A 133,762-nucleotide genomic window follows, 5' to 3' on the forward strand; every position below is an offset into this window, starting at 1 on the left:
ACCGAACCAAATCCTGGATTCGGTGCATCCCTAAATAAAAACAAAATCTAAGGTTACCCCCAACTGGAATGCAGGCTCTATTAGCCTGCACCTTTGGTTGGGGAGAACATTTTTGCCCAACAGGTGTCCTTTAAACAGAACAACCACCCTTCAATGCTGCATGTGTGACATATGTGAAAAGCCAAGTATAAGTGATTTTCATCCAGTTCTCCCCTAAAAACACCGGAGTGCAGCTCAAAAGAGAAGAAACTTTATGGCACTTGCTACATTTTCCTCAGTATTTGTGGTCATTTTTATGCCGCAGTTAAAGCGAAGTACAATACATTACATTAATAATCACAAACATGCAGACACGCTATTACTTACAAATGAAATCTAGTTTTCAGATCCTGAGGGGAAATTTTCACAGGAGTCCTTCTAGTAAAATGCCTGGGTGTCAATGGCTGCTGTGGTGGTCCATCTAAATAAACCCTTGGCAGAGACCCTGGCTTGCTATAGATTTCTTGTTTAAGGGGATAATCCCTTCGAGCACACAAATAGGTTCGTTGGGACGAAGAAAGTGGATCCCTTTAGAAGAAAGCAGGAAAAACATTTTACATTTACCTAGAACTCAAACATAAGCATTATTAAATGACAAGTGTTATAAGAAGAGAACTGCAGCCACTAAACTATTACCCAGTACTGGAATTGGTGAACGAAAAACCATACATGACTGCACCATGAAGTGCTGGTCCTGGCTAGAAGGTAAGCGACTACAATCACTGAGACGTGCCAAACAACTAAAATGGATTTCCGTATTAATCAAAAATTTTATAGCAGACACGAGTTTAGTAAATACTGCCCAAACACTGGTTTGTGAGACAGTATTGGATTAAATATGTTTCGGATACTACAATGGTAGGTTTACCCCAGGAACACAAGTGTTTTAAAGGGGTATTTCACGTTAATATGAACATGTAGCATGATGAAGACAGCAGCAAGATAAAACAAGTTTGGTTTTATAAATATTTAAGAACATGCACCTTGAAACAACTAGTTGGTTTCAGATAGATCACCAGAAATAACTGTTTCAATGACTTTCTATTTTCTGTGCGTGACCGTTTTTCTAATATTTAATTGTAAAATGTAATTTTTCACCTTCTGAAGCAGCTCTGGGAGGGGGGGTCACCGACCCTGTAAACTGTTCTAAATTGATACATTTAGTCGATACATTTATCTTTGTCCCTGCTGAGCAGAATCTTTGGGTTTCATTACAGGCAGCTGTTAGAATTGATACAATAGTTGCTAATACTCCAGAGATGCTGCTGAGAAATGTATCAACTCAATGTTGCAAATTGTAACAGTTTAGAGTCTGCGCCTGAATTACTGAGCTGAGACTCAAACACCAGAGACACGAACATTCAAGTTAATCTTAGATTTAGGAAAAACAGTAAAAAATATATAGTGAAAAGTAATTGAAAAAAAAAAAAAAAAAAAGTCTTTATTTCTGGGGTACAATCTAAAAACTTTTTTTTTTTTACACCAAAGCAAATTGTGGGCGGGAGAGAGGGGCAATGCCTGCATGTTTAGGGGAGGGGTTAGTTCTCCTTTAAAGGTGATTCACCAGTAAACTTTAAAAATGTTAAAAAATGGCCAATTCTAAGCATCTTTTCAACTGTTCATTATTTATTTAATATTGTTTTTGAATTACTAGCCTTCTTCTGCTTTCTAATGGGTGGGTGGCCACTGACACTAGAAATCAAATGCTCAGTTTACAATTTCATCAGTCAGGTTGCCAAGGTCCAAATTACCTTAGCAACCATGCACTGATTTGAGCAAAAGAATGGATATGAATAGGAGAGGGCCTGAATAGAACGATAAACAATATAATGTAGCAGCGACAACAAAATTGTAGCCTTACAGAGAATTTGTTTAAGATGGGATCAGTGAAGAGTCAGAAGAAAAAGGCAAACAATTATAGAAAACAAAGAACAATTAAAAACTTACTTAGAACTGGCCATTCTAGAACATACTAAAACTTATGTTAAAGGTGAACCACCCCTTTGAGATAAGCCCTGGTATTGAGAGTACACAAAGGCCCAAAGAGCTAAATAAATGGGGAGGTCTGTGTCAGCAAATAACAGCCCCTTCAGGGGGAAATTGCCAGGGCATTACACCATCTGTCACATTAGAAGTAGATGCTCTTCTAAAGACAATCAAATTCCCTAGGAGTCCTGGCACATGGGTTAACAATAGCACCAATCAAAAGCCAGCATTACCCAACTCATCCTCTTTGCACACTAGGGCCGGAAGTCACCATTTACGCACGATTGCGCACGCGCGTCTCCCTTTACGCACGATTGCGCACGCGCGTCTCCCTTTACGCACGATTGCACACGCGCGTCTCCCTTTACGCACGCGCGTATTGCCCCCACACACAGCCTATGGAAACCCAGGCAGGGATATGACCAAAACAGCATATACATCTCCAAGAGTTATGAGGCAGATTCAAATCGGTGGGGTGGGTGGAGCTTTAGTCACCTGAATGACAGACGCCTGGTAGGGGTCGGCACAGATGTATTGGGTCTACTCCGCTTCTCCGTGATAACTGTGGGCCTGCAGGCCTCTCCCCTGGCAGGAAGCTGTTGCTTGTTCATGTAGGTGCCCATGGTGAGAGAACGGGCTCCCCTTCAACAGCAGTGACACAAGGGGACTATGCCGCCTCCACTCAGTGTTATTCCGCAGCTTGTTGGTGCCTGCCCCTAGCGTCGGGCTTGTGAGCCACTTGCACAAAATAAATCGCCTCCCGGAGCTCCTGTAGGTCCAGCAACTGGCTGGAACAAGGCAGGCTACAGCAAGCTGATTATATATAAATGCCAACGCGCAGGTTACAAGGCCACAGGCAGTGCAATAAGTTGGTTTCGCTTAATCAAGACCCAGCAACACCCCCCTCCCATAGTAATGAGCCGAGCTCCCCGCCAAAGTTTAAATATCCAAGCGCCGAGGCTATGGTCACGCCCACCGCACCGCTACAAAGTAGATCGCTAAAGAATGCCGCCAGATTGTGTGCTTCTACGGCGGCCTCGCTATTGCGATCACGTGTCCCATAACGAGGCAGAAGCTCAGGGTCTTTGGCTACGTAAAGGGAAGGGGTGGGGCTGGAGTTTGTTTGCAGACAATATTGGGACTGGGGTACGGGAGGAGCGGACTTCTTTGCCTCCGAGATCCACAGTCAGCTCAACTCTTAAAGGGCTACAGTCATGGGAAAACATGTTTTTTTTTAAAAAAAATGCACCAGTTAATAGTGCTGCTCCAACAGAATTCTGCACTGAAATCCAGTTCTCAAAAGAGCAGATTTTTCTTATATTCAATTTTGAAATCTAACATGGGGCTACACATATTGTCAGTTTCCCAGCTGCCCCCAGTCATGTGACTTGTGCCTGCACTTTAGGATGGAACTACTTTCTGGCAGGCTGTTATTTCTCCTACTTAATGTAACTGAATCAGTCTCAGTGGGACTTGGCTTCTACTACTGAGTGTTGTTTTTAGATCTACCAAGAAGCTGTTATCTTGTGTGGGTGCTGCCATCAGATTCCCATTGTTCTTTTGTTAGGCTGCTGGGGGGGGGGAGGGGATGATATCACTCTAACTTGCAGTAAAGAGTGACTAAAGTTTATCAGAGCACAAGTCACATGACTGGGGGCAGCTGGGAAACTGACAATATGTCTAGCCCCATGTCAGATTTCAAAACTGAATATAAAAAAATCTGTTTGCTCTTTTGAGAAATGGATTTCAGTGCAGAATTCTGCTGGAGCAGCACTATTAACTGATGCGTTTTGAAAAAAACACATTTTCCTGTGACAGTATCCCTTTAACTAGGCCAGTCCTTCTTTGCACGCTCTATATAATGTGCATTTGTGGCGCTTAGTTTTTAATTACCTCGAGAAAGGACTATAGGTTTTATCAACTAAAGGAATTTTAAGCCAATGTGGTCTAAAGCTATCTTTTAATTTCTCTTCCTGGTTGACATATTTGTAACCCAACCTGCACGTTAGTAAATAAATGACACTTTTGGATGTGCTTGAGAGAAATTGTCCAATTTCATATACTACACCAGTGACCTTAGAAGAAGGAAAAAAGGGTTTATGCTGCATCTCTTTTCTAAAGGAAACCTGTGGTTTATTTTTTAAACATTGTTAAAAGGAGAAATGTTGGGCAGTTGTGTTTATTTGACAAAATTCAGCACTTACTAGTTCTCTTCACAGTTTAATTGTGTAGCCAGGGCACGGGGATGAACATCAGGTTCCCCATTTTAGTGCACAAACAAGATTCTGAGCTGATGCAAGGCTTGCCTTAATAACAGTGTCCACAAAATGGCTGCTGCCTGCTTGCTATAATTATGAATTCCCAGACAGAGGAAACAAGATTCAAATCATTTATATAGTGTAATTAAAGTTCATTTTACTTGACTGATGTGATAAAATAGGATTATGAATAATTATTTTGGGTGTTATATAAATATTTTTTTATTGCAAATATTTTTCGTTCACATCTTATAACAGTTGTTTTGCTTTTACAATTGCAACTCCATATACTGTCACATGTCTCAAATAAACATAAAATATATTACAATTGTCTTACTCATTATTTAGCTTCATGAGTTTGATAAGATGCAGGTATTCACATAACAAATTATACATAACCACATAACGTAGGTTATTAGGGATAGGGGGGAAATGCAATTATGTATAAGTAGTAACATTTTAATACAGAGGAAAAAAATAATAATAATAAAAATAATGGGGGGGGATATAATCCTTCTATTAGCTGCAGGTAGTGTTGCTTGATCAATGTAACATTACTTCAATACAGTTAGGGGCAGATTTATCAAGGGTCGAATTTCGAAGTAGAAAAAACTTCGAAATTCAACCATCAAATAGAATCCTCAGACAATTGAATTCGAAGTCGGAGGGTTTAATACATCATACGTTCGTATTCCGATTATAGTACAATGATAAAGTGTTCCGGTCAAATCTATTTGGATAGCGATATTGTATCCATGGGTCCCAAACATTCGTGAACTGTTCCTGTTTATCGATTGCTATGCTAGTTCATTTTTCCATAATGAATACGTTATCTAATCTATTTTTGACTTCTGGAAAAGCCAAATATGGGGTTAACCAGGCTTTTGCAGTGAAGAAGTGTGTGATTAATTTATGTTGTGACTTATTGATTGCCTCTATTTTTTTTTATTTAGTAAAGCTTCTTCAGGATATTTAGGTATAGTTCATAGACTGTGATCCATAAGTGTTGTACCTTATTACATTGCCAAAATATATGCGGCATTGTTCCCAATGCGTCACACCCTCTGGAACAATTAGGATGAGCTCCCCGTTTCCATTTGGCTATGTGAGTGGGTACCAAATACCATCTGATCAAAACCTTATATGATGTTTCCTGTGCTATTATATTTATAGAATTATGGATTGTATTTAAAAAAATAGTTTGCCAATTTTGTTCATCCAAACTAAATGACAATTCTATTTTATTTTTAGGTATAAGTGATAGATTAGGTTTTAGCCTGCTCTTTCCTCATGTGTGTGTTTTCAATTCACCAATCTCTTGCGAAGGGTTCCCTACAATATTGCTCATACACAGTACCCAACAAAATGGGGGTTAGGTTCAGGGGATGGATTTTGGGGACAGAAAATTATGCATTCCAAGTAGTTCTAGATCACAGAGTATAGCGGATCAGCTAAGGCTGTTATCGTTTATTAACTTTTTGTCAGACTAGCAAATCTATTTTGCGATTTTAGCTCCCTTTAGCCAAAGACAAAGTAAAATAATGGAGTGTAAAGTACAATTGGATTCCATTTGCCATCTTTTTTACCCACAATGCTGCATTTTTCCTTAATTCCAACATAACTGCATCTGTGCATGGACCACCTTGATCATGAACCTTCAACCTTAAAAGTTTTGAAGAACAGATGGGAACAGAAATCAAACTCATTCCCTGCAGTATAGACAAGTGCTTAAATATCGCCGAATATCACAGTAAATCTGGAAGAGACAATGCACGAACATGGAGAGCTCGACCCAATCCCAAAACACTTGTTGTAAGTGTAGGGTGCTTATCCGGAAGACCCTTCCCTCACATAAGGGTCAATGGGTAAATAACAAAATAAATTCGGATGCACACCTGTTAGTTGCAATAGTGTCCAAACGGTGATTATACATCACAAAGGGGCAACGTTTCGGAATCCTCCGGATCCTTTATCAAGCCTGGAAGAGACAAATCTGTAAATCTGGAAGAGACAAACCTTAACGACGTATCATCACGGAGACGATTTGAAGACAAGAAGATCTTGTTCTTTCATGCGTCACATTAGAGGGTTTCTTCCTCATATTTGGGTTTCCATCCCTGCAATTGTGGCTGCACATTTGCACAAATCACATTGGGGATTGCCTCGTACTGCGACGTTCAGGGTGGCGATAGTTTCGGTGTTTCCTTGCATCAAAAGGCACGCATGCCTTTTGAAACACCAGAATGGGCAGCTGCAATGGAGCAAGAAAAACATAGTAACTGCTCTGATGTTGCCCTGTTCAAGAAAGTGATCAGAAACCTCCGATGACTTTTCCTGAGTAGAGCAACATTAGAACAGTTCTCTGTTTTCTTTCTGAACAATCTAGATGGCTCTGCTGTTGTAAAATTCATTATATTAGCAGTTAATGACCAGCTTGGTAGCTTTAAAAAAGAAATTAGAAAATAATAGTTAATTGAAATTGAAAAATGCTTAGAAAAGCACCACAAGTAATTTTACATTCATTATTTCAACGGTTTACATACCCTATAATACATGCAACAACCGTGTTCATTTTTTCATCATCTGTACATGGCTACATTTGTATATTATCCCTTATAGTTTTCTTGTGAAATATCAAATAACTATTCCAGTAAATATCTACCAAGCCAGAATACAATCTAGATATAATTAAACTAAGCCAGCACATGCTCACTTTGGGTTAGAAAGTTACATCTGCAATTGTCATGGTAACCATATAAGTCCAATCCACATTTTATAAATAGCAACGTAATTGCATACAGAACACCAACATCAGTTTTATAATTGCAGTAGATATTATTGTGTTGAAAACAAAAAAAAAACAACGATTAGCGATATGCATTATTAGTATGTGAAAATAACTAAAGTCAACTTAAAAAAGTACTAAAAGATCCAATTGAAAAAGCAGTTTACTGTTAAATTAACGTTTTGATATGTCATAGAACATCATATTCTTAGCAACATTTGAACTGGTCTTCATAATTTATTTTATTCTTCTGTTTCATTCCAGCTTTCAAATGGGATGAGGGTCCACAGACAAACATATTGTCTCTGTAAGGCTACTATACTTTTTTGCTGAGCAACAGAAATGGACTTTCCTGTCAAAGCAAAAACAGTTCTGAGCAAAGTGATGAAAATCATGACCATAGAAAAACACAAAATCACTGATGACATAATTATACCCCCTATAATTTGACAAACCTAAACCATCACTGGTGCAGCCAGTTCTTTTTCAAGGTCACATAATTAGTTCAATGGTGATCACTTGTAGGGGGTTTCTCTTTGTGTAGAGGAGTTTGTACATGGGTACTACATAGTTTTCCCAGAAATGTATAGTTGGGCTGATTGTGCCTTCTATTTCATGGTAATGGATTTTGGGCATAGGCAAACAGAATGGTAATGGGTGCTCTTTTAGATATTGTTGGTGCCAGGTTGGTAACTTGGTTCAGTAGCATCCCTAGGGGGTTGCCTGTAATTGGAATATCCATCATGTCAGAAGTATATTGTGCTACTGCCCTCCAGAACCTTTGTATCCTGGCACATGAGCAAACCATGTGAATGAAGTTTTCGGTCAGTTGACAGCACCAGGGGCACTCATCTACATAAGCTGGGGACATTTTGGCTAGCACATTAGGAGTAAGGTATGCTTTGTGGAGGAACTTGTATTGTACCAGTTTATCTCTGGACACAACTATATGATCGAAAATGTAGTCAAGGACATCCTTCCTAGAGTCTGCATCTAATTCAGGTAATAATAGGCTTGCTCTTCTATGCGCGTGGGTGTAGTTGGGATTGTTATCCCTTTAAATTGGGAGTGTACAGCATGCCGGAGTTGAATATATCAAAAAAAGCATTTTATTAAGCAGGTTGTGCATAGTTTTCAAGGTTTGGAAGTCTAGAAGTCTTCCATTATATCCTGAATATACTTTATTTTATAGTTAGTCCGCATTTAGGGGTCCGGTACAGTCTGTAGGTGTGGCAATTTGGGGTTGCATCACACTGGGGTGAACCAAGAGTAGTAGTTTGCTAGTTATGGGAAGAAGCTATAGGCTGTACTATATACCCACACCACTTCTCTCGTAAATAGGGTTGTCCTTACTTTATAATTACATTCTCTATAGAGGAGGTTTTTTTAGTTCTTTGTATGGGCCTACTGCTTGGGCCTCTAAGCGTGTGGCAGGGTTATCTAAAGATGGGACAGTCCACCACTTTGCTGTTGTCAGCTTCGCTGCTAAATATTATAAGAATAGGTTTGGGGCTGCCAGGCCCCCAGCCTATGTTGGTAGTTGCAGATTAGCTATGCCAATTTTTGTTGTAGAGGTATACCAGTATAATTATATGAGGTGGTAATTATGTAATCAGTTATTTTGTGTTTTTCTATGGTCATGATTTTCATTACTTTCCACAGAACTGTTTTTGCTTTGACAGGAAAGTCTATTTCTGTTGGTCAGCCAAAAAAGTATAGTAGCCTTACAGAGCAATATGTTTGGCTGTGCACCCTCCCCCCATATGAAATGAGGCAGAAGAATAAAATAAATTATGAAGACCAATTGAAATGTTGCAAAGAATAGGATGTTTCCAAAAAGTTAATTTAACAGTAAACCAGTGAAGTACACATTCTCAGTTCACTGGTGGGGAGACGCTCGTAGGTCAGGTGCCTAAGGTGGAACTGGACCTAAATACAGCACTGATCTTATGTGAATTATATGGCAAAAATAAAGACACACTCTTTTGAATAAAATGAATTCCAAGTGTCTGTGGATGGTAATTCATTAAAAGGTTATATGAGAGTTTATGTGTGTTTTTTATCACACTCATGCTATTCGGCTACTAGGGTTGGGGGGGGGGTGATATCACTCAATCTGCAGTGCAGCAGTAAAGAGTGACTGAAGTTTATCAGATCACATGACTGGGGGCAGCTGGGAAACTGATAATATGTCTAGCCCCATTCCAGATTTCAAAATGAAATGTTTGCTCTTATAAGAAACTGATTTCAGTGCAGAATTCTGCTGGAGCAGCACTATTAACTGATGTGTTTTGAAAAAAAACATTTTTTTCCATGACAGTATCCCTTTAATGTATTGAGGAAAAATAGAGATGATAAAAAGAAACTGGAAAAATGTCTGATTTACATAAACACAATTGTGACTAAAAGAACACTTTTTTTGAAACTGCTGTAATAACTTGACCCCGGTTGATTAAAATTATATCAGCCAGTAATTGTATTATTGAAGCTTCGAATTGTAATTTAAAGTTATGTACTGTATATTAAATGAAATTTATTTTAGTTTCTCTCTCAGTATCTTTTCCCTTAACATATGGACAGAAATCCTAACAAAACAAAATGACTCACTAAAGCAGATTATGTTTTACATTCTACAGTACTATCAGAAAATCAGGTTATACATCTACTAGACAAAATGTCAAGTCATCCTTAAATTAGGAACATTATTTCATTGTTTATGCCTCTCTGCCAAGGAAATAAAGTGAAAAACATGTGTAAGACTATTTCCAACCCAAAACAAATGTATAGGATTTTTTAAATTATATTACAAGTATGAGACCTGTTATCCAGAATGCTTAGGACCTTGGATTTTCCCGGATAAAGGGTCTTTCTGTAATTTGGATCTTCATACCTAAAAAAGGGATTCTGTCATGATTTTTATTTTCTAAATTACACTGTTTACACCGCTAATACTTCACTCTACAATATAAAATCTCATCCCTGAACCAACAAGTGTATTTTTTTTAGTTGTAGTATTGTTGTGTAGGCGCCATCTCAGGTCATTTTGCCTGGTCATTTTCCTTCAGAAAGAGCCAGCACTTTAGAATGGAACTGCTTTCTGGCAAGGCTGTTGTTTCTCCTACTCAATGTAACTGAATGTGTCTCAGTTGGACCTGGATTTTACTATGGAGTGCTGTTCTTAGATCTACCAGGCAGCTGTTATCTTGTGTTAGGGTGCTGTTATCCAGTTACCTTCCCATTGTTCTGTTGTTAGGCTGCAGGGGTTGGTGATATCACTCCAACTTGCAGTGCAGCAATAAAGAGTGACTGAAGTTTATCAGAGCACAAATCACATGACTGGGGGCAGCTGGAAAACAGACAATATGTCTAGCCCCATGTCAGATTTCAAAATTAAAGTGATACTGACACGTTCCTATACAAATCATAGGAACAAGTCAGTATAAAGTAAATGCTGCACAAGGAATCATCAGAAAATCGGCCATCTCAGACCTATTTGGAAGTTTCTGTGGTTTGCGCTGGAATTTGCCCAAAATCTGGCTATTTCTGGATTTTCGGGCAAAAATCTGAAAAATTCTGGCATTTCAGGAAAAAGCTAGGAAGAATCAAGTGATTCAGAAAAAAAACGTGTGATTCCTGCACCTGCAGTCTCACAAATGTATGTTTTTCATATCATATGGACACTTCACAGGTTCTTTAACCAAGGGGTGAGCTTAGCCCCTTTGCCACCTGAGGGAGATTGCTGCTGATACCCCTCCCCCACACTCATCTTTTTTTGAACCAGAGGGGGACCAGATATGTCTGTTTTATACAATGTTTTTATATAGTATGTGTTCCAAATAGCTGTAAGTCAATTCCAATGTCAGGAACTAGAAGTGGGTGGTCAGAAATATTATATATGTAATAAAAGTCGCAAAGAGCAAAACAATTTGCACAAATAAGAATACAAATTCGCATTTTGCAATGTAATCTTCCTTAAACTGTTATTGCATTGAAAATTTTCATTGCACATTGCAAATTTTTATTGCGCATTGCCCAGTTTTAAGAAGTGCTTAAAGGTGTCGTAATGTTTTGGAGCAAACGTAATAACTGTTTCAATAAGAAGTTTTTTTACATTCACTGCGCACTGGCGCAAACTATAAAATTCGCAAACCTTCTTCCAGAGTCGGAAGTGGTCGCTAGACAGTTTCCGGGTTCGCAAAAGCTATATTAAATTTGTGCAAAGGAAAATTTGTTCGCACAGAGGCATAACTTTAAACATGGCGAATATTTTTCCATTACCGACTTTTATTACATTCCCCCAAAGATGTTCAATATTTCTTTAGTAAGCTTGAACATACAGTATTTGTGTAATATAAAACTAAAAACCATTCAGTGTCATGATTACGTTATTTTAACACAAACATTTCATGATCTACTTTCTTAGTTCTGCTATGGAAACGTTCATCTTCTTCAAATCTGTAAAGCTGTAGACCATAGTGACATAAAACAGCTTAATTAGAAGGTGATCAGGCATGAGGCTTGATTGCAAACCCCTCAGGACAGAATACAAGGGACCTACTTCACTATTTAAGTCTGATGTTTAATTATATGAGAAGTATGACATACAGTATTCAACCCTTTGCTTCCAAGGGTACAGTGGTGATTGCCCTCATTGTCTTCCTTCATCTCAACCATTTGCGAGAGGCTTTCAGAGAAAGGCCCGTTGGTACATGTGGGAGGTAATATTCACAGAGCTGCCAAGGCAGTTGATAGCATGCAGTCAGAAGGGCAATCTGGTCCTAAATTTCCTCATTTCCCAGCTGAGCTGCCATTTTCTTCGCTGCTTGCTGTTTCTCGACAGATTAATAAAAGGGGTTGCACAGGATCTCAAACTATTACTTTTAGTTGAATCCAGCAAAACTGTTACATGAAAGATCCTTTTTCCAAAATAGGTATCTGGTTTGGCTTGCTTAGGTGTAATTTACCTTCTATCCATAGGCAGTGTCATCAGTCCCAAATAAATCCTTTTCAATTTACATATTTGGCAGCCTTCATGGAATAACACCTGCAGAAGTTCCTCAGCATGTTCACCTTTATCTCTTGTGCATGCATGTGCGTGTGTTCTTGTGCATGTGTACTGCTAATCTGGGCGACCAGACCACAAGTAAAGTGTCCAGCTAGTGATATGAGCATGGGTTACACTGCGACTCACACATCAGGATCAGGGCCTTTGCTAAGTGGAAGTTTCCCATAAATGTGTACTAACTACAACACTCAGACTACTGTATAGCAAAATAGGAAAATGATGGACGCCAGGAGGTTCTTTTGGTAAAATAACAGAATGGTAGTTTATTGTTTCAAGAACAATGTCCCCAGGTTTACTCACAGGTGTTAAGAGGTATAGGTAGATGTATCATCACATGCTAGAATAGGTTGGATGACACAGCTGAGAAATGTGACTCCCATAAGGCATTATAGTCAAACAGTAATCAGGAATCCCAGGCAGATGTACCTTGAAGTGGTCCGGATCCCACCCAGCGGAGTGGTCAAGGAGAAGAAGTCTAGCCTGACACCCTATCCACTGTGGCAATCAAGAAGCCTTTGGGAAGCTACTCCCTGCTACAGATCCTCGATGGAGCACAAAGCTGCTCTTGCTATATAATCTCTCTATATAACAGTTATAACCTAATTCTAGCTAACCTCATTCACGGAGTTCCCTGGTCCCCGACTTAGTCGCTAAAGGTACAGGTTTCTTTAGGGCGGTGGCTTAACTGGGCCTTGGTGTACCCTGGCTCAATGAGCTATCCGGACAAAACTTTTGTGATGGATTTGGCATTTGGACAAACCCAAAAAGTACAGATTCAGTGCACCTTTAATGCAATCTAACACCAACCAGCAGGGTAACAAAGACATTGCTCCATACATTGTATCTGAAATCTGTACCCAGGCAAAACAGCTCTAATCAGGGAATAGTCTGTTTTGTGGTTTCAATATATCTACTACAGTTACATACTGCAATAAAACAGTTTCTGGCCATTTGAGATTTGGCTAACACTCTATTTGGCTAGGAATATATGTTTTAGATTTAGAGGTAGGGTTGCCGTCTTTAACCGTCCAGAAAGCCAGATGTGGGAAGGGAGGGGACATCAGGGGGGTGTGGATTTGACATCACAGACATGGTGGTGATATCACAAGGGCAGGGCTATTACTGGCGATCAGCGATTGATCATTCGCCACACCAATCTAGTGGAGTCCTGCCCGGTTTTCCTATTCTGGCAGGCAGTTTTGACACAGAAAACAGGGCTATCCGGTGACAACCCTACCTGGTGGCTATGACTTTGGTGGCATAGGGCTTCTGCAGTCTGTGAGAGCCAGCCTGGTGCCATAAGAGTAATTTTAAAAACCCCATGTTTCTTAAGGTAGCTAAATACTGGCCAAGCCTTTTAGGTATCCAGCTGGATTGGCTGTAACTGTATGAGCTGTTTTAAGCATGTTTTTGCTTGGACTTAATTTTTTTTTGTTTATGGGTTGTTAATTATAAGCAGGGATGAGGGAAATGTTTCACCTCCTTTCACCACAAAAAAACACCCATAAACTATAATGAATAGTAAAAAAAAAATGCTGCACGGTTTAAAAAAGTTACGCAGTTTGATGCCAATTGACTTCAATGTGTTTGGCAGCTTTTTTGCCGTTTCAGGAATTTCTTGCGAAGGGATACAGGTCAGATTCACCCATCACAAATTATTAGTCTTCCAGTTCTGCCTTTCTTTGACCTTCAACTGAAAATGCTGTCCAGCTGTAAGAGTGACTTCCCTTGGCAACCAAATAAAAAAAAAAAAAAGCAGATTAATTATGAAGCCTATTTTTATTGTTTTACTTATTGATTTTTCCTTCTGTTTAGTCCATCTTGTGTTGACTTTCAATTCTGACTTTTCATTCTGATCCTGGTTGCTAGGTTAATGAAGCCCATTAACCAAATAGTAGTGAAAAGCTGACTAAGAAAAAGGGAAATCATTCAAAAACCACAAAAAATCAAGGCCAGTTGCAAATTGTTTTCATTGCACTCTAGAGGGGGAATGTAATTAAAAATCACAAGTGTTATTTAAAATGTAATGCAAATGTTTAGTGCTGCTCGCAATGTAAAATCATTCACTGGAGAATATTGCATCGCTAAGAAAAAGTTAGCATTAACACTTGCTCTGGAGTTTTGTTGCAAAATATGCTTTGCGATTGCGAAATTTTATTACTTACATTGCAGATGTTCGCAAAAGCCATTTGGTCGCAAACTTTGCGAGAAAGTCATTGAGGTCTGTAATCGGTCATAAAGGACTCAAACATGGTCACTAACATTTGCAATGGTCGTTGCAAACTAAACATATTACATTCCTCTATAAGTAAATTAAAAACAATTTATTGCATAGTGGCATATACTCTATATACAGGGCAGCCATCAGGAGGGGACAGGGGGGAGAGTTGTAGGGGGACCCGAGGGTAAGGCGGCCCGGCCACGCCACACTTACTTGATTAGCCGGGCCCCCCATCTTTCTGAGAGCTGCTGACTTCGGGAAGGCATGGACGTTTAAGGGGTCCTGGCTACCAATTTTCTCATAATATGGGGGGGCCCTGGCCACCAATTTTTTCTCTCATGTGGGTTCCTAGCCACCAATATTTTTTAATGGGGGGGGCCCTAGCCACCAAAGTTTTTTATGGGGGGCCCTGACCACCATTATCTTTTTATTTTTATTAACATGTGGGAACCCTAGCAACCAATATTTTTTTTGTTTTTTTACTGTGTGGTGGGGGCAGACCTGTGGGGTGGGGAGGGCGGACCTGTAGGTGGGGCTTGTGGTGGGTGCAGCCCAGGGGGCCCAGGAAATTTTGTCGTATGGGGCCCTGCAATTTCTGATGGCGGTCCTGTCTCTATATGTTGTGTGGTAATAGAGCAGCAGAGGGCAGCAAAGGTGTCTCCATTAGCTCTAGGAAATATGGGTTTCTCTGTGACTGTAAATTCTTATATATGTAACCCAAACCCCAAATATAACACTTAATCAGGTCGGAGGGATTTTGGGGTCGGGAGCGGGCCCTGGAGACTGCCTGGAGGGCCCCCCAATGCTCCAATCCGACCCTGCACTTAATAAAGCATAATTATTTTTATTGGAATCCAGAGGAACCTTTGTACAGAAAGAGGCAAGAAAATGATATAGAATAGAATGAACCCTCTCATATTTTACCCAAGCTGATGAAGTGCTACTGAACTAAAATGTCTTCAGTAACATTTTATTTCTGTACTGTACTAAAATTTTAATATTAAAGAGGATCTCCACCAAAAACTTTTTTTTGCATAATGACAGAAATTCTAAGCAACTTCATAACATTTTTTGTTGTTTTGTGTGTAAGTATAATTGCTATTGAAAATAGTATCTGTGTGTCTGTTCTCTGCACTCCTCTTCCTCTGATTCCTCTTACATTGATTCAAAAGTCAGATACAGTGCGGGTAAAAGGGTAAACAAATGCAGCATTTAATTGCAGTTACATTTACAAATGAAAGTATTAACATTTTATGACTTTTTTTTTAAATGGGCCGATTCTATATCAACTAATAAAGTGTGTGGAAGTAATGAAAGTCACTAGGACCTTTCACACACTAAGGGGCAGATTTATCAAGGGTCGAATTTCGAGGGTTAAAAAACCCTCGAATTCGACCCTCGAAGTAAAATCCTTAGAATTCGAATATTTTACCGCAAACGATTCGACCGATTTTAAGCAATCGAACTAATGATTTTTATTAGATCAAAAAAAACTTAGAAAGTGCTCTGGAAGGTCCCTATAGGCTAACATTGCACGGTAGCTTTAATGTGGAGAAGTATGAAGTTGAAGTTTTTTTTAAAGAGACAGTACTTCAATTATCGAATGGTCAAACGATTTTTACTTGGAATCGTACGAATCATTAGATTCGATCCAATTCGATCGAATTTGACCAATTCGATGGTCGAAGTACCCAAAAAAATACTTTGAAATTCTAATATTTTTGCATTCAAACTATTCACTCGAGCTTAGTAAATCTGCCCCTAAGGGGTCGATTTAGTACAATTAAATCCCCCGCCCCAAATGTTTTTATTTTTGGGTTTTCTAGCTGTTGTATCAAATTTGTCAAAATAATCACTTAAAAATGTGGAAAAAAAACTGGAACATAGTGAAATTACATTCTAGATTTCTAGAATTAATCTAGAAGAAGAAAAAATTTAAAACACGACTTCCCTTTATATATATCAATGATAGAAATTTGAATTTGCCGTTTTGGCCGTCATATAGTCTAAATCCATTTTCTCTTTGCTAGTAGTCTGTCAGGAGGGCAGTGTAATTTTTCTGACATTTATTATCATTATAATTAATGATGAATACTCTACTAAAATCGGGCAGGACTACTCTACTAAAATCTAGGGACACATATCTAATCATAAGCTGCCCTGAAACTCTCACGTGACCAAAAACAAAGGGTAAATCAAGCATAAATGCATAATTTTTCTCCTGGTCGCTCACAGCTTAGAATACAATAACTGCAGGAACAAATGCGAAATAATATTTACACCACAGTGAGTATTTTGTGCTGTAGCCAGTAGTACAATGATTCCCTCCCCTCTCGCTGTTATGCATTACAGCATAATGGCTGGTGCCTGGGGGATATTGACTTAGCCAAATTCACAGGAGGGCTGTTTACCTGTTACAGTCATTAGCATTGTGTATACAGCAGCCACAGTGCATATGCTTTTAAATGGATGTTCAATTTGCGATTTTGTTTTTTTTTTTTAAAAGAAGGGAAAAATGTTTGGCCACAGACACGCAGTTCTAATAGTACGAAACATATGCTTTTCGGACCTTGTGTTCAAATAATTGTCCCAACATTTTTGTACCATTGCGATTGGTCGCACCAATATGAAACAATTTTTCGTATGATATTCAGTGCGTTTATGGTGGGAGATGAGCCAATTAGTGATAAACGGTCCGTTTGCGGGTCTGTCGTGTTCGGGCCGACCTCGCACCCCCATATTCCACCTTACACTGCAGGCTTCCGACTTCTCGGTTCCTGTTTTATAGCCGCACGCCTGCTTGCCCCGCCCCTTTTGTGACGTCATTGCCAGGTCGGCACGGATCTATAAAAGGAAGTAGGGTTCCGACAGGCGCGGGTGGTGGGAGGTCAGATATCGGACAGGTGCAGGTCGGGAAAAACCCGACACGCACATCACTAGAGCCGACCTATATTGGCAGAAAATCGGTCGGCTCGTCGATCGGGCTTGCCAGAAAATTTTGATTGGGCACCTTTGAAGGCACCCGAACATCAGCCATTGTTTTACTGCTGAAAGATACAGGTAGAATTCTATTGTTTCTAACTGTATATCTGACGATTCAGCTCTACATGTGTGAAACTAACGATCTTTCTTGGAAAGATCTTTTCCAGGAAAGATCGTAATCGTCTATGACTACTTTAATAATAATCTCTTTGCATGTATTGCATATCTGATTATATTCATGGGTGACCGTCACTTCTATTTCCTGGACATGACGTTGGTACAATTGCCGTCTGTCAATTAATGGCCAGATTTGTTATTTTTCCTACTTTAATCCTTCGGTTTAAATGTGAATGATTTTAGATCGTTGCAATAAAAGGAATGATCGATATCCGAACAAAATCATATCCCCATACTGAGCGATGTGTGAGCAAGAAGAGATCCAGTGTGGCTGATCCCGGGTGAGAAAGGGGTTAAACATCAACAAGAGCCTGTGTGTTGTGCCCGCCCACTCCCACAATCCCTGGCTGAGAGAGGGAGATAGGGGAGGATGTAAGTGCAGCTGGGGAGTGTGCAGAGCAGATTTGGGAGGAAGGCAGGAGACAGTGCTGTGATTCCAGCAAGGAGACAGGGAAGTAGCACAGGATGATGCAGAACGCTACTCCCTGCACTTAGCTACATCAATAGGGAAAGAAGCTGCGATAGTAAGGAGATGCTGCAGGTGCTTGTATGGCTGGTACAGAGTGTGTAAAAGGCAGCTGAACTCCTGTGTGCAAACAGGTCCATCTGAGCTGAGCTAGGGTAGAAATCGGGGAGCAGAGAGCTCCTTTGCCAGGCAAGTTGCAGGCAGGACCTATGTGTTCCAGACAGTCTGCTCCTATGACACATTGAGCGAGACCTCTCATCCGGCCAGTGTTCAAGAGAAGCCAGAGAGACATCTGTCCATATTTTTTCTGTGGCCCCGTGGGCTTCTGCCTGGGATCAGCATGAAGGATCGGACCCGAGAGCTACGCACTGTGAGTATAACATTTACTTTGGGGGGGGGGACCAATTGTGGCCCTTCAGAGGGGTGCTCAACTGTAAGGTCAGGCTTCCGTCAAATGCATCTGTCTGGAAGGGGATGCAGAAAGTCGTAGTTTTACAGCGGTCGGCTGACAGTTTGGATAATATACTTGTTGCATTAGTGCTGCCAATACGGCCCACTCTGCTTTTATATTGACTCCCTATTGGTATTCCACCAGGGGGGCTGCACTCGTGCACTGAACATCACTGCTGCAGAAGGGCGTTATCTGTATTTACAGCACTGAGGAGACTTCTGCCTCTCACACACCGTGTGCCTTTAATGCTCACAGACAGCTCAACACCTACAAACAAATGTGCTTTGCATACACAATGACTTTATATCACCATTTCCCCATCAAGCAAATAGATCAAAACAGAAATAAACTACAATCTTTTTCCTTCTACTTGTTGCCTATAAGATTATATATCTTCAGCAATATATTTAATAATATACACATATTTTTATTAAAGCGGAACTTGGATTTTGTTGGCATAAAGCCTTCAGGTCAAGCGTAAAACAGGAATCCGAAACAATAGCTTTCCTGCTGATCTGAATTACAGGTTCTTTAGCAAATCCCAGACTGCAATATTCACTTAGTGGAGTGACCGGTACTGAAAAATAACTACTAGTATAGCTGTACATTTATTTTACTGAACCCATAATGCACAGGGTATCAAATAAAAGGGGGGGGGGGGGTTCAAGAATGTTGAGAGGAGATTTACTGCAAGCATTGTTGGTCCCTAACTAGTTGTAGGAGATAATGGTGGGTGGAACACAAATCCAACCCTAGCTCCCTAGTCTTATTCTACCAGAGGCATTCAGCCTTCTTCTCTGCTTGTAGCACTGTTTGCTCTATGTTACTTTCCTTTTCAAAATCAGGGAACTGGAAGAACCGTGGCATCATCTGTATTCCCCCGCTGTATGTCTGTCCCTGACCCATTGTGTAATTCATATCAAACACAGGATTCAATTATATAATATTCCTGGGGTGGAACTGTTGAGCTTTTTTACATTGTGACCTCCTCTCTCAGCTGAGTCCTCTGTGGAAGTGTCTGGAGGAAGCATAACATAGCTAAACTATAACTTAAGCAATGTTACAGTAAAATTAATGGATGGGACTAGTTGTAAGCCATGAAACAACATTTATACTAGATTTAGCAACAGGTATCACTGGTTTATTTCACCATAGGTGTCATCCTCAGGGCTGTAACTAGGGGTAGGCAGAAGAGGCACCTGCCTAGGGCGCAACGAAAGGGGGGCGCTGGGCAGGTACCTGTCTTCTGCCTACCCCAAGTCCATGTTTCCTTTGAGGGGAGCGTGCACACGCACACGACCGTGGTAGCCGTCTAGGGCGCCCAGTCGGCTTGGCCCGGCTCTGGTCACCCTCAGTGTGCTAGATAATCAGTGACTACACTGAACCCTACCACTCTGATGCCCCTACTCTGGCCTAGGGAATAAGAAACTTATGACTTCTCCTTGGTGGCATACAGAACTATTCTTGCTCACTATTCCTGACTGCTTTATCCATGGAGTGTACTATAACAATATGCTAGTCTGTCACTTGCTATACTCATTTACAAAGTCCCTGTTACCCTAGATTTACTAATGAATGGTTGCCTTAGGTCCCAAACTCTTCTGGGCAGGTTCGCTAAAGGGCGAAGTGACCGTCGCTAGCGACAATTCGCCAGAAATCTCATCCGCAGAGACATCGCCAATTACTAACAGGCGTAGAGGGCAATTCGCTAGTGAACGAGACCAGCGCTAGCGTTCGTTCACACCCTACCGGCAGGAAACTTTTCACTCTGGCGAACGGTCGTTACTCCGCAAATTCACTTAGATGCAGGGGCGTAACTATAGAGGAAGCAGACCCTGCGGCTGCAGGGGGGCCCAGGAGGTATAGGGGCCCCATGAGGCCCTAATTCATATACCATTTCAATAAATATTGGAGAAACAAGTCAACCTCTAAACATTTTGGGGGCCTGAAAAATAATTTGCTGTGGGGCCCAGTAATATCTAGTTACGCCACTACAAATTTTACTGACAGTTACAGCTTTAGCCAGAGTTTACTTTGTCACCTCAGACCAGGCGAATTGATAAAACGAAGCTACATCTTCCTCAATCTTATGTACATGACATAATATCCTGTATGCTGGAAATTCATTAAAGTTGTAAAAAACACTGGTGACTTTTCTTTTTTTAAAAGCAAGATTGCCTTCAAAAGTCCAAACTATTAAAGAAGTTTATGTAACATTTTTTTACCAGACATTTGAGGGGCATGGCACATTTGTTTTAGGATGGGCTCATGTGCAGGGCATTAGAGGATCTTTTGTGTCTTTATTATGGTTCCTTGGACAACTTCAAGCTCTATTAAAGACGTCCATACGGCTTTTAGGTACCTGCCCTCTTCAAATTGACCTAAGCGTAAGAGTGCTAGTGAAAGTTTCACTAGGCAGAAATGAATGCTAGTGAAAATTCGCTATAGAATGCTCGCACAGCTGAATTAGCGATAGCGAAAATTCGCCATTGTTCGGCTGCTGAGACGCATCTTCACATTTTAGTGAATTAGCGTAGTGGTAATGAATTTATGCCTGGCGAAGTGTCACGAAGTATGGCGAAGCAGTCACTGGCGAAAATTTGCCCTTTAGTGAATTTGCACCTTCTCTTATACTTAGTTCTTCTGGCAGATTCACCCCCTGTTGGGATGGAAAAGACTTATATATACTAGGAAACCAGCAGATGATTTAATGCCAGTTGGGAAAACTTGCCTCAAGTAGGAGGTTACTGATGGGGGCTTCTTGGTCTGTAATTTAAAGTTAACCCTATGGACCCCTTACACAACTGTTATAATAGATTTGTATCCTCCCTGTTTAGGGAGTAGGAGCGCCACTGCAAGCCCTAATGCTCAGGCCTATTTAACTCTTTTATATGCCAGCATTTGTATATAATCTTCTGTTAAGGCTATTATTAATGAGTACTGTAGTTATAAGTGTAAGCATTTTCTCTGTACAATAGAAGGGGGTTGTCAGTTTCATTTGTGCACCTGGTACATTCCAGTTAGAAAGTAAGTGATTTTAGTCAATGGTGGGCACCTAACTGGAACTTCAAGGTGACTGTTGATTTTTTCTTATAATAGTAACCACTGATATAGTCATAGTTAACAGTGTTGGTCTGCTGATCGCTGGCCATACATTGCACTTATATTTAAAGCACTGGCAACATCTGGCGTGCTGCGATCATAAGATACTCCACATTTCTGATATTTAAAGCAGGGAAATATCACAACAATTGACAGGCTGTTCAGCAAAGTCACAGAAAGCACATCTGACTACAGAAGTGCATTATCTGATACTCAATCTTTTAGACTGAGTAATTGCAACAATTCAGTGCACCAATTTCCTTAACTGAAAACTGTGCTACTCAACCTTCGGCCTCTTACAAATCTGTGTGTCTTTTGCACAAATGAGGTTTCAGACTGTTTGTACCACACTCATCTCTAATAATGATCTATAATGGTGGCCATAGACGTAACAATTACGATCTTTGCTGGAAAAGATCTTTCCTTCGTTACACACGTGTAGAGCTGAATCGTTCAGATATGTACAGCCAGCCCGACTGACGAGCCGACCGATATCCAAGTTATCTTCCGATATCGGTTGCTTGTTTGCAACCATACATGCACCGAAAATCGTACAAAATTTTTTTCATGCGATATTATCATTGCGTCTATGGCCACCTTAAAGGAGATGGAAAGGCTACAACTAAGTAAGCTTTATCAGAAAGGTCTATATACAGTAAATACACCAGTAAACCCCCATAGTAATGCGGCTCTGAATCCTCTGTCAAAAGAAACACCACATTTCTTTCCTTCTATTGTGTATACATGGGCTTCTGTATCAGACTTCCTTCTTTCAGCTTAAACCTCCAGGGCTCGGCATTAGCATGCTCAGTTTGCTCCTCTCCCCCTGCCTCCTCCCCTCCCTGATGTAATCTGAGCTCAGGGCCACGAGCGAGCAAGGAGAGACTCAGGCAGGAAGTGATGTCACAACAAGCTAATATGGCAGCTGCTATCCTAAACAAACAGAGAGAGCTTCTAGAGCTGTGTACACTGGTATGGTAGAGCATTCTATAGCATAAATATAGCATTCTAGCTTGCACTATTGTGGTTAAAGGAATTGTTCAGTATACAAATAAAAACTGTACATTAAAAAATGTAATGTATAAAGGCTGGAATGACGGGGCATGTAACATAATAGCCAGAACACTACTTCCTGCTTTTCAGCTCTCTTGGTTTCCACTGACTGGTTACCCTGGTTATCGAGCAGTAACCAATCAGTGACTTGAGGGGGGGGGGCACATGGTTCATATCTGTTGCTTTTGAATCTGAGCTGAATGCTGAGGATCAATTGCAAACTCACTGAACAGTTATGTCCCATGTGGCCCCCATTCAAGACTAACTCAGAGTTAGAGAGCTTAAAAGCAGGAAGTAGTGTTCTGTCCTATTAAGACATCCACTCACTCCAGCCTTTATACATTCCATTTTGGGCTAACTAACTATACAAGAAACATGTTTTATTTTGCACAGCCAATCTATGTACCCAGTTTTTATTTTTACACTAAACTGTTCCTTTATTCTATTGGCAATAAACTGCCTCAGTAGCTTTCCTTCTTCTTTAAGACTTGGATAGACCAGAGTTGATTTGGTCAGCCTAATAAACCTTAATTAGATTATTAGTGTGGTGTCGCCAGTGTAGAGTCAGAACCACTAAACACACTACAACTATAAAATGTTTACAATTACTGCATGTATCACTTGTTCTTGTAGTGCTACTTCCACCTCTGTCTCCCCTTCTGCTATTGGACTGCATCTATATCCCAAATAAACTCCAAAAATATGGAAAATCTACAGGCCATGTACCACGTTAGACTGTAGATAGACCATATAGAATAAATGACCCATTTCTAATATGCATTTAATAACAGTCTTCTATTACTTGGGATTTAGCTTTTTTGCTGGGTAAATCTTTTACACAGCCTTCTTGTATGGCTGTGATCTTAGGTTAGCATACCTGCCAATGCACTTTGCAAATCCCATGCCTTGCATATGAGCGGGAACACTTTTTCACACATGGAAAATGTTCTATTAGATTTCAGGACCCCCACTTTTACTGCTACATGTGCTTCAGGCAAACCATTCCCCATAGATTATTAATGTGACAGGTGGTGTGGAGTATTTTCACCTCCTCTGCCATCAGGAGAAAAACAGCAGCGGTCAAGATGTCTTGCTCCAATGTGACATGAGCCTAAGGGAAAGAAAGATTAACAGTGAGAGAGACAGATACTCTCGAAACCAGTCTGCTTTTTGGTTGGTAAAATAACTGAGAATAGGAAAGCAGATATTGTGTCACTGAATATAACTGCTGGCTAGTATGGATTTTCATGGGAATACTTGGGGCAGATATTATTTTGTTTTTGCATGTTTCTTCATTGCTTGCACTCCCATCCAAACATTTAGGGCTCTTACACACGGGCGGTTTTTCCTGCACTCCCCTGCGTTGCGCTTTCTTCCCTAAGCCGTAGGGGAGTGCAGACGCGGGAGTAGACGCACTCAATTATTGTCAAGGGGGCTGTACTCACACAGACGCATGTATGCGCCGAACACAGGTGAAATGCAACATGCTGCGTCCCTCCTGCGTTGGCACTTACATGTGTCTGTGTACAGCCCTCTTCACAATAATTGAGTGCGTCTACTCCTGCACTCCCCTGCAGCTGAACAGAAGAAAGCACAACGCAGGGGAGCGCAGGAAAAACTGCCGTGTGTAAGAGCCCTAATTGCTACCACTTGTAAATGGAAACACAGCACTGGATTCCAGTATGCTAGAGGGCCTTTCAGGGCCAGAACTAGGGGTAGGCAGGTGCCTATTGCGCAAAGCTGGGGGGGCGCCAGGCATGTACCCGCTCAGTCGCCTACCCCATGTCCGGTCCCGTCTCTCCCCGACTGCCGCATCCATTCTTTGTATAAATGTGTGCTGGAACGCTGTTTCGCGCATGAGCGATGAACCTCAGTTTGTGAACGAAATTAGAAGAGGTTTTTTCTCTTCTGATTTTGTTCACATAAGTCCTGTGAGTGGGGTTTCTCTTCTGTTCCTATAACTACGTTCTACCAATTCTACATTTAAAAATCAGATGACTCTCCGTTGAACATGAGGAGAGGAACTTATGAACATAGGTGGTTCTTCATTTTTTTGGTGGTTTTGTTGTTTCAATTGCAACTTGAGACAATGTCCTCGCTGCTCATTAATTACCAAATATAAAATCACCTTGTGTACACAGCCTTTAGTGTCCACACTATGTATATTTGCATACTGTTGGGTTTTTGCACTGCCACTTAATATTGCATTGCTTAGAACAGTGGCAGGAGGGGTGGTTTTGCTCACTTTAAGCAACATATTCTTAAGTAGCCCGAAAACACCGAAGAGCCTAAAGCGACCGCCATTTACTTACATTGACACTGACTAAAAATAATTTGTGCCAGCCTAAAAGATAATTGTATAGGAAAACCCCCAGTGTACATGACGATTGATTGAGTGTAAGCTTGTTTGTATTGATTATTGCTTGTTTTTGTATGTTCAATGTAGACACCCATGTATTGTGCTGCAGAATATGTTGGCGTAAAACTGTTTACAATTAACCTTCATTCTAAACATATGAACATCCTAGACCCAGGAATACCAATTTCTTTCCTCCTTCTGGAGCCCTGTTGTGAGCTATAACCAAAACTGTGCCTCATTCACTAATGCGGTGGCCTAGGGCAAAAAGAGAGTATCATGAATATCTGCATAGTTGAGGGCAAGGACTCCCTTTTGGGATCCTCCAGCTGAACAATAACAACAAACAAAATATTCACGTTTTTGATCAGGTAATGTGTTTTTCTAAAATTCAAATGATCTAGCTAAAAAGAAACTGGAAATTATTAGAAAGCACGCTTTTCTTTGAGGACACAGAGGAATATCAGACTTCAGTTTTCATTGTCGAATGTGATCATTAAATCTCTGTTTGACAACTTATTTCATGGTTTCTGGGGAGAAATGTAAACACAGCACAAATGCCTCAAATGGTTTTTTTTTTTTCCCAGAATCCGTAAATAGTGACTCATGGGAAAGATTCATGAAATTGTTTATGCCTAGATATTTTCAAGCAGTTTTTAATTTTCTCTCCAACAAAATGGAAATATGATATGTAAATTGTCTTTCCTAGAATTCAATTTGACTGAATCCTGTTACTTATTCTTCTGCTTCTTCTTATTCTGTTTATTCTTAGCGCCCCTCATTTTCTAAGCACTTGTCCTCCTACAGTTTTAGGGGTACAACACCCAAACTCTCCACACTTCTTCGTCCAGTAGCAGAGCAGGTTACTTTTGCTTTTCTAAGAGATCCTGCACTCCTCCGTCTTTTTTGGGCGGCACTTGGAACACCACAATATTTCCATTGACTTTGACAGTGAAGATTTTCAAACTGCTGCCACTCTTACAGTTTTGAAGCCACACTCACCAAACTTTAATCACAGAGTCATGGGGTTACCCCAAATGAAACAGCGACATTTGTTGGATGCCCCAAAGTGGGAGGAGCCAACAACAGCCAATTAAATGTCACCCATTAACTTTCATTGGGGAAATTTAAACTGCTGCCAATGATAGAGCTTTGCGGCCGCACTCGCCAAACTTAAATCACATAGTTATGGGGTGAACCCAAAAGTGCCCTTTAGAGTGCCCTTCCCTATAGTTATACTCCCTTGGTGGAATATGAATTCATTCTATAACAAATTTTGCAACTAGTAAACCTAAATAATCACTTCTGAAAGCTAAATTTTTCTAGTTAAAACAATCTTTGCATCTTTATCTTTCTATGTCAGGTAATGCACCAATGAACTTGTTCCACATTTCCATAAATCCTTCAAATATCTCATGACATCATCTGTTGAACGAGCAGTTGGCTTATTCCATTGTAATTGCTTTCCTAGCAGCAGGACAAATGAGGTTAATAAAAGAATAAGCACCATTTTTCCCTGACCTTCTCATTACTGATCAAAAAGGGCTATGTAGCATAAAGCGTACCTGATCTGATTATTTTTCTAGTATTGGATTAAAAAAAATGTATTAATCTATTGGCCAAAATGCTCTGCTCTTTGCAGACAATAATATACTTTACTAAAATATAAAAAATACACTTTAGAAAGTGAAAAATTACATTTTACACTTATATATTATATATTAATATTAGAAAAACTGTGACAAATAGAAAGTAACTGGAAAAAGTCATTTTTTTCTGGTGATCTATCTGAAAACAATTGGTTGTTTGAAGGTGAACAACCCCTTTAAAGGTGAACCATCCCTTTAATATTTTTACTCTGCCTAAACACACCTTTTATGTCTCTCACTTATTACGGTTCAGAGAATTATCAAAATTGTAAACAATCTTATTGTTTTTTTCTTGCAAATGTATTAGAAATATGGTATTTATCTTTTGTTACTTAAATTTCCTAGATTATGACTGTGACCAATTCTCAAGTGTATGGGGCGGTAGATTACCATTTAAGGGAGAACTAAAGCTTAACTAAAGAAGTAGATAGAAATGCTGTACATTATGTTTTGTGCATCTGTAACAGCCCAAGGCAACCGCAGCCCTTTAGCAGTAAAGACCTGTGTCTCCAAAGATGCCCCAGTAGCTCCACATCTTCTTTTCTGCTGATTCACTGCACATGTTCTTTGATGCTGTCCCTTGAGCTTAGGGACCCTCTCACAATATAAACTACACATAGAATAGAAATGTCACAATATAAGGCTGATTAGTAATTAATACGGATAATTACTACATGGCAGCACAGAAACCAGTGCAATTAGCATCAGAATTTAATAATTAGCCCTGTAGCATCAGCTTATATTACAGGCCAACCTAATTTTCTGCTTGATAATTTGCAAAGTCCCCTAAGCTTAGCTTCTCAACAGCTGCTCAGAGCCCACTGAGCATGTGAGTGTCACAGACACTTTCCAAGATGGTGACCCCCTGTGACAAGTTTGAAGTCCTGGATCATTACTGCTATTGAGAAGCTGAAACTTTAGACTGGTGCAATAAGTTCAGTATATAAAACATGGCATTTTTAGCCATGTTCATTTTTAGGGTTTAGTTCTCCTTTAAGCAATAATACCCACTAGTTTGGTTGCAATTGCAAATTTTTTAGTTGACAAAATGTAATTTAAAAGATGCCTGGGGAAACCAACAAAAACATTTTTTGTATAAGAAAATATATTTTCAACCTTTGGTAGTGTGTCTTACGAAGAACTTTAGCAAAAAAGTATAAAGCATTGCTTCCAAATCACTTTTTGTATCAGCCATTTGGAATTACATATTAGAGTAGATTTTAGATCAGTGCTATCCTAAACTATTTGGACTAAGGCTTATGTCATACGGGGCTGAATTTTGCCTGCGGAAAACTACAGTGTGGTCTAAGCCTAAGTATTAGTTATACCTGTGCTGAATGTTCAAATATCACATTATATTTAAAATTATAATCTATGGAGCTCTCTAGGGACCATAAAAAATTATTAATTAGGGCCCCCACCTGTGCTTCCAATTGTGTCCTGGTGCAACAAATTGATCCCAATTATCTGTGACATAAAGAATGATTGAGTGGCTTGCAGAGGGAACAATAATGGTAGGTTGATAGAGCAGACTAAAATATTATATTAATAACTATAAAAATGGAAAGCAAAAAATCTGGCATTTGCGAAACTAAATAAACAGTCACAGACATTCCCCTACAAAAGGAAAATGCTGGGGTTTGGAAGATTTTATAGATTGTAAAAGTGAGGTTTTTTTTATATCAAGTTGCCTTAGAGCTCAGACAGCATCTGACGAAACAAAGGAGTTCGAATTTATAGCATATCCATCAGCTCTTATGTAGCAGCTCTTCCAAGGTCGGATGAGGCGATACATCACAGCCTGAGGATTTGGGGGTGATTCACTGTGCAACAAAACTGCCAGCCTGAAAATTACTGTCAAATCTGTTTGCTCAGTCACTGTCAGCTTTTGCCGACTTCACATAGATTTTGTCCCAGTGGTGATTCTAATTGCAATTCAATTGTCTGGTTTCACTGAAGAATTTTAGATGAGGCATATTCTTTTCAGCAATGCAAATAACCACACTTATATAACATTTTTTAATAAAAGAATCATCTTCCATTTTTCCTTACATCTGTCCCTGCAGCCCTGTTTAACAGCTTGCAAAATGCAGGTTCATTAAAGTTGTTCTGTCTGTGAGTTATTACTTGCTTAGCCCATTAGGCATTTGGATATGATTTCTCTAGCAGTCTGGTTTTTAAATACAAAAACTAGGAGAAATATATTTTTTTTTCATAAAAGCAAATATGTAAGATTACATTATTATTGACTAATGTATAGTAGTATTGACTAATAATTAATTCCATCCAGGTTGTGGCATCCTTGCAACATGATCTTGACAAACTGGCAATCTGGGCAGCTAAGTGGCAAATGAGATTCAATGTTGATAAATGTTAAGTCATGCACCTGGGATGTAAAAATATCCAAGCCACCCTTAATGGGACTGCACTAGGCAAATCCATTATGGAAAAGGACCTTGGAGTCTTGTAGATAATAAACTTGGCTGTAGCAAGCAATGCCAGTCAGCAGCATCAAGGGCCACTTTATAGAGCACTGGTAAGGCCCCATCTAGAATATGCCGTCCAGTTTTGGTCTCCATCTCTCAAACAGGACATTATTGTATTAGAGAGGGTACAGAGAAGGGCAACTAAGCTGGTAAAAGGTATGGAAAATCTTAGCTATGAAGAAAGACTGGCCAAATTTGGGATGTTCACGCTGGAGAAGAGGCATTTAAGGGGAGATATGATAACTATGTATAAATATATAAGGGGATCATATAATAATCTCTCTAATGCTTTATTTACCAGTAGGTCTTTCCAGCTGACACACGGTCACCCATTCCGATCTTAAAGCTTTAAGAAGGGGTTGGATGGTATTTAGCAAGTCAGGGAATACAGGGTTATGGGAAATAGCTCATAGTACAAGTTGATCCAGGGACTAGTCCGATTGCCATTTTGGAGTCAGGAAGGAATTTTTTCCCCCTCTGAGGCTTCAGATGGTTTCTTTTTACTTGCTCTGGATCAGAGTTAGGCAGGTTAAAAAAAAAAAAAGGTTTAATTCAATGGATGGTGTCTTTTTTCAACCTAACTTACTATGCTACTATGTTACTATGTATAATATAGGTATGGGATCCGTTATCTGGAAACCCATTATCCAGAAAACTTCAAACTATGGAAACGCCATCTGCCATTGGCTCCATTTATATCCAAATATTCCCAATATTTAACAATTATTTAATTTTTCTCCGTAATAATAAAACTGTACATTGTACATGATTAACTAAAATATAATTAATCCTTTTTGGAAGCATAACCAGCCTATTATCCAGAAAACTTCGAACTATGGAAACGCCTTCTGCCATTGGCTCAATTTCTATCCAAATATTCCCAATATTTAATAATTATTACATTTTTTTCCGTAATAATAAAACTGTACATTGTACATGATTCAAACTAAAATATAATTAATCCTTTTTGGAAGCATAACCAGCCTATTTGATTTATTTAATTTTTACATGATTGTCTAGTAGACTTATGGTTTAAAGATCCAAATTACAGAAAGATCCGTTATCCAGACGCCCCAAGTCTCAAGCATTCTGGATAACAGGTCCCATACCTGTGTAGCTTAAACGTTTGTAACATTATTATTGTGTTTCATATAGCACGTCTATAACATAATCTGCAGAACTATACAAGAGCTGCTAATGATTTACATCAGTCCATGGGCCAGGGGGAATGTTTTTGGTTGTTTGGTAACTAGATAACCCAAACAACACAAAAGGGCTTATTTATTTATACCGTAGGGCAAGCATAGTTGCGCTGTGTACCTTGTGCAATTGAAGAGCTCAATGCTAGACACAAGCCAGCCCAGTCCTTATCGCCTGCTAGCACTCCCTAACTCCCATCATTTATACATGAAGGGTAGGTGGCAGGAGAACAGAAGCTATGTTCCTGTGTGCAATGAGGGGTTGAAAGAAGTAAAAATATTTTCCGGTTCAAACATGCACTCTAGATATATGAGTATTCATATCTATGTGTATTTATCATATAAATATGGGAGTAACATCTAAGCCTATATGGAAAATAACAGGGATTGCAATTTGGATTGAAAGGCCAGGTCCTAAACATTCCCATTGGTCTTTATGGAGTCACTTGGTGGTGCAACTTCTAAGTCACCATTCAAACCCAAGTTAGCATGTTTTCTTTCTGAAATGTGTCGCTGGCAATGGACAGTGACACTGAAACCAGGAAAGCTGTCAAATATATTACAGATGTTGATGAGTCCTAATGCTGCTCATGGAATTTTGTTAACACTATAAATGGTAACTGAGCAGATGGGCTGAGAGTTGGGAATGATACCTCTCCGTAACCCGTTGGTGTTTATCCCCCCCCCAAAAAAAGATTGCATGTTGTAGAAAACACTTAACAAACTCTAGAATTTGTTCTTTTAAAGGAAAATGAAACCCCCCAAACTAATGAAAACCCCTACCCCCTATCGTCCATAGTCCCCCTCCCTGCCCCCCCCGCACAGGTGTAAATGCCCCTAAGTCTTTAATCACCCCTCGGGAATCTTTGGGTCCATTCGGTAATTTCCGTGGCTGCCGGCAAACGCGCAGTTGTTCAATATGAGTGAACGGGGGAGAGGGGGCGGCAGCAACTGCAAACTGCACCCAGCGGTGGAGGGGCCAGGATCTCCCCTGTCTGCATCAATGGGTAATTAAAGACTTCGGGGCATTTACAGGTATTAACACCTATGCGGGGGGAACAGGATTATAGCGGGTAGGGGTTTTCATAAGTTTGGGGGTTTAGTTCTCCTTTAACTTCAGAATGAAAGAAAAACAGTTTATACCCCAGAAACTGAATTTATGACGGACAGCCCAGATTTTGACAACTCAGTCCACAGCCCCAGATTTTTATTAAAATGTCTCGAGTTTCTCTTTGATCCCTGCACTGATAAGAGCCCAGAATACACATCACCTGCATTTTGATACAATTGTAACGAATAAGAATAAGCTGCCTGGTCGGACCGCGTGGCCTAGGGGCGGCCGGCAAACAAATCCGGGGCTGCAATTTCACCTTCATTAGCAAAACTGAAATACATAAAATATGGCCCTAAAAGCCCCAGAAATGTGTTTAAACTTTCCATAGCCTGCCAAAAATTAATGTGGTATTTAGGGGATGTTGCCACAGAAATGGGCATGGGCTAAACAATTTTCAACTCGCTACAAGCGGCAGATATTTTTGTCCCTCTTTCCATGTTCCGTTGTTAGGGGGGATGGTTTTCTGGTTAAAGGATCTTAATTTTGATACCCTAAAGGGGTTGTTCACCTTCAAACAACTAGTTGTTATCAGATAGATCACCAGAAATAACGACTTTTTCCAATGACTTTCTATTTTCTATGTGTCACGGTTTTTCTAATATTGAAATATAAAGTGTCATTTCTCTCCTTCTGAAGCAGCTCTGGGAGGGGGGGTCGCCGATCCTGTAAACTGTTCTAAATGGATACATTTAGTTGATACATTTCTTATCTTTGTCCCTGCTGAGCAGAATCTCTGGGTTTCATTACAGGCAGCTGTTAGAATTGATACAATTGTTGCTAATACTCCAGAGATGCTGCTGAGAAATGTATCAACTCAATGTTGCAAAATTGTAACAGTTCAGAATCTGCACCTGAATTACTGAGCTGTCAGACTCAAACACCAGAGACAGGAACATTCAACTTTAAACTTAGATTTTGGAAAAAACGTAAAAAATAAATAGTGGAAAGTAATTGGAAAAAGTCATTATTTCTAGGGAACAATCTAAAAACAACTAAATTGAAAAAAGTGTTTGGAAGGTGAACAACCCCTTTAAGTCTACTAAAAAATAATTTAAACTTTAAATAGACCCAATAGGATTATTCTACCTCTTTTTTTTTTTTTTTTTCCAACATGTTTTTATTCGTTTATAACACATATAAAACACGTTCACTTTTTGCAGTTATAAGTATAGCTAGAACAGGTGTTTCAAAGGTTGAACAGTTTTCAAGAATAATTTTTCAACAATATTTACAAAACATACAGCTCTAAGTATAGTATAAGGTCCTATAAGGGACTCGATGGGTATATTGCCAATAGTCTGTTTATCTGATGACTCCTGGGGGGTGCAAAAACCAATCTTTCTTGTTTACGTTGCCAGTTATCGAGGTATTGGGATGCCTCCATCACTAGTGGGTGTTCTCTGAGTGTTTCCTCATCGTACCAAGTTGTTTGTCTAAATGTATAGACCGTAAGATATCTAGTGTGTTGTGGAAGTGATGTTAATTTGGACCAAGTACAAGCTACTATTTTATTATTACAGAGAAAAAGGAATTTTATATATTTTTTTAATTATTTGATTAAAATGGAGTCTATGAGAAATGGCCTTCCTATAATTTGGATCTTTCTGTTGAACTGGTTTCCGGATAACTGATCCCATACCTGTATTTCAATGTGAATAGCTCAATATTAATGTACATATCCTTACTTACTAATACATACACCAAAGTTCACACAAAACAACATACAGAAAGAGTCTGGCATATGATGCCTTTTTTATTTTTCCCGGTTTCTGTGCCAAGAGTCTTCCCTTTGCAAGCTCGAACACAATATTCTCTCCTATTTAATTTTTTTTTAAAATTAAGCAAAAATTATCTTTCATGCATACCTTATATGTAATATATCTGTATGTAGGGATAAAAATAGTGCAAGTAATGCATTCAATTACATGTTTTTACATAAGATTCTGTTCACCATAATTTGTTGTTCTTAGAGGGAACATTGCTCAGAGCAACAATTATTTTTACTCTTCTTACATGTGTAATTACAATACTTACCCTCCCCCAATTCCTGTTCTTTTGCAATATTTATGGGTAATTCTCTTCCCTCCCTCCCTTATTCTAGTCAGCTGCTAGTCTTACTTAATATGCAAACAAGGCCCCTGCATGTTTTTACTGGAGCCAGTAGAGTCCTCTCCATTAAGTCAACTTTTTTTTCCCCTATCTTCTTCAATGTAAGCACTCAGCACTTTGCTTTATCTGTGTATTATTATATTATTAGCTATATGTGTGTGTATATATATATATATATATATATATATATATATATATATATATATATATATATATATATATATATATATATATATACACACAAGAGCCATGAATATCCTGTAAAGTGTATCCTTATAAACGGTGAGTACTGATGTCATCAAATATAAATAGTGAGTAGTGATGTCATTTCTGTCACATGACACACTGAATCTTGGCCTTCGTGTTTTTATATGGTCATGAAACTCCTCGGTAAGAGAGAGATAGAGGGGTATGGGATCCGTTATCCTGAAACCCGTTATCCAGAAACTTCAAAATGACAGGAAGCGCAACTTCAGTAGAATCCATTTTAATCAAATAATTCAAGTTTTAAAAAAATTATTTTCTTTTTCAATGTAATAATAAAATAGTACATTGTGCTTGATCCCAAATAAGATATAACTAATCCTTATTGGATACAAAACAACCCTGTTGGGTTTATTTTAGAGATGCGCCAAATCCACTATTTGGTATTTGGCCGATTCCCTTAATCCTTTGTGAAAGATTCGACCGAATAGCAGAATAGCATTTTATCCTATTACATCACTTATCTGTTATGTGCTATGTAAAGGTGGCCATACACAAGAAGATCTGCTCGTTTGGCAACCTTGCAAGGTCCCCGATTTGCCCACCCATGGCAGGTAGCTATTGGGTTTATCCGAGCGTTCTGCCCTAGGGCCGAACGGTCAGAATACAACAAAGAGAATGGGAGCCAACGAATAGTAGGACCGCATCAAATATCCAATGTGGGCCTCGATCGCAGGAAAAGTCAAATCTTCCCGATAAACTGTGCCTTTTCTCAGTTTTTAGCTTGATTGGCTGCCCCATGGCTTCACAATAGCCTATTTACATAAACTATAGTTGTCTTTCTAAAGCAAACACATAACTTTTATTATAACGGAATAAGGAAATCATTTTTAACCATATGGATTATTTTGCTCAAATGGAGTCTATGGGAGACAGCCTTTCTGTATATATGTATACGTAATTATTAGATTTTCTTACTGCTGGCTGCTCTTGATACATGAGACGTAAGCACATCATTGGCCATCTAAGGCCAGGAGGAGATCAGCTGTGGGGAGTACATGCTCAATCTTAGTCTAATCACTCACCTTACAAGGATTTATCAGGCAAAGTCTGCATTTCTTTTCATTTCATCACTTGGCTGTAAGTGGTTCACAAAATAACCTGACATTCCAATCAATATATTTATAGCTCGGCTTGTTTTCTCTCCTGTGCCCTGATTTCCTGTTCCAACTCCCCGCCGAAGGCAAATTGCATTCCTAATGGCATGAGGTTTGCAGTATTCACATTGGCTTCTATGAAAAGCAGTGGCGTTAATAACATTAATTGAATCTGCTCTTCAGAATCTCCATCTAAGTTCATTAGCAGCGCTGTTCATTGGGTTTTATAATAATAACTATAGGGCAACAGGAGATATCTAAATGCGATGAAATCAGCAGTGGATGTTGGAGGGACCCAGCAGAAGACATTGTTTTTCATCTCCTTCTTCCATTGCTAGGAGTACTCTGCTTCATAGACAAGATGGTGGTGCCCATGTCATTGCAGCATTTTTCAGCATGGAAATTCAAAATAAATAGATGCCAGAGACCCGGGTTCCATGCCCGAATATAGGTCCTTGGTGCGCTGTAATTGATAATTTTTTTATTGATTTATGGTTCCTGTTCCTGACCCTTCCTGATTGTGACTACGCTGATTTGCTACCTGTCCTAACACTTTTGCCAAGACCTCGACTTTGAGCAACCTTAAGAAAATCTCACTACCCTGACTCCAACTTGGGTAGCCCTGACTATTGTGTGTGTGTGTATGTGTATATATATATATATATATATATATATATATATATATATATATATATATATATATATATATATATGTATATATATATATATATATATATATATATATATATATATATATAGATAGATAGATACACATACTAAAATATAAAAATATATCCTTTTGTTTTATATATATATATATATATATATATATATATATATATATATATATATATATATATATATACTTTCCAGAAAAGAACCAGCAAACCCGGGATATTCTTGAAAACAAACGGTTATATTTAGTGAAGCATATATAGCCATAGGCTATATTCACTAAATATATCCTTTTGTTTTCAAGAATATCCCGTTGTTGCAAAGTATATGCAAGCCTTAACTGTGCAACTGGGTGATGTTGGGAAGCGGTGTGCCACCCATTTCACGTCTAAATTATATATATATATATATTAGTCCATGAAAGCACTCACAGCAGCGCCATTAAGCGTATATCACTATATCTTTATTTGTGCATGGTGCATCAACGCGTTTCGGCACACATAGAGCCGTCGTCAGGATCTATGTGAGCCGAAACGCGTTGATGCACCATGCACAAATAAAGATATAGTGATATACGCTTAATGGCGGCTGCTGTGAGTGCATTCATGGACTGCTATAGATTACTTTGGTCAGCACCCGGCAAGTGACTTTGTGATTGGTGAGTGCCGATGAATACTATATATATATATATTTATTTAGCCTTTTTAAAATGTCATAGAAATGGATAGAAAGAGGCGGTATTTCACTCTAGCAGACTGGGCGATGGCTAACTTCACTCTTTGATAAATATACCCCTTAGTCTTTTTTACTCTTTGGGAGACTTAATTGACCTGACCCTCTAGTTGGTCTGTGGCCAAACAAAACCTCTGGGAACAAGTTGCTGACTGCGACAACCCCAGAGGGATTTGAGCTGAGAATAACTAAATATATCTTTCTTGTTTTATATTTAAAACAAAAAAAACGACATAGATGGTAGAACACTCACCTCTACCATAGAAAAGAAATTCATAAGCTTCATTATAACAAGTAATAAGGAGAAAAGAAAATTCCTACAATGTACAATCTCCTACTTGATTACACTGGTAACAGAAGTGATTAATATAAATCCGCTAGAGCAGAGTTGATCAGATTGCTTCTCTTAATGTGTCTACTGAAAGCTGAGAATCTACAGTACACATTTCCCTAAATAACAATTCACAACTAACAAATCTCCTGCTAAAAGCCTTCTCCCACCCAGAAACCTCCATGCTGCTGCTCTCATTTCTATTAACAGAGAATGCGAGAATCCCAGCTTTTGTGTCAACTCTCACTCATTTTTGGCAGTCACCCTGTTTCATCCCCCCCACATGTGGTTACCTACAGTAACAGCCCAGTCTCTCATTCCCTATTATTTGCACCCAAATTGCTCTTAACCACCTTGATTGAAGCAAACCCAAATATATAGGGAATAACGTGCCCCCTATTTAATATATAGGGATATTTTGAATCCTTATATTTTATAAGGTTGAGTACTTAATACAGGCCGTGGAATTCCAAGGGAACTTCTATTATCCGAAAAACTTTACGATGGAGACATTTTTTAATATAATTTACAGTCATGTGACAAAAATTACAAAGCACAACTGGGGAGACTGTTATGGAGAACAGTCGGGGCAGAAAGGGACATGGCCAAGACAAACTCGAGACACATCACAACTGGGTTGTGTCCATATATGCATTCTAACATCCCAAAAAATTGGGTTATATTAGGAAATGCCAAAATCTATCAATTCCAGACTCAAAACTATTATTCTACAAGTCATACCCATATCCTACCCTATTTCCATTAAATTGAGATACAGGTATTAGGGATGCACCGAATCCACTCTTTTGGGATTCATCTGAACCCTGAATCCTTTGTGAAAGATTTGGCCGAATGGCAAACAGAATCCGAACTCTAATTTACGTATGCAAATGATTTAAAGTTTTTTCCCTTGTTTGTGTGTTGAAATGTCACATGATTTTATGGATTTGGTTTCCGCTCGGCTAATCTCCCTGAAAAGCCTTCTCACTGGCTAGAATCAAAATCGCCAGCGGGATGGCACTCGGAGTGCTTCGTTTTCCGAAGTTGCCTCTTCAGGTGACTTTGGAAAACAAAGCGATCCGAGTGCCATCCCGCTGGTGATTTAAATTCTAGCCGGTGGGAAGGCTTTTCAGGGAGATTAGTCGCCGAAGAAGAGGCGATTAGTTGCCGGGCGACTAAATCTCCTGAATCTTCCTGTGTGTCTCTGCCCTAAGGCATATTACATTACTGGCTCTCCTACACTTTCACTGGGGGAATGGGCACTCACAAAAATGGTAGGGAAAGGACTCAGACTGGTGTTCAGTCTTAGGCTATAGTCTCTGACAAGCATCTTGCTTTACTGTCTAAATTTTATGTTTTTTCCATTGTTTTAAGCTCCAAATCAGTCACATTTTAATATAGAGACTACACATTTCCCATGTTTCATGGTATACCATGGTGGTTATTGGTATATACTATATATAGTTGGTTCAGCAATCAAGCCTTTCTTCCTTACTGGTCATTGTCCATATTCAGTCAATAGGACTGTTGGCACACCACCATTAGTCTCCAATTTTTGTTGTGAAAGGTGTAACTGTATTGTGATTTTTGGTTATAATTTCTCTCTAGAGCAGTATTAGTAGTTCCTGAACCTTGGGGTCTGAAACTGTGGTTGGGGGACTAAACCTAAAGGTCAGGTACCATGAAATTATCCGTGAGGATAATGTTCTAGATACTCGCAGAAGCTTAGCAAGAGTTCTGAGTGGAATTTTAGGGTGAATAATCATATGTTCTTCTGTAGCTGAAACAATGGCTGATAGAGCTAAGTTTTCATCTATCTTTTAGCTTGATATGAACCAAGTGCCAAAGTTTGAACCACCAAGGGGACAACCACTGCTATATAGAATGCCTGTGATACAACCACCAACAATGCTTCCTTGCCTAGCTCCCCATTTACAGCAAGTACAGGTATCAGATCCCTTATCCAGAAACCTGTTATTCAGAATGCTCTGAATTATATGAAAGTCCTTTCTCATTGAGTCAGTTTTAAGCAAATAATTAACTTTTTTAAAAAATCATTCCCTTTTTCTTTGTAATAATAATACAAATAAAAAAGTAATTCTAACCAAGATGCAGGGATCAATACTGGTGCCAAAACAATCCTATTGGCAGAGCCGGGCCAACCCGGCCAGGCGCCCTAGGCAACCTGGCCGGCCACGGCGCCGGCTTGGTGTGTGCTCAATCGTACATGCGCGAAAGTAGGCGCCAGCGCGCATGCGTGAAACTACGTGCCAGCGCACAAGAGCATTTAAACGCAAATTACCAGCGGCAGCCAGAGAGACACAGGACCGGACATGATCCTATACCCATACAGTCTTTGTTGTCTGCAGAAAACTGGATGGCAAAGTGATTCTGTACGAACTGAAATTATAGCAAGTAAAATAATTTACATGTAGTGAATTGGAGGAATCATGCAAAAATGGCAGTTTAAAAATTTCCCGCAGGTGTATCTTGATTACAATGGTTCAAATGGATCACTTTATATATATATATATATATATATATATGTATATATATTGTATGTTTTCACAAACTACACCCTAATTACACAGTCAGGTTGTAAGAAGGATCCTGCGATGCTCAGATTCAGCTAGAGTGAAATTCAGAAGTAGGTCACAGGCTGCTTTTTGTCTAGGAAGCCAGAAGAGGCCTTGATGGTTTGCTCAGATCCTGCAGGCTTCTGTGGGATCAGGCAGCTATCCTGTTGCACTCTGGGGGAAGCACAATCACTGCTAAAACAGTGGAACAGATGGGCATTAAAAAAGACAAGATTTTGATTATTGGGTATGGAATGAACTGGAAATTAGGAAATTTGAGATTTATCTAGTGATACAAATTGGATTAGTAAGCAGATATACAATTAGGTCCATAACTATTTGGACAGACAACTTTTTATTCTAATTTTGGTTCTGTACCTTACCACAATGAATTTTAAATGAAACAACTCAGATGCACTATATATATGTACTTGCCAAGACATATTTAGCATGTTCTTCTTCAGTGAGATTTGATTTACAGCTGCCCAATTTTAACTGCTTTGTCTGGTGAAAGAGACCACTCCACAGTGTGTCTTCTGGGCAGGCTTACACAACGCTATTTAAAGAAGAACTGAAGTCCAACAAATAATTAGGCAAGTAATGCTACATTTTATATTTTAAGCTTCTGCATCAGTGCAAGGTCATTGCAATCCTTAAGCAGTGAAGATCTGTTCCTCCCAAAATGCCCCCAGTAGCCCCATCTTCTTTTCTGCTAACTCACAAGCTCTGGTCTGATGACAGTTACTTGATCTTAGGGAACACAGCAAAAGATGTAACCTTACTTTCTCTAATGTTTCAATGGTTTCAAACCACCAGTAAGCTTAGCATGTTAACAGCTGCCTAGAGCACACTGAGCACGTGCAGTGTCATTGACCCTCAAAGAAAGAAAGAGATAGACCCAAAGATATAATTTTGCAAATTTAAGTTTTGGACGTTTTTCAGACAGTGTGTGGATCATCCTGACATTTTTCATACCATGGCGACTGGTCGTCATTGTCACTACTGTTTGTTGCACATGATGTTTGTACGATTGCTGTCATGGGCAGAACATCGTCTGATTTGTTCTTTTACTGATTTATTTAATCTGAATAGTTAGTGGCAGGTCAGAAGATTGGGCGTTCATAGGATACAAGGGTAAAATCTGCACGCCTATGGCCAGCTTAAGACAGAGAGCTGCTGTAGATAACGTTGGAGACATTTATCATTACTTTTATAGGGGTGCTGAACCTCTGAAGGCTGGTACAATCATTTTAAGTGTATAAACTATACACATACACATATATACTATTTCCTGTGCATCTATTGCTGCATGCTGTGGCTTACTGTGCATTTATGGAGGTAAGTGTGCATTATATACCCAGATGTGAGTGCATCTATGTAAAAATATTGCGTCAACAAAAGGGTTCTAGCTATATAGGTATAAAACATATTATGCTGATACCCATTACATTGAGCAAGACCAATGGAACGATTAAAAACACACACATTTTAACCACTATGTGACCACCATGTGGACATACTATTGGAGCATTACTGCAATCAATATGCCTTGCAGGTCCGGACTGAGAATTAAAATAGGCCCTGACATTTCAGCTACACAGAGGCCCAATCAGCCCACATAGAAGCCCAAACAGCCCCCACCAGCCCACTAAATACTGACTTTCTATGGGACCTTACAGCCCCTCTGGCATTTGCCAGAACCCACAGATTGCCAGTCCAGGCCTGATGCCTTGTTTACCATAACCCTTAAAGGTATAGGGCGTTATGTAATTGGCACAAAGTTTGCCTGGGGAAGTAAACCATAGCAACCAATCAGCAGGTAGAATTTGCTAGTCGCCTGTTTAAAATCAAACATCTTATTGGTTTCTATGGTTAACTGCTCCTGGGCAAGCTTAGTGCCTTCTGTTACATATGGGTATAGTGTTGTAAACAGTTGGTTTAAGAGATGTATGAAAGAATGTCATAAAGCGCAACATAAATGTGACTTTGTGTGGAGAGAGGAGGCATAGGGGCAAATTCACTAACCTCCAAAAATTAAACAAGCAGTGTTTTTTTAATAGCACAATATTGCTGTTTCATAAGAGTCCAGTGATGCAGCCTAACTGGTTGCTCTAATGAAGAAACACATGGCTGCTAATAGTAGTCCAATAAATAAACACAAATTTGTAGACACATACTGTATGTTACTGAATAGAATAACCTATGTAGCCCTGCATATAAATTCTCTTTTTCCTTTAAATAAAGGCTGCACGTGACAATAGGCACAGAGAAGGTATCTAGATAATACTGGAATGGAGCCACCTGGGGGCAATAATAAACATGGTCAGTTTCTTCTGCATTCCCCATTCAATGAGAAGTATCTTCATGGTTTATAGATTGGTTTTGCTAATTGTATTAATTACTCAAGCCTCTGTAAGCTACTTAATTCACTAATAACTGGAAAGATTCTTATCCCATTACACACATGCCAGACAGTGCCCGAGATGAACAGAATGAGGTCAGGACCAGAGCAAAAGAGACTGTTACACTGCAAGAAATGTCATACTAAAGATCTGTTCATTTATTATTTGCATTATTTAAACTATGCATAAAACCGCCTGCCCTTTCAGGTATTGCCAAGTCAATGTAGATTAAATGATGGGTGTCACTCTTGTGATTGGCTGGCCTCTTCTCATATTTGGTGGCATATTATTACTGGCTTATATTTACAATTGATTGGCATTCTTTAAATGTACTAATAGTGTAATATATATATATATATATATAATACACAAAAGCCATGAATATCCTGTAAATTATATCCTTATAAACGGTGAGTAGTGATGTCATCAGTTATAAACGGTGAGTAGTGATGTCATTTCTGTCACATGACTCACTAAAATTTGTGTATTATAATAAATAAAGTACCCCCAGTTGTTAAATATGAGGATATTAGAAGTTACCTCGGAGTTCCATGACCTGTATAAAACACTCGGCCTTCGGCCTCGTGTTTTTATATGGTCATGAAACTCCTCGGTAACTTCTAATATCCTTATATTTTACAAGAGGGGGTACTTTATTCACTATATATTTTCCAAGAGTATCCGCACTCCAAAGCTGCTGTCAATGGCGGGGTGCGCGGTAATTGTTTATGTATCAATAATCTTCAGACCAGCACTCCCTTAAAAACTTGGTAATTTTATTATTATTCTGTAGTATGAAATACCCGACGTTTCGGTCCACATTTGGACCAAAGGTCCAAATGTGGACCGAAACGTCGGGTATTTCATACTACAGAATAATAATAAAATTACCAAGTTTTTAAGGGAGTGCTGGTCTGAAGATTATTGATATATATATATATATAAATATAAATATATATATATATATATATTAGGGTTGCCACTAGTGATGTGCGGGCTGACCCGTTACCTGCGGGCGGGTTCGGGTCGACCTCGCGGGTTCAAATGCCGGCATCCGACTTCCCGGGTTCCGGTTTTATAGTCTCGCGTCTGCTCGCCCCGCCCCTTTTGTGATGTCATTGTGACATCATCGGCGGCGCAGGTCTATAAAAGGACCCCGGAAGCAAGTGCGAGCAGACGCGGGTTGTAGCAGGGGGGTTAGGGTTGGGTGCAGGTCAGGGAAACCCTGACCTGCACATCACTAGTTGCCACCTTCCCATATGACGGAGACCGGGCAGGGAGGCAGGGCTATGACCTCAGTGAGCTAACTTTTACTTACCCCTCGGTGCAGATTCAGGGATCGGAGTTCATGGCAGCCATCTTCCGGGTCTTCGTATCTTCTGGCACTTCCGTCAATTTCGGCTCATGTGCAGTTGTCGCAAACTAGAAATTGATCCAACTGCACATGTGCCGATACACCAGACTCATTCTCAGATAGAAGACCTACGTGAACTCCAATCCCTGAATCTGCATCGAGGGGTAAGTAATAAGTTAGGTCATTTGGCCGTGGTAGCAGCTAGTAATAATTAATAAGCGGTTTGTTTCTTCTTTAAGGTATGACGATCCAAATTACAGAAAGATCCATTATCTGGAAAACCCCCGGTTCTTGGCATTCTCGATAGCAGGTCTCACGCCTGTATGTTATAGAGAAATAAATATAGCAGCTCAGGACAACAAAGTGAGACCAGTCAATGGACATTTAATATACAGTATTTGAACCTTTCCTTCTTATTTAAACATAAAAATTAGGACCGCAATTTGTAAATTCAAGGTACTGTTTTTTTTTATTATAGAGAAAAAACAAAGAAAATTGGTCTAAGCTATGGTCCTTCATCCTGTGTTCATTTAGATACAACACTTTTTTGGGATAGAGGATTAGATTAGCTGCAAGATACATTAATTATAGAGTCACATAGCTTGATTCTTACTCTGGAGGTTTGATGACAGGGAAGCGGCTGATGACCTCAGTTCATGTCTTGGGAGTCTGTATGTATGTGTTGTGTTTTCAGTTACCTGCCTGTAATTAGTGTCTGCCTGGACTGGTACATTGTCTCAGAGCACCTGCAGTAGAAAGGCCATAGGAGTGAGGGGCGGGGGAACCTGTACCAGATGTTCCTGGGGACAGATGGCGTTTCATTTTCCAGGCAGTCTTAACTAACACATAGCTTTTCAACAGGCTTAACTGTTTGACAGCCGCTGCTCTCTTGTGTCTTTGCATGGCGCACATCATAGCCTGGATTTTTCAAGCACAGGAAAAAAAAATGATGTATATTTGTCGTACTCTGCACTGCACAGATTTCTGTAGACTCTAGTAAATGAGACACTGTAGAATTCACTAGGATTTAGAGATGATTGCTCCATGGAGAGATTCTAAGGGCTGACAACATCTTGGTCTCTCTCTTATTCCAGTGACTCATGAATCTTAAAGGACAACTATACCCCCAGAACAATATAAAAAATATATTGCATAAAGCAGCTCATGTGTAAAACCCTGCTTCATTTAAATAAACCATTTTCATAATAATATACTTTTTTAGTAGTCTGTGCCATTGGGTAATCCTAAATAGAAAATTACCATTTTAAAAAATAAGGGATCTTGGGTTCATATGATTCAAGGTGCACACAAACAAACCACACATGTTAGGTCACATGAGCCAATTAAAAGACAGAGTTCTGTCTTTTTTGCTTCCACACTTCTTCCTGTTACAGTTAGAGTTGTAGTATTTCTGGTCAGGTGATCTCCGAGGCAGCACAGAGACCATTACAAAATGTTGCTTAATTATTCATTTTGGGCTATAGTGTTCCTTTAACGAGCCCCCCCCTCCCGTTTTTGCAGCTTTGTAGTGTCTGTCAATTGTGACAAGGATGGCAAACATTGAGCCAGAGTTGCCTATATGTGCCAACAAGAACCTATGCCATATTTACCCAGTAAATGCTGTAAAAAAAAATTGGTACAATTTGCAGGTGACAAACCTTTGTCTGAGCTGCTGTCCTCAATGGCATCACAAGATATTGTCGGATAATTGGAGAACTAATGCATTTACCATTTTTTTCTGTCCCAGCTTCGTCTTGCAATTTGCTAGAAATGCTGGTGTGTTTGTATGTGGCATTTTGCGTGCTTCTTTTAAAGGGGACTTGCCACCCAAAAAAATTATTCTAAATCCTATTTTATCACGTTAGTCAAGCAAAAGGAGCTTTACTTACACTATTTAAATGATTTGAATCTTGTTTCCATCAGTCTGTGAACTCATAATTATAGCAAGCAGGCAGGAGCCATTTTGTGGACATTGTTATTAAGGCAAGAAAGAATTGCATCATCTCAGAATCTTGTTTGTGCACCAGAATGGGGGATCTGATGTCCATCCCCATGCCCTGGTTACACAATTAAACTACTGTCCAGGGCCCTATCTGACCCCCCTGCCCCCCTATCGCGATGCGACGAGCGCACAGTGCGCCTGCTTGAAAGGTGCCACTCGGCGCTCCTGCATGAATGGCGCAGTGCACATGCGCAGGTGGCGCCTAAAGAAATTGTTTTTTAAACAAAAGGTTGGGAAAGGGGTCTGGCCCGGCGGGGGCCCATTAAGGGTCGGGGCCCACCAGGTTTTTTCCCGGTTTCCCGCAGGGCCAGTCCGACACTGGGGGAATGTGGGGAGAGCAGTGACTGCCCTGTCTCTATGACTAAAGGTGGCCATACACGGATAGATCCGCTCGTTTGGCGATGTCGCCAAACGAGCGGATCTCCCTCCGATATGCCCACCTTGAGGTGGGCAATATCGGGCTGATCCGATCGTGGGCCCTAGGGCCCAACGATCGGATCCTAGCGTTCGCCAAACGGGCGGTCGGATCGCGGGACCGCATCAACGAACAGATGCGGCCGCGATCCGACGGGATTTTTAACCCCATCCGATCGAGATCTGGCCGACTTTCGGCCAGATCTCGATCGGGGAAGCCCGTCGGGGGCCCCCATACACGGGCCAATAAACTGCCGACTTGGTCTGTCGGCAGCTTTTATCGGCCCGTGTATGGCCACCTTTAGGAATAGAGGAGGAGCAGGCAATATTTGATTGACAGCTGATATTTTAAAATTAATTTACAACAACTATGAATGCTTTAATAAAAAAAAATAAAAAAAAAATTTGGATTTCATTTTTAATTAGAAAAGCACTTTTCTTATACAGCTTTTTATGTCTTGATGACAGTTCTGCTTTAAGGCACAAGGCAAAATACTTTATATTCCCCCCTCTTAAAAAACCTACCCAGGTGGAACATACAGAACCCTGTGCTAGAGCCCTATTGAGTGATCTTGGACCACTGACATCCATTGCGTATGTGATATAGTTCCTCCTCTATCTAGTATTGTCAGACTATTTTGATCACAGTCCTAGCCATAATGATGGATAATGATAACAATTTTCAAGATACAGTTATGGAGCCTATTATGCTGTGTAAAAGGAATCTTGCTGGAAAAAAAGTTGTAAAAAGCTGTGTAAAATAAACAGTGAATATATATTGGTTTTCACTCTGTCCGTACTCCGGATGTGATGCCATTATTCTATGCCAGTTTTGACCTGGCGTAATCCATTCAAATCAAAGGGGAAAACTTAAGCTGCAAGTATGTTGTGACGGAAAAAAACATGTAAAAAGCTACAATGTATGATCACTGTATTTCCCCATGGCATTTTCAAGTGGCGGCTTTTAGTTACAACGAATTTGTATGTGGAGCTACACAGCCTCTGAAAATCAGTACAGGTATATGATCCGTTATCCGGAAACAGTTATCCAGAAAGCTCCTAATTACTGAAAGACTCAATTTTATCCAAATAATCCAATTTTTAAAAATAACATTTCCTTTTTCTCTGTAATAATAAAACAGTAGCTTGTACTTGAGCCAAACGATATAGTTAATCCTTACTGGAAGCAACACCAGCCTATTGGGTTTAATTAATGTTTGAATGATTATCTCATAGACTTGAGGTATGAAGATCCAAATTACAGAAAGATCCATTATCTGGAAAAGACCAGGTCCCAAGCATTCTGGATAACAGGTCCCATACCTGTACAAAAAAGTGTCATTTTTTCCTGGCGATCTGCATAACAAATACACCCTTTATCAATATCTTTTCTTTTATATTTGTTCAGACACCCATCCCTTCTCGGTTTATTCAAAGAAAGGGTTGAATCGCCTTTAAATTAACATTAAAATAATGTAGAGAGTGATATTCTGAGACAATTTGCCATTGGACTTCATTTTTACGGAGGCAAGAATATAAATCGGAGAAGGTCTGAATAGAAAGTAACTAACAATACAATTGTAGCCTTACAGAGGGATTATATTTTGACTCTACTAGAAAGATGGGAAGTGGCAGAAGATGAAGGCAAGTAAAATATTTTTTTATAATTTAAAATTTTAGAATTTAACATTATATAACGTGCTAAAAGTTAACTTAAAGACTTGGCAGCATTGATGCTGGATCATTAAACCTGGTAAAAGACACTATACCTTGCCGCATTGCCCTCTGCTTCCCAAATAAATATATGCTTGTCGCATCTATACTTAGCAGTCGGATCAGTAAATAGACTTGCCACTAATACCATTTATGCCTAAAAAAGCCAGCAGCGATCGGACACACAGAGCGCTAAAAAAGTGGCCGCATTTTGCCAGAACGGCATCTGGATTGCTGTAACTGTGCAGACAGGCTATCTTACACAGCGGAAAATATTGAGCCATTATATCCTCATATTTTTTAACAGGATTAATTCGGACTGGTTTAATAATCTTTCATGAGATTATACAGAAGGAATACATCCAATTGATGAACTGCCAATGAATTTAGGGTGTATCCAATGCCAATTTAACCCTCCAGGAATAGAACATGAACTTTTTATTGCAAATTGGTAAATTATGTTGTGATTGTGTTAAAAACGTATGCGCTTTATCGTTCATTATTATTTGATTTAATGTTTGAGTTAATATCTAGTTTATCTGTACATATACATTAATTCACGTTTTTTAAAATTGGGTATTTAATGAACTGGATGACTTCGAAATAATTGAATAAAGGTATGAAATTGAAGTAAAATTACTTTCGTTTATGATATCATTGATAACAGCAGACTTTTTATACAAGTGAATGGCAAGAGAAACGGCTGGTAAGCTGCTTATAAACTAAAGCTGTTCTCAGCATGACCAATTGCCATCAGCTGTCTTCCTTTGGCGATTCCTTTAATTATTACTAGTTATCAGAATAATTAAGATAATGGCACTTATGCTGATCGTGTATATGTGGGCCTTACTTCTAGGCATTGTTTCAGCATGATCAGAAGACTTGGCAGGTTTGATATTTATGCTGGTCTGACTTGAAGGCCTTGTTAGGCTTGGCAAATCAATGGTTTCCAATGAAGATTTGCTGCTGCCTACAGTGATTCTATCCAACTGCCCTTTTCTAGTTGTAGTGCTCTTGTTCATTGGCACACTTATGCTCCCATTGTAGGCATAATTGGTTGCCCTGGCTTGCCTTCCTCTGTTTAGTATATATACAACGGTGCACAAGTGGGAGGATAGATTCATCTGCAGTTCAACTCTTTTTAAAGAGGATGATTTATGACAGTGTCAGCTCTGCTCTCTCACGCCAGTAATTCTCTTATACTGGGAGGGAGGTGGGAGCATCTCTGCCTTCCCACATAGAACATCAAGCACACAGCAGTGACAGTTCCTCTCTTTAGTAATCAAGTCTGCTCTACCAAGAGCTCTAATATGGAAATACTGCAGCGTTTGTCTAGTTTTTTTCCCTAGCTTTTATTCTCGGTAGCTGTATGTGATACCTTGAGCTGTTCCTTCCTAGAATTTGTAGCTGAAAATGCCACAGGTGCACTCATCTAGTATAACTAGTGAAAGCATGGTTTGTATAAATATAAAATTATTATTTCTTATATGTGCCAGGTTTTTACATGATTTTTCAACTTTCTATACCTGGTAATTGAGTCTTCTTTAAAGGAATACTGTCATGGGAAAAATAAATGTTTTTTCTCATAACGCATCATTTAAAAATGCTGCTCCAGCAGACTTCTGCAGTGTAATCCATTTCTCAAAAGAGCAAACACATTTTGTTATATTTCATTTTGAAATCTGACATGGGGCTAGACATATTGTCAGTTTACCAGCTGCCCCCAGTTATGTGACATGTGCTCTGATAAAATTTAGTCACTCTTTACTTCTATACTGCAAGTTGGAGTGATTTCACCCATCTCCTTTTCTCCCCCAGCCCCCAACAACAGAACAATGGGAAGTTAACCAGACAACCAACAGTTTCCTAACGCAAGATAACAGCTGCCTGGTAGATATAAGAACATTACTCAATAGTAAAATCCAGGTCCCACTGTGACACATTCAGTTACATTGAGTAGGAGAAATAGCCTGCCAGAAAGCAGTTCCATCCTAAAGTGCTGGCTCTTTCTGAAAGCACATGACCAGGCAAAATGACCGGAGATGGTGCCTACACACCAATATTACAACTAAAAAAATACACTTGCTGGTTCAGGAATGAAATTTTATATTGTAGAGTGAATTATTTGCAGTGTAAACAAGTGTAATTTAGAAATAAAAACAACATCATAAAAATCATGACAGAAAACAACATCATAAAAATCATGACAGAATCCCTGTAAGGTTCGGTAAAGATGACCTGTTCTTAGGGACACAGTTTGCCAGGCATTTTTAACTCCCCAGATAAAATAGATTGCAGAAGTCAATATAAAGATACACTTTATACCAAAGTGCGTAAAAAGAAATTTAAATTGCAAGATACTATAATGTATTTTGGAGGTTGTATTTTCTCATATCTATAAAGCACTGCAATGACTGAAAATAACAGGAGGCATATTTACATATAAATTCTCAAGGGCTTGTGCTTAGGGTGTCAGCTGCAAAGGGACGGTCCTTGGATTCCTATATGGTAAAAATAAAACTCAAATCAGAATCAAATCAGAAACAGAGGTTTTTGGCGTAGGGGTTCCTCGGCGGTGGAAGTGAAGTCAACCACATGCTTGTTGTGCTCTAATGTGAGCATAAAAATTACTGCATAATGACATAAACAGTAATAAGCAGTAGATATTGCCATAACCATGACAGTTGTCATACATTTTCTATGATATATCCTGGCATTCTGACTTGGCTACATTTTGTTAACTTGCATAGTCAAAATGCCACAATCACTTTTGTGCCCTTGCCCGCATCTTCCATATTTCTGGTTCTTTGAATGATATGGGAAAGGGAATCTCAATTCACGCCCATGCAAGAGAGAGCAGTAGCGCTCCGTACTCAAACAAAACCATCGCCTAGACAAGATGAAGACGTAAGCCCCCAAAGGGGGTAAGTTGCTTTGCACGTACTCAACACCCACATTTAGGGAAGGCTGAACTCTTTTGTTTAAGGAAGCAATAAGAATTATATTTCTCCAGCTAAAAACGCATACTGTGGTAAATTATCTAGATTTAATTGTAAATTCACCATAGTGGTACCTTGTACAGGTATCCTAGATACGGCCCTCAAAAACAGTATTATGAACTCTCTAGACTTCTTTATATGACATTGTTTTATTTTTATTTATACTTTTAACATTGTGTAGCAGGTAACTGGTGCTCTACATGGAAATGTTGTACAGCATGGAATATGTTTTCAGTAAAAGTTCAGTCTCACATATACCCATGGGTCATAAATATTCCAATGTTATATAACTCAAATTACACTTTATGGATGGTTTGTTTTAAATTGAGGCTTGCCATAAGTAGTAAAGCCGTTGGTTAGGCATAACATTGTTTATATAGACTTAACTTGGTAATATCGAGAAATTCCTCACCTTTGAGAATATATGTGTACAATGTAATTCAATTTATCTTTATGCAGGGCATAGATTTTCATCAGTATGTAGTTCCATTTTACAGGAAATGCACAGCTTTATTGCCTGGTATGTCCCCAAAGGGGAAAAATAAGTCATTTCTGTGAGCATTGTGGGAAGGCGCAACATAATTAAATAAAGTATAGTACAGCAGCAATTCTCTTCTATCCTTTGTACGTTTTAGGTGAATGCCTTACATTTAGGTTATCTAAAACAATGGGTAGCAGAGCATTGTATTACAGGTATGTGAATAAAAGAAATGGGGACTATGAACATGTGAGTTAACCAAACACTCTTTATTGAAATCCCCTACCCTACAGAGACCCCCCCCTCCCTGCTCCCCCCTCCAGCCTAGATGTTACCCTGGGTAAATGCCCCTAACTCTTTATTTACTCCTCATTGCAGATACAGGGCATCAAAGTTCACTGGCGCAATCTTCTTCTCTTCGGTAATCTTCGGGCGCTTCAGCAGTTTCCGTGGCTTTCGGCGCATGCACAGTTGTTCCAGACTAGCAGATTGCGACAACTGCGCATGCGCCGAGATACGACGCTCTCTTCCAGAAGATTCAGAAGAGAAGAAGATGGTGCCCGTGAACTCCGATGTGAACTCTCAATGCTTAGGACCAGTGATTTTCCAGATGAGGAGTTTTTTTCCCATAATTTGGATCTTAATTAATTTGGACTTAAAAGTTTCATAAAACCTAATAGGATTGTTTTGCCACCAATGTGGATTCATGCATCTTTGTTCGAATCAAGTACATGGTACTGATTTATTATTACATGTACAGATACAACAAAAATATATCAGTATGGTTAACATTTATAATATAAGATATTTGTATCAAAATAAATAAATGAAACAACAGTACTTCAGCTAAGGTCTGGTGTTCGATATCCGTGTAAATTAAAGTTCATACACCACAATACACAATTTACATATAGTTAATGACACATAAAAGCAAATATAAACCCTTCTGATTAGACCTCTCAATTGTATCCTTCTCCCAGAATGGGAAATGCAGAGCATTCCAGTTCAGCACAGTACTGGAGAGCCAAATTATTTTTCAGTACTTAAGTATATGGGAAAAGATAAAGTCCTTTCTGTTAATTTATCCCATGTTTAGTCTGTTGCTATAAAATCCATGCACGTATTCTGTAGATATTCATTAAACTCTTAATTAACCGCCAGATAAACAAGCTCTTCAAATAAGGTCTTGGTCATGGGCTTGTCCTAGTACTCCTAGCAGTAACTGAGTGAGGGGAAACAATTAATTCACTATATATATATAATAACCTATGCTCATAAATGTTAAGCCTTTCTGGGTATATGCCTTTGATTTTGGTTGTGCATTACATGAATGAGTTTTAATACCAAAAAAGCAACCACTGCCCCCCATAGAGTTCTAAGAGCAGGAATAACAAGTGACTAGTGTATTTGACGTCAAAGTAGAGAATGGGCCTATTCTTTGTGACTTTACAGAGACAAAATAAAAACACTGTAGTCATGTCTGTTGAACTGTTTGTTCTAAGAGACTGATGTTCCATTTTTCTGGGCTCCGTCTTTCCATCGGTGTATACTTAGAGCTCACTAAAAGGCAAGTTGGCCTGCAGTGAATAGATATGCTAAATTCTGAGAGAAATTGTATGATTTATTCCCACAGTAATTTGCATGATTTACTGAGAGAGAGGCCTATCGCTGGAAAGCTTATATACAGTATATGCATTTTTTCATGCGTATCTGGAAAAATCTCTTCTAAAAATGCCACATATAATTCAATTCCAAAGTGTAATTTTATCAGAGAAATGGCACCGTTTTACTTGCAATTTTCTACCCACTAATGTATATTTAATATCAATTCCACACTGTGCCTTCTCTGCCATATATAGGGTGGCAAAACTGCTAGTCCATTGGGTTTTTGCTTTCCTTATTTCTTTGTTATTCCAGGAAAGAGCAAACAACACAAATAGATGGGTGCCAGAATTTCCTCCTTTTTCCTTTCTCTGCAGGGGAGTTTTAGCTGAGAAATTCTCAATACCACTGGGGACCGGTGGTTTTCATCTTAAAAACAAAAATACAAATGTGCAGTTTTTAGGCTGAAAACCTGCTGTCTTGGGTGGTTTCAATGCATGTGAATGACAGACGGTAATGATGTGTGGGTTGACCCCCAAACTCCCAGGGACTCATGGGTTTACTGCTGGTGAGGCAGGTTTGGGTTGACATTTGGGTGACCATTGTGGGTTAGGGTTGGGTGTGGTTCAGACTGGGGAAGTACAGAGCAAGAAGAAGTGGGTCCGGGTTGGCACAGTTCCTGCATTTGCAACTAGGGTTGCCACCTTTACTGGAAAAAATACCGGCCTTCCTATATATTTATCTTTTTTCCCTATTAATTAATAATATTGGAATCAACCATCATTTTTACCGGCCAGGCCAGTAAAATACCGGCCAGGTGGCAACCCTATTGGCAACCCAATACTAACCGGCCAACTCACAAACTGAACCTGACCTGGCAAGTCCCCTCTATTTATATAGATTTGCCCTACCATTTCTGATGTAATGAAAGGGGACTGTGCAGTTGTGCTCTTATAAATACAGCATGCTTGGAAGCTCTTGCAGAAGTCAAGGCCGAACCCGCCGGACCCACACATCACTAATTCACACATACCAGGCTCAATTGTAGCGGAACGATATATGTTCCTTTATAGGTCGTTTTTTTTCATATCTCAGAAGCTGATGTGCATTTTCTTACCCTCTGCTTCACTGAATTTCATCTGCCATTTTACATGACACCCTTGTCAAGCTGTCATGAGCCAATGTCCGCTCCGATTATACAGATATTAAACACCTTACAGTATTTGTAGGTTGGCAACATTCCTAAATTCACCCCTGTCCACTGTTTTCAGAATAAAAATATAGCAGTGGGCAGGATTCATTACTCATCTTTGTTATATGCCTTTTGCTTAGACCAATAATTATAATTTTATATTCAGCAATTCTTTTTACTCTGTCATGTTTCTTTTTTTAAATGGTTTTATTTATAGTTTTCCAGGAACGGGCGCAAACAAAGGGGCGGTGTGATAGATCCTGACTAAAAGCCACGTTCCCAAACTGTCATTTTCTTGAATTGTATTCATATATTCAGCCATAAATGTATTATTATTATTATTTAGTTACAGTAATCCAGAGGGATAACTTGTGGGACATCTTCTCCTGTTAATTGTTTTTAATAAAATTAAATGGCAATATCTGGGGTGGAAGCATTATTCCCCAAAATAAAAAGAAATAGTTAGGACTAACATGATGAGGACTAGCACTCTAAATGTTCTCCTTGTGTCTGCATAGCTTTCCTTTGGTTACCTTCAGAAAAAACATACAGAAAGGCTAATTAGCTTATTCAAAGTCACTGAGAAGTTCTTTGTCCATATAAAAGCTGAATGCCTTTATACAGGTTTTGTAACTGGCAAGGTAAATACCATTATACAGTATATTCATTGGGTTTTATATGTCATTGGAGCATGCAACAAGAATTACATCAGTAACCACCCATTACAACTGATGGCATCACTTCGCAACATATTATAGATATGTATATAAGATATTTTTACAGGATATTAACGGAACCCTTCACTTTCGTATACGTGATAACAAACAGATGTAGCTTACACAAACCATAGGGGACAGACAAGGTGCGCTTGATGATGACACCAGTTTAGAGAGCTTATTTCACTCCCACATGCTTTTTGTATGATCCTTTTATCGCTCTCTTATGCTGTCTATAAACTTGCAAACTGGTTTAAATTTAAAGATGAGAAACTTGATTTCCAAAAAGCTTGGCTAGGCCATCTCCCACAGTCCATTTAACAACAATTTCTATTTTGTTTTCCTTCTGCAGGCAAAGGACAGCGACGAGGATGATGAAGTCGCTGTGGGTTTGGATCGAGATCGTTTCATGGATGAATTTTTTGAACAGGTACGTTCAACAGGGGGAATTTATGATGAAGGACTTCCATGCTGATTTAAAATAAACTCTTTGGCATAGGTGTATTAACACTTTAGAACCCTATATGTAAAACAAATTGTTTAAAGGACAAATAAACCCCAAAAATCAAATCCCTGTCTATACAACTTCTTCAACCCATCCATTTGAAACGCTAGTTTTTGTTGCCCAAATTCCGTTTTTTTTAAATGAAAGCAGCTTTCAAATTCAAACATTTATACCTTCCTTCTGCATGGCACCTGATTTCAGGTCATACTGTGCTTGCAAAATATGTCTAACCAAAATCAGATGCATAAGGACTAAACATAGAACAATGCACATTATTGGCATCCAGGGAATCGTCGCTTCTTGTTGAGTCAGTGGGATGTCAGGGATGTGTTATAATAATTTAAACTGATTTTCCTTTTTCTCTGTAATAATAAAACAGTACCTTGTACTTGATCCCAATTAAGATATAATTAATCCTTATGGAAGGTAAAAACAGTCCTGTTGGGTTTAATGTTTAAATATTTTTTTACTAGATTTAAGGTATGGAGATACAAATTAGGGCATTCTGCATAACAGGCTCCGTACCAGTACACTTTTTTTTTGTTACTTTTTCAGTCATTTTTCTATAATATTTTGAGATCTCTGATATTCTAATGAAACGCTTTCACAGGTAGAAGAGATCAGAGGGTTCATTGACAAGATCGCTGAAAATGTGGAGGAAGTTAAAAGAAAGCACAGCGCTATTCTTGCTTCACCCAACCCTGATGAAAGTAAGTGGAAGCAATTACTCATGTGTGTGTTATACTAGCATGAATTCAGTTGTGCCTTCTTACCAATTAGTAAGTACAGTTTCAAAGGGAAACAATAGCTTTCTTATCCAAGCTATTAGCTTCCTTGAGGGGGAAAAAAGAGGCACTTGACTCATTAACTTTTAAGTACACCCTTAGACAAGATTTATATTAAAGAGCAAAAATACTTTATATATGGTGCTTCTGAACACTCACCGTGTTTCCATAGAGCAGCTGTTTTAATTCCACCAGTATGGGAACTGGCCACCAGTTGGATGATATTTTGATGTTGAGAGTTAAATTGGACCCGTCACCCAAAATAATTATACAAAAATTTTTTACATTAGTCAAGCACAATAAACTTTAATTACGGTACACTATATAAATTATTTGGATATTGCTCCCTTCAGTCTGGGAATTCATAATTATAGTAAACAGGCAGGAGCCATTTTGTGGACACTGTTATTAAGACAAGCCTTGTATCATCTCAGAATCTTGTTTGTGCGCCAGAATGGGGGACCTGATGTCCATCCCCATGGTTTGGCTACACAATTAAACAGTGAAGAGAATGGGGAATGTGGGGAGAGCAGTAACATCTATGAAGTGCTAAATGGAAAGTGAAAGTAATTGTCTGCCCCGCCTCTATGCCTAAGGCATAGAGGAGGGGCAGAGAATATTTGATTGACAGCTGAGATTTTTAAATGAGCTCCAACAGCTGTGAATGCTTTAATACAAAATAGAAATTGGATTTCATGTTTAATTTGAAAAGGACTTTTAACCCGAATACAGAGCATTAGAGTTATGTACATTAAGGGGCAGATTTATTAAGGGTCGAACTGAAAATTCTAATTCAAATTTTCGAATTTTTTTTCATGGCCAAAACTTTCAAATTCAACAAGGGAACTATCCAAACTCGATTTTGAGTTTTTTTTTAAAAATTCTAATTTGATTTTCCAAATGTATCATACTCTAGCCCTTTAAGAATTCGAATTTGACTATTTGCCACCTAAAACCTGCCGAATTCATGTATAAGTCAATGGGAGACTTTCAGTGAACAATTTGGAGATGATTGTAGCCTTCCTGACTTTCAAGTTTTTTTCGGAGAAAAAAACTATAATCGAGTCTGGTCGAGTTTTTGGTTCGGTAAAATTAGTCCAAGTTTTAGATATTCAAGTTTTTTAACAAACAACCCCCCAATCGAATTTTATAGAAAATCTAATTTAATAGAGTTAAAAAAAACTCGCATGAATTCAAAATTCAACCTTGATAAATCTGCCTCTAAATCTCATCTGATACTAATGGTGGTGATACATTTTTCCTGATTCTCTTGCAAGGATGATATATTCTCATACCGATTTAACGATTCTACATTGTGTTGTGTCACAGGCCAACACAGATACATTACATTACAGGGCAGATTTATCAAGGGTCGAATTTTGAAGTGGAAAATACTTCAAAGTTCAACCATCCAATTGAATAATACGAAATTCGAATTTGTAGGATTTTTTTCATTGTATGATCGTATTCCGTATTACGATCGATTTTATCCTACGATAGTACGATTTTCCTTTGAATACAAAAAACTTCATGTCCCGATAGGCTAACATAGCACTTCGGCAGGTTTAAGTTGGCGAAGTATTGAAGTCGAAGTTCTTTTAAAGAGACAGTACTTCGATTATCGAATGGTCGAATAGTCTAACTATTTTACTTAGAATCGAAGGTCGAAGTCGTAGTAGCCTATTCGATGGTTGAAGTATCCAAAAATTACTTCATATTTTTTAACTTCGAAAATTCCCTCGATTTCACTTTGACACTTGATAAATCTGCCCCTACAAGTCATTGATAAAAAGATAAGATAAATGACAGCACCAATATAGCACATCACTAAGAACAAATAGTCCATTTGGAGAATGTCCTGTACAGAAGTGCTGAAGGTCTTGGCAGAATCTAATATCTGTAGCAACACCACTCTCCAACTTTATACTTACTACATCAGAACATGCAAGTGAATTTATCTGGCATGCTTTGTCCTTCATAACAACATGATGATTACGACGTCCCCTTCTCGGCTCAGGTTCATTGCAGCCTGTCTTCTGCAGAACAATGATTAGCCCTGTAACTGCCAGTAAGCCTGCAGGGGGAAATAGAAAAGTGGATTACTGCTAGCACGCTTAGGGTTAAGCCAGTTGTCTTGTTAAAGGGATATTGCTGTCACTTAGAGCTGATTTATGCAGCCTGGCTGGTATTGGTACTGTATTGCCCAGTGTCATAAAGGTGCCTGTATATAATAAAATGATTATTGACTTTTTTAAATGGATTAAATAAAGAATTATTTTAATTTTACTAAATCAGAAAGTCACGTGCAGGCCATTAATTTTGTTTTTTTCTAAATCAGATGTTGCTCTGCATATCATGCATGAAATTAGATCTGTGTGTGTGTTGCCATTTATAGTATGCCCAGCTATATGCATGTGAAACCAGATAGTTTTCATATTATAAGTAGCTCTACATAAAGCTTTGTATATTATGCAAGCTGTCATATAAATATCTGCTTATTGCACATGACATCAGATAAAAGTCTGCAGATTTTACTTTACCTATTATTATAATGTCTGCATATTACATATAACGCCTGTTAACACTCTACATATTATAGTTTGTGCTAGACAGACTTCTTATTATAGATAGTAGCTAATAGCAGACTGCATGTTATATGCAACATTAGTTATAGACAGTGGCGTAACTACCGGGGGAGCGATTGGGCCAGGGCCCGCACCCCCTCAGGGCCCCCCGGCAGCTCGCGCGCCACTCTGTTCTGCGGCCTTTTCCGGCTGTACAGAGGGGGCAGGGCCCGGCAGCACGTCCCGCGCCAGGGCCCGGCCCCCTCTAGTTACATCTCTGGTTATAGACCACACCAGGCAAAGCTGTGCATATTATACGGATGTGGGATCTGTTATCATGAATGCTTGGGATCTGAGGTTTTGCACATACAGGTATGGGTCCATTATCCAGAAGGCTCCAAATTACAGAAAGGCAGTCTCCAACAGACTCCTATTTTATCCAAATAATCCAATTTTTTTAAAAATGATTTCATTTTTCTCTGTAAGAATAAAACAGGAACTTGTACTTGATCCCAACTAAGATATAATTAATCCTTATTGGAAGCAAAACCAGCCTATTGGGTTTATTTAAAGGATAAGTAAACCTTAGCGAATGTGACATTGATGAGGGGGCTATTCTAAGCACTTGTGTAATTTGCATTCATTATTTATTTTTCTTTCATTCCAAGATATTAAGAGGAACGTACTGTTAATATGAATGAATTTTTTTACAACAATGCCAACTGCTGCTCAGTTTCCCACCAGTCTGACCACCAAGTAGTCAAGGAAGTTGTCAGGAGCAAGAAAGAGACTGCTCTGATGTTCTTCTGCTTAGAAAAGGTTTAAAAGGGGATTCTATTTATTCCTAAGCAGAAGAACATCAGAACAGCCTCTTTCTTTCTCCTGACAACTTCCTTGACTACTTGGTGGTCAGAATAGTGGGAAAATGACCAGCAGGTGGTGCTGTTGTAACTAAATTCATTCATATTAACAGTACATGTATCCCTTAATATCTTGGAATGAAAAATAAATAATGAATGTACATGACAAAAGTGCTTGGAATAGCCCCCTCGTCCATTATACATTCACTTATGTTAAAGTTTTACTTATCCTTTAATGTTTACATGATTTTCTAGGTATGAAGTTCTGTTGTAAAACCTTAGGTCCCGAGCATTCTTGATAACAGGTCCCATAACTATAATAGGGTTTTCTGTAATCTGCTATGTGACATTAAAACATTAAATCATTAACTCAACAGAATTGTTTTGCCACCAATGCAGATTCATGTAGCTGTCACCATCAAGAACTGTTTTATTATTACAGAGAAAAAATCAATGGGAGATGGCCATCCCATAATTGGGAGTTTTCTGGATAATGGGTTTCTAGATAAGAGATTCTATACTTGTATATGATATCAGATTTGGGATTTGCCCAAATCATAGCCCTTTTTGCAGGGTTCAAATTTAGCATATTGTTTATTCAAAAACTATAACAAAATAAGTAATGAAGACTATTTTAAAAGTTGATTTGAATTGGCCATTCTATAATACAGTAAACGTTAATTTAAAGGAGAACCACCCCTTTAAGTCATGGGACTTAAAAGCTCTGTGCAACTGTAAGGGGCACATTTACTAAGGGTCGAATTTTGAAGTGCTAAAACTTCGAAATTCGACCATCGAATTTAAAAAATTCTCTAGTCAAAGTTTTTTTATAATTAAATTTAGCAGTTTTGAATTGAATCAAAATCGTTCGATCGATCGTAGAAATCGTTCGAATCAAAGGATTTTGAAAAAAAACTTAGACTTCTAAAAACGTAGGTTCTAGGAGGTCCCCATAGGCTAACATAGCAATTCAGCAGGTTTAAGGTGGCGTTTTTTTAAAGAGACGGTACTTCGATTTTCGAATGGTCGAATATTCAAAGTTTTGTCGAATTTGACCTATTCGATGGTCAAAGTACCCAAAAATTACTTCGAAATTCAAAGTTTTTGAATTCGAAAATTCACTTTGAATTCGACCCTTAGTAAATGTATATTTGTTGGAAAATGCTGTTTTGATGTTGAATATGAATATTAAGTGGAGTAATTGAATATTATTCAATATTGAATATTATGTGGATGATCTGATATACAATCTAATACAAATAATATAGATTTGTGTATGTTTTATCATTATTCATGTTGCCAGTTATAGCTTTTAACATTATACATGAAACTGAATAAAGTTTCCATATTATTCTGATCTATTTCACTAATTAGACATCTTCTCTTGCTGGAAATAACAATACATCTGTGAAGGCTAAAGGCATTTCCTTTAATTTTCACTAATACTGCCCCATACTGGCCTGCCTTATGAATACTATTGAAGTCTAGGTTATGAGGCACTGGGGGGTATTGCTGGAGCTTCTGCATTTAAAAATGACACTTAGGGGCATATTTATCAACGGTCGAATTTTGAATTGAAAAAACTTTGAAATTTGAATTCAAAAAGACTAACCGAAATTTAGTTGAAGTTTTTTTTGGTCGAATAGGTCCATTTTCGATCACGTAGGTCCGTATTTGGCCGAATTCGAATAGAAGGAGTAGCGCATTCGATCGAATTCGATTCAAAGTTTTCCCCCAGAAAATGTTGATTTTTCAAAGTCCACCAATTGATTTCAAATAGGTTCTATTAGGTCCCCTATAGGCTAAAACAGCAATTTGGCAGGTTTTAGATGGTGAATGGCCGAAGTCTAATTTTTAATGAGACTATACATTTCGATATTCGAATTCTTGAATTTTTTTCAAATTCAAATCGAATTTGGTCTTTTCCCTAGTCGAAGTACACAAACAATAGATGAAATTTGAATTTTTTTCATTAAAAATTTTCAAATAAATCTGCCCCTTATTATTATTATGACTTTAACTTAAGTTTTTCAGCATTCAAATTTAGCTTTTAACTGCAATTCCAAGAAAAATTGTGATTTTTTTTTTTTTCATTATTAGGGTACTAATTCTAATCTAATATAGTCCTTTGCTACCGCCCATGTGTAATTTCCTTCATTTTGTATGAATTATTCACTCAAAAAATAAACAACTTAAAAAATAAAGCTTATACCTCTGTATGCATTGGTATGTATATAAGCATCGCCATTCCAATAGATCAACAGTCTGTATAGTTTCCAAATGTATTTATTTTTTTATTAAACTACAAAAAATTGAGGGTGTAGCACATTTGCTTTCCATTGTCTTGTACAGGAAACCCGTTATCCAGAAAGCTCCGCATTACGGAATGGTCTCCCATAGACTCCATTTTATCCAAATAATCCAAATATTTAAAAATGATTTCCTTTTTCTCTGTAATAATAAAACAGTAGCTTGTACTTGATCCCAACTAAGATATAATTAATCCTTAATGGAAGCAAAACCAGCTTATTGGGTTTATTTAATGTTTAAATGAATTTCTAGTAGACTTAAAGCTGGCCATAGACGCAAAGATCCGATCGTAAGAATTTGGACCGTCTGTGGGGAGTCCCGACATTTTTCGTCCGGCGGAGATCGGTCGTTTGATCGGACAGGTTATCGGCTGCCGATAATATCTCTGTGTGTATTTCCGATTGTACGATTTTCAGTGGGAGACTGTCACCAGCTTTGTCAGACATAACTATCATACGATTGCTGTCAGGGGCAGAATATCGGCTGATCTGTTCTTTAACTACTTTATTTGATCTGAATGGTAAGACATTGAATGGTTAGTGGCAGGTCGGGAGATGGGAAAGTCTGATCGTACGATGATTCATACGATCGGATCTTTGCGTCTGTGGCCAGCTTATGGCACGAAGACCCAAATTACGGAAAGGTCCGTTATCCGGAAAACCCCAGGTCCCGAGCATTCTGGATAACAGGTCCCATACCTGTAGTTTGAAAACAAAACCAGCACTGCAGAATGTGCTGGCACATAAATGCATGAAAATAATGAAAAATGCTAAAGAATTGCATATTAACCATATTATGATAGTTCTATTTGACTATAGACTAGATGCAGCAGGGTGATTAAATATATAGATATATATGCAGGCTTACTGCAGTTTGACAAATGTGCTTACTGTTAGCAGACAATCCCTCGTTTTCTTGTGTTTTTGCCATTTTAGTCACTGCTTTAGGCTTGTTGTAATATTGTAATAGTGCATGGAAGTGTTTGTCTCATCTTGTAGATTTAAATGCAATTGCTTTTCCTTGTATTTGAGTTTTCATTTCCGATTGCATTTCTTTACCTAAGGGCATACATTCAGCACTGGATTAATTATATATATATATATATATATATATATATATATATATATATATATATATATATATATATATATATATATATATATATCATATTAGAACACAGCAATTTTGTTGTGTGTTCCTTCCAGCCTCCTGTGTGTTCCTTTGAGTTTTAATCAGAATGAATAATGTGAGTAATCAGTTGAAAGCATTCATAATTTCTGTATGAAGTTTTATGCATGAACATGGCAACAATTGTGAAAATCCCCGACCCCTTTAATATGTAAATCTCTCTCTCTCTTGCCACTCAAACACCAATATAATAAGCAAACATCAGATTTGATCCACTCAGGGCACAGTATTTTTTATTCAATTAACATACTGATATTAACATACAAATCCTGTTAACTAACTTACAACAACCCTCCTTTAGCAGATGCCCCATTAAAAACTCTGGTCTTACCAGTTTATATACAATCTAGCACAGTGCAACTCACCCGTTGCCACCAATTTGATTTGACGGTCCCAAGTACTCTCTCATCATGTGCCCCATTTGAAACCACTGCCCTGGAGCAACCCCAAATGCATAATGAAGCTTCTAAAATTATGGGAACCTCTCAGATTAAGACCAGCCGTTCCCATGAGCCACCTGTCAGCCTGATCCCTGCCCACTCATATTTGCCTCTGCCAGCAGTAGGGTGGGTGAGTGGAAGATGCTCTCACTCTGCTGGGCAAATGAATAAGGCACCCAGTATATGGCGCATTCACATATAAATCACCCCCTGTTTGTTGCAGCTAATGCAATAACCCACATCACTTTATAGACATTTTAGTTTTTTACCTGCAATAGTATTATAGGCATAGGAAACTCAAGACTATTATCGATGCTTGTACCTTGTAGGGGTCCTGTAATTTTACAGAATGAGCCGAATCAAGAAATAATGTAACCGTACATAATAATAGATTTACCTATACTAGATATACCATGACCTGAATGAATGAAAATTAGAGATGCATCGAATCCACTATTTTGGATTCGGCCGAACCCCCGAATCCTTCGCGAAAGATACCGAACAGAATCCGAATCTTAATTTGCATATGCAAATTTGGGTTGGGAAGGGGGAAACATTTTTTACCTCTTTGTTTTGTGACAAAAAGTCACGCGATTTCCCTCCCACCTCTAATTTGCATATGCAAATTAGAATTCTGATTCGGTTCGGCCAGGTAGAAGAATTCGGCAGAATCCGAATCCTGCTCAAAAATGCCGAATCCCGAACCGAATTCTGGATTCGGTGCATCCCTAAATAGTCATACATACATAATAATAGTATTGTGTATGGGAAAAACACAAATAACTAACAATATTAGTATAGGTGTAAAATAATTAGGGATGCACTGGATCCAGGATTGGGTTCGTGGATTCGAACCAGCATTTGGCCTTTGTCAGAAGGATTTGGATTCAGTTGAAACCAAATCCCTGTCGAAATCTAGAACCTTAAAATCACGTGACTCTTGTTTGTATCATTGCATATGCAAATCAGGGTTTGGATTCAGTTTGGTATGCGGCCGAACCTTTCACAAAGGATTTGTGATTCGGTGCATTCCTAAACATAATTACTCCCACGCTATCTAATTCTTTTGCTTATCCAGTTAGGTTGGCGTTTGGCTGTTTATGGTCACAACTGGGTGTGGCCATAAATATATGGTTGTTTGCTGTTGTTAAAACTTTCTTGCATTGTTGATTAAAAAATGTCCACAGTATTGTGAATGTAATTGTTTCAGAGTTTATTGTCACTGTTACCACTTTGTGGAGAAGGATCAAGCTCTTTAAATTTATTCCCAAATATCTCTTTCTCAAACTCTGTGGGATTATATCCTACTTTTTGTGGGCAGGGAAACAGCCCAGGGTATCTTGCAAGTCTCTAACATCACCTTTAGACCATGGTGGGCCTCATGAATGGATTCTTCTTAGATTATTGATTTTTTTTTTTTCTTCACTTAACAAATCTTAACAAGATTTCAGACATTATACTCTTGTGTCCCTCATGCAGAATCAGCGTTGTACCTGTTAACAAAGTGGCTTATTTATTAGTGCTAATAAACACTCCGGGGGTATGTTATCTTCTGTGTGTAGTGAAGTCAGAAGTGCTTAATGTAGAGTCTACTCATTAAAAAATGTTCCCAAACTTGCAGGCTATCGCCGTTTTTTTAAGACAAGGGATTTAATTGGGTTCTGATAGTAGAAAGTCCACTAGCTAGCATTTATTCAGTCTTGTGCTTGGCTCCTGTGAACTCCATGTATTCAGTTGAATGACTTTCATCACTTCTCATGTGAACAACTGCATGGGCTGTAGTCATCACATTTTATGTAGCTGGAAAAAAAATCTACAACTGAACCAGATCTGGACACATCTCCTTTCTAGGGAGAACTTTGATCGCCTATACTGGAAAGAAATGGTATTTCAGCTGTTCCAGTACATCCCCTTTAAAGGAGAAGGAAACCCAGTCGGCGCAAAAACCCTCCCCCCCTCCCGTGTGTTTCCCACCCTCCCTCCTCCCCCCTGGCCTACCTGTCCCGCTGGGCAAATGCCCCTAACTTGTTACTTACCCCGTCCACGGATTTCACAGGCACCATCTTCTTCCACGCCATCTTCTTCCTGTTTTGGCGCATGCGCAGTAGGAGCATTTCGCCGGTACGGATCTACTGTGCATGCGCCAAAAGTCACGAAGTTTTCCGTGACTTTTGGTGCATGCACAGTAGATCGTACCGGCGAAATGCTCCTACTGCGAATGTGCCGATCAAAGCAGGAAGAAGATCGCTTGGAAGAAGATGGCGTCGGTGAACTCCATAGACTGGACCTGCGCAGAAGGGTAAGTAACAAGTTAGGGGCATTTGCCCAGCGGGACAGGTAGGCCAGGGGGGAGGAGGGAGGGTGGGCAACACACGGGAGGGGGGGAGGGTTTTTGCGCCGTCTAGGTTTCCTTCTCCTTTAATATGCACAAGTGTCATGGATCAGATTTAGCTCCTGGAACTCATATCATGCTCATATCATGAGTGTTGTGTTGTATTCTATCATTAGCCACTCTGCCTGTAGTCACTGTATGTATGACCAAGTACTCACTTTTTCCATTTTATCCATTCTACCCCATGCTCACTGCATGTCTTCAGCTCCTATGTGCAAATGCTACGGCCAAGAAGACCACTCCCTGTGTTCAGTCACGTTATCCAAATCTTTGCATATTGCTTGGATTCTGTTGAATTTTATGTCCACTGGGTATATGAAAACTCATCAGCATCATGCACAAGTTCTGGACCTCACATTATTTATTAATGCAATAATCTGTGCGTGCATTAGTGTTTGTTCGAGATCTGAGCCAGGATTCCAATAAAGGCTTTTTATAATTACAAAGATTTGGATGGTGCTGTGACTTCGCTACTTATGCATTAGTCTCCTGGCAGGGTTTACAGGCATCCATCATTCGCTGTACTTGATTAAAGGAAAAGGAAAGGTTAAAATTAAGTAAGCCTTATCAGAAAGCTCCACCTAAATATACCACTAAACCCTCAAAGTAATGCTGCTCCTCTGTCAAAAGTAACACTGCATTTCATGCCTTCTATTGTGTACACATGGGCTTCTGTATCAGACTTCTGGCCTTCAGCTTAAACCTCCTTGACCCGGGCGTGAGCATGCTCAGTTTGCTCCTGATCCCCCCCCCATCTCTGCCATAATCAGAGCCCAGAGATATAGGTGAACAGGGAGAGACTCAGGCAGGAAGTGATGTCACTCCAAGCTAATACTTCAGCTGCTATCCTAAACAAACAGAGAGCTTCTAGAGCTTTTTACTCAGGTATGGTAAAACATTCTACAGAATAAATATAGCATTCTAGCTTGCACTATTGCAGCTAATCTATTGGCAATAAAATGCCTCCGTAGCTTTCCTTTTCTTTTAAGTGCTGTTCTGCTATTAAACTTATCAGTGTCCACCGTTCACCTGTTAGTTTATAACTGGGGTTAAGTCAGTCTGGTATTCACCTTTCCATCTGTATGTCCCTGGCCACTTAGCTTTATTTGGTATAAACTCATCAGAATTACAAGGAATCTCTAATTCTGTGATTAATATGTGTCATTCAGCATTCATTTATACACAGAAAAGTGGCTGTTGTGATAATATATGGACACCAGATGCACAATCCAAAGTAGAAAACTAACTAATTTAACACAATGGTCCAGGTGTTCTTTCCCCAGACCCCTTGTTCTCCTCCCATGGGTTTTTTCCCCTTTAAATACTGGCATTGCTGCTGTGTACATTTAAGCCTCTGATTATGATATATGATAAGTTTTTTCTTGGACATGTAACATGTAAGGCTTGAGATATAAAAATTTAAATAAAGGTTTTTTTCTTTTTTCTTTCCTGTGGCCTTTTTTATGGTACTGTTGAATGCCCAACACCCATTTTTCCTATGGATGTCCATAGCTGCTGGAGAGTCACTGGAATTAGCTCTTTTCTGACATTGATTCCTGGTGATGAATTTCATGTCATTTTCCTGCAGTCGTGAGCAAGTCATTTAATCTTCTTGTACAATGGGCATGACATTTGGATAATGTTACATAAGGTTACATAAGTGAGCACAGTTGCAGACCATTCAACTCGTTAATCCAAATGAACAGGATACAAAATCTCCCAAATCTTCTCAAATTACCCAGATGCCCTCTAGCGTTATAAGTAAGTTTATTCATAGATAACATCTTGTTAACAAGATTTAGCCAACAAGATGCAGTAGGGCTGTTAGTTGGAGGGTTCGGCTGCAATCAGTGTAGAATTATATACTTTTTAGCATAAAAGAACAGAGTTCAATATTGGTTCTTAGTTTTGAATTGAGGAACTGGTTTATAATTCAGAATGTAGACCTCAGGTGACATAACAAAAGGCAGAGCCAGGTTATCACTGAGATATCTCATGTCATTCTGCCAAAAGCACTCAATTTGGGGGTAACATGTAAGAAATCAGCTTGAGGTTGTTGGCTGCGAGGACAGACAGATAATCTATTAGGGTATGTTCTACTGAGGCAAGTGGGGGTAAAATTGTATTGCTGCTGTATTTTAAAGTTAATCAAAATGCCCCTAGTGGAGATTAGGAATTGCTAAACTAATTATGTGGCCTCTTCCTATTGCTCATTATTAAGATCTAGGAGAACCTGCAGCCACCTGTTTAAAGCATTGCCACATGGGGAGGACAACACACATTGTAGGCTCAATAAAGGTTAGAGACACATTTTTGAGTCCAAATATGAATGATGAAAAACTGCTGATTATGCATGGTGTCAGGCAACCGCTCTCTTTATCTACTGAGGAAATCTCCTTGACAAAATAATGCCACCTATAGTTATGACATAAAGAAATCAGATATGGTTTATTCCCGCGGGGAATGACATTGACGAACAACACAAGTTGTACATAAGAATTCCAAAAATAGTTCCCCAGTGTTGGTACTTTTATACCCCTGTAAAGCTGCCCATAGACGCAAAGATCCGATCGTACGAATCCTCGATTCATTTGAATTTCGGACCATGTGTGGAGAGTCCCGTCATTTTTCGTCCCACAGAGATGGGTCGTTTGTCGGTCGGACAGGTTAAAAGATTTCAGTTGGCTGCCGATATTTTCTCTGCATGTATTGCTGATCGTACAATTTTCAGTGGGAGTTCAGCTTTGTCGGACATAACTTTCGTACGATTGCTGTCAGGGGCAGAACATCGGCTGATCTGTTCTTTTACTACTTTATTTGATCGAATGGTTAGTGGCAGGTCGGGAGATGGGGAAGTCCGATCGTCCGATCTTTTCACCTATGGCCAGCTTAAGGGGGTTTCCAAAGTCTTCAGAGGTTAAAGTCCTTGTTTACTTTAGTCCATGTTCTGTGACGAATCCTCCAGGGCGTCTGGTCTCAGGTGATAATCTTGTCTAAAACATTTTGGGGGATTTGAGACATATGTGATGGATGATAATGATGATAACATTTCAGAAAGTACATTACAAGCCAAACAGCTCTTCTCCAAAACCTTAGTTTACAATCTTTATGATGAAAACAACTAGGCCTGTCATTATTCTGTTAAACATAATTCAAACTGAAATATATTTTACACATGTAAAATGAAGATGGTATAACTTATCCTCACAATGGTGATCAACCTACAGAACACCTTTATTGTTTGGATCTCAACATGTTTTTGGATACCTCCCTTTATCAAGTTGACTTGATAAACATGTGATCCATGGAAATAAGGACATACATTGTCCATGCTTTAAGAGACTTTGGACGAGTCATGGCCAATTAAGCATATTGTATCTGTAGCCTTGTTACAGCTGTATCTCCCATGTACTGTTTATTGCCTCTCCCCTTCATATACACTGTGGTTCCTTGGTCTTTGCAGGCAGGAAAGGCAACCTCTGAATGCAGTAAATGCTCTTTGGGATATGCCAGCAGCGATCACATCTACCTATTAAAAATAGGTAATTGTTTAGTACAGTTTTAAATCCATTTGCCCTGTGCAGTTTTTTAGAGTTTGAAAAACAGCTTTGACTCTTCTAGGTCTTTTTTTGGAAGGTATAATTGGATTTTGTGGTGCAGCGAGCTGTACAGTCCCCAGTGAAACACTCTTGTGCCTTTAGCAACGTTTGACTATTAAACATGTTCAGTGAAGGTTTTGGTAAGAGAGGTCTAATTTGCTAATTCACTGTAGACTGTAAAGGCTAATGAATGTTGTATAACCTCGGAGGAAAGGGTCAATTATCTCTACAAAATATTGTCTTAAAAGTGTTAAGGAATGGAATAATTTATTATTTATTATTATTAAATAATTAATACGGTATGGCACCTGTCCAGAATGCTTGGGATCTGAGTTTTTCCGGATAAGGGCAATGATTTGGATCTCTTTACCTTTATTCTGTTAAGAAATCATTTAAGTATTAACGAAATCCACCTAGTATAAGGTGCTGTTTTATTATTGCAGAGAAAAGGGAAATTCTTTTTTAAAAAATTAGAATTATTTGATTAAAATGGAGTCTGTGGAAGATGGCTTTCCCATAAGTTGGAGCTTTCTGGATAACGGATACCTGTACTTATTCATTTATTATTATATTAACGCCTGGCAAGAAGGAGGAGTTGCTTTATAACCCCTTCTTACTTTTTTCTTCTTAATGAGTGGCAGTCGCTGCTTTTTAATGCAATGCTTATTCTTTTGTTGAACTGTCCAAATTGATAGGGTGTTATAATTAAGTATTGCCAGATTTGACTATTCTGTTGATTTGGCTCCAGTGCCAAATGAATATAATTAAAGTTTTAGAACACAAGAGAAATAAACAGACTATTTGGGTCTGCCACATCAGGCAGAAGTAGGCCCCCAGGTCTGTTCTATACCTTCCAACTAGTGATGTGCAGGTTGGGTAAAACCTGCACCCGACCGAACCCGCCCTCCCTATGACCGTGCCCGACTTCCCGGGTTCCTTTTATAGACCCACGCTTCCCTGCCGAGGACGTCACAAAAGGGCAGGGCGGGCAGGCGCGTGTCTATAAAAGCGGAAGTCTGAAGCCAGCAGTGTAAGGTGGCCACCCGCAAATCGTGGGGCGGTATTGGCCCGGCCCGCACATCACTACTTCCAACTGTCCCATTTTCTGCAGGACACTGCCGATTTTTTTTTAATTAAAAAAAGTGTTTCTCTTTGATCTCCTACACCAACGCCAGAAAAAGATACAAAGTTTCTGAAACTTAATTAAAATAAGATGCTTTTTGGCAGAGCACCCAGAATACTGAGCAGCTGCACTTTAATGATTTGTAACAATGTAAGTTTGAGAAGCAATTGCAACTATTTCATAAGATAAGCAAGTCTTTTGGTAGAAGAGTTTAGCAGTTTAAGGGACAATTTCATCAGTCAGGAGGTACATAGCTTTGTCCATACGCATCTATTAAGCTTCCACCTTGGCTTGGAGGGCTGTGTTGACTGCTAAAATAATCCTTTGGGCAACAAATAAGTGCACAAATATTTACATACTTTTGCTCCATTTAAGTTTGCATTCCCAACTACCTTTCCCTAGTTAACATGCTGCGACCATATTTTATATCTACCACAATATTCTACATTCAGCAAGTGGCTTGTATTCCTTTCTCTCCCATATGTATAAAACTTAGATTGTTTCTGAGATACAGTTCCCATAAAAGCATGACTTTTTTTTTTCTTTTTATACCACTTGTCATTTGGCATTTGGCAAAGCCGCCTTGGCTTAAGTGAACTAAATCTAGGCAGTGTGGATTTATTGTATTTGGAGATAAGGTGGCTGCAAGGTGACATAAATCCCTAAACATTTTTTGACAGATAAAAAAATGAATGGCAGGTTGATTTTTGTCATTAAAATTTTTTTTTGAGATTGTGGTTATTTCACCTATAATTTATAGCAAATTGCAGAGTAACAAAAACAGCCTTGCTAATTGCTTGCTAGATTTTCCCTGCCCATAGAGATGGTGACACACTTTCCTGGACTTTGATGACACTTTTCTGCTCAAAATGGTGGATTTTGATACAGGACAGCCAACACACTTATTAGGCAAAGGAAGTCATGATGCTGAATCAGTGTCGGACTTGGGGGCCAAGGGCCCCATACCATCCCCTGAGCCCCCCCAGCCACAAAGTCCTCTCTGCACTCCCACCCTCCGGAGCATGTACGTATCTCCTTCCAGCAAATAAGTGCCTCAGCACAACCAGGTTCAGGGAGGGAAGGAGAGGGAGTGCAGGGAGTGGGTCTGGACTGGAGGGGCCCAAAAGAGCCAGGGCCCAACGGATTTTTTTCCGGTGTCGCGTCGGCCCAGTCTGACCCTGTGCTGAATGCTTGTTTAGAGGTATGAAAGCAGCATCCTTATCTTAACTCTTTAAAGGAGAACTAAACCCTAAAAATCAATATGGGTAGAAATGCCATATTTTATATATTGAACCAGGTTAAAGGTTTAGCATCTCTATAGTGGTAATGATGCATGCCTTCAAAGATGTCATAGGAGTTTCCCCTCTTGGATTTTTTTAGGAGTATCTGCGACATCCACATGCTCAGTGGGCTCCGAGAAACTAAGATTGGGGGTGGCTGCAAATCATCAAGCATAAAATTAGGTTTTCCTGTCATATACGTTGATGCTATGGAGCAGCCTTATATTGCAACATTTCTATTCTATGTGTACTGTGAGTGGGTCAATAAAGCTCAGTAAGTGCACAGAGCATGTGCAGTGAATCAGCAGAAAAGAAGATGGGGAGCTACTGGGGCATCTTTGGAGAAACAGATCTTTACTGGTAAAGGGCAGTGGTTGCCTTGGCCTGGTACAGAAGCACAAAACATAATGTACAACATTTCTAGCTACTTCTTTAGTTAAGCTTTAAGTGACTACTAGCAACCTGGGCCTGGAAGTTCAGGCCATTGAACTCCCATCCATCAACTTTTCGGGAAAATGGACCCTAGAGAAAACACAGACTTGTAGTCAGTTGTCAGTTTCCCCTTCCTGAATTGATAATGCTGAAGCCTACCAGCTGCATAAAACGTTTTATTTTTGGTGCACATTACAGGGCCTTTTACACTGCCTACAACTGTGAGCAAACATCTGCTACACTTTCCCATACTGCTAAAAGCTCTTTATGCATTCACCTGATTTGTTGAAAGGTAAGGCTGGCTGTCCCATCTGGCCTGTCAATCTCACATACATGAAAAGATATGTTCACGATTCAATGTGTCAGTTGATAGGAATGACTACAGTTGAAATGCTGCTTTGAGTGGTCCATTGAGTGGTTAAATATATGAATAAAGAGATTCAGCACTAATTAGCTTTTATGACAACTTTGTGGCACACAGGTAAGGGCACAAGGGCTTGCGAATGTTTCATTATAGCCAACGGGAAGGCAGTTCGAGGAGATTGTCGCCGCGAAGAAGAGCCGATTTGTCGATGGGGCGACTAATCTGTCCGAATCTGCCCGTGTACCCTTACCCTAAGAAGTGGGGCTGCAGCTAATGTATTAACCTGCTTTTCAATCATGTTTACCTGCAATAACTATTAGGTAAAGTATTTGTTTTATATGGCAGAGCTTAACTGATACGAGAAGTAAAAAGAATCCTGCTCGGCAAATCTTACAATATAAGCTCTGCTGGAAATGCTTTATATTCTCATCACATAGCAGATGTAAACTTCTTATTTGGCCTTGTTTCTAAATGGTACCATATAGTAATTATGTGCTGTTTAAATAATCCCCTCTTGTTCGCAGGTCAGCATGCTGTTAGGATTCACTTGAACTAGAACAAAAGGCAGTGCAGTGAGGAAATGATCATTAATTCCAGTTAAATTTAAAAATGAATGGCTCTTATACAGGCACCAAACTGATATAGTGTACAGCGGACTCAGCAATCCTCAAAATAATCCCAGCATATTTAGGATCACCAACTGAGGCTAAGAATAGCACTAGGCCCAGCATGGCACATCAAGTGTTGTCCAGAGGACTTCCCACAAGATAAACCTCTAGCCAGCCCTAGTGCATTCCCCTGGCGTGTGATTTTATGTGATCTACACTAATTAGCACAAAGATGAGGCTTTTTTTTAAAAAAAATTGCTTATTTCATAAGAAATCCTGGTGGTGCTGGCCACGCAATTTGAATCACAATCCATCACATAAGATCGGCACTCTCAGGTCTTATAAAATCTCAAGTTTGTTTATTTATTAAATGAGGACCAACGTTTCGAGGCCTTTCTCAAGGTGCCAAGTTTACAATGAAAATGCCTTAAATACACTTATTGTGTATATAAATACACTTAGGGGCACATTTACTAAGGTTCGAATATCGAGGGTTAATTAACCCTCGATATTCGACCATTGAAGTAAAATCCTTCGCCATCGAAGTCGAAGGATTTACCGAATTTAGTTCGATCGAACGATTCGAAGGTTTTTTCTTTCGATCAAAAATTGCTAGGAAAGCTTATGGGGAAGGTCCCCATAGGCTAACATTGGTGCTCGGTAGGTTTTAAGTGGCGAAGTAGGTAGTCGAAGTTTTTTTTAAAGAGACCGTACTTCGACTATTGAATAGTCAAACGATTTTTAGTTCGAATCGTTCAATTCGAAGTCGTAGTCGAAGGTCGAAGTAGCCAAAAAAAAACCTTTGAAATTCAAAGTTTTTTTCATTCGAATCCTTCACTCGAACTTAGTAAATGTGCCCCTTACTGTGTGTGTGTGTGTGTGTGTGTATATATATATATATATATATATATATATATATATATATATATATATATATATATATATATATTAATATTCAGATGGACAGCACCCCTTTACCCAAAATAAAGCTACTTAATAGCAGCCCTTGTTCACGGTATAGACTTTGGAATTTTTGAAAGCCATGAATATCCTGTAAATTATATCCTTGTAAACGGTGAGTTCTGATGTAATCAGTTATAAACGGTGAGTTCTGATGTCATTTCTGTCACATGACTCACTGAAACTTGTGTATTATAATAAATAAAGTACCCCCAGTTGCAAAAAAAAAAAAAAAAATATATACATATATATATTGTACAAGCCGGAGGGGATATATCGTGGATGGCAGAAATGTATCCCCTGTTTTTAGGTTTTGAGCCATCCAGGTAAGAGTTATTTCTTTAAGAAACACCAGAGGGTTAAGCAGCCAGAGGGTGGGCTGGATAGCCAAAAGGTTTTTTAAGAGAGTGAGCAGCAGGTGTGGGTGTGTGTGAGTAAGAGCTGCACAGGAGAGAGCTGCCTTGGATTGTATTGTTTTGACCAGCTGAACTTTCAGAGACCTGGGGGCCTGATAATTTGCCGGTGGTTTTTCCCCTAAAATCAAGCCTGGTTAGTGTATTGGGGAACTAAAGGATAACACCAGTGAAGTAAGCTATTTTGTTTATTACTGGACTTTATGTTGCTGACTGAAACTGTCTGTTTCTGTTGCCATTTGACTGCTGCTGGAAGCCTTTTGTTTTCAAAATAAACAAACTGTTTTTCCTTTCCTCCTTGGAGTGGCCTGCATTTATGCTAAAAATCCTGCTGTGATCAACTAAACTTAACAAAATATATATATAATATTTATTACACAGAGGAATTAAATATTATATAAGTGCCTTTTTTTTGTATAGTTTCCCTCTGCTACCGCTGCACCCAAGTAGTGCCCAAGGCAAGCTTTGCCCGATCTACATATACACCAGTTTAAATGGCCAAAGATATACAGAGATGTGTCCATCAGAAATAAGCCAGATGGTATTTTATTGTACATAAGCAGTCACATACCTATAAATGTGTTCCCGTTGACTGAACTGCATTTCAACCCACTTAGTTCTTATCATTACGTATTATGCACGCGCCAACGTACAATAAGGGCTCTCGCATATTAGTGCACGAGAAAGTAGGTCAGATGCTGCTGCCTTCTGAAGATGTAATATAGTGTGTAGACACTCACCGACAATTAGGAGAAATCATTTACTGAAGCACTGTCGGTATTTCTTCTACCCCCACATGCCCAGCCTGCCTCCCTCCTGACTGCTATATGCTGGGAATTGTAGTTCAGCATCAGCTGAAGAGAGATGCAGAGTGAGTGTGCCCTAATATCACTCTTAGTAATCACTGACATCGGGCTCTTACTCACTGGCGTTCTGACCTGCGCTCCCCTGCGTTCCGTTTTTTGGCGTTCAGCCGCAGGGGAGCGCAGGAATAGACGCATGTCATTATTTCAAATGGGGCTGTACTCACTCAGGCGCGTGCAGGCGCCGAACGCAGGAAAAATGCAGCATGTTGCGTCTCAACCTGCGTTCGGCGCCTACACGCGCCTGAGTGAGTACAGCCCCATTTGAAATAATGACATGCGTCTATTCCTGCGCTCCCCTGCGGCTGAACGCCAAAAAACGGAACGCAGGGGAGCGCATTTTATATTTTTATATTTTTATCCCACTGCTCCCATTTTTTCTTTTTAAATAAGTCCCTCCTAAACCTGGGTGTCTTGCCCACATCAAACCCTGCCATTTTTATATTTCTTAGGACCCAAATCCATGTTGTATCTATTGGCTAATAACAAAAAAAAAAAAATGGTTATTTGTTGACATAATAGAGTCCATGCAATTTTGGTATGCAATAAAATTCATTTGCAGTGTTTGAATACCTGGTAGAAGTTTTAAGTTGCTGGCTATACAATGTATTTACTTTACTTGCTATCAGTACCTAAATAATAATATAATATTGCAAGTGAATAATGCCAGGGGTAATGGTGAACGGCTATCTCTGTGCTAACAATATGGGCTATGCAAGGTCAGACATGTCAACTCATGCAGATTGTCCTCCTTATTTACCAACCTTTAGTAAGTCACCCTTGCTCACAGCCTGATCACCTGCTCCATGTGACTTGCACCTGAAAAGCATTCAAAGACAGGGGTGTAACTACAGCGGAAGCAGCCCCTGCGGCTGCAGGGGGGCCCCATGAGGCCCTAATTAATATGCAATCCCAATATATAAACAGGTCAACCTCTGGATATTGTGGGGGCCGTAAAATTTATTTGCTGTTGGGCCCAGTAACATCTAGTTATGCCAGTGTGCAAAGATACCCAAATAAATCCCAATATACGGTAACTTGGAGACAGGCAGAGCTCTGCGCCAAAAGCAATATTGGGGAGATGGTTGAGGTTGATAGTGGTATGGCCAAGGATAATACAAGCAACCTTTCGTACTTTCCTTTTGCCAATGGACTTTTAATTGGTGGGCTTTTTTTGCCAAAAAATTTAATTGGTGGGCTTCCTGTGGCCGACCCAGTAAAGCAGGTAAACTTGACTATAATAGGTATTAAAGAAATTGTTTGTGTTTACCAAAGTACTAGTGAGATTAGTGTTGCCACCTTTAGCCATCTGGAAAGCCTGATAGGAGTGGGAAATGATGTCATGAGGGGTCATAGCCGTGATGTCATAGTGATGGTGTCATGGGCGGGACGATGACACAGTGATCAGCAATTGGTCGATCACGGTGTCAATCTAGGGAAAACCCAGCAAGTTTTGACTGAAAACTGGGTAAAAACCGGAAGTGAGGTCTATGGGCACCATCGTGACCCTACATTTAAACCATAATTACAAAATGGGGGGGAAAAAGACTGCAGGCCTTGAGCCTTCCAGATCACATACCTAGGGGCCGATTCACCAAGGGTCGAATATCAAAGGTTAATTAACCCTCGATATTCGACTGGGAATTAAAATCCTTCGACTTCGAATATCAAAGTCGAAGGATTTTGCGCAAAAACTGCGATCGAAGGAATAATCCTTCGATCAAACGATTAAATCTTTCGAATCAAACAAAGTCAAGGTCGAAGTAGCCCAAAAAACACTTCGAAATTCGAAGTTTTTTTTACTTCGAATCCTTCACTCAAAGTTTGTGAATCGGCCCCCTATTATACACCTGCCTGTGCAGAAGGGAAAATAAAGATTAATGCTGGCATAATACAAGCTGAAATGGCTTACACAGCCTAAAACAAATGCATTTTTACTGAAGCAGTATTAGGCAGAAGGATGACCAGGGTCTGTTTAACATCAGCTGCAAATGAATACAGAACTGGCACATGGTTATGCTATTCTCTCGCTCTCTCTGCATTAGAACAGTTGCTATTTATTTCTATTTAAGAGTCATGAAAACATGTTTTTGTTTGAACCTAAAACGAGAAGGGAATTGCCAGGAGAAGATACCATGCAGGAAGGGAAGGAGCGGAGTGGACATGTGAGTAGGAGGGTGGCCTGCAATGTCAGCCTGTGGGTGGGTGTTCCCCCTGCTCGTTGGCGGGCTCATGTCTTTGTGTGTAAATATGAATCATGACTTTACAGGTGGCAGCTGCTGTGCATGTCACGAGAAGGCTGTGACTCACTGCGGGAGGCCCGGCACTGCTGAATAGGCACCCAGCTGCTACAATGCTGCTCCCTTCCCACGCAGCACCGCTGGGCCATGAGATGCTCTGCAGGCAGCGCAATAATGCTGAGCAGGGAGATAAGAGCCGGAAGAGCTGCTCAGAGAGATGCCTTAATACGTATATATTTTTAAAAAAAACTGAACTTCTAACCCAGCAACAATGTGCATGCCCTTGTAGCCGTGTTCCACCATGCTCTGTAAAGGAAATCACAAATTGCTGGACTTTATCCACACTGAAAGGGCAATGCTGTTAAATAAACAACACTTCTGACAGAGCGTTTCCTTTTCACAGAATAAAGTATAAGCCATATCGATATTATTTTGTCAGCTGTCCGCTTTGTACCTACTAATTCTATAATGTGTCCCTTTCACATTAAACATGAAACTCAAATAATTTTTTTTATTTAAGCATTCATAGCTGTTGTAAACTCATTTTAAAAAATCTCAGCTGTCAATCAAATATTGCCTGCCCCTCCTTTATGCCTTAGAGGCGAGTCAGACAATTACTTTCATTTTCCATTTAGCACTTCCTAGATGTCACTGCTCTCCACACATTCCCCCAGTTCTCTTCACCATTTAATTGTGTAACCATGGCATGGGGTTGGACATAAGGTCCCCCGTTCCAGGGTGGGACTGGGGGGCCCAGGGCCCACTGGAACTACTGTCCAGGGCCACCCTCCGGACCCCCTGGCCTCCATACTCGACGCCGCACACAAAAAGGTGCACAGAGCCACACAGCGTGATGCAGTGCACTGAGCTGCACGACACGCATGCGCTCACTGAGCCGCGCTGCTTTGCAAATTGTTTTTTCAGGCCCAGGAGATCCGGAGAGGGGGTCTGGCTCGGCAGGGCCCACCAGGTTTTTTCCCGGTGTCCCGCCGGGTCAGTCCGACCCTGCCCCGTTCTGATGAACAAACAAGATTTTGAGATGATGCAAGACTTGCCTTAATAACACTGTCCACAAAATGGCTGCTGCCTGCTTGCTATAATTGTTAATTCTCCGACGGAAGGAAACAAGATTCAAATAATTTTTACAGCGTAATCAAAGTTCATTTTGCTTGACTAACATGATAAAAAAGGATTTGGAATTATTCTTTTGGGTCCCCTTTAAAGTGGCCTCCTGAACTGGATTAGTTCTCTGTTCCCTTACAGAATCCCGATGTGGTATATTGACTCAGTACACAATGGAAAGCATGAAAGGCAAGGTTATTGTTCTCACGCAGGCATTAGTCAGAGGCAGAGTTCACAGAATAATGCACTATGGTTACTGACAAAGATAAAGTTCTTCTGTGCCTCTTACTTGCATCCCTCCAGGGATGTAATATAAAGATAAGCTTGGCTTCCTTGCCCGACTTCAACAGGGATCGTGACACTGTCTTTGATATCTTTCTGCCGTATCTGACATCTTATTTTGTGTGGAACAATCCCTACGTCCTATAATATTTATTAGAAAGCCGAGTATTGGATAAGTCTATAGAGCTGCACACATGAAGCAACACTGAATTATTTAGCTTGGTAAAAAAAAGTCTGTGATCGGCTTTAGCATCAAGGCTACAGTCACTTTCTTCTGCATTTAATGTGTTCTCTCATGGAGTCACCATCTGTGCCTTTCATTGCCTCTGCTTTCTCTGGTTCATTCATTTCTCCAATGTGCTAACGCTTTGGAACCTATAGAATCTAAGGTCGTGCTTTCCAAAATGTGGGGCTGCAGTGTAAACAGGGGCCCCAGTGTTAGGCAGAAGAGGCACGTGCCTAGGCCACAACAGTGTCTACCCTTAGTTCCAGTGCTCCTGTTCCTCCTCAGGCAGCAAGTGGGAGAGTTATTGTGTCAAGAGAATTATTGCCCCCTCAGAAAGGGGAGCAATAGGCTTACCTTGGGTTCTCATTAAAGTCGGCACCAGTATTATAAACTCACTGGCAATGTACGTGCCAGTAAATTATAAATACCTGCCTTTTATTTACCCTCTTCGCTGCCGATCTCCCCTACTAACCACAGGCCCACCCATTTCCCCATACACTTTCCTGCCCCACTCCCCTATTTTCTGCCTAACCCATCTGATTTCACACCACCAACTGACATCATCGACGCACCGGTTCACAAAGCCGCTATTAGATAGGAAGGAAGATGGCAACCATAGGCCGAATACCGAGTGCCCCAGCCTATAAGATGATGACGTTTGAGGGTGATTGCTTATTAATAGTCTTGAAAATATGCAAACTGCAGGAGTGTGCCAGTCATAGACATGTTCATAGATTCAGTAATATATAGCCAATTATGGATAGTATAGTTAAATATTTAAATGATTTTAAATGCTACACTTAGGGGCATATTTATCAAGGGTCGAATTTCAGAAATTAAGTTGAAGTTTTTTTTTTGAAGAACAGGTCCGTTTTCGATCGAATAGGTCCGTATTCGGCTGAATTCGAATCGTATGAATCGAAGGTCTATTTTTCAAAGTCCACCAATTGACTCCAAATAGGTTCTAGCAGGTCCCCCATAGGCTAAAACAGCAATTTGGCAGGTTTAAGATGGGGAATGGTCGAAGTTGAATTTTTAAAGAGACAGTGCATGATACATTTCGATATTCGAATTTTTTTAAAAAAATCGAATTTGGACTATTCCCTAGTCGAAGTACACAAAAAATAGCTTGAAATTCGAATTTTTTGAATTTGAAAATTCACCTCGACCTTTGATAAATCTGCCCCTAATTGTAAGTCAGGGGTGTTGAAACAATTACATACCCAGTTCACAAAAAGTTCAATTGCACATTCCCCAAACCAATTACCAAGAAGAAACATACCATCATCAAATTTTGAATAGGAAAACAACTTGATCAATTACTGGATTACCTTTGGTGGCCAATAGCTAGAGGAGATGTTCAAAATATATGAGAGCTCATTTACAAAGGTATGGATAAATTGCAGATGCAAAGAGCAACCAATCAGCAATCGGTTTTTATTAGTCTATTACCATTTAGATAAGGTGGAGGTGTGATTAGATGCATCCAGCATGTGCTGAACTACGTTGATTGTGTAGCTTTAAGGTATGATGCGCTGTTCATCTCTTTCTACTTGTCACACTTTGTGTATGATGTGCAGGTGTTAGTTGTTAACACTTTTCCAACTGCATCTTTCCACAGAAACAAAGGCCGAGCTGGAAGAGTTAATGTCAGACATCAAAAAGACAGCCAACAAGGTCCGTTCCAAGCTGAAAGGTGAGTACTTGCGTGTCTCTAGCAGCACACTCTCCATGTTTATGTTTTGCCTTTGCTGTTTTCTACTGGGTCTTAACTAATTCTATTCCAGCTTATCTTTTTTTCTTTTCACTAACTGATCCAAAATGGATATTGAATAAAAAGAGCCTTACTCTGTCCTGTTATAAGTACATAAAGAAACCAAAGTAATGTAGATGCCAAAATAATAGAACCACTGTTGTTATACAAACTGCCTAGTTGGGAAATAGGAAAGATAGATGTTTCTAGACAAAGGTTATGCTTTCCATTTAAAAGTTGCAAGTAGTTGCCACTGTTTATAGATACAATGCCGTGTGTGTGTGTGTATGTATGTGTATATATATATATATATATATATATATATATATATATATATATATATATATATATATATATAATACAGAAAAGCCACGAATATTTTGTAAATTATATCCTTATAAACGGTGAGTACTGATGTCATCAGTTATAAACGGTGAGTAGTGATGTCATTTTTGTCACTTGAATCATTATTATAAATAAAGGACCCCATGTTGCAAAATATGAGGGTATTAGAAGTTACCTTGGAGTTCCATGACCTGTATAAAAACACTCAGCCTTCGACCTTGTGTTTTTATATGGTCATGAAACTCCTCCACCTCCCGCACCAGGGGCCCACCCCCCTCTAGTTACATTACTGATTATTGCTCGGGACCTGGGGTTTTCTGGATCAAGGGATCCTTTTGTAATTTGGATCTCCATAATTGAAACCTACATAAACTTAATTTAAACATTAAATAAACCCAATAGGATTGTTTTGTCTCCAATAAGGATTAATTATATCTTAGTTGGGATCAAGTACAAGGCACTGTTTTATTATTAGAGAGAAAAAGAAAATCCATTTGAAAAATCTGTTTTATTTGATTACAATGGGTTTTATGGGAGACTACCTTCCCATAATTTGGTGCTTTCTGGATAACTGGTTTCTAGATGACTGATACCATACTTGTATATTGTATTATGCTGTCCCTTTTCTTCCTGTAAAATCTGAGTCTGTCCTCCGTTGTAGGTATTGAACAGAGCATTGAACAAGAAGAAGCACTGAACCGCTCCTCAGCAGACTTACGTATACGTAAGACACAGGTGGGTTACATACACAACCAGAATAAGAACATTCTCTTTTCAGTTGGTTAGCTTAGGCAGAGTTATTTATTTAGTCACTCTATTGGCTGTTTGGCTATAAATGAACTGATAATGAGATCCTGAGTTTAAAGGCTGGAGGTTGTGACGCATTTCACTTCTTTACTGGTGGAAGATCACCTGCACTTGTGTGGATCATTAGATGCTTCATATTTGGTCAGTGCTGGTTTGATTATCTTAATTGGAACTGGAAAATGAGAGTCAGAAAGTCAGTGTCAACAACTTCATATAATTTGACAAAAACATGTGATATGCAAAAGAATTGCTGGCTCTGCATTAGATTTGGATTTCTTGAGAACAAAATTAATAATTATTTACATTTGTCTAAGCTTACATTTCTTATTTGATTTTACATATGTTTGATTGTTTTGGCATGGTCGCGCCCCCACCAAGAATAAAATTTCTTATGTTTTTTGCCCAAAAACTCAGAATAATTAGGGGTATTGCACGAAACCCAGCGCACATCATAAAATCATTGGGACTTCTCCCATTGACTTATGCGCAACCTCGACAGGTCTGAGATGCTGGATTTTATTATTCTTACTTTTCCATCCTCGTGGTTTAATAAATTCCGAAAAATCTGTGATTTTTTAAAAGTCCGATTTTATAAAAAAAAAAATATTTTTTTTTAGTGATTTTTGCATTCGGAGTTTATTAAATAACCCCCTTAATGTTAACAAATCTAGCATTAGCCTATTTTTACCGCAAATCATTCTGGGTATTATATTTCATACCTGGTCTACATTTTTCCAGTTTATAGAAGAGAAAGAAAGAGGCCATTTCTTAAATTGGCAATACACTATTATTGGCTAACTCATCCTGTATTGACCATGTACCAAACCAAATGACTGACATTATTACTCAAAAAGATCAAATCTTGTCAATATATAGCTAAAAATGTTGTTGACTGCGGCCCAAGTTGGGCCATTAATGCGGGTTGAAGCTTCTTTACCTGTAGATCCCCCCATAGAAATTGAAATTTGGGGGCTTCCAGACAAAGCAGCTCCAGATTGCAGGATGAAGGATTAAATTATTATGTGAACTTGCTTTGGCTTTCAAATTGAGTGATTAAATCAGGCAAAGACCTGCCTGGATGGTGTCCTTGCCAAAGAAGTGTTATCACAATCCAGGCACCAGTGGATGGAGCCGACAAGGCAGTGATTTACTTTAGTGTTATTTAAAGCAAAACAATATGTTTTAGAAGTAACATATTGTGTGCAAAGAGATACGCCCGTACATGTGTGCTTATAATATATAGCCAGACTGGCTTCATTACTTGTCACAGCAAAGACCTATTCTTTAGACTGCAACAGAAGATGAACAAACAGATGGCTGTAAATATAGGGTGCTACTTGTCTGGGGGATATGCCTCTGGTAAGGCAAGAGATGTGTATATACAGTATATATAGATCATAAAAGAACATGTACTTAGAGTAGATTTCTCCTTTAGGGCTAACAATGCACCCAATAACAAATCAAATTTTCATAGTTTTAAATAAGGATGCTTAAGAAGCATTGCTGTTTCCTGAAGGTGGTTCTGTGTTTTCCATCAATTTCAGCCCTTTGTCAGTAAATCCTGCCCAACTTCTAACTCATCCGGAGTAAGGTTGTTAAATGAAATCTGAAGCCATCTCCAAATAAGCTTTGGGGCAAAACTGGATATTCCTTAGATCAGTCCCTGGATCAGATTTATTTGAACTCTGTTAATTTCAGCAAGGTTGTAATTCTCCCTTTCCAACTCTCTCTTTTTTTTTTTTTAACTATCTAATGTATCTGCCATTACACCCAAATTGGGGAAAGAATTCCCCAACTTTACAGGTCTATTATTATTATTTGTTATTGTATATAGCTTAAAGGTGGCCATAGGCGTAGAGATCCGTTTGTTTCGCGGTCTCTCCCTGATATGCCCACATTGAAGTGGGCAATATCGGCTGATCCGATCGTGGGCCCTAGGGCCCAACGACTGGATCATAATGCATCCGATACGGGCAGTTAGATTACGGGATCACATCAATGCACAGATCTGACTGGGATCCTACGGGCCCCACACATGGCCCAGACTTGGTCTGTCGGCAGCTTTTATCGGCCCGTGTATGGGGGCCTTAAGAATAAACCTACTTGCTTCCAATCTCAATAGATGTCCTTGTGTCCTCTAGAATGAGCAACTATGAAATAAGGCATCTGAGTAGAATGATAATCATTCCCCTCCCCCTTAAGAGCCTCTTCTCCACTATACACAATTACAGTTTGGATACCCTTTTTTTTTTTATAACTAGTCATTTTTGTGTACTGAAGTCCAAGGAATAAAAAGCAACAATTATAATAAAATTGTAAGCTCACAAAGCAATAGCTTTTTGGCTGTGTTGGTCTGTGATCCCCATTTGAAAGCTGAGATTATGTAAAAAAAAAAAAAGGTAGGCAAATGGCAAATAATTAATAAATTCTAAATAATGAAGGCCAACTGCAAAGGAATAGGGCATTATTTAACATACTAAAAGTTAATTTAATGGTGAATCACTGCTTCAAAGTGGGGTATACACCCTGGTGTAACATGTGTGGAGTGAATAGAACCTATTGCTGTAAACACTAAAAATATATTTGTTTTTTATTTCTTCAGCTAAGCAGGTTAAACAGTGAAAAAACAGTTTGGTCCTTGCAAGGTGGATTATTAGATTAATTAAAGAGTCACAACAATGGGGGAAGGATGAGAGGTGTATACTGGTGATCTTTACTGGTTATATTTACCTCGAAAGGTGCCAAACATGGAGTAGCTTCAGTTTTTCAGTTTGCCCTGTGTAGCTCAAGAAATAACAAAAAACATTGATGTTTTGTAATTAAAACATAAGGCAAAAAAATATGTTCTGCGCAATCTATATTTATTGAACTCATGTTGAACAGACTTTAACCGCTGTTTTTTGTTTTTTTTAAATAAATTATTGTAAATCACTTCTGGTTCTATATAAATCAATGCTGCATATACGACAGCTCTTTGCATAGCACTGTATCGAAATCTTGGCAAATTGAAAACAGCCACATTTACTTTATCCTTCCTTGACTGTAAAAAAAAATAATTGTTGCACATAGTCTTTCTTTAATAAAACTAAGCTGCGTACTAGACATAATGCCATGCTGCAGAACATAATTGTCTCTTAACCAGCCTTCATATATCATACAGGCAGGCCCGGACTGGCAATCTGTGGGTTCTGGCAAATGCCAGAGGGGTTGCTAGAAGGTCCCATAGAAAGTCAGTATTTAGTGGGCTGGTGGAGGCTGTTTGGGCCTCTGTGTGGTCTGATTGGGCCTCTGTGTACCTGAAATGCCAGGGCCTATTTTAATTCTCAGTCCGGACCTGCATACAGGCATATAATTACCAGGCTCAGACCATAAACCTTTTTTTGGAATTTCCTCAGCTTTCCTCCAATCCATTGGTACTATGCCAGCCGTGAAGGACTCTCAGATGAAGGAAAAACTTTATTAAAAGGGCTCACTTTCCTCTTATTCTGTCTCTCAGCATTCAACACTGTCACGAAAGTTTGTTGAAGTGATGTCCGAATACAACGCCACCCAATCCGACTACCGTGAGAGATGCAAAGGCCGAATCCAACGACAGCTGGAAATCAGTAAGTGGAAATACAATATAGTATGCACACATTTACAGCTATAGGAACATCTGCAGTTGGTTAGATTTGCACCAGTGCCTTATCTGATAGCAACCATCCAATCAAATTACAGTATTGGTTGCTTTGGGTTACTACCCAGATAAAAATGTTTCCTATGTTGATAAGAGACCCATTTAATGTTGCCCTAATAAGCCATTATATCTGCTACAGGAACTATAGCATTGTGGAAATACCTTGACCGAGATCCTTAACTTACAGCTAACAGAAGTCGGTTAATTTGTATTTGGATGATAGATTTTGGGGACAGATGTGATTCTAATTAAGTTGCTGTTGTCGGTGGAGATGAAGAAGCTGGGGGGCAGGACTCTGGAAACTTCTGTTTCACTCGTTCACGAGTGGGACGGTTGTGGTTACACTAAAGGGGAAGGAAGAACTCCACGAATTGCTATTTTATTGTCACTAGATATGAGGAAGTGTAAGTCAATTGCTGTTGCCCTTCCAGTGGGATTGAGGGAGTATAGGGACAGGATTATATAAATTGTTGTTGTTTTTCCAGTGGGTTTCAGAGAGTATAGGGGCATGGTCTTATAAATTGCTGTTGCCTTTCTAGTGGGTTTGAGGGAGCATAGAGGCAGGATTCTATAAATTGCTTTTAGCCTTCCAGTGGGTTTTAGAGAGTATAGGGCCTTGATGCTATAAATTGTGGTTGCCCTGCAAGCAGGTTTGAAGGAGTAAATGGGCAGGATTCTATAAATTGCTTTTACACTGAGTTATAAGGTATGGCAGTAACACAGCTTCTTGGATGTTAATCCTACTTCAGCCATAAAGCAGCTGCCTTTGCCCTTTAAGTTACTGTCAACTCAAAGTGCCGGATAGATAGTAAGTGTAAAACCAAAACTAGAAATGTAAGTGCCATTTGATCGCCGGATAAATGTTAAAATAGCCGCAGCTTTGTGGTGCATTGTAACATTGCTAGTACAGAACTAGTTAACGCTAGCAGTAATTGTCTTTAGATGATGAGAAATGGAGATACTACATAAGAAAAGTCATGGTCTCCTCAGGCAGCTCAGGAAATGTCTTATCTATTTCCATGAAGGCTACATCATCCCCGCCAGAGCATGCATCCACTTGACAGTGTGCTCACAGCATGACATGGACAGGGACTCGAAGAGAGAAGAAAATATCTGACGTTGTTGGATATGTCCTTGGGCTGTGCTGGAAGCTGGATTGGGGCTTACAGTGGCTGTAGATCCTTTATTTAGAAAATAAGCTATTTGGTAGTGCAATATAACACTTGAAGCTGGAGCACTGTTAGGCAGAGACATAGCTGCACACTTGATGCCTATTGTTCTAAAGAAAACGCATAAACGAAGACATGAGATATATGTAGGGTTCATCCTCACATATTAAAGGAATTGTTCAGTGTAAAAATAAAAAATGGGTGAATAGATAGAACAGGCTGTGCAAAAATAAAACGTTTCTAATATATTTAGCCAAAAATGTAATGTATAAAGGCTGGAGTGACCGGATGTTTAATATAATTGCCAGAACACTACTTCCTGCTTTTCAGCTCTCTTTGTTTACACTGACTGTTTACCCTGGTTACCAGGCTGTAACCAATCAGAGACTTGAGGGGGGCCACATGGGTCATATCTGTTGCTTGTGAATCTGAGCTGAATGCTGAGGATCAATTGCAAACTCACTGAACAGTTATGTCCCATGTGGCCCCCCTTCAAGTAACTGACTAACTCAGAGTTATAGAGTTGAAAATCAGAAGTAGTGTTCTGGCTATTATGTTAGACATCCAGTCACTCCAGCCTTTATACATTACATTTTTGGCTAATTAACTATATTAGAAACATCTGTCATTTTGCACAGCCTATCTATTAACACAGTTTTTATTTTCACACTGAACTGTTCCTTTAAAAGACCAGATACACGAAAATTAAGGGGTTTTCCATAGATAAATATAAAGTACTGTTACTCTGCCTAGTTAAAACTGTTTGATTCGGAGTACGGATGCACCAGATCCAGGATTCAGACAGGATGATCTAGTCATGCTCGCTCTAAGCATTTTCTGCACAAAAATATATATAAAAAAGAACATTTGTTTGGTAAATAATCAGCACTAAATACAGGCAAAACCAGCCAGAGCATGGTGAACCTGACTTCCATGTAACTTCAAGGATTGGACGCTAGAGAGGATGAAGCTGATGTGTGTTCACATTGAATGAGCAGGACAGAGTAATATCTCATTAAGTTCTACTCCTTTACAGCTGGCAGAACCACAACCAGTGAAGAGCTGGAGGACATGCTGGAGAGTGGAAATCCAGCTATTTTCTCCTCAGGGGTAAGTTGGCCATCAGATGCTAAAAAGTCATTTACAACCACATGTGTAGGCATGCTAATATGGATGCCAATATTGACACCATTCATTAATGGTACTTGTATTCAGACATCCATTGTATCCGGCCCTGGCTCTGCAGATGAATTGTGCACAGTTGCTTTTAATTATACTGGGGGACCGTGGAGCTACTGCCACCCTGGACAAGGCTGTAGTTTCAGATTTACTATGCTGGGCTGCATCAATGGACATCACAGACTTGAAGCAAAATAATCACGCGCTAGTGGTGTCTTAACATTGAGAGCTGGCGATGATGAAATTCCCACTCTGACTGCAACTTGTGGCACAAAAACAGGAATGAGTAATTGTTTTCCACATGGGGTTTAAATTCAGTGGAGCAACTCCTGCATTCAGTCTTAATGATGCTGACATTCTGGGGGGGGGGATGTTGCATTGTGGATAAAAAAATATGGCTTTTTGTGTCCAAAAATTGCACTTTGCACACTGTACCTTGTAAGTAAGCACCCCTTTTAGCCTTCATGCCTGCATCCCAGTTTAAAAGGGTAAATCTTTACTAGTTATATAATCCATATCCCTATATCACTCTGCACCAGATCAGGCGGGTTGAAATCTGGCCAACCATTACAGGTTAGGGTTGACTGTAGGTCAGACTGAGCAAGTACACTCATACTCTGCTTCCGGACAATTCCCTGACTTGGAACAAGAGGTGTGCACAAAAGTAGCTTACAGAGTGAGATGATGTGGGTTGGGTGCAGGTCCTCCACTTGCAACATTTTAGTGGTTAGGGTTGGGTGTGGGTTACCATAGTACAAATACTTTCTGTATGTGTTTTCATGGATGGAAAAGACTTTCCTTCCTTATGTACCTTAGGGATTTTTTTTTCTTTGGATGGAACCCAATTCAAAGGGCCACATGTTTTAATCCTTATGAGTTTGCCATATAGAAACATTGTATAGAAGGGAGGCCACTAGATCCCCATATGACCTTACGCAGGGATTTTTTTTGTATTTCATATCTAGGACCCAGTAGGGAACATGGCCATATCTTCAAAGGGACATGGTAGCGAATACTATTACACTCCCCATAATAAGGATAGCACCCTAGGTATATTATAGCAGAAGTCTCAGATCTGTGCCTTCAGAGTCCTTAATAATATGTCTGGGCTTGTGTAATAATTGTATTGATATATTTAGATGTAACGATTGTAACTACATTTCAGTCAGTTACATTCTGTTCTTATTACTGCTCCTGACTCTGTTAAAGTAAGTAGTAAATTGGGAAATTACTGTGGCTCATGAAGCAGCGCTGGATGTCTATTTACTGGTTTCCTTCTTTTTCAGATAATTATGGACTCCAATATTACCAAGCAGGCTCTAAATGAAATTGAGACGCGGCACAGCGAAATCATCAAGCTAGAAAACAGCATCCGCGAGCTGCACGATATGTTTATGGACATGGCCATGCTTGTAGAGAGTCAGGTGTGTATGGCACTGGGCAAGGGAGCAGCATCCCAAACTTATAGGTCTATTTGCTTCAGTCTGAAGATGCAGCATGGATTATGTATTAACATATTTTCCCCTTAAGCAGACAGTCACTAGCAATGTAGGCATGGAGGTCCTCTACTCAGTACCTTGCCATTGTGCAATGGTTCTCTGACCTTCCCTCCTCTTTTTACTTCCCATGCTGCATGTGGGATGAGAGCTCAGCTGGTAGGTACTGGATTTTTATCTGTGCTTGTGTGCTGTCCTGTCTTCTCTTTAGTCTGGTGGCCAAAATTCTGCTGGGAGACACTGGGCGAGATGAGTAACATTTAAGCTATCATTTTCCCCATAAAACGGAAGCAACGTTTTAAATGTACAAAATTATGGAAGTTGTAAAATGATGTAACACTGTTCAAAACCATAAATTTATAACCATACATGGAACAGATGGCACAGATTTAGTCATGCAGCATATCGTTCAGTCTTACATAAAGTACATCACTATTTTATTCATCTTGCCCTGTCTGTCACTTTCCGTGTTGGCCGTCACTTCCTTCTAATATATATATGGATAGGGATAGCAGTGGGTTCAGTCAGCAGAATAGTTTAGGAATGGATAGGCCACACTTTCAGCAGGACCTGCTGTTTCCTGTAACACCTCTGCCTTTATCCCAACCCTTTCAGTCACATTTTTAACCCAACCCTACACATCTCTGACATCATTAATGAGGTCACACCGGTTCCGGACTTTAAAAGTGACAAGTAACTTGGTCCAGACGTTTGGAAGGGGTGCTGCAGGCTGAAAAATTGTAGACCTGTCTATCACTAATGGATGATACTTGTAGGGGGTTATTTACTAAACTCTGAAAAATTTGTGATTTTTTTTTTTTTAAAAAAATCACGAATTTTTCGGAATTATTAAACCCCGAGGATGGAAAAGTCAGAATCAGAAAATCTGGCATCTCAGACCTGTCGAGGATTGCAAATAAGTCAATGGGAGAAGTCCCAATGATTTTTTTGATGTGCGCTGCGTTTCGTGCAGTACCCCTACGTTTTTGGAGTTTTCAGGCAAACAGCATAAGAAATCTGAGTTTTCGGGTGAAAAATCTATAAAAAGTCAGAGTTTTTGGGTGAAAAATTAGAAATAATAGTGAAAATTGGATTTTTTCCTGCAAAGCAAAATTTTGGGAAAATGTAATAATAAATAAGCGTAAAAAAACAGAGCGGATTTGATCTGAGTTTGTAGAAGAAAATGTTGAGATAAAATCGGACTTTGATAACCCCCGTAAAGAAGGCTAGCATGTAATGCACATGTACACCAAATAAATATGTTGCAACTGGAGGGGGCTGTAGTTATGTAAATAATATAAATCTAGATAGCTGCCTGCTTTTTTTTTTTCTCAGTTTCTGAGGTCTGTAAGGTTTGAATCAACCAATCAGATCAATTTTTTTGTCTTGGGCTGTTGGACCATTCAATTTACTTTTAATATCATAATAGAGAGTGATATTATTAGACAATTTGCAATAACAAACAAGGGAAAGTTGTGCTCACCACTAATTTTTAAAACCATTAGGCGGGGGTGCAATGAGGCTGTGACCACAAAATACATATAGACAAATACAAGAGTCCTCTGCACTCCCATTATCAATATATTAAGACAGAGACATTTTGTGCTACTGAAAAATGCCTTACCCTTTAAACAAAACAGGGATTGTCTGTCCATATATTGCAATATATTTAAGCTGGCCAAATACGTCAAAGTCATCCCATATCTGGCCAGTCCTACGCTCAATTTTCATCTGATTCATTAAGAATTCTATTGCTTCATTATACATTTTACAAAGCGACGACAAAGTTTTACCTGCAACTTACTTACTGCTTTCAAAGTAAAACTCCCAAACTTGGCTGCCCTTTTATTAGACACCAGTTGGATCACCTGACTATAGCTGGGAAGGGTGGGCGCCACAACATGGAGCTGGTCACTGCTCCTGTATAACTATAACAAACAAGGGAAAGTTGTGCTCAATAGAATTCTTAATGAATCAGATGAAAATTGAGAGTAGGACTAGCCAGATATGGGATGACTTTGACGTAGTTGGCCAGCTTACGGTAAATGTATTGCAATATATGGACAAACAATGTTTTGTTTAAAGGGTAAGGCATTTTTCAGTAGCAGTATGCACAAAATGTCTCTGTCTTAACTATATTGCTAATGGGTTGAGTGCAGAGGACTCTTGTTTTTGACAATTTGCAATAAACCTTTTTTATTATTTGCATTTTGTTTGTTTTTTTATATATCACTTCTTGCTCATGAGCTCTCCAGCTTGCAGTTTCTGAAGCTTTCTGGTTGCTAGGGTCTGAAATTCCTTAGTGTTGTGGAGTGGTTTGAATAAGAGTCTGGTATATGAATAGGAGAAGACCAAAATAGAATAAAAAAGTTATAAAAAGTAACTACATTTGTTGCCTTATAAAACAATATTTTTCTTATGACATAAAGTTTGGGAGGTCATATAGACAAGTTTAAACTTATGTTACAGAACATCCAACATAATGAACGACACTCCCCAAACTATGTGACAAAAATTTAGTTTCTACTATTTGGGGCTGGATAGGGTCAGAAAGGCAAGTCTCCTTATGAGTAAAGGGAAAGTCAACTGAACTTGGCAGTGAACCTTTTACAGAGCAGAGCTAGGCAAGAGGCACATGCCAATGGTGCAACAGTAGGGCAGCACTAGTCGGGTAGCTCAGCTGCCTGCCTACCTACCTACCTACCTACCTACCTCTAGTTCTGTCTGACTGATACAGCAGCAATACTATGTGCTATCCACTCATATTGTGCATTTTATCCCCACCCTCACTTCTCCACTACCTCATTGCGGGGAAGGGGGTGTTTGAGGGTGTTGGGTGTACCTTGGGCACACATCACATTTGGCCCAGTATTGACTCTTTAATCCCTTATGTATTGACCAATTGACAGTATAAAGCAGTGTGCTGTCTACATTTTTCCCATTGACTTTCGATGGCTTCCATGATACTGACGCTGTATACAATTTTCCAATTGATTAGACTGGCTTACATGAGGTGGTGTATAATATAGCCTTAAAATAGCTTTCATGGAGTGTAACAAAAAGTACTTCAACTTTCATAACCAGTTCTTTTAATCTATCATTTCTCTAATCGGGATTGAACACATCAAATCACACTTAAAGTGGACCTGTCACCCAGACACAAAAATCGGTATAATAAAAGTCATTTTAAAATTAAACATAAAAACCAATTTCTATTTTTTATTAAAGCATTCATAGCTGTTGTAAGCTCATTTAAAAATCTCAGCTGTCAAATATTGTCTGCCCCTCCTCTATGCCATGGGCATAGAGGTGGAGCAGACAATTACTTTTACTTTCCATTCAGCACTTCATAGATGTCACTGCTCTCCCCACATTCCCCCGTTCTCTTTACCATTTAATTGTGTAGCCAGGGCATGGGGATGGACATCAGGTCCCCATTCTGGTGCACAAACAAGATTCTGAGATGATACAAGGCTTGCCTTAATCAGCGACGTAACTAGAGGGGGGCGGGCCCTGGCGCGGGACGTGCAGGCGGGCCCCGCCCCCTCCGTACGGCCAGAAACGGCTGCATTAGAACAGTGGCGCAAGCTGCCAGGGGGGCCCTGAGGGGGTGTGGGCCCTGGCCCAATCGCACCCCCTGCTCCCCCGGTATTTACGCCACTGGCCTTAATAACAGTGTCCACAAAATGGCTGCTGCCTGCTTGCTATCATTTTGAAATCCCAGACTGAAGGAAACAAGATTCAAATAATTTATATAGTGTAATTAAAGTTCATTTTGCTTGATTGATGTGATAAAATAGGATTTTGAATAATTTTTTTGGTTGACGGGTCCCCTTTAAGGAGCATTATCAATACATCATATTTTTTACACCACTTATTTTTCTGGCCTAAATCATTGTACACAGGCAGAAAACAAAGCAGCAGGCCTGTATATATAGACCAGTGATGGGGACTTTGAAAGCCAGCCCCAGTGTCCCTTTGCTTTGCTAAATTCATGTTGTGCATTTGTTTGAATTGTCACTACATTGGCCTGTTGTTCTGGTACACATCAGAAATCAAACACAGAAGGAAGTGTTGTTTTCTGGATGTTCTAATTGTTCTAGCTGTGTCCTGCCCTTTTTTCCTGTCTTTTTTTTCTTCCTGTAGATTAGTGATTGTTGTAATTGATATTTGAATGTTTTATAGCGAGACCCAGTGGCAAATTGTCTCTTTCTCTCTTGGTTTATATAGATTAAAGCTGACTGGAGCAGCAAGTGGGGGTAAAAGTCACCTGCAGAAGAACAGGTAACAAGCAAGGCAGGAAGGTTTAATGCCAATTTATTAAGATTTTCTTTCTCTGGCCCTTCTCTCTTGTTCCTTTTTTCACTATCTTGTCTGCTACCTGTCATCATTTTCACCTGCTCCTTCTAATGTCTCCTTCTGTACACGATGTGTCACTCTTCCTTTCTCTTAATTCCTGCTACTTCTATTGTCCTGTACACTTTCATCACTTTTTCTGTTCTCTGCTTCTCCTACTTTTTTATATATTGTCCCTATACCTTCCTTTTTCAATGGCCTCTCTTCTATACTCCTATTATCTCTTCACCCTTTGTGTGACTTCTCTTGTCATTTGCTACTGATTCACTTTACTTAATTCTTTCTGAATTGTAATCTAAATGCACGTTATATTCTCTTTAATGCCATTCATCTGCTTGCTCTATATTCTCACTGCCTTTATGTTTCACTTTAATGTCTCCCTCTGTAAATCTGCTGCTGCTTCTCTCCTCTGTGTTACACTCTCTCTTTCATGGTCTTTATGTCTCCTCTTTCAATGTTTCCCCAAACTTTCCTGTTCCTTCTTGTTGGTCTCTTCTTTTTCCTTTCCTTCCTTCTTTCTGAACTTTATCAGGGTGAAATGATCGACCGCATAGAGTATAATGTGGAACATTCCGTGGACTATGTGGAAAGAGCAGTGTCTGACACCAAGAAGGCAGTCAAGTACCAGAGTAAAGCCAGAAGGGTAAGTCTCTGTGTCTACTCCCATAGGGCATTATATAGTCCAATTGCTGGAATTGGATGGGGTTACACAGATTAAGCCCAACAGCATTGGACTTGATTTGTGTAACCCAGGGGTCCCCAATCTTTATCACCCGTGAGCAACATTCAGATGTAAAAAGATTTGGGGAGCAACACAAACATGAAAAATGATCCTGGATGGTGCCAAATAAGGTCTGTGATTGGCTATTGGTAGTCCCTATATGGACTGGCATCCTACATGAGACTCTGTTTGGCAGGGCACCTGGTTTTTATACAACCAAAACTTGTCTCCAAGCCTGGAATTGAAAAATAAGCACCTGCATTGAGGCCACTGAGTGCAACATCCAAGGGGTTGGGTAGCAACATGTTGCTTACGAGCTACTGGTTGGGAATCACTGGTGTAATCCCATAAAATGTGCAGCTACAATTCTCCTGTTATTGGATTCATGTTCCTGCATTTCTTGAGATCTGAAAATAATTTCTGTAGGGATCAGATTCTCTAATGCTCCTCATCTCCTGCAACAGAGAATCTGGTAGGCAGGGGACCCAAGAACACATTTTTGTATTATCCTGGGGGTTAAATGTGTCTAATAGTATTTTATGATGGCAAAATTCCAAACATATGATAAGGTAAGGTGACTAAAATAACGAGAAACACTTTGCTTACAATATAGATATAAAATACTTGAGATCTGTGTGTGGAGACCCTATAGAAGGGGAACTAGGCAGTGATGAGATTCCTGGGCCCTCAACTTAAAGCGATACTGTCACATTCCTATAAAAATCATAGGAATGTGTCAGTATAAAGTAAATGCTGCGCCCGTAATTGTTATCCCTAAAAGCCCCTCCGCAAAACCACCCCCAGCACAGCAAACCTGTGTGCTGCCCACTTGCTGACGCTACTAACAGATCTTCCAGGTTGCTTCAGTGACGCTGGGCTGGGGGCTGAGCGATCCATCGACAGGCTGAATTCCTGTTTTCATTCGTAAACAGCCTATGGAAGTATCGTGTCACACCCAGCCCAGCGTCAATGAAACGGCTCAGAAGATCATTTAGCTGTGTCGGAGGGTCGGGTGAATGCAGGTTTGTGGGGGCTGGGGTGGCTTTTGGGAACAATTACGGGTGCAGCATTTACTTGATACTGACACGTTCCTATGATTTTTATAGTAACTTGTCACTATCGCTTTAAGGGAGGAAAAACTGCTTTAATGAGGGATCCACCTGTTCACCTGCAGCTCTCGGCATCTCTGGACAAATTTTGACCCTGTTGCCCATTGCATGACCAAATATTGTGCCTCAAAATGATTTTCCCTCATTCACGTAGTAAATAAATGTGTAGGCTCACACTCCTTTTTATTAATTCACCAAATATTTTGTGCCAAGGGCTGTTTTATTAGACTATGGGGCAAATTTACTTACCTCCGAAATTGCGCCAGCGACACTTCGCTGCCATTGCAACACTTCGCCAGGTGTACATTTGCCAGGACAACGCTAATTCACTAAAATCCGAAGTTGCGTCCAGGGCGCCGAACGCTGGCGAAGTTGCGCTAGCATTACTGCAGCAAGCAAATCGAAGTTGCGCTAGTGTTGCCTAATTTGCATACGGCGGGAAGTTAAAGTTGAATGGACGTTTATGTTGCAGCAAATACATTACATTACACAAGCCCAGGGAACCTTAATAAAATAAAATAGAGTTGTTATATTGCCCTACACATGAGCCCAGTGTATAGTTTATGTGCCATATGTTAGGAAATGTAGGGGGGAAGCCGGGTACCCCAAAAATAATTACGATCTTTTGCAGCCTGTCACCCTGTAAAAAGTAAATACGCCAGCGTTTTTTCGACAGAAACATTTTCAGAGACTTTTTGACCAAGTCCTATCTACTCTATTGCACTTCGCCTGGTCTGAGGTGGAGAAGGCAAGTCTGGCACAAGAGGTAACGTTCAGTAAAATCTCAATCTTTGTGAATTTGCGTAGTTACGTTCGTTCGCCAGAGCACAACTTCGCCTGGCGTTAGTTCTGTATGTGCAATTTTAAATATTCATTATTAAAATATTTCTCGGATCGAGTGTTTTTTTTGTGTGTTTTTACAATTTATAGATCAATTGCTCCCAGAAATGTGGAAGAATAGCAGCATTTTTCCTGAACAAAGAAGAATTGATGTTTCTGCGTGATACACTGACATTTTTAATTGACTACATTTTATTTTTAACTTCTCAATGTGCACAAATTATAGTTATGCTTTAATACAAATCAAACATATACACATCAAGTTCAAAACATGAACAGCAAACATTTCTATAACTGCCAATAACAGCCTTCAAGCGGCTATGCATGTCCCTTTGTGACATAACATGATGACATCACAATGACTGTAATGTGTATGAAACCTGTTGCAGCCAACTGCTCTTCATTCTTAGACCGACTGAAGGTGAGTACAGACATGCTTCACATTTATGCATTTAAATGTGTTATAAAATGGCATTTTTTTCTGTAAACTGTTAAATGTAGCGCAATCTCTTCAGACCAGTTATCTTGTTATATGTTCAATTGGTTTTATACTCTCCAATGTACTTTTACAATTCTTTTTACAACAGAAATAATGTAGTATTTTAACTTATGGTTTACAGTTTTCACTTTTTATATTTTAACTTACGGATTATATTTTTCACTTCTTTCCTTTTAGTCCTGCGAGATTCAGAGTCTACAGAATTTTTAGATCTATTGACTATTTTTCAAGTTTTATATCAATCTATATAGAAGAATTACATGGACTTTATCACTGTTAATAATATTGCTGAATTGTCCAACAACCAACAATCCCCCAAGAGGAAGAGGAAAATCTCATTTGAAAGTGAAATTGCTAACAAAACCCGAAAACTTGTCCCTGACGAAGTGAAGCAAAATACTGAAAGCGGGCGACAAGAGAATAACCCAGGTGCTCCATTGAAGTCTCATGCAAAGCACAAAAACAAGGAGAAAGAGTTATGGATCCCTGAATTGGGTCTTACAGTAAGGCACAGAGAAAGGTTGCTAACTCCCAGAAGAGGGCTGCCCAGAGTATTTGTTGATGCTGTACAAACACTTCTAAAAAAGCAGTTTAATGCTAAAGGCTTGCAGTCCATAGTGAAGAAACGTTTTATTCCTGTGTCTGGACCATCAGTACAATTTCATGCTGATAAAAAGAGAAATCACATCTTTCTAACCTGTTACAGAAAAGATTACGTAGAGATTGTAGACAGCGTTCCAAGAATCCCTTCAAAACGAACCCGGAAGGAGATAAGGAAACTCTACAGAAAAGTGGTTTCTGACCCTTTTAAAACAATCAAATTTGCTCCTGCCGAAAGACAAGTTTCCGGTTGTAAGAGCTGTGTGATATATGCAGTTGCAAATGCTTATGAGATACTAAGCAATGGCAATGTCTGCTGTAAATATGATTATGAAAAAATGAGGGAACATCTCTTCAAGTGTTTAGAAAAAGGAGAAATGACAGAGTTCCCCAAAGTACTAAAATGAAAGTAAGACAACAGCGGAGGAATGGTACGGAATACACACATGTACAAGCCCTGCATGTTGTGAAAAGATTAAAGCAATTAAGAAGAAAATCACTGACAAGCTTTGGAAATCACTGTCCAAATCACTGGACATCACTTTGGAAATCGCTGTGCAAAGCTTGTGATGGAACTGAAATGCTGGGAACACAAAAAAACCCCAGAAAAGACAAAAAACATTCTCTCAATATGACTGAAATTATGAACTATGCTGTGGCTTTTTGCTCATTGACTGCCTCTGTACCCATCGACATTGAGGAATGGCGTGACAATGTTCTTTCAAGCTTCACTCCTTATTTACTGTTTTTTTTTTATAAACCATTTATCTAAATAAACAATGAATGCCAATAAAAAGCAGGGTTTCTTGTCATGATTCACCTGCAGTCTTACAAACATAGTAATCTTAGGGGCAGATTTTTCAAAGGTCGAATTGAGACATTTTGTTATGTAAGAAAAATGTTGAATTTATCAAGATGTGTTTTATTTATGCCAAGCAAACACCAGATGTGCCCCAGTTATTTTACACTGCTTCAGACCTCTGTAAGTAAGTTCCGGCAGAAGTTGCACCGTACATTGGTTCAAAAACACTGAGGATGCCCTGGAGATACAATAATTTTTTTTAATTTCCCGTTCGCCAAACCCCATTGCTCCTGTCCCCTTGGAGGGGACAAGGGGGACGAACGGTAGTGGGCCAAGGGGCACCCACTATGTAAATCCGGCCCTGGGCGTTGGGGTGCGAAGTACCGCTAGAGTCTATCTCCTTCACTAGCGAAGTTACGACAACGCCCGTTAGTAAATCGGTGAAGTTCTGAAATGACGTCACGCTGGCGAATTTTTGCCAGCGTTAGTCACTTTGCCCTTTAGTAAATTTGCCCCTATGATAGATGGGTAAAACTTGGCATTTCCCTGGGCCTGCCCTCAGCCATGATTCCCTGCAGAAGCTGATGGGTTTTCCTTTTCAAATATCGCTCTGTGTATGTATGATTAATCCACAGCCATCAGCTCTAAAGCTGGCCATAGACGCAAAGATCCGATCGTACGAATCAACGTACGATCGGACTTTCCCATCTCCCGACCCTCCACTAACCATTCAGATCAAAGTCTTTACCATTCCGATCAAATAAGAACAGATCACCCAATGTTCTGCCCCTGACAGCAATCGACAGTCTCCCTCTGAAAATCGTACGATCGGCAATACACGCAGAGATATTATCCGCAGGCGATAGAAATTTTCTAACCTGTCCGATCGACCAAACGACCAATCTCCGACGGATGAAAAATGTCGGGACTCTCCACACATGGTCCGAAAATCCTACGAATCCACGATTCCTAAGATCGGATCTTTGCGTCTATGGCCAGCTTAAGGAAGCACTTCCATCAGACATCCAGTCAGATGTGATTGTCCTCCTATCATTGCTCCTACTACATGGAACCCCCTACTGGACACACAGCAGTCACGTGCAGACTGTGACCACTTTTGTGTCAATGGTATTGGGATAGTTGACAGGCTGACAGAGGTGTTTTGATTGTCATTGTTCTGTGCCTGGGCAGCAGCAGTCAAACTGCCCTGAATATAGCCAAAAGGGTAAGGCTAATATCACAAAATGCATTTTCAAAGCTGGCGGGAAAAAACACTGTGGGGCCCATTTACTTCGAATTTCGAATGAATTGGCTACTTCGACCTTCGACTACGACTTCGAATCAAAAGATTCAAACTAAAAATCGTTCGACTATTCAACCATTCGATAGTCAAAGTACTGTCTCTTTAAAAAAAACTTTGCCACCTAAAACCTATCGAGGTGCCATGTTAGCCTATGGGGAAGGTCCCCATAGGCTTTCTAACAATTTTCTGGTCGAAGAAAAATCGTTCGATGCATTAAAATCCTTCGAATCGTTCGATTGAACGATTTTTCGTTCGATTAAACTATTTGCGGTAAATCCTTCGACTTCGAAGTCGAAGGCTTTACATCTGGCATTCGAATATCGAGGGTTAATTAACCCTCGATATTCGACCCTATGTAAATCTGCCCCCTAGTGTAGTAACAAGCTATGTCCCATGTGAGCATTGAAACATGTAACACATTCATGCCAGTTATGGTACAGAGAGGACGGCATGAGCGTTTCCTCAGTCTACATATTCCGACCGATGGGAAAACATGCATTGTGCCTAAATACATACATCTGATGGCTAAACTCTTGTTTGTTTGTTTTTTTTGTAGCCCTCCTCTTACTGTAAATCAGAAGGATTCAGAGATGGAAATAGATGATCTGGTTAAGTGTAAACTGAACAGTTTCGCTCTATTTGCTCAGTGTGCTCTTACAGCGCTCGCTTGGCCACCCACACAAAACACTTCCCCAGCATTCGGCTTGGATGTTTGGGGAAAATATTGTGTTACTGTCATATTGTGCTGGCTGGAATCTGCAGGCAGTAGTGACTGAGTTAGGGGCACATTTACTTAGCTCGAGTAAAGGAATAGAATAAAAAAAAATTTAGAATGTTTTTTTTGGCTACTTCGACCATCGAATTGCCTACTTCGACCTTCGACTACGACTTTGAATCGAATGATTCTAACTAAAAATCGTTCGACTATTCGACCATTCGATAGTCGAAGTACTGTCTCTTTAAAAAAAACTTCGACCCCCTACTTCGCCAAGTAAAACCTACCGGACATCAATGTTAGCCTATGGGGAAGGTCCCCATAGGCTTTCTAACAATTTTCTGGTCGAAGAATAATCGTTCGATGGATTAAAATTGTTCGATTCGAAGGAATTAATCGTTCGATGAACGATTTTTCCTTCGATTGTTCAATCGAATGAATTGAGGTAAATCCTTCGACTTCGATATTCGAAAATGAATGATTTAACTTCGACAGTCGAATATCGAGGGTTAATCCTCAATATTCGACCCTAAGTAAATCTGCCCCTAAGTGTCTGGTGCATCTTCTCTAACACAAATACTCAAATGGCTGGTAATACTCACTGTTGCTATATGTCAAGGACTTCCCACACCGGTCAGTTGAACTGAAGAAGCTGCTCGGATGAGCAGTGAAATGTCTTCAATAATTACTCAGCAAGTCCAGTTGTTTATTTTTGAATTACTTGCATTAGATATACCATGACCTGGATGAATGAAAATCTTCATAGTCCTAATACTCACTGTTGATCTGTTGATTCTCTCTGCATTCAATCATGAAAGCCTTGGAAATGTGCCCAGTATGCTCAATACTGTTTCAAGTATTTACATATATATAGAATTAATTATTTGCCGTCTCCTTCTGAATCTTTCCAGCTTTCAAATGTGGGTCACTGACCCCATTTAAAAACAAATGTTCTATATGTGCAATTTTAAATATTCATTATTAAAGTGGTAATATTTCTTGGATCGAGTGTTTTTCTTTTTTTGTGTTTTACAATTTATAGATCAATTGCTCCCACAAATGTGGAAGAATAGCAGCACTTTTCCTGAGCAAAGAAGAATTGATGTTTCTGCGTGATACACTGACATTTTTAATTGACTACATTTTATTTTTAACTTCTCAATGTGCACAAATTATAGTTATGCTTTAATACAAATCAAACATATACACATCAAGTTTAAAACATGAACAGCAAACATTTCTATAACTGCCAATAACAGCCTTCAAGCGGTTGTGCATGTCCCTTTGTGACATAACATGATGACATCACAATGACTGTAATGTGTATGAAACCTGTTGCAGCCAACTGCTCTTCATTCTTAGACCGACTGAAGGTGAGTACAGACATGCTTCACATTTATGCATTTAAATGCGTTATAAAATGGCATTTTTTTCTGTAAACTGTTAGCGCAGTCTCTTCAGACCAGTTATCTTGTTATGTGTTCAATTGGTTTAATTCTCTCCAATGTACTTTTACAATTCTTTTTACAACAGAAATAATGTAGTATTTTAACTTATGGTTAATAGTTTTCACTTTTTATATTTTAACTTACGGTTTATATTTTTCACTTCTTTCCTTTTAGTCCTGCGAGATTCAGAGTCTACAGAATTTTTAGATCTATTTTTCAAGTTTTATATCAATCTATATAGAAGAATTACATGGACTTTATAACTGTTAATAATATTGCTGAATTGTCCAACAACCAACAATCCCCCAAGAGGAAGAGGAAGATCTCATTTGAAAGTGAAATTGCTAACAAAACCCGAAAACTTGTCCCTGATGAAGTGAAGCAAAATACTGAAAGCGGGCGACAAGAAAATAACCCAGGTGCTCCATTGAAGTCTCATGCAAAGCACAAAAACAAGGAGAAAGAGTTATGGATCCCTGAATTGGGTCTTACAGTAAGGCACAGAGAAAGGTTGCTAACTCCCAGAAGAGGGCTGCCAGGAGTATTTGTTGATGCTGTACAAACACTTCTAAAGAAGCAGTTTAATGCTAAAGGCTTGCAGTCCGTAGTGAAGAAACGTTTTATTCCTGTGTCTGGACCATCAGTACAATTTCATGCTGATAAAAAGAGAAATCACATCTTTCTAACCTGTTACAGAAAAGATCACGTAGAGATTGTAGACAGCGTTCCAAGAATCCCTTCAAAACGAACCCGGAAGGAGATAAGGAAACTCTACAGACAAGTGGTTTCTGACCCTTTAAAAACAATCAAATTTGCTCCTGCCGAAAGACAAGTTTCCGGTTGTAAGAGCTGTGTGATATATGCAGTTGCAAATGCTTATGAGATACTGAGCAATGGCAATGTCTGCTGTAAATATGATTATGAAAAAATGAGGGAACATCTCTTCAAGTGTTTAGAAAAAGGAGAAATGACAGAGTTCCCCAAAGTACTGAAATGAAAGTACGACAACAGCGGAGGAATGGTACGGCATCCACACATGTACAAGCCCTGCATGTTGTGTCAGATTAAAGCACTTAAGGAGAAAATCACTGACAAGCTTTGGAAATCACTGTCCAAATCACTGGACATCACTTTTGGAAATCGCTGTGCAAAGCTTGTGATGGAACTGAAATGCCGGGAACACAAAAAAATCCCCAGAAAAGACAAGAAACATTCTCTCAATATGACTGAAATTATGAACTATGCTGTGGCTTTTTGCTCATTGACTGCCTCCGTACCCATCGACATCGAAGGAATGGCGTGACAATATTCTTTCAAGCTTCACTCCTTATTTACTGTTTTTTGTAAACCATTTATCTAAATAAACAATGAATGCCAATAAAAAGCAGGGTTTCTTGTCATGATTCACCTGTGTCTTACAAACGTAGTAATCTTAGGGGCAGATTTTTCAAAGGTCGAATTGAGACATTTTGTGAATTTATCAAGATGTGTTTTATTTATGCCATGCGAACACTAGATCTGCCCCAGTTATTTTACACTGCTTCAGACCTCTGTAAGTAAGTTCCGGCGGAAGTTGCTCTGAGTAAAAAAATGACACCATTTTTATGCCGTTTTTTAAACAGTGATGTCTGGAAATGTGAGGTGAATTATTCCGCCATTTTTTTACACCACAAAATAAATCTGCCCTTTAGTCTAATCCACTGGGTGATTACTTACAGCACAACAAAAGTCTGGTATTTAGATTCTTTAAAATCATCTGGGTCAATGGATTCATTTCAGAGTCATTTACGGTTCTCCAAAGAATTAATAAGCTAAATAATGAAGACCAATTTAAATATTGCTTAGAATTGGGCAATTTAAAAAATACTAAACGTTAACTTGAAGGTAAAACGCCCTTTTAAATCCCCGTGGATGAGCTCTGTCACAAGGGTATTCCATGTACATGGGAATTTTAGGTGCAGTCCTGGGCTTCCTTTCCAGAATTCCTTCTGATGGGTATTCCCTATATCTACTAGAAAATCATGTAAACATTAAATAAACCCATTAGCCTGGTTCTGCTTTCAATACGGATCAATGATGTTTAAATAATATACATGGTACTGTTTTAATATTACAAAGAAAAAGGAAATTGTTTTTAAAATTTTAGATTATTTGGATAAAGTGGCGTCTATTGGAATTGCCTTTCTACAATTCAGAGCTGCTTTCTGGATAATGGGTTTCCAAATAACGGATCCCATACATGTACAGAGTTTCATATTTTTTTCCTTGAAGAGGGAAAGCTTGCCTAGTCCGTAGCCTAACAGTCTGCAACAGGTCTCACTTCTTTGCTTTCTCCTGCTTTATTATGTAAGGTCCCTTTTTAAATGGATTCTAACAGAATAATCCCTTTTATTTCATATTATTGTTTTACACAAGCTTTATTAATGTTCTCTTACATTTCTCACAGAGGTATAGATTTCATATTTTTCTTTAGCTTAGTACATCTATTTTCATTTTTTTTTACCAAAACCTTCTTATTGTATCTCTTTATCTCTTCATTAAATTGGCAAATATATTTTAGTGGAATGGCACACAGGGCACATAGGATACCCACAGGAAATTGTGCCTACACATGGAAGACTAAATGCCTGAAAATACCTTGTGCTCGCCCCCAGGGTCTGACTGGGGGGCTTGGGGCCCACGGGGCTACTGGCCCCGGGCCCCCCCTGTTGCTCCGGCGCCGGGTATGTGTGTAAGTGCGTCAGTGTCACGTTAATGCCACATTAGTGCGCATGCGCGCGGCGCAACACTAGTGCGCACAACCGAAATCTGATTTTACTGCGACCCCCAACAAAGAGGGGTCGCGCCACTGAGAAGCGGATCTAGGCCGGCCCAGTCTGACACTGCTCGCCCCACACAGGTGTCAAATCTTTGAATCTCATATTGTTGCAATAATGTAGAGGAAGCTGGAAGGTCATTTGTGTGCCATTATGTGATTCATGTGCTTTGCAGGGCAAGGAGAGGGTATGTTTGGGCACATTGTCATTAGGGATGCAGCGAATCCACTATTTTGGATTCGGCCAAATCCCTGAATCCTTTGTGAAAGATTCGTCCGAATACAGGACCGAATCCTAATTTGCATATGCAAGTTAGGGTCTGGGAAAAGAAAAAGGGGAAAAAAGGTTTTACTTCCTTGTTTTGTGATCATTGATTGTCATGTGATTTCCAGCCCTGTCCCTAATTTGCTTATGCAAATTAAGATTCAGTTCAGCCAGCAAAGAATTCGCGAATCCGAATCCTGCTGAAAAAAACCGAATCCTGGATTCGGTGCATCCCTAAATGTACAATTTCCTGTGGGTAACAAAGTGCCCCATGTGCTTCTGCCCCTAAGCAAATACACCACAAAGACAGGGCTTTTCGGCACTCAGAGGAATCCACAGGGCCAAAGGTGCAAGTTAAAAAAATAAGTCTTTATTAATCATAGTTAAAAGTATAAGTGCATCTCCATAGGCCTTGCGAGTTTCGTACTTGCAAGGTACTTATTCATGGGCGAAGTGTATTTTTGCTGTGTATTTCGGTTTTCCACTCCCTAATGCTGTGGGTCTGGGGCTGGTGCACCTGGACCACATGATCAACCTGGTGAGCTATTTACACTGTTATTCTTTTGCACCTTTCATTTCCTTCTGCCCCTAAGCACCAGCATAGTAAATGTTTATAAGTCATTCACATAGATTGTAATTGTTCCTGCTTTGTCCTGTGGGACAGCGGCTCTGATCCTGAGTGTGCATTATTATCAATAAAAGGCATTTTTGTTTTGCTAGAAAGAAACTAGAATTGGCCAGAGTAACCACAAATGGAGCCTTCCAATAATGTAAAACACTTTTTGGTGATGCTTTTTAAAACATAAGTGGAATAAAATTCCACAAAATTAAAAATAGACATTCACATTTCTCAATGTAAAAGTGGCCTGATTTTTAGGCACCGTAGACTGGATTTGCAGTAAGACATTGTACTGACATGAACAACAAAACATGCAAGATTTTTTCCATTGGCAGTTGAGAGTTTAAAAGCACATACTCTGTCTTTTTCTTGCTGGGGTGTATTTGCAGAATTAATCTATTGTGTACTACTATGTGTTACATATTCGGGCTCCTTTACAATGCATCGCACAGTGTGTAAAGTGTAAAATAAGGCTGCAATTGGCCATTTGTTTTTGCACTCTGCGTAGTGCATTGTGCAAATATCTGCAGGTCTCTGCTCTTGCACCTCTAGGGTTCACAGTTAACCCCAGTCCATGGGTGCATGTATACAAACCAATAGCAAAAGATGTGAGTTTTCAAAAATAATAAACCAAAAGGTGGTTAAAAATTCAAATCCATTTATTAGGACAATACAGGTGAGACCTAACGAGTTTCGGCACTTACTCATAGGCTCTGCATTGTGCAAATAGCTGCAGGTCTCTGCTCTTGCACCTCTGGGGTTCAGGGTTGGACTGGTGGAACTCTGAGAAAAAACAGGTGGGCCAGACCCAGACCCTCTCCATTTCTCACACTATTGGCACTCTCCCTTACCTCCCCCCAATCGTGGCTCCAAAGGAAAAGAACAAGGTATGTGTGCGGTGAGGTTGTGGTGCCAGTGTGTGCAGGGGGCCCAGGGTTATTTGGGGACCCCTGAGGTGCCAACCCAGATGTGTACATGACCCAATTTCTTTCATTTTAATGTAAACGTGACCACATTCAACACTGCTTTTTTTTTTTTAATTCCAGAATTTTTTTTTGAATTATTTACCTTCGACTTCTAACTCTTTCCAGCTTTCAAATGGGGGTCACTGACCCCATCTAAAAACAAATGTTTTGTAAGGCTACAAATTTATTGTTATTTCTATTTTTTCTACTCTTCCATCTATTCAGTTCCTCTCCTATTCCATATTCCAGTCTCTCGTTGAAATCGGTGCATGAATGCTAGCAGGTCTGGACTGAGAATTAAAATAGGCCCTGACATTTCAGGTACACATAGGCCCAAACAGCCCCCACCAGAACACTACATACTGACTTTCTATGGCACCTTATAGCAGCTCCTCTGGCATTTTCCAGAACCCACAGATTGCCAGTCTGGGCCTGGTTGCTAGGGTAATTTGGACTCTAGCAACCAGATTGGTTAAAATCCAAATTGAAGCGCTGCTGAATAAAAAGCTAAATAACTCAAAAACCTTCAATAATACAAAATGAAAACAAATTGCATATTGTCTCAGAATATCACTCTCTACATCATACTAAAAGTTATCTGAAAGGTGAACAAGCCCTTAATATGGTGGCGTCTGGTGTATATTTTTCACACAGATTTATACAGTAAATATGCCCCATCGTAGCCATTGAGTCAAACAAACTACCAAACTCTTCACAGAAGACATCATGCTGCCAGCCAATGTACTGGAACTAACTTTTCTCTGTATGACAAATGAGAGAAGGATGAAGATTTGTAGTATGTTATCTTGAATGTGTGGTATGTGAAATTAATTCTAAGTCGAGTATTTCCTGACATGAAGGAAAAGAGAGGTGCCAAATCTTACCTGTCTAGGGGGTCACTCTTCTCTAGCGAGTAGTGATGGGTGAATTTGTTCCGTTTTGCATCGCCACGAATTTCGCGAATGCCGGCAACAATTCGGCGGTGCCCATTAAAGTTAATGGGCGTCCGCTTATTGTCACCGGTGTCTAAATGGGCGTCGGAAAAGCTTTGATGCCAGCTTTGAAACCTTCGAATTTTTGCTGCAAATTCGCAAATTTATCCACTGGAGGCGAAACGGGCAAATTCGCGCCTGCCGAATAAATTCGCCCATCACTATAGCAAGAGGCAGAGATAATCTTAATGCAGTAACAGAATGACACACAACTACAGAGGTGCGACTGAGCAGGTGTTAATGAGAAAGTGCCATTATGTCTCATACAGTGTAGAAATATAGACAACACTCCTATTTTTATATCTTTATTTTTATATACACAGGAGGAGTATTACAACTGTGTTATTTGTGTATTAAATGCTGTTAAATGTATGGTGCAGGCTATCTACATCTGTGTATAATGGGTACGTATTTTATTCCAGGTTATGTTTGTGCGGCCTAGGTACAAAGACAAGACAAGAAAGCTTTATTGTCAATATACTTGTTACAGTTATTACACTATTTTGGATTTGGCCGAACCCCCAAATCCTTCATGAAAGATTCGGCCAAATACCGAATCCAAATCCTAATTTGCATATGCAAATTAAGGGTGGGAAGGGGAAAACATTTTTTACTTCCTTGTTTTGTGCCAAAAGTGATGCGATTTCCCTCCGCCCCTAATTTGCATATGCAAATTCGGATTCGGTTCGGCCAGGCAGAAGGATTTGGCCAAATCCAAATCCTGCTGAAAAAGGCCGAATCCCGAACCGAATCCTGGATTCGGTACATCCCTAGTTACAGTATATTAATATTTCCCTTCCACCCAAGCACCCCCCACACCATGGTGCGAATAAAAACTATTTAAAATGAAAAAGAAAGATACATAAATAAATACAACATAAATAACAATAAACAAAGCACAAATCACACTATTTACACTTGAAAACTGTGCTTAATGCTTTCATTCAATTAGCTTTGAAAGAAATGCTTAATTTTAAACAAGAAATAGCCAAGCAATATATTCTCTATGCAGAATTGATACAATCAATATTATTGATCAGCCTTATATTGTGACATTTCTATTCTATGTGTATTGTATATTGTGAGTGGGTCCCTAAGCTCAGTAAGTGAGAGCAGCACAGAGCATGTGCAGTGAATCAGCAGAAAAGAAGATGGGGAGCTACTGGGGCATCTTTGGAGACACAGATCTTTACTGCTAAAGGGCTGTGGTTGCCTTGGGCTGGTACAGAAGCCCCAAACAACATTTCTAGCTACTTTTTTCATTAAGCTTTAGTTCTCCTCTAAGGGCCTTGAATGCTAGTATTTTTATTCTAGAAGAAAATTGTTAATATTGCACTTAATTATTTCATTAAAGAGTTAGCAAGTCCCCTTGTAAGAGTGTGACTGTACTTTTGTACTGTGAATGTAACGTTGATCTTTTTTTCTCCTGCAGAAGAAAATCATGATCATCATCTGCTGTGTGGTTCTGGGTATTGTCATTGCTTCAACGTTTGGAGGGATTTTTGCATAAGGCGACCGGCAGACAATGCATGTTCTGGACATAGGAAGAGATATGCAGCACACAGTGCGTGCCCTGTCCAACAAGGCACTGGCAGTGGAAAAAAACAAAAAAATAAAAACACTTTTTGAGTGGAGAGCCCCTCTGCATGACAACCCTGTTGTTGTAACCCAGTGCACACACCCAGGAAGAGGCTCACTATACTCTGCGGGATGGGGTGGATGGGACATAACAAGCTTAGCCTACTAACCAAGCTGTGTTTGCCATTATGATATCCTTTCGTTTGCAAAGAGTTTCCCAGTTATTGGACTCCTACAGGTGTTTGAAGGATGCGGCAGAGGGTTATCATTCCTCCAAAGCCTTTATTATCCGTTCCACTGCCGACCAGATGCCTTTTGGGTTCAAAGAAGAATCTGCCTCTTCAGCAGCCAACTAGATCCTATCATTGGGAGTAAGTGCCAAGCAAAGCCAGACTTATTTAACTTCATCCATTGCACTCTTCATGCTTTGAACTGGGACAATGTGCTGGAGACCGTGACAATTTCCCTTTTTGCATGACAGGGGCTCAGTGTTTGGTTTAACTTGTTTAAAAGTTGGAATCTGTTTTATGTGAACCCTCTTCCGGCAACTCTTCTGAAGAGGGACGGGTGCCATTTTGAGTTCTTTTTGTATCTGGGTAAATACATTCCTTTTTGTAACTCTGTAAGAAAAATGTCTAGATATATGTGTCTCTGTGATTACATATACAGATATGGTATGTGTGTGTGTGTGTGTGCGCAATCCACCTCAACCCAGAGCTGGCATCACTGTTGTGTAATGGCCTGTGGTCGCCATGAAATGTATTTATGTCCTGGAAGTGCTGGGTAGCCGTTATGTGTTAACAGCCTGTACTGGCTACCTCCACTGGTGCACCGCCAAGTACATTGTGTACGTCTCTGTGTTATGGGTTGGGGAGTGGCGGGGAAGTGACCGCGAGGTGACGCAGCACAATCAGTCGAGTCAGTGATGGCAAACTGAGTCCTGATGTGCCTTACGGCTTGTACTAGTCAGTTGCTGATCCTTTCAGTGCTGCCAATACTTCCCAGCTCTGAAGGGGTTGCTCACCAGCATGCTTTGTGAGGAAAGTTTTTATATTTGATGTTAATTCTTTCTTGTGTGTTTTTTTTTTTTTGTCTGCACCCCCTTGTGTGGCATTTAATAAAAGATATGAGTTTGAGGAAATCTTAGCAATGAGATCCACGTGTGCATTGCAATCACTATACTGAGCTGCACTGGATGATGATTTTTATGTGTTAGATTGCGTTTGTGAGCATACAAATGGGAATCCTGATAAAACGCAAGGGAACCAGATTAAGGATAAGTAAACCATTAAAAAAAAGTGAACGTAAAATGGATGAGAGTGCAATTGTAAGCACTTTTGCAATTTACATTATTTTTTTAAAATTCCTAGATATTAAGGGATACATGTAACAAAATTCAATCATTAGTAGTACAACAGCGCCATTCTGACCACCAAGTAGTTGAGGAAGTCAGGAGAAAGAAACAGGCTGCCCTGATGTTCTTCTGGTTTAGAACCCTCAGATAACTTTTCTCACATCTTTCCTAACCAGGAGAACATCAGACCAGCCCTTACAGACCAGCCCTTATTCGTTCCTCGACTACTTGGTAGTCAAAATGGCCTGAAACTGATCAGCAGGTGGTGCTGTGGTAACAACATTCATTTATATTTAAAAGTACATGAATCCCTCTCCCCCTGTCCTCTTCGCCCTGGCAATCGAAACCCCTACCCATTCTGATACAAGACTGTCCACCTATACAAGGGCTACAATATGCTAACATTACGGAAAAGCTGTCCCTCTTTGCAGACGATATTCTAATATACCTAGAAGACCCAGGAGACTCTCTCTCTCTCTCTCTCTGCCCTCCTGGCCACAGTCCAGAAGTTTGGGAAGTATTCTGGATTGAGAATTAACTGGGAAAAATCACAACTCTATAATATTGACTCTAACCTCCCCTCACCACCACTCTCAGACCTATGCCTGAAATGGGCCAACTTATTCAAATACCTGGGTGTTCACTTACACACACATCCACACCCAATCATTGACTCCCTTTCCAATACCCTTAAACACTGGGCAAATCTCCCGCTGACTCTATGGGGGAGCGTGAACATCATAAAGATGATATACTTTCCTAAACTCCTTTACATATTCCATAACACTCCATTCACCATTCCCCGATCCATTTTCAATAAACTTATACTTCCATTCATCTGGGCCAAGCATCTCCTGGGAAAGGTTGACGGCCCCCATTACCAAAAGGAGACTGGCCTTCCCACACTTCTACCTCTATTATTTAGCCTCTCAAATTTACTACCTGCAATGGTGTTTCTTTCCCGACCCCTTCAATCCTAATTTGGTCCTCCATGCCTGCATTCTATAGAGGGCCTTGGTACCTACTCCTACAAGCACCCCTCTGACATGGCAACCCTGCCAAGCACCCTTGCCACCCTGCACAAAGCATGGTCTATAGCGCTAAAACTTCTGGGCCACCCAGTACCACATGCAACCTTCCCTTGTGGGGCAACTCATTACTTCCTCACCTGCATGACCTGCCTCACTTTGTGTACTGGGCACAACTGGGCCTTAAAAGGCTGTCTGACTTAGTACCGGATGAGCAGTTTCCCACTTTACAAGACTTAAAAGAGCAACTTCCTGGTCAACAAATCTAACTCTATAGGTACTTCCAGCTCAGACATGCCTTTCAGGCGCTGTTCCACACCCTTATCCCAGCAAAGACTATGGTTAGTATACAGAATACTCTCTACCACCCCATCACTGCTAAATTACTGTCTAGACTATACCAGAACATTGTGGTAATAATCAAACCTCACTTAGATAGAGCCTACCTCCTATGGACACAAGCGATTCCAGACCTCAATCAAGAGCAGTGGGAAGAGGCAATAGAAAACGGCCTACAGCTTTTTAATCTCAATAAGAGATAGACTGATCAAATCTAAGGTCCTTCAGCAAGTTTATATAACCCCTCTCAAAATGAAAAAAATTGTGAAAAGCCAAGATGATCTGTGCCCCGATGCAAATCCCCAGGTGCCAATTTTATTCATATGATCTGGTCCTGCCCCCCGGTAAAGACATTGTGGTCCAAGGTAATGAAAACCCTAGTCATTGAACTGGGCACAACATAGATAATTGATCCGGTGGTCTGCTTATTGGGAGTGATTGACCATGTAATACCCACTAACGCGCTAGAACCTGGTTGCGCTCCCTCATGTTCTATGCAAAAACAACAGTGATCATGCACTGGGGAATACCCCTCCTACCATACTCTTCTGGAGACGGCTGATAGACTGAGCTCTTCCACTGATCAAACTGACATATGAAACAAGAGGGGCAACAGACAAATTTGACAAAGTGTGGGGGGCTTGGTGCGACATAGACTCCCTGGACCACACATGACCTACATTATCTGCTTTGTATCTCTGACACCCACATGGGCATTAACAGTTGTTAGAATCAATAACTAATTGAAGGCATGCCACTGCACCTGCACCAACAAAAACTGCACTCGTAACCATAACTGTAAACCGTCTATTAGTTTTGTTTTGGGTTGTTTGTTTTATGTTGTAAAAACAATAAAACTTACCTATAAAAAAAAAAAGTATATGTATTGTATATCGTAATATCTTGGAATAAAAAAAAAAAATGTAAATTGCAAAAGTGCTAAGAAAAGCACTCCTATCAATTTTATGTTCGTATTTGAAATGTATCCTTTAATGTGTCAGATAGGGAAATTATTCTTACCAGTGTTAGACTGCTGCTACTTCAGGGCCCCCCCCTGCATATCCGCAGTGCTGTACAATAAATGGGTTTATACAATGAACATACAGAATCACATACCCCCATATGTAATATAAGGCACTAAGTTTGCCCTGGAACAGTAACCCAAAGCAACCAATAAGGCGTTTGCTTTTTAGCAGGTGACAGGAAATCCTACCAGCTGATTGGTTGCTATAGGTTACTGCTCCTGAGCAAAATTAGTGCCTTTTATTGCATAACCCCCTTTAGCAATACAGGCAAAAAAATTGGAAATGGGAAAGAAACCTGGCACAAGGGAAAATCAGAAAATGAATCTGTTGTGGGACAAAAGAGAATATCGAAAAAATGGTGCAGGGCCAGAACTGGAAGAAATGGTAACATACAATTCTCATGGAGCAAATGGAGAGATCTGGATTTGTGCATTATATGAAGAAATGGAGGTACTAGGAAAATGAGTTGGGAGGGGAAGAAATGGAGGAAAATGAGGCAGGCACAGATCAATGGTCATACAAAGTACAATTGGCACATGTAGTAGGTAAAAATAAGCATCTAGATGGCTGCCTGGCCTGCACATATTTAGTCTAAACAACTCAGTCCTAAAGCTGTGAAGACATGTGCCTCTATATATGCCTCCAGTAGCTCCGCATCATCTGATTCATTGCGCATGATCTGTGCTGCTGTCACTTACTGTGTAATATACAGTACACATAAAATAGAAATGCCACAGTATAAGCCTGATTAGTGATTAATACAGATAATTACTACATGGCATCACAGAAACCAGTGCAACTAGCATCAAAATTTAATGATCAGCCCTGTAGCATCAGCTTATATTACAGACAAACCTCATTTTCTGCTTGATAATTAGTGACGACCCCTTAGCTTAGCTTCTCAACAGCTGCACAGAGCCCACTGAGCATGTGAGTGTCACAGACAGGGCCGGGCCAAGGGGTAGTCAGAATAGGCACATGCCCAGGGTGCAAAGCTGGGGGGGGGGTGCCAGGCACGTACCTCCTCTGTCTGTTCGGTCCCCTCTCTGGCCGACTCTGCACTTTCTACTTTTCCGCTCCACGCTGGCGCCGCAACAGCCCGGCTTGCCTAGGGCGTTTGTGCGGCACGGCCAAGCCCTGGTCACAGACGCTCCTAACAAAATCCAAGATGGAAAATTCTGTAACAAATTTGAAGGCCTGAATCATTACTACTGTAGAGATGCTGAACTTTTAGGTTGGTACAATAAAATCAATATATAAGATATATACAGTATATATATATATATATATATATATATATATATATATATATATATATATATATATATACAGGGCCGCCATCAGGGGGTCACAGGGGGGACAGTCCTCCCAGGCCCGGAGGATTTTGAGCCTTGAGGGGGGCCCGGCCGCGCCGCACTGAACAAATTTTGCCGGCGAAATTTACATTGGTTGCGTCCCATCCGTACACATGACGTCAGTACGCACGGGCACAACTCTATTTAAACCTCCGCCGCCTGCCGCCTTTCACACAGAAGACTGAAGACGCGTCTGGAGAAGGAGCTTCTTCCTGGAGTCGGAACTGCTTCCTGGAGACGGCGAAGACGCGGAAGACTCCGCTGGAGGAAGAAGAAGACTGCACAGGAGAAGAAGACCGCACAGGAGAAGGAGAAGAAGTCGTCACTGGAGACCCCCAGTTGCAGGTAAGTGCCACTGACAACCAATGTGAGCCCCTCAACACTGATCTGAGCCCCTGAACCACCGTGCAGGCCCCTGAAGCCCTCAGGCCCATGAAGCCCTAATGCTGGCCCCTGAAGATCTGTGCGGGCCCTCGAAGCCCCATGCAGGCCCCTGAAACCCCGTGCGGGCCCCTGAACCCCCATGCAGGTCCCTGAAACGCCACGCGGGGCCCTGAAGCCCCACACAGGCCCCTGAATCCTCATGCGGGCCCCTGAAGCTCCACACAGGCCCCTGAAGCCCCAATGCAGGCCCTGAAGCCCCAATGCGGACCCTGAAGCCCCACACGGGCCCCTGAAGCCCCAATGCGGGCCCTGAAGCCCCCAAGGAAGGGCCCCTGAAGCCCCAATGTGGGCCCCTGAATCCCCCCAAGGAAGGGCCCTTGAATCCCCCAATGCGGTGTGGTGGCAGGCTTACTAACCCGTTTGCCAAAATGCTTTTATTTACTGTTTCTGTGCTTGTGTCCATGTGACCTGGTGGGGGCATGGTTACAGGAGGCTTGGTTACGGGAGGCATGGTTAAGGGAGGCATGGCGAAGGGGGCCCAGAAAATTTTGTTGTGTGGGGCCCAGTGATTTCTGATGGCGGCCCTGTATATATATATATATATATATATATATATATATATATATATATATATAACGATTATTGCAAATAATACCCGCACTCCTTCACATCTCACTCAGCCGGGTGCTCGGTCAAAAATTGAGTATATATAATAGCAGAAAGGACCCGCACTCCGTTTTCAAAAAGTTCAGTGATTTATGTAAAACTCACAGTGTCTCCAACGTTTCGGCCCTCTTTTGGGGCCTTATATATATATATATATATATATATATATATATATATATATATATATATATATATATGTATATATATATATATATATGTATATATATATATATATATATGTATATATATATATATATATATGTATATATATATATATATATATGTATATATATATATATATATATATATATATATATATTAATTTTTAGGGCTTAGTTCTCCTTTAAAATACACTTAATCTGTTCAGTCTCATGCCAGTTTTATTTTAAAGGACAAAGGAATATTAGGCAACCCCATAGCTAATCCAACTGTTTTTACCTTTTTCCCAGGGCACGTGGCCCAGGGGGCAAATGTTCATCTTAACTCATTCCCAGGCATCACCACTTTCATTTGGCCATAGGTCTGTACAGTAGAGACAGATTTTCCAAATGCAAATCTGCATGTGCAAGTTTAATTCTTTACTATGGATGCCTGAAAAAGAAAATGTGGTGCTTTCTGGATAATGGTATTATGAATAATGGATCCCATGCCTGGATAGATTGTTATGCAAGTTATTGGAAGATTAAAACACATGCCAAACAAAACGATTTCACAAAACGATTTCATCTCTGAGATCCTAAAGGGATGTATTCAGATGCACCGAAACATTTTTTTAATTAATAGAATTCTCTGTGAAGACTTAGGTTATAATCATCCACTTACTGATACACATAAACCAGCAGCCATGCCATGTATGTACTGTATATTGATCTATTGGACAGACAGACAGCATACGAATACATGCCATATACTGCCATCTTTAATGCACTCATTTCACAGCAGCACAGACATAGCTCAGTACATGTGAGTATAATTTATCCCTATTGACTTGATTTTATCCCTAATTGACATTGGTGTTAACCATATAGCCATTAGATAAACTGCTCACAATACACTTAAAGGTATGGGAAATAGGACCACAATTGATATGAAACAATTATTTTTAGGATGATTTTTTAATGATGACGAACTATTAGAAGAGAGTACGACTACAGGAATTTTGCATATAAATTAACAGTAAAAGAGCACATTCCATGACCAGTAATTCTATGCCATGGCAGTTAGAAGGCCAAATGTATTGCTATCTACAAACTTTTACCATGGGCTGCACTGCACCCTGCCCACACACAACTCAACTGAAGACAGAGGTTGGGGATGGAGGAGAGTTGGTTTAGGACAAGGGTCCCCAAGCTTTTATTACCCGTGAGCCACAATTAAATGTGAAAAGTTGGGGAGCTATACAAGGATACAAATAGTTACAGGGGGTGCCAAATAAAGGCTGCGGTTAGTTTTTTGTTTGCCTCAATGTGGACCTTGGCAGTATATCTTTTTTTTTATACAACCAAAACTTGCCACAAGCTAGGAATTCAAAAATAAGCACCTACTTTGAGGCCACTGGAAGCAACATCCAGGGGTTTGGTGAGAAATGTTGTACCAGAGCCACTGGTTTGGGATCACTGTCTTAAACCCTAAAGTTTAGGATGTTTTGGATGTTGATCCCAGTGGTCTCAAAGCAGGAGCTTAATTTTGAATTCCAGACTTGGAGGCAAGTTTTGTTTGCATAAGAACCAGGTGTACTGCCAAACAGAAGACCTCTTATAGGCTGCCAGTCCACATAGGGGCTATCAATAGTCAACCACAGCCTGTAATTGGCACCCCCATGGACTTTTAGCAAGCTTATGTTGCTATACAACTTTTATTTACATTTGAATGTTGCAAAGGATTGTTGGCCATGGAAGGCAGCACAGAAATGACTACTAAAGCTGACATGGCCAGCTTAAAGATAACTTTAGTTTTATTTGGAAGGTAGATTGTTCTCCTGAGGCTTCTTGCCAGCTGCTTGCCACATTTTCTATAATCCGCCACATTCTAAGGGTAACATACACAGAGTGGTAATGGGCCATATACTGTAAGTATTAGCTCCCCTAGGGAAATAATACTGTTTATAGTGTTGGAGGTATTACATCCATTACATGCTAAAAATATTATGTCTAGAGAGAGCTTATGTTGTGTTCTCCAGTGCCCAGTGTCTAGGGCATGCAATTGTGTGATTATGCAAAAAGCGTGCATGTAATGTGTTTCATACCCCCTACTCTTAAATTTGCTGAAGAACCAGAACACACAATGAGCAGCTGCAGCACTGACACCTTTACTTAAAGCCAGTGTTGGAATGGGATACCAGGGGCCCACCCATCAAACCTTAGACCAGGGGCCACTCTCAGTACTTAAAGCCAGTGTTGGAATGGGATACCAGGGGCCCACCATCAAACCTTAGACCAGGGGCCACTCTCAGTATTTATAATCTTCATCTCCTCAATCAACCTCTATTCTCCTAGTTTGTTTTCTTTACATACTATAATCTATTATTCCATCTATTTAGCCTTTTTGTTCTCATATAATAGGGAATGGCCATGAAATAGGCCAAGTGTTTAGCAGCATGAGGACCCACTGACACTTTGGCCCACTGGGACTTTTCCTGGTATCCTGGTGGGCCAGTCCGACACTGCTTAAAGCCAGTTTTAGGGAGTCAAAAATGTCCTCCACCAACAGCTTTTTCCCTTTCCAATGCAGGTTAATGGGCATCTTGCTCCTTATGACTAGGGTTGCCACCTTTTCTGGAAATACCGGCCTTCCTATATATTTATCTTTTTTCCCTATTAATAACATTGGGATCAGCCATCATTTTTACCGGCCAGGTGGCAACCCTACTTATGACAGATGTCAGAAGGCGAATGCTCAGAACCTCCCATCTCTGTCCCAAACGATACCCTTGTCTGACAATATACACTCTGGCTTTAGGCAGCAGGTTTACCATTTAACCCTTACTGTGCTAGGGTCACTGACTCTTGCTATATGTATTGGCAGCCGGACGTGTAGACTCTGTGATGATGGCTTATGTTGGTGCAGCAGATTCTATAGTAAAGGGTTAAATGAATGGCAAGCAGCTTGAAACACTGTGATTTTCCCTTTGATCACTGCAGACATTAAAAGCACCTTATGTTTCAAAAAGGTGCCTTGATACACCAGATAACTGCAAGCACACACAGGCCTGGATTTGTGAAGAGGCCACCAAGGTTCGGGCCTAAAGGGCAGGATTTTAGGGGCGGCATGCTGCACAACCACATTGGTTCAGAAACACTGGGGAGGCGCAGAAGATACAAAAGTTTTTAAACTTCCTATGCACCAATCCCCATTGCTCCGATCCAGATGAAAATTTTAAAGAATCAAAGGGAGGGGGCGGGAGCAATGAACTACAGGCTTACGGGTGCCTGCAATGTAAATATCTATGTAAAATCCATGATTTGCTTCAATTAAATATGTTTATATAATATTATGAGGCAGATTTATTAAGGTTCGAATTGACAATTCAAATTTGATTCAAAACTTTCAAATTCGAATCATGACTTATTCAAATTCAATTCGAATTTTAATTCGAATTTGAGATTTATCAAGCCTTGCCCTTTAAAATTTCGAATTCCACTATTCGCCACCGAAAACCTGCCGACTTCATGTATAAGTCAATGGGAGAGGTCCAGTGACCATTTATAAGCTGTTACTAGCCTTCCTGACATTCGAGTTTTTTCGGTGAAAAAACTCGATTCAAGCTTAATCGTACTTCGACTTTCCCGAAAATAATGGGCTTTTTCTTTATTTTCTTTTTAGTTGTCTTTACATCCACTGGTGTAATAATATTAAAAGAGAGGAGTGTGAAGCACCTTCCACCGGTCAAAAACACATAAATGGTGTGCAGGGTCAAGGATTAAAGGCAAATATTAGGTAGAGAGTAAAGAGTGACCCAAAAAGTTGCACCACCCCATTCATTACATCATGAATCCCATGAACCAGGGAAGTAAAACTTAACCTTTATTGGTATGTACTAAAAATAGACCAAGGGTGAAAAATCAAAAAGTGATTTAAAATTACAAAAAGGGGAAGCTCATATTTTGCTGGGTTAAGTAGTCTGCCCCAAATGCTTGATAATTGATCATATACCAGCTTAGTAGGATCATATCAGAAGCATAACCATGGGGTTTATCTAAATACAGTTCCTAGAGTTGTAGCGAAATGGCAATAGTGCTGGCACTCAATTCCCCAAAGGGTTAAACTGCTCGTGAGTGCCAAACGATAAAAAATATATATACAAAGTAGGTCGATTGAGGATAAGCCGTAGGTATCACTCGTATTAACCCACAGCTATTGCCGAAAATACCCTAATGTGACAGGTAATCATGAATTTCAAAAGCCTGTCAGTAGCGATTCTATTCACGGCATAGCATACTCTCGTTATTAGCTACTATGTTGCCAATCGCCCATCCCGCCCTTGACACACCCCCAGTGGGACTGTGTGGTCGGCGGTGAAGTATATTCAAAATTACAGCAAGTGAGCTCCCTGCCTATTGCGAGTTTAAAATTAGAAAGCTCCCCCTTTTTGTAATTTTAAATCACTTTTTGATTTTTCACCCTTGGTCTATTTTTAGTACATACCAATAAAGGTTAAGTTTTACTTCCCTGGTTCATGGGATTCATGATGTAATGAATGGGGTGGTGCAACTTTTTGGGTCACTCTTTACTCTCTACCTAATATTTGCATCCACTGGTGTAGTTAGTTTTTGTTTGTTTTTCCATGTTTATTGTCTATTAATGTTATTAATTTTATCTTAATGCCATTGTACCTATTACTGCAGATCCTCTGAGTCTGCATGGTATTTGCTGTCACTTGTTTATGTTAAAATCAAATCAAAATGTCGAGTTTAGGCGAATTCGGTTCGGTTCGGATGCACCGAATCCACTATTTGGGACTCAACCGAATCCCCGAATCCTTTGTGAAAGATTTGGCCGAATACCGAACCGAATCCGAATCATAATTTGCATATACAAATTAAGGGCAGGAAAGAAAAAAGTGGAAAAAATCTTCTTTTGTGAAGAAAAGTCATGCGATTTCCCTACCTGCACCTAATATACATATGCAAATTAGGATTTGGATTCAGTTCGGCCAGACACAAGGATTCGGCCAAATCCTGGCCGAATCCTGAACCGAATACTGGATTCGGTGCATCCCTAGAATTCGATTCGAATTTTGGGGTCAGTAATATTCGTTCGAGTTTTAGATATTCAATTTTTTTTATAAATAACCCCCCAATCGAATTTCGAGTATATTCGAATTTAGAAAAACTTTGATGAATTCGAAATTGACCTTTGATAAATGTGCCTTATAATATGTATAGAAATAATTGATACATTAATCCAGTTTATATATAGTATATATATTGTTAGTGTTACTTTCCTTTGGTACAGCTTGTTATATAATGGATATATATATATATATATATAAATATATATATATAGCAAAAAAAACGCACTCACAGGACTTTTGAAGGTGTAAAATCAAAAAATGATATTTATTTCAACGTTTCGGCTAATCACTTAAGCCGTATATATATATATATATATATATATATATATATATATATATATATATATATCTATAAACTTCAACTCAAAAGAACCGCACCATCCAGGACTTTCAATGTTCAATAAAGAAAAAAATGTATTATCAACGTTTCGGCTCTGTGTCTCGAGCCGTCTTCAGGATAAATTGTGCATACAAACATACAGTGATTAAATACCCTAAACACCCGCCAAATAATCAGTGACGTGTAACAATTTGCGTGACCCCCTCTGATGACATCATTCCACTTCCTTTGTCTCATAATTAGTGTATAATCCACTTCATAAAATTAAAGTTAATGTATTAAACCAATAATGTGAAGCTTCAGTGGCCAAACCACCCTAGTGCAGTGCCACCCGCGATGTGTGCAACTATTTAAAAATATCCGTGTACGCTACTCGCCCTTTCTTTGGGTGATCGTAGCTGTCACGGACTTTGCTCTACTAGCTTCCCAAAAGCTCTCCGTGGACGCCACTCGCAACGATCGCCGGTGCGTGCAGCCATCACAGACTGAACTCTATGTGGCAAGGGAACCCCCACCCATTTACCTGTTCTGTTGTCGCCCCGCCAGTAGGTACGGTACAGTGTATAGTCGCGAGCCGACCTGTCAGTAATCCTCGCTCCTTCCGTCCTCCGATGCGTCCAATGCGCCTCTGCGATCTCGTACTGATCTTATCGCCCATTCGTGTCACACAGCCTCCTTTGCTGAAACTTGCTGGATTCAATGGTGGAGAAGTCCGCCGTCGGGCACGTCCCTCAACAATCGGTTCCGCACAGCCGTATATTAACCCTTCATGGGTGATTTCTGTGCGCCAATAGCGCTTCTGCATCTCCTTACATAGCAGTAGGGGCCGTCTTTTCCACATGACGTTTGGGGTCTTCGCTCCCGGGGTGAAGTATACACTGCCCCTTTTCTGGAGTCCCCATACGATTACAAGTTGCTGGTTTGCTGGTGCTTTCAGATGATTAACCCGAAGTAGGCATATCCATTGGCTCAAAATTTGACATTCACATGTTCTGACAGGTCGTATCGCACACCATCCGAACCCTACCGGGGGCCCAAGTCCCACTGTGAGGGGGATTCCCATCGTCACCTAGAGCACAGAACGAAAAAACTGAAGAATGGTTTAAAAATTGCATTATTGGGGAAAAAAGACCATGTAATTGTGTGTAACTATAACACTGCACAATTCTATATATAATCAAAGGGAAGGTTAATGTTGTGTAACACTCTCTCAGGTTTAAACAGCACTTGTTGCAACCTTTCGATACTTATTTGACATATTAACTATCAATAGTCCCAGGGTAGTTGAAAATCAAATGTCAGAGTGATGGAAAGCAAGAAACAAATAACAAATAACAAATAAACAAATTATTTCATTGTCTTTGTTGTCTCTCAGTCTATAGTATTTTACATATTAATTCCGAAGACTGTTCAAATGAAAGGAGACATAGGAAGAGTCTCATTCAGCCCATTGGGGGCTAGGACCTCAAGCTTATAAATTCACATAGATTCTTTTTGAGTCAATACGAGGTCCCTATCTCCCCCTCTTCTCTGGATGGGTACGTGGTCAATAATCATGTGCCTGAACTGAGGCAGCGAGTGTCCATGTTTGAGCCAATGTTTGGCTACCGGTTGGTCGGCTTTTCTTGTGGCTAGTGCTGCCCTGATGGCACACCTATGATTATTCATCCTTTCCCTGTATGTAGTGGATGTCTTTCCCACATAAGCCAAATCACACGGGCACCAAGCTAGATAGACCACATGGTCTGATGTGCACGTTACCCTATGTCTGATGATGAACTTCTGCCCTGTCCTTGGGTGTGAGAAGAAAGTCCCCTGTGCCATCCCACTGCAAGTGAGGCAGCCAGTGCATTTGTAACATCCATCTTTTAATGGTCGTTCCAACCAAGTCCGTCCCTTTCTTTTCGTCTCAGGCACCACATCCTTGACTACAAGTAGGTCTCCCAAGTTGCGCCCCCTTCTGTAGGCTAGTAGTGGCCTACTTTTATTTAGAAAAGGTAGGTGGGGGTCCGAATTAATGATCTCCCACCTAGTGTTCAGCGCCTTTTTTATAGACAAACTAGTAGTGCTCCATTCAGTGGTAAAAATTAGTTCAGGATTCACTCTTTTGGTATTCCCTGATTGTAATAGTTCATCCTGTGTGCTCTGTTTGGCTCTCTGCAGTTGTTCCTCTATGATGTCAATAGAGTATCCCCTGGATTCGAATTGATCGGCCAATTCCTCCAACTGTAATTCCGCCTTCATTCTGTCAGTATTATTTCTTATAACCCGTAGAAATTGCGAGTAGAGCACCCCTCGGGCCATATGGGGGGATGGTGGGAACTAGAGTGTATAAGGCTATTTCTGTCAGTAGATTTTTTATATAGGGTGGTGCCCACCCCCACCCCCTGTCTGAAGATGGTTACATCCAGATAGTTTACGCTCTGTCTGTCATATGTCATTGTGAGCTTTATGGGTGAGTCTAGGGAGTTTAGTGCTTCCCCAAACAGTAGTAGTTCACTCTCTGACCCCTCCCAAAACAGTAGCAGGTCGTCTATATAGCGTTTGTAGAACAGTATGTGCCTTCCCCCCATCGGTAGCAGTAGCTGTGTCTCATATTGTTCCATAAAAATGTTAGCAAAAGAGGGAGCTACATTTGATCCCTTCGCTGTCCCCGAGACCTGTAGATAAAAAGTGTCCTGAAACATAAAGTAATTGTGGGACAGAATGAGATCTAATAGCGTAACCAAGAATTCAACTGGAGGGCCGCCCTTATGCTTCGACTGTAGAGCCCTCCTACAGGCTGCAACCCCCATGTCGTGGGGGATGACCGTATAGAGACTAGACACATCCATGGTGACTAGAAGTGTATTAGGGGAAATATTCACGTTTTTTAACAGCTTCAATAAATGTTGGGTATCGCATACAAAGGAATCCATCCCTTGTACTAGTGGCTGTAAAAAATAATCAATATATTTGGCCACTGGCTGAAACAGGGACCCAATTGCTGAAATTATCGGGCGTCCGGGAGGGGCAGTTAGTGACTTATGAATTTTTGGTAAAGTATAGAGGAAAGGGATCTTCGGGAAATTAGTAGTCAAATATTGTCTTGTAGATTCCTCAATCCAACCTCCCGCAACACCTATGGCCGTCAAGTTATCTAACTCTTTCTTAAATGTCACTGTAGGGTCAGATTGTAGTATAATGTATGTATCCCTGTCAGCCAATTGTGTAAGTACCTCCTGTACATAATACGTTTTATCCAATAGTACAATGGCACCCCCTTTATCAGCTTGTCTAATGATAATATTGTTATCTGTTTTGAGCGATTTGATGGCTTCTCTTTCTATCTTGGACAAGTTAGAGGGGCCTCTCTTTGAATTTTTATGGATCTTGTCTGAATCTTTGGCTAACAAGCGGGTGAAGGTAGTAATGGCCTGGGCAGTGTTGGGTGGTTCGAAGGTACTTTTTTTTGTGAACGTGGGTCTATCACTGGGTGCCCTGTCCTTGAAATGATCTTTCAATTTCAATTGTCTTTTAAAGCAATGTATAGCCTTAAATGTGTCAAAGGAGTCAGGATGATTAGTTGGTACAAATTTGAGACCTTTATTTAGTAATCTTGTTTCACCAATGGTGAGTTCATGGCTGGATAGGTTAATCACTACACCCTGCTCCTGCCCCTCCTTGGGGGTTTGTTTGCTATAGTTTTTGCCCCCCCGTCGGGTTCTATGTCTGCCCTTGTTATTTGGGTACCCTGTGAGTCGTGGGGCTGAGTCCGAGTCGGTCGAATCTCCTGAGCTGTCCACCGTCAGTAAGGTACTTGGTTTGTTCCTACGTGTCACTCGCCTTCCTCTATTGTCTGGAAGTCCCAGTAACCACCTATACACTTTTCTTTGCTTATAGTCCTCTTTTACTATATCCAATTTCTTTTCTTTAAACGCTATCAAGTCGTCCCTGTATTTGGTTACGTTTTGTTCTAAATTCTTAATCCAATCCAATGTTTTGTCCTGAGTGAGTACTGTCAAGTGCTGCGAGTCAAATTCAGTGATATCAGACTTGGTAACTTTAAGTTCCTTTCCCACAAATTCTATGACTAACAGCAACAGATCAGACGAACATTTATTTAGGATTTTACACCATTTGCTACAAAAGTCAGGGCTGTTTCTACCCAAAGTCGGTATATTTCTAATTCGGAAACCCCTAGGGATAAGCTTTTGCCTATGGTAGCTCGATAAATAAGTGCCGTGTAACAATAAATCTATTTCCCTTTTTTTAAGGTTAAGAAGTTGGTGATAAAGGTCCCGAGGGGTCCTACCCGCTGTTGAAGTAGAAGGCAGATCTGTGAAGAGTATCCTCTCTGCGTCCTCTGCTGGAACTTAAAGTTACCAAGTCTGATATCACTGAATTTGACTCGCAGCACTTGACAGTACTCACTCAGGACAAAACATTGGATTGGATTAAGAATTTAGAACAAAACGTAACCAAATACAGGGACGACTTGATAGCGTTTAAAGAAAAGAAATTGGATATAGTAAAAGAGGACTATAAGCAAAGAAAAGTGTATAGGTGGTTACTGGGACTTCCAGACAATAGAGGAAGGCGAGTGACACGTAGGAACAAACCAAGTACCTTACTGACGGTGGACAGCTCAGGAGATTCGACCGACTCGGACTCAGCCCCACGACCCACACAGTCTTTTTTGGGGAGAACCCCCCCATCACAGGGTACCCAAATAACAAGGGCAGACATAGAACCCGACGGGGGGGCAAAAACTATAGCAAACAAACCCCCAAGGAGGGGCAGGAGCAGGGTGTAGTGATTAACCTATCCAGCCATGAACTCACCATTGGTGAAACAAGATTACTAAATAAAGGTCTCAAATTTGTACCAACTAATCATCCTGACTCCTTTGACACATTTAAGGCTATACATTGCTTTAAAAGACAATTGAAATTGAAAGATCATTTCAAGGACAGGGCACCCAGTGATAGACCCACGTTCACAAAAAAAAGTACCTTCGAACCACCCAACACTGCCCAGGCCATTACTACCTTCATCCGCTTGTTAGCCAAAGATTCAGACAAGATCCATAAAAATTCAAAGAGAGGCCCCTCTAACTTGTCCAAGATAGAAAGAGAAGCCATCAAATCGCTCAAAACAGATAACAATATTATCATTAGACAAGCTGATAAAGGGGGTGCCATTGTACTATTGGATAAAACGTATTATGTACAGGAGGTACTTACACAATTGGCTGACAGGGATACATACATTATACTACAATCTGACCCTACAGTGACATTTAAGAAAGAGTTAGATAACTTGACGGCCATAGGTGTTGCGGGAGGTTGGATTGAGGAATCTACAAGACAATATTTGACTACTAATTTCCCGAAGATCCCTTTCCTCTATACTTTACCAAAAATTCATAAGTCACTAACTGCCCCTCCCGGACGCCCGATAATTTCAGCAATTGGGTCCCTGTTTCAGCCAGTGGCCAAATATATTGATTATTTTTTACAGCCACTAGTACAAGGGATGGATTCCTTTGTATGCGATACCCAACATTTATTGAAGCTGTTAAAAAACGTGAATATTTCCCCTAATACACTTCTAGTCACCATGGATGTGTCTAGTCTCTATACGGTCATCCCCCACGACATGGGGGTTGCAGCCTGTAGGAGGGCTCTACAGTCGAAGCATAAGGGCGGCCCTCCAGTTGAATTCTTGGTTACGCTATTAGATCTCATTCTGTCCCACAATTACTTTATGTTTCAGGACACTTTTTATCTACAGGTCTCGGGGACAGCGAAGGGATCAAATGTAGCTCCCTCTTTTGCTAACATTTTTATGGAACAATATGAGACACAGCTACTGCTACCGATGGGGGGAAGGCACATACTGTTCTACAAACGCTATATAGACGACCTGCTACTGTTTTGGGAGGGGTCAGAGAGTGAACTACTACTGTTTGGGGAAGCACTAAACTCCCTAGACTCACCCATCAAGCTCACAATGACATATGACAGACAGAGCGTAACTATCTGGATGTAACCATCTTCAGACAGGGGGTGGGGGTGGGCACCACCCTATATAAAAAATCTACTGACAGAAATAGCCTTATACACTCTAGTTCCCACCATCCCCCCCATATGGCCCGAGGGGTGCTCTACTCGCAATTTCTACGGGTTATAAGAAATAATACTGACAGAATGAAGGCGGAATTACAGTTGGAGGAATTGGCCGATCAATTCGAATCCAGGGGATACTCTATTGACATCATAGAGGAACAACTGCAGAGAGCCAAACAGAGCACACAGGATGAACTATTACAATCAGGGAATACCAAAAGAGTGAATCCTGAACTAATTTTTACCACTGAATGGAGCACTACTAGTTTGTCTATAAAAAAGGCGCTGAACACTAGGTGGGAGATCATTAATTCGGACCCCCACCTACCTTTTCTAAATAAAAGTAGGCCACTACTAGCCTACAGAAGGGGGCGCAACTTGGGAGACCTACTTGTAGTCAAGGATGTGGTGACTGAGACGAAAAGAAAGGGACGGACTTGGTTGGAACGACCATTAAAAGATGGATGTTACAAATGCACTGGCTGCCTCACTTGCAGTGGGATGGCACAGGGGACTTTCTTCTCACACCCAAGGACAGGGCAGAAGTTCATCATCAGACATAGGGTAACGTGCACATCAGACCATGTGGTCTATCTAGCTTGGTGCCCGTGTGATTTGGCTTATGTGGGAAAGACATCCACTACATACAGGGAAAGGATGAATAATCATAGGTGTGCCATCAGGGCAGCACTAGCCACAAGAAAAGCCGACCAACCGGTAGCCAAACATTGGCTCAAACATGGACACTCGCTGCCTCAGTTCAGGCACATGATTATTGACCACGTACCCATCCAGAGAAGAGGGGGAGATAGGGACCTCGTATTGACTCAAAAAGAATCTATGTGAATTTATAAGCTTGAGGTCCTAGCCCCCAATGGGCTGAATGAGACTCTTCCTATGTCTTCTTTCATTTGAACAGTCTTCGGAATTAATATGTAAAATTCTATAGACTGAGAGACAACAAAGACAATGAAATAATTTGTTTATTTGTTATTTGTTATTTGTTTCTTGCTTTCCATCACTCTGACATTTGATTTTCAACTACCCTGGGACTATTGATAGTTAATATGTCAAATAAGTATCGAAAGGTTGCAACAAGTGCTGTTTAAACCTGAGAGAGTGTTACACAACATTAACCTTCCCTTTGATTATATATAGAATTGTGCAGTGTTATAGTTACACACAATTACATGGTCTTTTTTCCCCAATAATGCAATTTTTAAACCATTCTTCAGTTTTTTCGTTCTGTGCTCTAGGTGACGATGGGAATCCCCCTCACAGTGGGACTTGGGCCCCCGGTAGGGTTCGGATGGTGTGCGATACGACCTGTCAGAACATGTGAATGTCAAATTTTGAGCCAATGGATATGCCTACTTCGGGTTAATCATCTGAAAGCACCAGCAAACCAGCAACTTGTAATCGTATGGGGACTCCAGAAAAGGGGCAGTGTATACTTCACCCCGGGAGCGAAGACCCCAAACGTCATGTGGAAAAGACGGCCCCTACTGCTATGTAAGGAGATGCAGAAGCGCTATTGGCGCACAGAAATCACCCATGAAGGGTTAATATACGGCTGTGCGGAACCGATTGTTGAGGGACGTGCCCGACGGCGGACTTCTCCACCATTGAATCCAGCAAGTTTCAGCAAAGGAGGCTGTGTGACACGAATGGGCGATAAGATCAGTACGAGATCGCAGAGGCGCATTGGACGCATCGGAGGACGGAAGGAGCGAGGATTACTGACAGGTCGGCTCGCGACTATACACTGTACCGTACCTACTGGCGGGGCGACAACAGAACAGGTAAATGGGTGGGGGTTCCCTTGCCACATAGAGTTCAGTCTGTGATGGCTGCACGCACCGGCGATCGTTGCGAGTGGCGTCCACGGAGAGCTTTTGGGAAGCTAGTAGAGCAAAGTCCGTGACAGCTACGATCACCCAAAGAAAGGGCGAGTAGCGTACACGGATATTTTTAAATAGTTGCACACATCGCGGGTGGCACTGCACTAGGGTGGTTTGGCCACTGAAGCTTCACATTATTGGTTTAATACATTAACTTTAATTTTATGAAGTGGATTATACACTAATTATGAGACAAAGGAAGTGGAATGATGTCATCAGAGGGGGTCACGCAAATTGTTACACGTCACTGATTATTTGGCGGGTGTTTAGGGTATTTAATCACTGTATGTTTGTATGCACAATTTATCCTGAAGACGGCTCGAGACACAGAGCCGAAACGTTGATAATAAATTTTTTTCTTTATTGAACATTGAAAGTCCTGGATGGTGCGGTTCTTTTGAGTTGAAGTTTATATGTTTTTTTTGATCCTGCACACAGGCACAAATGCAGTTTACTGTGTGCACCAGCAACTAGTTTTCTTATATATATATATATATATATATATATATATATATATATATATATATATATATATATATATATATATATATATATATTTATATATTTATATATATATATATATATATATATATATATATATATATTTATATATATATATATATATATATATATATATATATATATATATATATATATATATATATATATATAGCAAAAATTCAAGAAAGCAGACGGCACTTCTGAAACTGGGGTTTATTGGAGTACCTGCTGTTACCAGCAGGTACTCCAATAAACCCCAGTTTCAGAAGTGCCGTCTGCTTTCTTGAATTTTTGCTGTATTCACAGTGGGGACACTGTGAGACTGAGCACCTGAACCGGAGGGAAAAACGGTGAGCTTGTGCGGTCCCTATTCTGCTTTCTCATTTACCTATATATATATATATATATGTGTATATATACACTGTATAAAAGCTCTTGCTTGATTACAATTTTCTGTTATATAGACAGTTTAAAACAATATCATTAATAGCTAGAAGATGGCCTGTTCCAGCATGAATCTGTGCAACTGTGTGGCTCTATCATTATCCTTAATAAAATGGACATCACAGTAACTTTTTACAGATATATGAAATGATTTATATAAAGTTTGCAGGTACAATTATTCAATTAGCTATACATGATGCCTTGTGCCCACAAGGCACAAAACGCGTAAGGCTACATCATTTGGGATGGTGTTTTTTGTTAAATAAAATCTACTTTTAATCGCACCAAGCAGTGGAGTGAAGTGGGGTTTGTCCCAGTCCTATCATGTATATCTAATCGCATTTATTACCTCCGAAAAGCTGAAGGTCTGGGGCTTGTGCACCTGGTCAACGCCGCTATTATACTACAATCAACACTGGTATCTCCATGTTTACTGTCTGTTATTTTAAGAAGATGGCATCCCATAAGATGTCAGATCAGCGGGTCGCTAGCACAGTTTGAGTCTCAGAAAGTAGATCACAGAGCCCCTGCTGCTCAAGGGATTTTCTCCATAGGGGTCCAGAGCTTTCCTGCAGCTGCATCCCGGTGCTAACCCTGGCTCCCTATTGCTGGGAGAAAAGTGCCATCATGTGGCCAGACTGAAGTGTTACATGTCACACTGCTATGGTTCCAGTTCCAAAGATTTCATAGACTCACGCAGTGTATTAGGGCCCACTCCGAATATTTTTATGTATAGGGAATAAAAACATAGATGTAAAGCCCGATTAATATGCAGCACCCAGACCTTGCCAACTAATTAATTAAAAAACCAACGGGCCCAGCAGTCAATGAATCATATTTGCTGATTTCTCTAATTAAATGCTCCAGTTTGATTGGATGTCATATCTGTTTGTTTTCTTATATGTATATTTACCAACCAAGCACCACCATAGGCTCAAGTTAGAGCACTAGAGCAACAAATTGCAACACTGCGGTCGATTGACAATCTTGAAAGGAGTCTTTTGCTCACTGAGCAGGACCTAGCGGGGTCAGATAGTTTGGGGGGAACAGAACAGCAGCAGGATGTTGAGGCAGCTAGCTGGGTGACAGTTAGAAAATCTAAGGTGGGCAAAAGGAAAATGGAGGCTGATCCGGAGATTATACATCGCAACAAATTTGCCAGATTGTGTAAAGATGATGGGAGTATGAACTCTGGATTGGCAATTCTAGATGGGGCTGATCTCTCTAACAGCTGGGAGACCAGTTTCTCTAGTAGTGGGGGGGGGGGGGGAGAGTAGAGTCAGGCCTAAGCAGATTGTGGTTGTAGGGGACTCAATTATTAGGAAAGTGGATAGGGTAATTTGTCGTCCGGATCGCTACAACCGAACAGTTTGCTGTCTACCTGGTGCCAGGGTTCGGCATGTGGTTGATCGGATAGACAAATTATTGGGTGGGGCTGGGCATGACCCAGCTGTCTTAGTGCATATCGGTACTAATGACAAAATAAATGGTAGATGGAAGACCTTAAAGAATGATTTCAGGGATCTAGGCTCTAAGATCAAGGAAAGGTCTTCCAATGTAATCTTTTCTGAAATTTTGCCTGTGCCACGTGCAAGTTTAGGAAAACAGCAGGAGTTTAGGGAGCTAAATGCGTGGCTCAAGTCTTGGTGCAGGAAGGAAGGGTTTGGGTTCCTAGAGCACTGGGCTGACTTTTCGTTGGGGTACAACCTATACAGCCGTGACGGTTTGCACCTCAATGGAAGGGGGTCCGCGGTGCTAGGGGAAAGAATGGCTAAGAGGTTGGAGGAGTGTTTAAACTAGGCAAGGGGGGGTGGGTGAGATAAAGGATTATGGGGAAGCTAGTGTAGACGGGGCAGTGGGGTTAGTAAGGGGTCATGGGGGAGGAGTGAGGGGGTCATACAGTTTACCAGCTAAGGAGGTCCCTCTGTTACAAGGAAAACAGAATAATACTAACTTAATGTATAATTCTTCACTAAGTAATGCACATTTCAAAAGTAAAAGTAGTAACCTCCGCTGTATGCTGGCAAATGCACGGAGTTTGTCAGGCAAAATGGGAGACCTAGAATTAATTGCATGCTCTAAAAATTATGATATAATTGGTATCACTGAGACCTGGTGGGATGAAACATGTGACTGGATTGTGAATTTAAATGGTTACACCCTTTTTAGGAGGGACAGAGGGATTAAAAAGGGTGGAGGAGTGTGTTTGTATGTAAAGCCTGAATTAAAGCCATGCGCTAAAGAAATAAAAATAGCTGGCACTGGTGAGGGTGTAGAATCACTCTGGGTAGAGATTTTGACTGGGCAAAAGGTAACAAAAAGAATTATCATTGGTGTATGCTATAAACCACCTCGTATAAGTGTCGAGTATGAAGCCCAGCTACTCTTGCAGATACAAGCGGCTTCACAGCTGGGTCAAGTTGTTGCTATGGGTGACTTCAATTATCCAGACATTGACTGGGGTAATGGGGTTGCTAAGACAGAAAAAGCTAGTAGGTTTGTAAATATGCTGAATGACAACTTTTTATTCCAGCTCGTTCAAGAACCTACTAGGAATAACTCTCTTTTGGACCTTGTAATAACTAACAATACTGAACTCATCTCTAGCATTTGTGTGGGTGAGCATTTAGGGAATAGTGATCATAACATGGTCTCCTTTGAGATTCTGTTGCAGAAGCAATTCTATAAGGGAGTAACTAAAACACTAAATTTCAGACGTGCAAACTTTGACAGTATAAGGGCATCTATGCAACATATTAAGTGGGAAATGCTTTTCACAGGGTTAAACACAGAACAAAAATGGGAAGTCTTTAAAATGCTGCTTAATAAATATACTTGTCAGTATATTCCACTTGTAAGCAAGGAACGTCGTTGCAAAGCAAAACCTTTTTGGTTCAATAGAAGCGTTGGTGTTGAGGTGGGTAAGAAAAGACGTTCTTTTAAGGCTTTCAAGTTAGCTGGTACAGCCAAAACATTAACAAGGTACAAGGAGGCCAATAAATCATGCAAAGAAGCTATAAGGCAAGCTAAAATTGCTATAGAAAAGGATATTGCAGCAAGCAGTAAAAAAAATCCAAAATTATTTTTTAAATATGTTAATAGTAAAAAAATGAAGCAGGAAGGGATGGGACCCTTACTATCAGAGGGGGGTCAGCTGGTTGATGAAAACAAAATAAAAGCACAGATTCTGAACTCATATTTTTCATCTGTCTACACAAATGAGGAACCAGTAAGTGAAGGTTTCCTTCTTAACAGTCCCAATTCTAGTAATACAACTAATGATGCATGGTTCACACATGAAGAAATTCAAAAGAGACTTGAACATGTTAAGATTAACAAAGGTCCAGGGCCAGATGATATTCATCCCAGGATAATTAGCGAGCTTAGCTCTGTGATTGCCAAACCTCTTTACTTAATTTTTCAGGATTCATTGAGATCTGGCATAGTGCCGAGAGACTGGCGAATTGCTAATGTGGTGCCTCTATTCAAAAAAAGATCCCGTTCTCAGCCTCAAAACTATAGGCCAGTTAGTCTGACGTCAGTGGTAGGAAAGCTTTTCGAAGGGTTAATAAAGGATAAGATACTGGACTTCATAGCAAATCATAATACTATCAGTTTGTGCCAGCATGGTTTTATGCATAATAGATCTTGCCAGACTAACTTAATTGCTTTTTACGAGAATGTAAGTAGAGACCTCGATTCTGGGATGGCAGTGGATGTGATTTACTTAGACTTTGCTAAAGCATTTGATACAGTGCCACACAAAAGGTTACTGGTTAAATTAAGGAATGTTGGCCTGGAACATAGTATTTGTACCTGGATAGAGAACTGGCTAAAAGATAGACTACAAAGAGTGGTGGTAAATGGAACATTTTCTAATTGGACCAGTGTTGTTAGTGGAGTACCGCAGGGCTCTGTACTAGGTCCCTTGCTTTTCAACTTGTTTATTAATGACCTGGAGGTGGGCATTGAAAGTACTGTTTCTATTTTTGCAGATGATACTAAATTGTGCAGAACTATAGGTTCCATGCAGGATGCTGCCACTTTGCAGAGTGATTTGTCTAAACTGGAAAACTGGGCAGCAAACTGGAAAATGAGGTTCAATGTTGATAAATGCAAGGTTATGCACTTTGGCAAAAATAATATAAATGCAAGTTATACACTAAATGGCAGTGTGTTGGGAGTTTCCTTAAATGAAAAGGATCTAGGGGTCTTTGTAGATAACACGTTGTCTAATTCTGGGCAGTGTCATTCTGTGGCTACTAAAGCAAATAAAGTTCTGTCTTGCATAAAAAAGGGCATTAACTCAAGGGATGAAAACATAATTATGCCTCTTTATAGGTCCCTGGTAAGGCCTCATCTGGAGTAT

At 39.9% G+C, this 133,762-nt stretch overlaps 2 protein-coding genes across 5 annotated transcripts in view; one reads left to right on the plus strand and one right to left on the minus strand.

Moving 5' to 3' along the window:
- pom121-b (POM121 membrane glycoprotein b) overlaps positions 1–2,725 on the minus strand; it is a 24,856-nt gene extending 22,131 nt beyond the window's left edge. Inside the window, exons 1-2 of one of the 2 annotated variants that reach the window (XM_041583235.1) lie at positions 2,259–2,348; positions 367–567 (exon numbers count right to left, since the gene is read on the minus strand). Coding sequence is in view for 1 of the 2 variants with exons in the window: in NM_001096600.1 (NP_001090069.1) it covers positions 367–567; positions 2,521–2,648 (329 nt within the window). In the remaining variant the exon portion in view is untranslated. 2 annotated transcript variants of the gene reach the window in all.
- Positions 2,726–17,870: 15,145 nt separating this feature from the next.
- On the plus strand, positions 17,871–109,808 carry stx1a.S (syntaxin 1A S homeolog). 3 transcript variants are annotated; one of them, XM_041583564.1, is made up of 10 exons: positions 17,871–18,349; positions 54,398–54,475; positions 55,161–55,260; positions 80,223–80,297; positions 81,361–81,434; positions 85,003–85,111; positions 87,388–87,461; positions 88,817–88,954; positions 93,257–93,310; positions 93,915–94,025. In XM_041583564.1, the coding sequence occupies exons 1-9, from the start codon at positions 18,320–18,322 to the stop codon at positions 93,287–93,289; spliced, it is 711 nt and encodes a 236-aa protein (XP_041439498.1). In that variant the 5' UTR covers positions 17,871–18,319; the 3' UTR covers positions 93,290–93,310; positions 93,915–94,025. The 3 variants fall into 3 exon arrangements, with proteins under 3 accessions (XP_041439498.1, XP_041439497.1, XP_041439496.1); XM_041583562.1 differs by lacking the exon at positions 93,257–93,310 and adding an exon at positions 108,508–109,808 and having other exon boundaries at positions 17,874–18,349; XM_041583563.1 differs by having other exon boundaries at positions 93,257–94,025.
- Positions 109,809–133,762: the final 23,954 nt, after the last annotated feature.

Source organism: Xenopus laevis, chromosome 2S (genome assembly GCF_017654675.1).
Source record: "Xenopus laevis strain J_2021 chromosome 2S, Xenopus_laevis_v10.1, whole genome shotgun sequence".
Classification (NCBI taxonomy): domain Eukaryota; kingdom Metazoa; phylum Chordata; class Amphibia; order Anura; family Pipidae; genus Xenopus; species Xenopus laevis.

Coding starts and splice junctions, on each gene's coding strand:
- stx1a.S (XM_041583562.1), top strand. CDS start 18,320: ATGAAGGATCGGACCCGAGAGCTACGCACT. Junction 55,261..80,222: donor TTCACCCAACCCTGATGAAA/GTAAGTGGAAGC, acceptor ATCTTTCCACAG/AAACAAAGGCCGAGCTGGAA. Junction 80,298..81,360: donor GGTCCGTTCCAAGCTGAAAG/GTGAGTACTTGC, acceptor CCTCCGTTGTAG/GTATTGAACAGAGCATTGAA.